We start from the raw sequence: 135840 nt of genomic DNA on the forward strand, positions 1-135840 counted from the left end.
TGTTGATGGAAAAGTACTCCAGGGTTTTGGTAACTCAGCAAATTGAGATCTGTACAATCACAAATGTTCAAGACTTCTGTCACTCAGCAGTTGTTTTGGAGCAGTCTGATAGGGTAACAATCGACCAGATTGATCTTTGCACACTATTGGGTGGGTGCCAGTGTTGTACTTGAATTAGGACAGCTTATTAGAGCTACATGTATTCTTGGAACTGTGTGCAGTAACACTTCGGACCAAGACCAAAAGATGCAAAATTAATGTCTTTAATTGGGTTAAATTTAAGTTATAATTTCATGCAACCAATAAAAAGGCAAACTGTTAAGAATCTTGCAAAAACTTAAGGTTACATGTGCTCATCTGAAATGTGTTAAACACTGCTAAAACTGTAGGGATATTAGATTGTCCAACTGCTAGATGCAGTGCTTCTTAAACTGGTGAATGGTTCACCCAAGGGTGAATGAAATTATTTGGGGGTGAATGAAACTAGAGGGGTGAATGAAGGGTGAATGACTTAATATATATAAAATTATACACAAGGGAGAATAAGATTGAAATTACTAGGAAGCATAAGAAAATTTAGTCGAGGGTGAATGAAATTTTGTGATAAAGATTCAAGGGTGAATGACACTGAAATAGTTTAAGAAGCACTGTGCTAAAGCATTTTAACTAATTTCAGAAAGTTGTTTACACTTTAGTTTTTTTTCCAAATGTTTTCAAAGGAAGTTGTAACAGTAAACTGACATGAAATGAAGAATAGCAAGTTACTTTGAATATATATGCATGTACTGTTAAATGAGCTTCCTCTGGCATTGTATAGATTCAGGTTAGTTTGTTATAATGTACACAACTGTGCAGTGAAATCTCATGTTCACATCAAGCTCACAGTAAACAGTAATGATACAACAATAATACAAAACAGCAGATTAGTGCAAGATTGTAGTGCAGTGTACTGTTTACAGGAAGAAGATAGAGCTTAGAAACGGGGTGTTGAGCCAACAACTTAATGTTAGCAAAATGAAGGAGTTGGTCATTGTAGGAGCAAATGGAAAGGCCATGCAGAGCTGGCATTCGAAGTAACGGGCGATTTATTAAAACTGATGCGTACCAGGGAGACCAGTCAAAGCTGATCTCCAGAGCGTATCATTGGTACAGCTTTTACATTCTCAGGTGACAAGATTACACAAACTTGATTAAAGTAAAACTAGGTCTTGATTACAGAAATACTTAATTAGGTAACACACTAGGTCTTGATTACAGAATATAATCGTTATCCACAAGTCTAACTTAGTTGACAATAAATCCAATTTTCTGTTACAACGATGGGTGCATGCTTTAATATCAAGTTCCTGAAACTTGGATGTCGTCTCAACTGCACTCCATGTCTCTACTTTTGGGCTTTGTCGGTGGTTCCCATCATATTAGCACAATCCACATCCCTATTTACAAGTTATTAATCCTTGCTATTCTTTTCCCACTACATTCATTGACGTTAGAAAGCATGGTGGAGAATCCTGTAATCTACTTTGTTACAGCTTTTGTACTCCCTTTAGCTGTAACACTGTTCTGCATGGTTTTAATAGTATGTATATCAGATGATCAAACTCATAAGAAAATTATACATTTAGATATAAGAAGACTTCAACTTACGTTTTTCATGATTTCCAGATGTTCCAAAACACTGGCTAAAAAACAGCGAAATCTGATAAATTTAAGATATTTGTTAAGGATTGTGAAATTGTAGCATTGTGAACCAGTGAAGATAACTATTTCCCAGCAAGCATTATAATAGATATAGTTGTTACTGAGTTTCTAATTGCAGTTCAGAATTAGCATGGGGATGAAAGTATTAGGGAAATATAGGGCTATTGCACGGCCGGCGAGGTCGCAACACTTGACACGTAATGTTGCCAAGCAACGCCTTCTGGAGGACAAGTGGTGTACTGGAGGCAAGCACAAGTGTGTTGATTATTATGGCTGCCAGTACAGCGGGACCGTCTTCGGTCCCAGCAGCCGTTGAATTGTCACAGTATGCTTCCAATCTTTCAACTGCAGAGTATGCACTTTGTCTTTTTGTCTTCCATGGCAAAGCTTTCTTCTGTAAACTTCATTTGGGCGGCTGCTTGTCTTGCTTTAGCGAGCTCTTTATTGTTGTTGTCTGCTTGTGCTTCCAGTACTGTGATGTCTGCTGCACACATTTGTTTGTGTTGATGTGTCCATTGTCTCTTTGACTGGTGTTTGTGTTTCCATGTGAAGTTCGTACTGTACTTGCAGCTCCAGTTCAAAGTTTTCATAATCATTAACCTTTTCAGCATCATCTTGCAGAGCCACGAATACTTGAGCTGCGATCAAATCTGCATTCATACTCTCTCTTGTCGCACGCGCATGGCATTCTTGTGTACGTTGTCTATCTTGCTCATTGTCATCACCGCGTCCCATATTCACAGTTGGTGCCCAATCAGGATTGGTAACATCGTTCCATGCTGCAGGCTGTTTTGTAATGCAAAAATAAATAAATGTGAGTAGGCATTAAACATGTAAAATTGAAATATATATTTTGGAAAATAATATGTCCTGAAAGCTTAAACACCCCCCCATTCAAAGATATTGTCGATTTGTTGAGCTGAATTATGTTCAATTACTAGCTAACAATTCTGCCATTCCTTGGCTTGCATCTGAGTAAAATGTAATTCAAAACCCATGTATAATTTTGTCGGCCCCAAGTTCAATTATGTAAAAGATGTGCGATTTTCTTTTCCTGAGAAATTTCCCTTCAGAAGCATTGTCTTTTTGAATGTAAACACCCACTTGAGAACCATGGTAAACAAATCATACGAACATGGAAGTGAATCGCCATCAATAAATTTAACCTCATCCCTCCAGGCATCTGTCCATGACCTGGCGTGACTTGCGATTGAAAGCATAACAGGGCAACTGGCAGCAGCATTACGACTGCTTTTCAATAATACCCACATGAATTAGAATGCACCATATCGCATGCGAAAAAAATACGTGTCAGTACACGGATCAATGAATGACGATTCTGTTTAGAGTACTGCATGGACATGGCGTGGTAATGATTTGCGATTGATTCAATGTTTTATCGAGTGGGAGAATTGATTTTAAGAAATTGTTAACAATTTTACATCCAGATTTGTCACTTTTAAAACTTTTTAGATACCAAAGGAATCAAGAAAAACACAAAGAATCCCTTACTGTTGATGAAATGCAGCGAACAAATGTGATAATTCTCGATTTTTTTTCCATCCTGATATCTGCAAGGGCAATCAATGTTCGCCAACCACTTTAGCTGTTGTTGTCCCTTCAACTCTCGCTTCTCTCTACCATCATTTCCCCTCACTTTTAGAATTTTGAAGTACGATAAATGGCTCTCACGGTTAGCCCTATACCCACAATTTTTAACAGCACAAAAACTGACCATTTTGACGGTATTTTCCATGTAAGAACACATGTGTTGTGTGTGTGACAAGTGTATGTCGGAGGCTTGCTTGTCATCCAATATGCTTGAGTGACTCCGTGGGTCACACAGACCTTTTGACCTACCGTGCAATCGCCCCAATCACCAACGTGGTTGGCTATCATAGGATATGGAATTTTAGGCCAAATCTTGAATTTATTCAAAAAGTAAACTCAATCATCTTGTACATTAAAATGAACTTAAATGAGTGTTTCAAAAGATTGCCTATCTTTGGCTTGTCCTGGTTGGTTTAAAATTTACTTTTGAAACACAAAATATCAAATCCAAAGATCTGTTTTTCAAAACTCTGTGGAGAGTCTCCAATAATGCGACTCATTTGAAATGTCAATTTTGCACAATTTTTGATTACGTTGTGGTTTTACTTTTTTTCCCAACTATCCTCTTTTATTTGCTTTTGGGAGTGGCAGCTTATTGAAGGTTTCTGAGTGGGGTTTCTTCCAAGTGCTCCAACGATGAATATCAGAAAACAAGAGGAATGTGCAATGCCAAGCCAAGACAGGCAATGGTATGCTGGAACAATATTACAAGCACTTTATTTTTATATCTGATTTCTTGTAGCTGCAGATGTTTGCCTTTTATCCATTGACAGCAATTACATCAGGTGAAGTACAAAGAGAATTAAATGAATGATCTGACATTGATTATTGGTAATTGGCTATTTTTCCCCTTCAGTTTATATGTTGAAATTTGCAAACTAAGGTGTTAAGTCCAAATTAAAATACAAATGAGATTTTCAACATTCTAAAATATGCTGATTCTGTTTGGCGAAATCCCTTTACATAAACAGTATTTGGTCCGTTCCACTATGATGGTTGTGGAAACTTGCTGTATTCCCCTCTTTTAATTGACTGTCAAGGCCTTCAATGCCCTGAAAGGTATGTGGAAGCATGTTCTTCAAATTCTCAATATGTTAGCAAACATATAGAAAAATAGGTGCAGGAGTAGGCCATTTGGCCCTTTGAGCCATTCAATATGATCATGGCTGATCATTTAAAATCAGTACCCCGTTCCTGCTTTTTTCCTCCCTATATCCCGTGATTCTGTTAGCCTTAAGAGCTGAATCTAACTCTCTTGAAAACATCCAGTGAATTGGCCTCTGCTGCCTTCTGTGGCAGAGAATGCCTCTGATTCACAACTCTGGGTGAAGAAGTTTTTCCTCATCTCAGTCCCAAATGGCCTAACTGTTATTCTTAAACTGTGACCCCTGGTTCTGGACTCTCCCAACATCGGGAACATTTTTCCTGCATCGAGCCTGTCCATTCCATGTTCATGTTTTGTGGACTTTGGAAGCGGAAGGAATGAGGACCCACAAACCTATGTGTATATTGACAGGATGACGACGGCGAGTCTAAACCTTCAAATTCCTGGATGTACATATCTCTGAAAATCTTTCCTGCACCCAGCAAACTGATACGATTGTACAGATCTCACAGTCTCTCCTCCTCCCCTCTCTGTCTCTCCCCCCCTCTGTCTCTCTCTCTCCTCTCTGTCTCTCCCCCCCCCCCTGTCTCTCCCCCCTCTGTCTCTCCCCCCTCCTCTCTCTCCTCTCCCCTCTGTCTCTCCCCCCCTCTGTCTCTCCCCCCTCCTCTCTCTCCTCCCCCTCTGTCTCTCCCCCCTCTGTCTCTCCCCCCCCTCCTCTCCCCCCCCTCTGTCTCTCCCCCCCCTCTGTCTCTCCCCCCCCTCTGTCTCTCCCCCCCCTCTGTCTCTCTCTCCCCCCTCCTCTCTCTCTCTCCTCTCCCCTCTGTCTCTCCCCCCCTCTGTCTCTCCCCCCCTTCTGTCTCTCCCCCCCTCTGTTTCTCTCTCCCCCCTCTGTCTCTCTCTCCCCCCTCTGCCTCTCTCTCCCCCCCTCTGCCTCTCTCCCCCCCGTATCTCTCTCTCCCCCCCGTATCTCTCTCCCCCCCGTATCTCTCTCCCTCCACTGTCTCTCCCCCCCCTCTGTCTCTCCCCCCCCCTCTGTCTCTCCCCCCCCCTCTGTCTCCCCCCCCCTCTGTCTCCCCCCCCCCCCCCCCCAATATGTCTCTCCTCCTCTGTCCCCTCCCTGTTTAACGGCCTGCCCCGCGCGCGCCCGAACGTAATGAAAGCGCGCGATTGTGGCCGCTGGAGGCGGGTACGGGGGCCGAGCGGGGTTCTCACCGTCCAATCAGTCCCACTCGGCGCCGAGCTCAAAACGGTCCCTCCAGCGCCGGCAACGACACCGACCGGAGAGGCGAGATGGCGGCCGCGGTGCACCGCGCCGCCTGACCCTGCTCCGGGGGCATGTGTGAGTGTATCACTGGCTTCCCTCGCACTCCATGACAAAATCACTTGCTGTGCTGAAGGTAATGAACCGCCTTTGTAAGTTTTTTTTAAGATGGGGTGGTGATTTTGGCCTAACTTTCACCCCCCGGCCCGAGTTCGTTGTGGATAAAGGCAGGTGATAAGAGTGATACTTGCCCGCACCGGCCAACGTGTCCCAGCTACCCCAGTCCCACCTGCCCACGTTTGGTGCATATCCCACCAAACCTGTCCTCTCCATGTACCCGTCTAACTGTTTCCTAAATGTTGGGATAGCCCTTGCCTCAACTACCTCCTCTGGCAGCTTGTTCCATACCCCCACCACCCTCTGTGTGAAAAAATTATCACTCAGTTTCCTATTAAATCTTTTTCCCTTCACCTTAAACCCATGTCCTCTGGTCTTAGATCACCTACTCAGGGCAAGAGAATCTGTGCGTCTACCTGATCTACTCTTCTCATGATTTTATACACCTCAATAAGATCACCCCTCATCCTCCTGCGCTCCGAGAGTCCCAGCCTACTCACCAATCTCTTCCTATAATTCAGACCCTCTAGCCCTGGCAACATTCGTGTAAATCTTCTCTACCCTTTCCAGCTTGACAACATCTTTCCTATAACATTGCCCAGAATTGAACACAATACTCTAAACGCAGCCTCACCAACGTCTTATGCAACTGCAACATAACCTCCCAACTTCTATACTCAAAGCTCTGACTGATGAAGCCCAATGTGCCAAATGCCTTTTTGACCACCCTATATACCTGCGATTCCACTTTCAAGGAGCCATGCACATGCACTCCTAGATCCCTCTGCTCTACAACACTCCCCAGAGCCCTACCATTCACTGCGTGAATACCAAGATGGTTGTAACACTTTGGGAAGTCTAACACTGCCCATGTTAGACTTTCCAAAGTGCAACAGCTCACATTTCAATGTAGTAAATTCCATCAACCATTCCTCAGCCCATCTGGCCAATTGATCAAGATCCTGCTGCAATTTTTAACAACCATCTTCACTATCTGCAAAACCACCCACTTTTGTATCATCTGCAAATTTGCTAATCTCTCATCCAATGTTCTCATCCAAATCATTGATATTTTGTGTATTTATAGTGACACTAACTTCAGGAGTTCAAACACCCATTCAACTTCTGGAACTAACAAATAAACGCTGGAAATGATTTTGAGAGATTTCCAGGAGATTTAATGATTTTCAAATAGATGTCTATTACATATCAAGTTAAGGCTATTATCACTCACCATATTCTTGTAAATGGACAATCTTTCTCTGGATTACTGAGTTATTAGGTTTCAGAAATGATTTTGTTTTCTTTTGAGACAGATTGATTATAGGTAAATAGAGGGAGCCATGGTTACTTGCAGACAAAATCGTGTTTGGGAATGAGAGGACTTGATAGGCTGGAAGAATCAAAGGCTGGAATAAAACCCACGAGACAATTTTGCATGGATTTTATGAGTTAACAATTAATATTACTCTTGTGCCCATGCAGTCCTTTCTGCAAGACAAAAAGTCATTGCAAGTTGAGAGAAATCACTTGGTTATACCAGGAGTATTTGTACATTTTGCGACAATGTTATGGGAGCTTATACTTTGGCATTGCTTTGCCACAGTTTATACCTTTATGCACAAATTCAAAATAAATAAAGACATTTATATAATATTGTTTGAACCCCTCTCAAAGAACATTGCAGCTATTGTTTTTTTGTTTTTGAAGAGCAACCATAGCTATGATGTAGGTAGTTACACAAATGATAGACACAAAATGCTGCAGTAACTCAACCAGACAGGCAGCATCTCTGGAGAGAAGGAACGGGTGACATTTTGGGTCGCGACCCTTCTTTAGTCTATCTAAAGTTAGACGGCACGGTGGCGCAGCGGTAGAGTTGCTGCCTTACAGCGAATGCAGCGCCGGAGACTCGGGTTCGATCCTGACTACGGGCGCCGTCTGTACGGAGTTTGTACGTTCTCCCCTTGACCTGCGTGTGTTTTCTCCGAGATCTTCGGTTTCCTCCCACACTCTAAAGACGTACAGGTATGCAGGTTAATTGACTGGGTAAATGTAAAAATTGTCCCTAGTGTGTGTAGGATAGTGTTAATATGCGGGGATCGCTGGGCGGCGCGGACTCGGTGGGCCGAAGGGCCTGTTTCCCCGCTGTATCTCTAAATCTAAAATCTAAATCTAAAATATCTAAAGACTAAACCAGCATCTGCAGTTCCTTCCTACACATACGATGTAGGTCCCTTGCTTGGCAGATTGTATTTGATTACTGTGCATATCAGCAAAAATATAAACTAGATACAAGGAACTGCAGTGCTGGCTTACCAAAAAAGACACAAAGTGTTGGAATAACTCAGCGGGTCAGGCAGCATCTCTGGAGAACATGGATAGGTGATGTTTCGGATCAGGATCCTTCTTCAGACTCCCGACCCAAAACACTAGAGATGCTGCCGGACCTGCTAAGTTAGAACATAGAACAGTGCAGCACCAGCACAGGCCCAATGGCCCACAAAGTTTGTGCTGCACATGACGCCAAGACTGTCTTAGCTACATGCACATAATCCTTATCTCTATTCCATGCATATCTAAATGCCTATCTAAAAGTCTCCAAAATGCCATTATTGTATCTGGCTCAACCACCACACCCAATCAACATTTGTAAAATAGATTATATTTTTGTTGAAGTAGCGTGTTCCAGACACTCACCACACACTCTCTAAACAAAAGTTGTCTTAACACATGTTTAAACTTTGCACCTCTCACCTTAAAACTATGCCCTCCAGTATTTGATTTTCCATCCTAGGGATAAAAAAAGCTTCTGACTATCTACCTTATCTATGCCGCGCATAATTTTATATACTTCTATCAGGTTTCCCCATAACCTCCAATGTTATAGAGATAACAATACCCCTTAATTCCGGCATCATTCTGGTAAACGTATTACAGTAAAAATATAATCTTTTTTTATAAATGTTGATTAAGAGGTGGAATAAAGGTGGAAGGTGGAATATGAGGTGCTTTTCCTGCAGTTTGTTGTCCAATGCCAGACTGAGGCCACTCACAAACTTGAGGGACGGTGTCTCTTATTCCCCTTGTGTAGCTTACATTCTCACAGTATGAATAATGAATTCTCCAATTTTAGGTAACTAACCTACAAGCAGCACCCCTTCTCCAACCCTTTCCCCTCCCCATTCTTTCCTGTGCCCCGACTGGACTTGCATCCATTTCTCCCTTTCCCCCCACTTCCCAATCCATCATGGGTACTGACTTCCCCATCATTGAAGGGATCTACAGGAGTCGCTGCCTCGAAAAGGCAGCCAGCATTATCAGAGACTCACACCACCCTTGCCATATTCTCATTTCACTGCTGCCATCAGGGAGAAGATATAGGAGCCTGAAAACTAATGTCCAGGTTCAGGATCAGCTTCTCCCCTACAACCATCTGGCTATTAAAACACTGCAACCTCCAGATAGGGGAGCATACAATGCTGAATTTGTAGGGTTTTGCGGGGAAGAATTAATGCAAGGTACATGCTGGGCCTTGAGATGCTTACTGTATATAGTCCAAGTTTCAGACGGACGTATTCCCGATCTTCCAATCTACCTTGTGGCCCTTGTACTTTTTTTAAATCTGCACATTCTCTGTAGTTGTAATATTTCTGACACAGATGTCACCTAGTAGCTCCTGTTTAGCTGCTGAAATGCATTCAACATTGAAAGACAGAACTGTGATTGCTGGTCATGAAAAGGACCTTCTGTCTTGTTCTTGAGGTAACATTGCCTCTGGATCGGGGAATAGTAGTTGGTAGCGATGGATACAGTGTGTGGTGTGGTAGCAGGATTCGCAGATACTTGTAGAATCTGACAGGGACCGCGACAAGAACGTTCCTGCTATCTATCTCGGTGTGACTCTTGATCGATCTCTGATCTACAAAGCACATATCACCAAGCTTAAAGGAAAAGTCAGTTCCAGAAATGCTGTTCTTAGCAAGCTGAGTACCTCAAAATGGGGAGCAAATTCTAAAACCCTTCGATCAACAGCTCTGGCTCTCTGCTTCTCCACTGCCGAGTATGCATGTGCAGTATGGGAGCGCTCAGCTCAGGCAAGGAAGATTGATCCTGTGCTAAAGCTAGATGCAGGAAAAATGTTCCCAATGTTGGGGGAGTCCAGAATCAGGGGACACAGTCTAAGAATAAAGGGGAGGCCATTTAAAACTGAGGTGAGATTAAACTTTTTCACCCAGAGAGTTGTAAATTTGTGGAATTCTCTGCCACAGAAGGCAGTGGAGGCAAATTCACTGGATGAATTTAAAAGAGAGTTAGATAGAGCTCTAGGGACTAGTGGAATCAAGGGATATGGGGAGAAGGCAGACACAGGTTACTGATTGTAGATGATCAGCCATGATCACAATGATTATGCTCGAAGGGCCACCTATTTTCTATGTTTCTATGTAAACCCAGGCTGGCGCTGCATCAGTGGATGCATGAAACCTACACCTGGAATCAGAAGAGCTGTAGCCGACTTTTTATGAAGCTCGTCTGGTCTGGTGAGATTATTGTTGGAAGAACCTTTTCAAGACGGCGAGCGATCAGTTTTGCAAAAATTTTGCTGTCCACATTGAGCAAAGAGATAGGACGATAGGAGCCACATTCCCGTTGATTTTTTCCCCTTTTCAGAATAAGTGAAATGGTAGCTTGTCGCAATGTTTCAGGCAGTGAACCAACTGACAAGGAATCATTAAACACAGATTTTAAAATGGGAGCCAATTGATTAGAAAATTTCTTAAAGAATTCTGTTGGATGTCTGGTCCAGGGGATTTTCCACACTGCATACTCCTAATGGCAATCCTAAAAAGTCGGCAATCCTCCTTCAACATTAGGCGCCTGTATAACATAATTTATAGCCCTTCCCCACCCGACAGACCGGAAGTGGTTATATCTCTAGATACTGAAAAGGCTTTTGATCGTGTGGAGTGGGACTATCTATTTCATACTCTTGAGAGATTTGGATGTGGACCAATTTTTTTATCATGGATCAAAATTTTATATAGCTCGCCAATGGCGGCAGTACGTACTAATAATAATATATCACCTTATTTCTCACCGACACGAGGGACAAGACAGGGTTGTCCACTGTCCCCCCTCCTTTTTGCGATTACAATTGAGCCGTTGGCTATAGCCTTACGTAGCAATAAAGATATTAAAGGTATTACAAGGGCAGGGTTGGAACATAAAGTTTCGCTATATGCAGACGATATGTTACTTTATTTGTCTGATCCTTCCTTATCTTTTCCTGCAGTTCTTAATCTCTTAAGTAAATTTGGCAAAATCTCTGGCTACAAAATTAACACACAAAAAAGTGAGTTGATGCCCTTAAATCTGGCAGCAAGAGAATCCCTGTTTATACGTACTGTCCCGTTTAAAGTGTGCATGGACAAAATAAAATATCTCGGTATCTGGGTCACACATAAATTTAAAGACCTTTTTTCAGCAAACTTTCCCCCTCTCCTGTCCTCTATTAAAGAGGATATTGACCGTTGGGATCTGTTACTTCTATCTTTGGCAGGTAGGATTAACACTATAAAAATGAACATATTGCCCAAGCTTCTTTATATGTTTCAGTGTATACCAGTTTTTTTAACTAAAACATTCTTCATTTCTCTGGATAGAAAGCTCTCTTCCTTTATTTGGAATAAAAAGATTCCACGTATACGCAAAGCTATACTACAGAGACCTCATCGGCAGGGAGGGCTTGGACTGCCAAACTTTCAGTTCTACTATTGAGCAGCAAATATTAAAAGTATTTCTTATTGGATGGAAAGAAATGTATTAACCACTGTACCTGACTGGCTAATTCTAGAGAGAGACTCTTGTAAGAACACTTCATTAGCCGCCTTATTATGTTCAGGTCTGCCATATCCAGAGCCTATTACCAAATACACTTCTAATCCAGTTGTTATTAATTCTTTAAAAATATGGAAGCAATTCAGACAATCCTTTGATATCTGTAAATTCTCAATACTCGCTCCTATTGTAACGAACCATGCATTTCTGCCACTTTCGACAGATGCTTCATTCAGTGCTTGGCTCAATCATGGGGTCTGTTCATTTAAAGACATGTTTATAAATGGTTTGTTTGCATCTTTTGCGCAGATTGTTCAGAAATTCAATATCTCTAGGTCACACTTCTTTAGGTATATGCAAATTCGCAGTTTCATATCTTCTAATATCACTCAATTCCCTTCACAGCCCTCAGACACACTCCTAGACTCAATTAATAACATTACATCAATCAGAAAAGGAAAGATAGGTGACATCTATTCTTTACTAATAAAAGAAAACATGACAAGTCTTAACTCCCTAAAAGGGCAGTGGGAAAGGGATCTGGACATGACAATTTCAGACTTTATCTGGTCAAAGATGATTGGGGGTATATACACATCTTCGATATGCATGAAGCATACTGTTATGCAGTTTAAGATTTTCCACCGATTGCACTGGACCAAAGCTAAGCTAGCCCAATTTACACCCAATATAGACTCCACGTGTGACCGTTGCAGGCAGAACCAAGCCACTTTAATTCACATGTTTTGGGATTGTCCTAAGTTATCTAATTTTTGGCAATTAATATTTGATATGCTCTCCCAAACTACCAATGAATCTTTGGAACCATCAGCCCCCCCTTGCTTTATTCGGTGTGGTAACACAAAATCTTGCATTAAATAATAATAAACAAAATCTTTTGTCTTTTGCCACGATGGTGGCCAGACGACAAATCCTGATCAGATGGAAAGATTGTAACCCTCCAACATTTGCACAGTGGATTAGGGATATGTTGTATTTTATTAAATTGGAGAAGATTAGGTATACTGTTAGGGAATCAGCTGACAAGTTTACATTGATATGGCAACCTTTTCTTAGTTGTATTGATGCTTTAGGCTCTGATAATTTTATGGTTGGGTAGCGTCTTTGATATGTGTGTATGTAATTAAGAGTGGAATTGAAATATTAGAATGGTCCCTGATATGTCTTAACATTCCGATTTTTTTGCTTCCCTCTGGGGGTTTTTTGTTGTTGTTTTTTTTTTTTTGTGTTTTTGTGTTTTATGTTTAGTATATTGAATGGTATTGTGGGTGGTGGGTGGGGGGATACTTATCAGCATTAATGTGTTCATGCATTGAATTATCAAAGCTGTATTAATAAAAATCAGAAATAAACTTTGTTAAAAAAAAAGAAAAAAAAGAAGAGCTGTAGCCAGAAAAAGATTGCTTCAGACAATCAGAGGATGAAAGACACCCCCTACATGACCACCCTTTGCTACCTCAGTGTTTGAAATCACACAGAAGTTTCCTCTCTTCTGTCCATCCCCTGGACTGCAGTGCATCGTCCAGAAGGCTCAAACTGTGGGAAGAGAGACTAGAGAAATCTCCGGAAGACATTCACATGGCAATCGATCCCTCTGAGAAACTCCCACCAGGTACCGACCACCCGTGGATAACCTGGCGCAGTCTCAACAGACTGCGGACAGGCATGGGAGGCATGGGGAGGAGCAAATCAAACATGCTGAAGTGGGGATATACTGAAGATGCGGCAGACTGCGAGTGCGGACGGGGCCGCAATCAGGGGTGTTTTTCCAGTTTGGAGGTCTGTGACCATTGGTGTGCAGCAGAGAACTGTGCTGGGTCCCATGATGTTTGTCATATATTAATGATTTGGATGAGAATGTAGGTGCATGATTAGTAAGTTTGTGGATGATTCCAAAATTGGCGACTTAGTGGACAGTGATAAAGGTTGTACAACAGGGTATTGATCAACTGGGAATATGGGCAAAGGAATGGCAGATGGAATTTAATTCAGGCAAGTGTGAATTGATGCAGACTTCCCAACCCTTCCGAATTTGGCGGAAACGTTCCGCTTTCTTATTTCATTTCCGCCATTCCGATTTCACCTCACATTTTTCCGCAAAACACATGCCTCGCCGCTCGCCCTGCCTCTCGCCACGCCCCAGCGCTCGCCTCACGCCGCTATCTTTGCCTCGCCGCTGGCCCGGCCTCTCCTCGCCGCTGGCCCGGCCTCCCCTCGCCGCTGGCCCGGCCTCCCCTCGCCGCTGGCCCGGCCTCCCCTCGCCACTGGCCTGGCCTCCCCTCGCCGCTGGCCCCGACTCGCCTCGCCTCGCCGCTGGCCTGGCCTCCCCTCGCCACTGGCCCGGCCTCCCCTCGCCGCTGGCCCGGCCTCCCCTCGCCGCTGGCCCGGCCTCCCCTCGCCACTGGCCCGGCCTCCCCTCGCCGCTGGCCCCGACTCGCCTCGCCGCTGGCCCGGCCTCGCCTCGCCGCTGGCCCCGACTCGCCGCTGGGCTCGCCTCACCTCACCTTGCCGCTGGCCCGGCCTCACCTAAAATAGTTGCACTATCGTGTACTGTTTTGCCTGTATTTCGGGAATATATATATATTCCACGTAGAGGGGGGACAGGGATGGGGAGAGAGTGTCACTGACCACGGCCCTGTGGCGGCACCAAACCTCTTGCATTGGTCTAGCTCCCACTCCCACTCCAAAAGCGCACAGCAAGATACCAGGGCATATCCGAGGCTGTGGGGGCCGGGGAGTCACCCCGGGGCTGAGGGTGGGCGAGGGGGGAGAGGAAAGGGGAGAGGGAGCCACTCACCCCGGCCCCGGGTGGCCAACGCGGCGGCCAGCTGCAGGAGAGCGGCCGCAAGGCGCTGCCCCAAGTTCGTCCTGCCGGCGGCCATCTTCTTTGACCTCTCTGCCGCCGCGCTGCAACATTGGAGGAAAGTCAGGCGCGGGGCACACCGGGATAGGCGGCGGTGCTCCAGACGCTGCTGCACAGGCGTGCCGCCGCCGGGCCCGGCAACCCTCCCCCAACTGCGCAGGTGCAGCTGCCGGGCCCGGCAAATGGGAGCGCACTGCGCAAGTGCGACTGCCACGTTGAAACTTGTCCCATTCACAGTATAAAGTTTATTAAAGTTTATAAAGTAAATTACTTAAAAAATATAACAAAACTTGATATTGCACACCTCAGGTGAATGGTGAGTAAGGTGCCCCTATTGTGTATCGTTTACCGTTTGGCTGTATTTCGGGAACATACATATAATACGAGTTTCAGTTATATTTGGATGATGGGCAATGATAGGGTAAATAGCACAATCTTATTCCATGGTAGAGGAGTCTAAAACTAAATGACATGGGTACAAGGTGATATGATAAAGATTTAAAGGGGATCTGAGGGGCAATTTTTCCATTTGGAGAATGTGGCTATATGGAGAAGCTGTTAGAGGAATTGGTGGAGTTTAGTTTAGAGATACAGCGTGGAAATTGGCCTTTTGGCCCACTGAGTCCACAGCGACCATCTATCACCTGTTCATATAAGTTAGAGTCTTACAGTCACACAGCATAGAAACAGGCCCTTGGGCCCAACCTGCCCACACCTGCCAATGTAACATAGTTCTATAGTATCCCATTTACACACCCACGCACTGTGCACTGAGGGCAATTTGAGAGGCCAGTTAGCCTACAAACCTGCATATCTTTGAGGAAACCCGAGTAACTTGAGGAAACCCACGCATTCACAAGGAGAACGTGCAAACACCACAGTACCCAAGCTCAGGATCGAACCGAGTCTCTGTCACTGTGAGGCAGCAGCTGTGCCGTTGGGCAAACCAGAGGGGTATAATTATATTGCTTAAAATACATTTGGACAGGTACATGGATAGGAAAGGTTCAGATGAATATTGTCCAAATGCTAGCAAATGGGATTAGCATAGGTAAGGCATCTTGGTTGGCATTGATGAGTTGGTCCTTTGGACTTGTTTCCATGCTCTATCTATATACTAAAACTCTTGTTTGTTTGTTTGTTTTAGGCCCCCTTACTCACTGTCGTCCCTTTGGTGCTAATGGAAGAAGTTTCATTGAAATCAGTGTTATATTTTTAAAGTTATTCACATTTTAAAGTTTAAATCAATCTCCTGGGAGGGAATGGGAGGGAGGGTTGAGGGGGATGGAGTGGGGGGAGGGGAGGGAGGTGGGGGAGGGAGGGTTGAGGGGGATGGGGAGGGGGGAGGGGGGGTGCTGCACCAATGCAGGAGAGGTTTGGGCCCAACGGATCCACTTGGTCTAGTAACCTTTAAGTTTAGAGTTGTGAGAAAGAGTTTAAAAATGAGGATGACGTTGTTTTAATAGTAATGTTTAAAATTGATTATCAGGCAGAGTTCTGGTGACCAAAAATATTTCTCTCTTCATTGATACTTCCTTGTCCTGCACAATATTTTCATGATTGTCTTTTTACAGTCTTTTGGCATCTGCAATATTCTGATTTTGTATGAAGTGCAGTGGTTGTTCATGGTGGAATAAAATCGTTGCAGTTGGTATTGGATGGAGTGGAGAATGTGTGTAGGACTGGGAAAACTTTCCGAGGTAAGGTCTGATCACGTGTAGAAAATGTCATTAAAAAAAAATATTTGTGATCTAACACTGCAGAGTTTGTTAAAATTAGTTTACAACATTACCCACTTCATAATCATGAATGTATATACTTAAAATTAAACTTTTATTGAATGAGTTTCTGGGAAGATGCTTTGTGACCATAATTATTTATCGTTTATCTAATTAGTAGATCATTTTGTCACATCCGATTGTTATTTTCTCTCGATCCCACCTGACATGCAAATTAATTTTTATATAATCAGTGAAACTAGGGAATGTCACAATCTGAAAAACATTAACATCAATTAACATGTAATTAATTAACCACTTTTGTATGCATTGAATTTCTAGATGTCTTAAGCACATTTGATTTACTTAGTACTTTCAAGGAGATAAATTGACTATTCCCCATGATATTGCCGGATTTATTCTGCCTTTTGACGATGAAATATTATTCGGCAAATCATTCAAAGGCTAAGCGTAAGAGACCAGTTTGAACATAGCATGCATATTGCACAGAGCAGAGAACGGTACAACAGGCTCTTCGGCCACCATGTCTGTGCCGACTATGATGCCAATCTAAACTAATTCCATTTGCATATTCTGCTGTTCTCTGCCTGTTTGTGTCTGTCCAACTCCCTCTTAAACATTGCTATCGTATCTGGTTTTACCATTCCCCTTGGCAGTGCTTTCCAGAAATCTGTGGTATTATGAATATGGGCCACGTGCAGGCGAGTGAAATTAGCTTGGTTCTCCAACTTGGCTGGCATGGATGAGTCGGGTGGAAGAGCACATTTCCATGCTATATAACTTTATGACTCTGTTATTGAAGTTCCTGTAAGCTGACAGATCCTTTATAATGAAACTTCATTTTATTATTAGTTGCCATATGTTTTGAATTAAATGATAGTACGTAACAATTAAAAAACTGAAGTGATAATAAAAGAACATATAATTTCCTGTTAATTTAATCAGAGGAATTTTGTTCTGCTGTCCTGATTTAATTGATAATCAGTCTGTCAGTATTTAACACGGCTACTTATAACTTTTGTGACTGCACAGTCTAAATATTTGATTTTTTAGAGTGGACAACATCTTCATGACAGTAATTGACACCGTTACAAAAGGGCAAGTGGATGGATAATTTGATAGCTTTGAGGAAGAGGCTGATGAAGACTGAAAAAAGTTTGCAAAGTTCAAGATTAGACTTTAATAGGTCAGAATGGTATCACCTATTGTTAAGGATTTATCAACTATTATTAAAATGGTCACATGATAAACAACAATTTTGCATTTAAGCATTATTGTGTGTTGTATAATAGGAATCAGTTAGTGAGATTTAACACTAGAGAATTGATTACCTGTGTTTGAAAGCCTTGTGGTAGCCCTGAATTTGTGGAAATAGTCTGAACTTCTTTCTACATTGAATTCCATGCTTCAAATTTCGGTTTATCAACATGATTGATACAACACGGAATCATCCCCTTTGAGCCATCAAGCCCATCAGGTCCTTTGGTCATCAAGCACCAATTTTACACTGATCCTGTTCTAACCCATTATATTCTCCCACATTCATATCAACTGCCTCCGCTCCCATATTCGACCAGTTATCTGCATGCTAGGGGTCAATTTATAGTGACATTTGATCTCGTCATCCTCTTACCTCTATGTTGTTTCCTCATAATTTCTGCAATGACATTTCCTCCCCTGCTTGGAGTGACTTCTGACATTACATTGTTTCCTTCCGTGGTCCCATTTATGTCGTTAAGAGAATTATCTTTAAATTCTGGGCCCATTTAAAAAATATATATCAAGACCCAGCTTTACAATTACCAAAGATAGACACAAAATGCTGGAGTAACCAGTTTTTTCCTTTACATTTACCACACTAGGTTCTGTAACTGACAACATGTATCTGTGTGCTTGTCTGTCATCAAGACACTGATGAACTGGAATTCTCACAGTTTAAACCTGCATTTGTTTAATTAATTTCCTAAATGGAATAATACACTCTTAACACAAATTCTGATCTTCCTTTTGCCAAATATGTTGATGCTTAACTGAATAGTTGACAGTCTCTGCAAATTGAACTTCATACAGCAGGGCGGCATGGTGGCACAGCGGTATAGTTGCTGCCTTAAGAGACCCGGGTTCTATCCTGACTGCGGGTGCTGTCTGTAAGGAGCTTGTACGTTCTCCCCGTGACCACGTGGGTTTTCTCAGAGCTCTTGTTTCCTTCCACTCGAAAGACCTACAGGTTTGTAGGTTAATTTGGTTTGTAAAAATTGTAAATTGTCCCTAGTGTGTAGGATAGTACTAGTGTATAGGGATTGCTGGTTGGTGCGGACTTGTTGGGCAGATGGACCTGTTTCCGCGCTGTATCGCTAAAACGAAATTAAGCTATATCCATAATGCCATCATTTTCCTTCACTACTGGAACAATCTCAACTCTGTCTATATTTCTTTTCCTTATTTACGTTGCTCAGAAATCTTCATCAATCCCTTATCGTAGACCATATTTTCCGAGAGGTCTCCTTGCTCAATCCTATCCACACTATTTCTCATTCAGAGATATGTTGCTGGCACCTCCTACTGATCATCTAACTCTTCTGAGTTGCCCCTGATGCTCTGACCTACATAAGATTCTTAAACTCAACTTTGATTGCCTTGATGCTTCATTGTTTCTTAACTGTAAGCATGCTAGGGGCAATACACCTACATTGCATGCACGTACACCTGTATAACTGTACACCTTTGATATTTCTACCTGCACCTTGCATTCTTTCTCCCCAGCTCATCCCACTGCAGCTCCTATTTCTCTAATTCTGACTCCTTATTTAGATTAGACTCAATCTAAATGAAGACCCTCATTGATATTTAGTGAACTGCGTGCTGAGTCATATACGAGTGATTTATTGGTGTACCATTTGATTTTGTTGTCCTCTTAGCAGTAACATCAAAGGACACATATGGAAATAACTTGTAAAGAAAGATTTGGGCGATAATATATATTTTTTGGTATGATCTATGCGAACCTAAATGTGCAATTAAAATTTAGAAAACTTTTTTTTTCCCCCAACAGTGCCCAATTAAATGACCAGTCTGGCGATTCTTCACAGCAGGATCATTCCCCTGCTTTAACAATGGAAGATCTCTTACAATCTAGTCCAGTCGTTTCTCCGATGAGCAACCGTCATCTGACAACCGCTGAGAGAATGCTTCCTCAAAAAAATGTTTTTAGTAACATTAGTCCAACTAGCAGTTTTGGAGGCAGGGTAATTTTTTTTAGCTTATTATATTGCATTTATTTTTAGATTATCTGTATTTAACAGTGGCAGTTGCCATCATTTGCTATCAGTTGGTGCAGACACTACAAGTTCACCAAGCATGTTATCTCACTGAAGCAACGTGAGTTGCTGTGAAATCCTCCCTCCTAGGTTGCTTTATGAGGTTTCCTGATGAAGTATTTTAATACTGGGTTACACGGACAAAAATTTTGCAAGTCTACAATGAGTCTCTCTGGACTGACTCATAGAATTGTTACAGCAGAGCGTCCATGCACATAATATGGGAAATTGTGAAGTTATACACTTTGGCAAAAAGAATAAAAATTAAAAACTTTGGGCAAAAGATGCACAGGAGATGTGAGAAAAAGCTCTTTATGTGAAAAGGGGTTATCATCTGGAATTTATTGCCTGCAGGGATGGTGGAAACAATATCCATCAGGCATCCAAGAGGGAATTAGAATGGCTCCAGCCCGAGAATTTGGGTCTTGCATCCACAGTGTCAGGATAAGGGACCAGTCATTTAGAACTAAGTTGAGAAGAATTAGTTTTAACCAGATGGGTGTATAGCTAATTCTGCGATGACCTGTGTTCCCATACCATAAATTGGATATAACACGATTAATGAATCAGGGAACACTGTTTGGATAAGATGGGCCAAATTGGTTACAACATGATTTTGATTGGGAACTAGAGAAGCTCTCTTTAATATGCTTCATCATTGACTAATCTTGCTACTTTAGTTATAAACAAAATATGACAAGTTGCGTGAAGTATGGAAGGTGTATATTTTATCAAAAATCAGTGTCTTCAGGACTGAGTGGTTTAAAGATATGAAAAATATCACTTTCAAATACAAATCTTTTTAGACTCCTCATTTGCCGGCTTCATCTGGTGTTGAGCAGGAAAATGAACAATTATGGAAAAAGCTCAGTACACTCCGGGAAGACAATTCCCGATTGGTCTCCCAGAATCATAGTTTGGTGCGGGAAATTGAAAGTATACAGATGGAGCTGACTGAATCAAAAGTTAAAGTGAGTATTTAAATAAATATATTAACTTTCTTTTTTGCATAACATTGATTATGAAAAACTCTCAATATTGAAGGTGAGTTGGTCCATTGATAAAGTACTCCCCAGCCCAATCTCCCCTTCCAGGTTGGTCCATAGCTTTGCAGATTGCAGCCTTTAGAGTTACATTCAAAGTTTTAAAAAATGCGATGTGACATTCAAATTGGGGAAATCTCCTGCTCTATAAGAATGCATCTGAGATTGCAGAGGAAAGTGATAATAGAAATACTGAAAGTTTCCAGTACAATCTTTCAATTTTTTTGATTTTAGAGTTGCATCAAAAGTTACACATTTGTTTAAAGATATTTGATAGATTGTTGAAATTGGATTGGCAAACTAAATATTGAGGCAGGAGGAAATGTGTTTTAAGAGCTGTGATTGGAGTGTTTTAAACTGTCAAATGTCAACTTAAAAAATTGTCATTGCTTAATTTTATAGTGTTGTCATCTTGAACCATCTATCAATGAAAAGACGCATCATATTTCTCAGTTAAATGAAGATATCCTGAGTTTAGAGGCTGAAGTAGAGGCTCAAGAGAAAGCTCTCAGGTAATCACAGATTTAAATTGTAGCTTTTTATTAGGTCTAAGGTACATCCAGGATGTACCTGGAATATTCTGATGGGTAGTTGTAAAAAGGTAATTTCCAGGAATACACCTGGACTGACTGGTAATACCTTTGTTGTAAATTGAATGGTTCTCTGCAATATTTGAGGTATGATCCTTCAGATGAAAAATTAGAGAAAGCTCCATCACTTGTGAATGTAAAATACATTATTGCACCATCAAAATAGGAAATGTTCTTCTCCTATCCTGGCCACAATTCTTACTTGGTCCAACAGCAGATTCATCTCATAGACAACTCGACACATTGCAAGTTCTTTCTCTTAAAAACATATCCCAAATAAATAGTTAATTGTGATTAATAAGTTATTCTAAATTTGAAAGATCCAATTTTTGCATTTCACATGAGTGTAATTTATAGTTTGCAAGTAATTTAAAATTTAACTTTATCTGTTTTCAGTGGTGGAATTGACAAGTTATTATTACATAAAATGATGTTTTGATGTAGAGTCAATGTTTGTTTTCTTTCTCAAGAGTTTTCTTTTTTGATAAGAGTTGCAGAAGAAAAATTGGAAGAAGGCCAATGGATGGTTGCCGAGAAGGACAAACTGGTGGACAAATTGTCAGAAGAATGCAAAAGAATGAAGAATGACCTTTATGACCAAAATAAAAGAGGAAAGAGGTAGTATTTAACAGTAGAATGCCCGTGCTGGTCAGTATAATATTTCGTTAAAGATGCGTTACATCAATGCAATTTCTTAAATGATTTAGCTTTACATAAATGCAAGTTGTTGAATGACTAAACAGATTATGAGGAGATTGATGAGTTCCAAGTTATCTTCAAGGCTGACAGTGGAGAAAACCTCCTTCCAGATGGTACTGGGTAATATTTTGAACACTGCAAATTTTGAGGGGAATAACGATATATCACCAATGGAATTTTGTTTGGATGGCAATTTTATTGAGCTATCTTGATTCGCTGTAAGATGCTATGTTTGCCCATTTGACATTGTTTCATAATTGGTGCAGGAAATCAAAATTCCAACAGCAATTGAATAGAATTTGTAAGGAAATTAAGATTGCTCCATTTTCTCCTTTGGTCTGTGGAAGGAAATGGACAGGCAATGTTCAGTTTTGAAGAAGGGTCCCGACCCAAAAGGAAATGTGTCCATTTCCCCCATGGCCAGAGTAGGTAATTGAGGCAGATGCTGTAACGACATTTAAAAGACATTTTGACACGTACATGGATAGGAAAGGTTTAGAGGGATATGGGCCAGGCGTGGGCAGGGAGACTAGTGCAGATGGGGCACCTTGGTAGGCATGAGCAAATTGGACCAAAGGGCGTGTTTCCGTGCAGCATGACTCTATGACAGATGCTGCCTGACCTGCTGAGTTTCTTACATAGTTTTCCCAGAAAAATAATTCCCAGAATCTGCAGTCTATTGTGTTTTAATCTTTAGACTGTTCAGTTAGTGAGTCTCCCACAGCTATGTGGTAGTTGTTTAGCATAGAGGAAGATAGGAAGCTGGTCTTTCAGGAATCCATACTGGGACAGTCCCTCAAAATTAAAATTCACAAATTAGACTTAAGAATCATAAATATAATTTCAAAAATTGCAGATGACACCGACTGGAGAGGAGGGTGTATAATTGGTTCAGAGGAGAACACGTCCATTTTTAAGAAGACGATAGCTTTTCAGAGTTGGCACATTATTGACAAATTAATTTCAACGGAAATTAAGTATAGTGTTTTGTATTTTAACGAGAAAGATTAGGTTGGTTTGTTATAGAGTTAATAGAGTAGGACTATTCTGTTCTTTAGGACAATCTTGTTAAGGAGAATCATTGATGATTAGCCCAATAGTGAAGCAATGTATTTTGTTTTTAAATAGAGCTGAACAACAAAGAAATGAAGCCCTCTTTAATGCCGAAGAACTTTCTGTAGCTTTCAAACGGTACAAGGAAAAGACTGCAGAAAAAATTACCATGGTGAGGAAGGGTGTACAGTTAGATTTCAATGTAGGCATAAAATATGTGGGAATACTTGATCTATTTTATGTTTTATATTACAGTTTCAAGCTAACGAAGAAGATTGGCAGAGCAGCTTGGATCACTGTGATAAGAACAGAGCAGATTTACATGGGAAATGCACTACCCTAGAAAAGGAGTTAGAAAAGAAGAACGAAGAAATCAGGTTAATCTTTCAAGATGCATATACTTCCTTCACCTTTGTTGCAAATACGGTGACAATGCATGCTGTTCAACATTTGATAACCACGTTTTTGTTTTTGCATTCTCCTTCTCTGTCTCTCCCTCTCACACTTCTTTCCTGCAGTGCCTCCTTCCCCTGCACAGATTGTGCGCTTTGCCCAGCTCGTGCTCTGTTCCTTTCCCAGTTTATGCTCCGCCTCATGCAGGCATACCGTCTTGTCCCATGCACACTTTTCCTATCTGTCCTACACATGTATCCACTATCTGTCCAAGAACCTTCTCTCCTGTGCACACACTCACTCCTGCGCCTGATTCCTCTCTTCCTGTGTGTATGCCATCTCCTGCAGATGTTTTGTTTCCCCCCCTCTGTCCTGTATGGAATTTCATATATAACAGCAGTATAGTTAATATAGAGAAGAGCTAGCTTAACCAGATATTCATTGCATTGTCTGACAGTTTTTTATGTAGGTATTGCTTCCTTTAATGTTATCACTGTTTGCAATAACTGCACAGCAGCAGTAAAATTTATTAAGAAATAGCTTATTAATTTTCATTATAAGTATATAAAATGTAGAAAGACATTAACCAATTGTTTTTTCATGCAGGCTTCTAAAGGAACAAAACTGCAATCTAAAGGTGGCTCAAAAAGATCTGGAGACTAAGAATGCAGGGATCTATTCAGTTTTATCTGATACTAAAGAAAAAGTAAAAATGTTAGAAAATGAACTGGCCAATAAAGAGACCATTTTGAAAGATCGAGAAGGCTTGAGGCTGGAGAATACAGAACTACGATTACTTACAACTTCCCAAAATGATAAATTGCTTCGGTTCAGTAAAGAGCTGGAAAGCACTAAAATTGAGATGAGGAACTTGGAGTCACTTCTACAACGTCATCGGACAGGAAGTAAAGAGGTAAACAAGAATAAATGTTGAAATACTTCATGGGGCAGGACACTGTTTTAACATCATGACATTTTTTTTTTGTTCTCAAGAAAATCCAAATCCTGTCAAGGCTTGAATAATGCTAACTCCTCACAAGATTTGAAATGCCGTCTGCATTATATTAATTGGTATCTTCTTTTGCAAGATATTCTGGAACCAAGATTCCCCTATATTCAACATGCTTTGTTTTTCATGCGGTGTTTGACCTATTTATTTCATTGGTAAAACACTTGTTCCATGATTCAGAGCTTTCTGGGTTAACCCCTTTCAGAGACCGCTAGGCTGAAGTTCAGTACCAGAGACTAAATGGAGTCTTTCCCACCATCTTCAAAAGCTGTAAAATTGTTCTGCGACAATGTAGCCAAGTATTTCTGGTGTCCTTTAATAAACATAACCACTTGATTATTTATTTATTTGGTTGTTTTTAATGAGTACAAATTGTCCTGCCTCTATGTTTCTACTTTAAAATTATTACTCTTTAAAGGTACGTCCTGGTTGTTAGCACTTTTTGCCATTCATGGCATCATAGCTGTACCTTGCTATTCCGGTACTCAGATATTTCCAATAAGATTGGTGTAATGGTTTGCAGGTTTTATTTTGTTGTCACCTGTCAACTTTTGTTTATTAGCTCCCCATCCATCATCAGTGATCACGCAAAGTTGAGTGTGATTGTCCTGATGGATTCTTTCTGTTGGTCTTGAGATGGCTGAAGACGCCCATCCTAGATCCACAGACTTTATTATAGTGAGGAATGTGTAGGTGGTAAGTTCCCTCTCTGCATGACATCTTTTAACATGGAGAGACTGGTGCATGGACAGCCACCACAATTATCTTGACTGAGACCAACCTTAGTCCAAAGGCAAGGACTGCACGGCAGTTGCAGCCTTCCTCTCCTCTGCCTTCCCAGCTGTTATGGTGCTCCACCTGCTGGCCAGCCATCATCCTCTGCCTGTTTACCATTTAGGCTTTCTTGGGCCAAGCTTTGTCAGGAATCTTCCCCGAGACCTGAACACCATGGGTGACCCTGCCAGGAGCGAAGCTCCAGATGGTTTAGCTCTCAAGATCTTAGGCACATGCAAAGTTCTCCACCACGACAAGGTGAAAACCCTTGGAACAGAGCTCCCCTTCAATGCATTTCTCACTCAGCCCTTCTGCTTCCCTGTCATTCTCACCAGTTCTGCTTGTTTCACTCCCTATTAATATTAAATCCTATCAATGAAATGATCTCTCTTATTAATACCTAAAAGATAGTTATTACCATTCATTTGCTGATTTTCAAGTGTTTTCCATATCAAGACTTGCTAACATATTCTCTAATGTGAACATATTTTACAATTCCCACATCTTCCATAGATTCAAGACCAACAAATAAGTGAGAATGTTATGAAAAGTGCAGGTATTATTTTGAGCTCCCAAATTTTACAAATGTTGTGCTTGGGATAGAGACCTATGTATTGATTGGATGGTATTGCAGGAGATGAGCCAAGCAGAGAAGGAGATGAAGCTTCATTCACACGTTGTTTATCGATGGAGAAATATAACTTAAATACGTTCAAATCTGATTCCTTTCATTTGTCTTTTTCAGGGCGAAAGTGGTGTATTCAGTACAGGAATATCAAGTGCAAGCTACCCGGATGTCTTTTCTTCTACCAGAAAGGAAAATGAAATGAAAGATTTCAAAATGAGTGCTAATTTCGGTGATTCTCTTTTCACAGAATCCAGGTATTTTTTAAACAACTTTGATTATTGTAATATATTATTTTTCTCACACACAATTCTGATCAACTTGCAAATCTGTTTTCAAAAATCCACGCTTACCTGTCTTAAAAAAAAAATCAAAATCATGATGTAAACTCAGATTTAAAATTATATAATTTATTTGAAGTTTGGTATTTGAACCTGACTTGTATTTTGTCCTGTATTTTGGAGGGATATGAGCATCATTGACAATTCCATCTTTCATTGGCTATCCCGACGTCCCTTTAAGAAGATGATGGTGGACTGCCTCCTCAAACTGCTGCAGTCCCTCCTGTGATGCTACTTTCACAATGTTGTTGGGTAACAAGGTCCAGGAAGTAGATCTTGCAACAATGAAAAAAATGGCAAAATTTGCAAATCAAAATACTATGTGACTTGAAGGGGTGTTCTTCCCATGCACCTGTTGCCTTTGTGGTCTTGGTGATAGAAGTTGGGGTCTCGACCCAAAACGTCACCCATTCCTTCTCTCCAGAGATGCTGCCTGTCCCGCTGAGTTGCTCCAGCTTTTTGTGTCTATCCTTGGTGAATAACTGTAGTGCATTTTATAGATGTCAAGAGTCAAGTCAACAGTGTTGCTTGTCATACGTACTGACAACGGAACAATGAAACTCTTGCTGCAGCCTAACAGGGCTGTAAAGGTAACATATATACATCTAGAATATCTTTGCAATGTGTGTACCTTAGTGTTAAATGGACATTTGCTGCTTTTGAAACTTGGTCCTTGGATCCTTTGTTTCTTTAGCACATAGTTTATTTCCAAAGAACAGGTATCTTTTTATTCCATCTACTAAAGGTTTCATCTCTCAGTTGCTTATTTTGCAATTCATTCGCCATGTATATGCTATTTTTTCACAATTGTTGATGCCATCTTGCATTTTCTTCTTCGTTAAAATTTATTCCCCCAATTTAGTGGAAATTATACCTTCATATTTTCAGTTGCTGATTCCTGTGTCCAAGACATTTATGAGAATACTGGACAGCACTAGTCTTAGCAGTGATCCTCTTGATGCAACATTTTACATCTTCTCTTCACAAATTTGAATACATTTATTTAATCTGGTTAAGTAAACATGAAGTCAGATACTTATTATTTATTTTGAACTATATAATTGCATTATAGTGTTTCTAACTAAAATTATTCTCCTTTAGACTAAGGTTAGGCATAAAAGATGAAATTCAGAAGCTGGAATCTAGCCTGGCCAACAGTAAAGTCTCAAAGCAACACTGTACTGATGTTTTGGAGAAAAGCTATGATTTTTTGGATAAAACAAGCCCAGAACTAACCTCGAACAGAAAAAAGGACGGTAAGTTGTACTAGCTTGGGTGGCAAGAAAAATGAAAACAAAACTGAGATGTTAATCACTGCACAGTATTGAAACACAAAATAATCTGTAGGTTATATGAAGATATATTCTTTTTACCTGGATTATTGTACATATTGTTTTTATGGGGCAGATTGAGACTTGCATAATTCTGGGAAGGATTGACGATAGATTCTGTGAGATTATTTTGCCAGGCTGAAGAATTTAGGCTAGGGAAAATAGCTACAGGGTAAGAAAGTCACTGTTTCTGACTGAGTATTTGCCATAATTTTGACAAGTATTTTATATTGGAACTTATGCATAACAAAAAAATGTCAGCATTTTGGTGTTGGGAAAAAGACGACATAATTATGCTTTTTTGTAAACTGACCATTCGTTCTAATGTGATAAGTTTTTTTTTTAACAATGTTCACAAATGTTCTCTGCTCCTTTTAACTTCCTTATGCTGAGGATCATCTCTATTCCTTTATTACATTCTTGAGATCAATTAACAGCATAAATCTAGGTCTGAATCTAGGACAGTATATAATTTTTTTTTTTTCAATCCCAAAAACTTTTGCCAATTGTGACATCTTAGTTCAGTAGAATTGTTGTCTGACAAAAAGTATGCTACTTCTGTCACCTTGTCAGCTGATAGAGCTGCTCTGGAACAGCATTTCGAAGCAGAGCGATGTAAACGAAACAAGGAAGTTGAGGAGCTGCAAGCTAAATTATTGGAAGCAGAATCTACAATCTCGACATTGGAGACTCGGATGACAGGGCGAGTAAGCAGTTGTCAGAAGTTTGAAGAGCAACTGTTGGAAAAAGAAAATGGCGTTGAGAAGTTGGAACAGGAGGTGTGTAACCAGCATGTCAAGATAATGACATTTTTTAATTCACAATTCTATTTCAAGTCAAGTCAAGTTTATTTGTCACATACACATACACGATGCGCAGTGAAATGAAAGTGGCAATGCCTGTGGATTGTGCACAAAAAAGAATTACAGTTATAACATATAAATAAAGTTAATAGAGTTACTATAGTGTAGACAAAATTTAGTCTCTGGAGTTGTAAAAGTTGACAGTCCTGATGGCCTGTGGGAAGAAACTCCGTCTCATCCTCTCCGTTTTCACAGCGTGAAAAGTAAGATTATAGAAAGAGGAGCTTGTCATTTAACTGCACAAACCTGGTTCACCTTTGGAGAGATAGTGTTTGATCTATCGCCTAAGACTGTACCGCCTCCCCTTCCCCACATCCCATAATCTGTCCGGTTATCAAAAATCCATCAATCTTAGATTTAATATTAACAATCAGTAAATATTAATATCATTAGCAATATTAACAACAGTTATCATTTGTGGAAGGTTTTTTCCAAGTTCTCATCTTGAATTAATGGCCTTGGCAGTCGCGCCCTGTTGATTTGCCAAAGGAAAGATCATGCAAACTGACATTGTTTTCCCTGGAGTTTTGAAGGTATGATTTGAGTGAAATTCATGATATTAAAGGGAATGAGAGGAAGACAGTAAGAGGAAAAAGGGCCGAAAATAAATATTTTTACTAGAGATACAAGGAACTACTGTTGCTGGTTTACCAAAAAAGACGAAGTGCTGCAGTAACTCAGCGGGTCAAGCAGCTTCTCTGGAGAACATGGATAGGTGGCATTTCAAGTAGGGGCCCTTTTTGAGTTTGAATAAGGGACCTGATACAAAACGTCACCTATCTATGTTCTTCAAAGATGCTGCCTGACCTGCAGAACTATTCCAGCACTTTGTGTCAACATTTATGCTGGTTTGAGAGTCCAGCACCAGGGGGCGTGAACTAAAAAATGGACTCATGCCTTTTCTGCAGTAAATTCAGGAAATAATTATACATGATAAGGCTGGGATAAGTTTGGAATCATTTTATTCAGATTATAATTGATGTTTTTTGAGATTGATAGATTTAAGTTAATCAACAGTAATACAGCGTAGAAACAGGCCTTCGGCGCAACTTGCCCATATCGATCAACATGTTCCTTCTACACTCGTCCCACCGGCCTACATTTGGCCCATATCCCTCTAGACCTATCCAAACCACGTACCTGTCCCAATGTATCAAGGGATATAGAAATAATAGAGATGATCACAATGTGTAGGAAGGAACTGCAGATGCTGGTTTAAAACAAAGACAGACATGAAATGCTGCAGTAACTCAATGGGATTGGCAGCATCTCTGGAGAGAAGGAATGGGTGATGCACCCATTCCTTCTCTCCAGAGATACTGCCTGTCCTGCTGAGTTACTCCAGCATTTTGTGTCTGTCTTTGAGATGATCACAAATCAGGGATATGGTAAGTACAGAGCTTGCTTGAGTGGTGAAACAAGTGGTGGGATATGATTTAGGGTTTTATATAGTTACAGCATTTGTTTTGCTTGTGATATTCTAGTTCTGTAGAAAAAGAAGCCAACATTTTGTGAACATTTCTTTGTGTTCTATATCTGTCAATTTTTTATGGTTTGTGTACATGGACCCTGTACACTCATGGACATTATTATTACTAATTTTTCTCTTTTTTTGTCTCTATCTTTTGATGGGTCAGCATGAAAAAATCCTTAAATTGAAATCTATTTGCTTATTTCATTTTAACTTTGGACTCTGTTTACCTTGCATCACTGGCAAACATGGATTCGTGCTTATTATTCCATCACTCAGTTAATAAGTGCATTAAATTGTGTGTGAATTCATTAGTCGTGACTAGCAATAAGAGGACTGATTGTCCACACCCTCTTCAATTCCTCAGTCTTCTCAAGGATTTCATCAAATAGCTTAAGGAAGCCCTTTATATCTGTAAACTTTGCCTGTCCACTCCTTCAGTCATCTCTTCAAAACATTTTATCGGATTCACTCATTGTGACTTATTCCTTGATTGTGACTTATTCCTTTGATCAGTTTAAAATTTTCAAAGTGTTTGATCATGTAATCCAAATGAGCATTTCCAAAATTAATTTATCATGAGATGCTCATGGCCAAATGAAAACTTTCCAATATTTTGTTGTTATGCACATACTTTGGAATAACAAACTTTTTCCCCCATCCTCCTTTCTCTACCCTGGGGTGAAACCCTAATATCAAAATATTCTTATGTAAAAAACTGAATTTGGACTGATTTGTATAGATTATTGTATCTATTTACTTAATGTGGGATTAACAACATAGATTTATTACTGCTGTGAGTTTTATTGTTAATACTTTTAAAAAGAAAATGGATGCATTGTGATGTGTTCCGCAATGATAAATGGAAATACAACAATTGTTTTAATGAAGCTTCTGAACCATGTATTTTGTAAATACTTTTCAATGTTTTAAAGTAGGAAAAGATGCTTACTTTGAAATTGTTTGTATTCCAAGATTACAAATTTTATACTGAATATCTGATCCAAAATCACTGGTATGGAATTGCAAATTTTAAATGACAAAATTATTTTTCATCGCCTGTCTCTTTCCTGTGCTCTATCTTGTCATTGTTTGTTAGGGTGAGAATGGATGGGAATAAGGGGAGAATGAAGGCATTAGTGTAAATGGTGCATGATGGTGCACAAGAATGTCCTATTTTTAAGGAAGAGAAGTAGCTGAATGATAGGGAGTTAAATTTAAAGAGCCAGTTTTCTAAATATTTTATACTTCATAATGATCACTGAAGGATATTTTAATTTACCCATATTTATCTATTTGACAGCTAAGAAAATCAAAATCGCAGCTTTCCATTGTGGAGAAACAATTGGAGGAGAAAACTATTGCCTATTCGACCAACGCAGTCAAAGTTGTTGAATATGAACAAGAACTTGCGGTAAAATTGGGATTACAATTAAATAACTTTTGAACCGTGTTATCTATAATTTATTATTTCTTTTTAGCAAGAGTGCACTGCTGGGATCAGTTCCTATATCAAATTTTAGTGCTCATTTTAATTTTCATTAAAAATTTTATTGTGTGTGTGTATCAAATGTACTGCTATAATCTAAAAATACACTTTGAATTTAAAGATTAAATTATTTCACGTTTTGCTACTATAAGTCCTATAAGCACTTTAAGTTTACCTTGAGATACTGAAATGTAATTTGAAATGTAAAATTCAAGAAGTATATTTACCTTTATTTTTGTTTTGGCAAGTACTTCATCAATTATGTGAACTTTCAAAAAAAAAAGTCAAGTCAAAATTATATAATAGAGGTGTGAATAATCTTGAAATGCTTATTCAAGAGCTGTTATCCTTGATTATTTAAGTAAACATGCAGATTCTAGTGGGAAATAAAGGAAGGAGAAAAAGGCAAACATTTTCAGCGAGTTGGTATGTGTAAAGTCTAAAGGATAGTATTTTCTTTATGGGGAAAATTACAGGGAGAGGCATTGAAAGATATTTTCTGCAGTGGTTTAATTCTCACTTCTACTTCGTTTATATGCTAGGAAAAGAACAAAGAAATTATCAAATTGGAAAAATTAATTGAAGAGCACCAAGAAGAAAATATTGTTGCTAGTGAACAGACCAAGAAGATACAAACTGAGCAGTGCTACGAGTTGGAAAAGCAGATTGAAATTGTAAGGTTTCTTTATACTGATGCAGTTCACTTTAGTATACACTGGTCATGATTGTTGTTGGCAGTTCAGGATTTTAGATGCAGACTGGTCTTGAACTTGGCAGCTTTAAAATTAACAAATGTTTCTTTTTTGTGGTAATAATGGGCTGCACTCATCAAAGGAAATGTGATTCCCAAACCATCCACAAGCAGTTAAATGGTAATAATTGGGAATTAAAATGACAGACAATGCAAATAATCTTTCTTTTATAACCATAAGCCACGATTCTTTGATTTTTGGGAGCTCAATTGCAAATCATTTGCAATCTAACCTATTTGTGTATTTTCCTCCTGACTAGTTATTCCTTTATATACCAGATAACACTTCATAAACAAGAAAGAAAAAAAGGTCCTGATCGGAAACATCAGGTATCCATGTACTCCAGAGATGCTGCCTGACCCACTGAGTTACTCCAGCATTGTGTCTTTTATTGTAAAATAACATCTATTAGTTCCTTGTGTCTCCAAGGAATGTAAGCAAGTTTAGTTTGAAGAGAATGTTTGAATTCTTACACGGGAGAAACTAAACCTCAAGTTCCTGTTGCTATCAATGAAAATAGAGTTCATTAAATTGCTGATAATTGAGTCAGCAGTTGTCTGTATCACCATTGTATAGAGTCTCTAGTACTTTCAGCATAGTTTCAGTAAACAAGAACTTTGCTTTGCAAAACAACACCAGATAGCAATCTTCTGATGTATAAAACCATCATTGTTCACATAATGTGATTTGATTATGCAAAATAAATGTTAGTTTTTTGATTATTCATTTTCCCCAAAATGCTTTGATGCTTCTGAAGGTGTCGACAGAAAATCACAAAAAATCCTCTGAGAGTAAAATAAATTCATGGACATATATTTTTGCAGTTCCCTGTTTATAGGTTGATTCAGGATCCATAATATATGGGGAGCTGTCAACCTGGATCTTCTGCTGATCAGTAAGCCATAAGTTGACTGCCACCGTAACCCATTAATACTTGGGAGTGATTTTGAATGCAGTCTTCCACTGGGAAGCCAGCAACCACCGAGTGTGTCACAGAGCCTTTCAGAACAACATGAACCTTGAAATCCTTTTGAGAACTGCATCAACCCTGCCCTGTGCTCTTACACACTGCCAAAGAGATATTAAAAATTTAACAAATATCCAATTACATTTTGGAATTCTTCAATTTAAAGAAAAATCTTGAACAATACAGGACCAAAAAGAAACAAACATAAATTAAACTAAGCTATTGAGATCTAAAGGGAAAAAAAAAGCTTTTCCTGCAAGCTGATTATTTTTGTTATTGAAATCAATGGGCCTGCTGGTTCAGTGGGCATATTTCCCACTCGATCTAATGGGAAACCTAGTTGCTTTATGCTGAACTCTTAGAAATCAGCTGCCTAGAGATAGATATTCGTCTTTGCCTGGGAGGCCCAAAGTCTGCCTTGTTGCACAGATCCAAGTGGAGCTAAAAGTTTTTAATAGGAAAAGCTGAGTTATTATGAAACTTATCACTAGCTTTACTTTGTTGCTGAGAATTTAAGTTTTTTTGCATTGGTCCGTCATATTGGTTCCCGATCTCTTTAATTCCAATGCAGGCAATTGTGCAGTTTGGCAGGATATTAAATATCTCATTCAACTATGTTTGCAACATTGTTTACAATAAAGTCTGAGGATCTATGCAAATGTTATTAATCTTTACAGGGTAAGAGTTGATCTTTTGTTGGTTGCCAGGGTAAAGTCTAATGTCTGTCAAAGCCGTTTGTGGCATGAACTTGTGGTGTCAGATTGAAGCCATCATTCTTTACGTCTTGTTCCAGCTGCTTTTGTGATCCATTCTTGGATACAGCATAATAATTTCATGTGCTTTTCTCATCTTTGCTGTGATTTGATCATAGCACATTTTCCTTTTGACCACTTTTATGCTTTTATATTGGTTTTAGTTCCCATCACATTGGAATTATTCCATGTCATTTCTTCAGAACTATTTTAAACAAAGATTAGAAATCAGTTGTTAATTATTGATTCTTCGGCAACTGTATTTTCTTTTGTATTTGCGTTTTAGTGCATAGGTCTGTACCATTCCTTCGCTATGATTCTTTTGCTGTTTTAAATTTGAATCAACCGCAAGGAGAACAGTTTTTTCTAAAACAGAAACTTCTAGGAATACATTTCAATCCATATAACAGGTTAAAATCTTTTTGGAGGTTTTCAGTATTTTCTGTTTTTATTTCAGATTTCCAGCATCTTTGTTGCATGTTCAGCAACAAAGAAGTTCTACATTTTCCTACTCTGTTCGCTTGTATGTTAATCTTTCATAAAACTTCGAATTGAGATTCAGGAGATGGGCTGCCTAAGAACCGTTTATGCTTGACTGTAGATATGCAACATTTTTCTCATGAAGCTCATACAAAAAACCTTAAGAAATAGAATTGGGAGTAAATCATTTTGGCCATTGTGCTCTGTCATTCCCTAAAATAATGGTTGACCATATTCAATAGCTGTATCTCCACTGCTCTCTTGAATAGAGAATTCCAAAGCTTCACTACATTCTGGCAAAATACATTCCTTCTCATTTATGTCATAAATGACCAGCTCTCTTGAGATGCTGTTTGATTCTGCATACCCTTGTAAGAGTAAGCATTAACCCAGTTGATCACGATCCTGTTGTAGTCGTAGATAACCACTTTCACAGTCCACTATGCCACCAATTTTAATGTCATCCTCAAACTTACTGACTAAGCCACCTACATTCACATCCAAGTTATTGATATGAATAACATTGCCTTTGGCATGTCACTTGATGTAGGCAGGCCCCAGTCTGAAAAACAGACCCACTACCACCACCCTCCATTTCCTACTATCAAGCCAATTTTGCATCCAATCGTCCTGGATTCCATTAATGAGACACAATTTCCCACGCACAGTCATGCTGGCTATCCCTAATCAGTCCTTACCTTTACAACTGCATCCTATCTTTCAAAATACCTTTTCAACTACATTAATTTTAAGTATTTTGAAATCATGATGTCATGGAAGGCATTACATTTATGCAGACATTCTTTTTTTTCAAGCTCGAAATTAAACTGGACGAGAAACAAGTGCAGATGATAAAACAAAAACAAACGATCTCAACTTTTCAGGAAGATATCTATGCTAAGGAAAGCAGAATTGAATCACTGGAATTCCAACTGGAAGAAACCAGACAGGCAAGTTTGGATAAGAATAGTTATTTTTAATTTCTTAATTGTTCATAGAAACATAGGAGATAGGTGCAGGAGTAGGTCATTCGGCCCTTCGAGCCTGCACCGCCATTCAATATGATCATGGCTGATCATCCAGCTCAGTAGCCTGTACCTGCCTTCTCTCCATACCCCCTGATCCCTTTAGCAAAAAGGGCCACATCTAACTCCCTCTTAAATATAGCCAATGAACTGGCCTCAACTACCTTCTGTGGCAGAGAATTCCACAGACTCACCACTCTCTGTGTGAAGAAATGTTTTCTCATCTCGGTCCTAAAAGACTTCCCCCTTATCCTTAAGCTGTGACCCCTGGTTCTGGACTCCCCCAACATCGGGAACAATCTTCCCGCATCTAGCCTCTCCAACCCCTTAAGAATTTTATATGTTTCTATAAGATCCCCCCTCAGTCTTCTAAATTCCAGCGAGTACAAGCCCAGTCTATCCAGTCTTTCCTCATATGAGAGTCCCGCCATCCCAGGGATCAATCTGGTGAACCTTCTCTGTACTCCCTCTAAGGCAAGAACGTCTTTCCTCAGGTTAGGAAACCAAAACTGCACACAATACTCCAGGTGCGGTCTCACCAAGGCCCTGTACAACTGCAGCAGAACCTCCCTGCTCCTAAACTCAAATCCTCTTGCTATGAATGCCAACATACCATTCGCTTTCTTCACTGCCTGCTGCACCTGCATGCTTGCTTTCAATGACTGGTGCACCATGACACCCAGGTCACGTTGCATCTCCCCTTCTCCCAATCGGTCACCATTCAGGTAATACTCTGCTTTCCTGTTCTTGCCGCCAAAGTGGATAACCTCACATTTATCCACATTATATTGCATCTGCCATGCATTTGCCCACTCGCCTAATCTATCCAAGTCACTCTGCAGCCTCCTACCATCCTCCTCGCAGCTAACACTGCCACCCAGCTTCGTGTCATCCGCAAACTTAGAGATGTTGCATTCAATTCCCTCGTCCAAATCATTAATATACACTGTAAATAATTGGGGTCCCAGCACTGAGCCTTGCGGTACCCCACTAGTCACTGCCTGCCATTCCGAAAAGGACCCGTTTATTCCTACTCTTTGCTTCCTGTCCGCCAACCAATTTTCTATCCACCTCAACACTGAACCCTCAATACCGTGTGCTTTAAGTTTGTACACCAATCTCCTATGTGGGACCTTGTCGAAGGCCTTCTGAAAGTCCAGATATAACACATCGACTGGTTCTCCCTTATCCACTCTACTAGTTACATCCTCGAAAAATTCTATAAGATTCGTCAGACATGATTTGCCTTTGGTAAATCCATGCTGACTTTGTCCGATGATTTCACCACTTTCCAAATGTGATGCTATCACATCTTTAATAACTGACTCTAGCATTTTCCCCACTACCGATGTTAGGCTAACTGGTCTATAATTCCCCGTTTTCTCTCTCCCTCCCTTTTTAAAAAGTGGGGTTACATTAGCTACCCTCCAGTCCTCAGGAACTACTACAGAATCTAAAGAGTTTTGAAAAATTATCACTAATGCATCCAGTATTTCTGAGGCTACTTCCTTAAGCACTCTGGGATGCAGCCTATCTGGCCCTGGGGATTTATCTGCCTTTAATCCATTTAATTTACCTAACACCACTTCCCGACTAACCTGGATTTCGCTCAGTTCCTCCATCTCATTAGACCCCCGGTCCCCTGCTATTTCCGGCAGACGGTTTATGTCTTCCTTAGTGAAGACAGAACCAAAGTATTTGCTCAATTGGTCTGCCATCTCCTTGTTCCCTATGATCAATTCACCTGTTTCCGACTGCAAGGGACCTACATTTGTCTTAACTAATCTTTTTCTCTTGACATATCTATAAAAGCTTTTGCAGTCAGTTTTTATGTTCCTTGCCAGTTTTCCCTCATAATCTATTTTCCCTTTCCTAATTAAGCCCTTTGTCCTCCTCTGCTGGACTCTGAATTTCTCCCAGTCCTCTGGTATGCTACTTTTTCTGGCTAATCTGTATGCTTCATCTTTTGTTTTAATACTATCCTTGATTTCCCTTGTTAGCCACGGATGCACTACCTTTCCTGGTTTGTTCTTTTGCCAAACTGGGATGAACACTTGTTGTAGTTCATCCATGCGACCTTTAAATGCCTTCCATTGCATGTCCACCGTCAACCCTTTCAGCATCAATTGCCAGTCTATCTTGGACAATTCACGCCTCATACCCTCAAAGTTACCTTTCTTTAAGTTCAGAATACTTGTTTCTGTATTGACTTTGTCACTCTCCATCCTAATGAAGAACTCTACCATATTATGATCACTCTTGCCCAAGGGGCCTCGCACAACAAGACTGCTAACTAACCCTTCCTCATTACTCAATACCCAGTCTAGAATGGCCTGTTCTCGCGTTGGTTCCTCGACATGTTGGTTTAGAAAACCATCTCTCAAACATTCCAAGAAATCCTCTTCCTCAGCACCCCTGCCAGTTTGGTTCACCCAATCTATATGTAGATTGAAGTCACCCATTATAACTGCAGCACCTTTAGTGCAGGCATTTCTAATTTCCTGCTGGATGCCATCCCCAACCTTCATATCTAGAGAGTATTAGACAGGTATTCAATTCTGAAAAGATTTTTACAGAAGTCAATGCATTTAAAATGTTATGATGTTGACAACATCCAGCTACATTCCCGGTAAGTCAGATAAAGCCATTTTATTTGAAATGAGGCTTTGACATGACATGACATCCATGATGTGTGTTAAAAGTTAAAAGCTAAAGCTGTGATGATAGAATTTATTTTTCAACCTTTGCTTTTCAAACCCGCCAATGGACCATTCTGCCTTTATGAAAATATGTAAAACATCTCAACGTTTCAATGTCCTCATACACTTTTCTTCACTAATCCCATATTTCTGAGTGCCTTAAATATCTAAACATCTGTTGAATTCTGGGGGACCATGAGGCTGGAGACTGTGGATGGAAGATCTATCTGTGATTATCAGAGATAATGAGACTGCCCTAATTGCAGACATGGTCCAGAGGGTAGTATGAGGAGGTGTCAAGAGAGCTGGCATTCAGCCTTTGCAAGGTAGATGACAGTTCACCTAACAAGGACAGCACTACCAATGTTAGCAGGTTCGTTTTGAGGTTAATTCTGAGTGCACTAAATGGTACAAATTCAGAACAAGGTAGATTATGGTGAGCAAGGGCAATGGAAAATTGAAACGGACAATGTGGCATCAGTAGTTAGTGGTGAATAGACCTAGAGAGGGTGAGAGAGACTATTCCAGGTGAATCGGATTTTGATCATGGGCTCAACAGTTTTGGATGATTAGTTCTTTGTCAAAGGATTGATCTTTCAGGAAAAAAGTAGCAGAAGGAGAGTTCATTATAATGTCAGGCTTGGTGTTTGTTGAGGTGGTCAACGTTATTAGTTTAGTTTAGAGATACACCGTGGAAACAGGCCCTTCGGCCAACCGAGCCCGCACCAACCACACACTGGGGACAATTTTACCTTTATCCCAAGCCAATTAACCTACAAACCTGTACATCTTTGGCGTGTGAGAGGAAACCGAAGATCTCGGAGAAAACTCTCGCAGGTCACAGGAAGAACATACAAACTCCGTCCAGACATGCACCCGTAGTCCGGATTGAACCCAGGCCTCTGGTGCTGTAAGGCAATAGCACTACTGCCACGCCACCGTGCCGCTCGTACGTTATAGATTGAGATCATCATCCAGTTCTTATTCATGTGAAAAGGGTGGTTGTCTTTTTTTATTTTCTCAGTTTTGATCCACTGTTAGAGAAACCAAACACAGATTAGGTCGCTGCTTTGCAGAGCATCTTCATTCAGTCTGCAAGGTTGACCATGAACTTCCTCTTGCTTTAATTTTCCGTCACTATCCCACTTTGTTATCTCTGTCTTCAGCCTCTTACATTTCTGAGAAAGGTCAAGAAACAACATTTCATCTTCTGACATGTTGCACCCTTCAAATACTGAATTCAACAATTTCAGATAACCTGCAAGCCCGATTTGTATTGGAATTAGCGAGTTCTTGTAAAAGGTCATCAACTTGAAATGTTAATTCTATTTTCCTCTTTCCACTGATTTTGTCTGATATGATTATTTCCAGTATTTTTGTTTTTATTAATGGATGAGTTTCACATGAGAAGGATATAACCCAGCTATCAGTTTGTAAGATTTGGACTAGAACGATTCAAAACAAACCTGCAATTGTATTTCCATGTTTCTTGTGACCCTGGCGAAAACATTTATTGCATAGATTACGTTTTTCCAAGCATGTGAGTTCAAAGAGAATTGCTATTGCTGCTGCAGGCTCAATGATTCTCTTTCTTCCCCGGCGCACATCTGTTTTCACTTTTTTTTTCCTTTTTCTCTATTTTTTCCCATTTCATATTTTGCCCTGCATTAGTAGATAAACACATCTTAATTTTTTACATTATATGTTGAAAAATCACAGTTATGCAACACAGAAACAGGCCTTGTAGCCCAACTTGCCCATGCCGACCAAGATGCCATTCTGAGCTAGTCCCGTTTGCCTTCATTTGGCCCATATCCCTCTGAACCATTCCTATCCATGTCTGGTTCCAAGTGTATTTTAAACATTGTAATTATAACCATCTCTACAGTTTCCTCTTGAGGCTCGACCCAAATACACACCACTCTCAATATGAAAAAGTTGTCCCTCAAGTTCCTATTAAATCTTCTCTTTGCACCTTAAATCTATGCATGTTACTTCCCTACACCGGGGAAAAAGACTGTGACCATCCACCTTAATGATTTTACATACCTCCAGAAAATTGCCCCTCAACCTTCCACACTCCAGTGAAAGCAGCACGAGCCTATCCAGCCTCCCCTTAAAATCTAAGCCCTCCAGTCCTGGTAAAGTTCTCGTGATCTTCTCTGCACCCTTTACACGTTAATGACATCCATCCTTAAGCTGGGTGACCGGAAGACACTCAGAAGATACTCCAAGTGTGGTCTCATCAGTGTACTTTACAGTTGTAGCATGACGTTCCAACTCTTGTGCTCCATGCCCTGACTGACGAATGCAATCATTCCAAATGACTTCTTCACCACCCTGTCCACTTGTGTTGAGACTTGTAGGGAACTATATATAGACTTGCACCCACTGGCCTCTCTGTTCTTTATACTCTCCAGGCCCCTATCATTTACCGTACAAGTCCTACCCTGGTTTAACTTTCCATACTACCACACCTTGCACTTATTGTAGTTAAATTTAATTTGCCATTATCTTGTACCACTTCTTCAGTTCATTTAGATACTGTTTAAATCTTAAGTAACCTTGTTTACTGTCTACTACACCACCAATTTTAATGTTATCAGCAAAATTATTAACCTTGTTATCATTGTCAACCAAATCATTAACATAGATGACAAAAGAAGAGTGAACACAGCACCAATCACTGCAGCACACCAATGATGACAGAACTCCAGCCTGAATAACAACCTCCACTTCCACCCTCTGACATCTTCCACTAAGCTAATTCTGTATATATATTTGCTCGCTCACCATGGATCCCATGTTATCTAACCTTCCAGACTAATCTACAACCAGGAATTTTTCAATGGTCTCGTTAAAGTCCATGGAGATAACCCCTACTGCCTTGCCCTTGTCAGTCCTCTTGGTCACCTTTTATAAGGTCATAAGGTCATAAGTGATGGGAGTATAATTAGGCCATTTGGCCCATCAAATCTACTCTGCCATTCAATCATGGCAGATCTATCTCTCCCTCCCTCCCAACCCCATTCTCCTGCCTTCTCCCCATAACCTCTGGCACCTGTACGAATCAAAAATTTATCTATCTCTGCCTTAAAAATATCCACTGACTTGGCCTCTACAGCCTCCCGTGACAAAGAATTCCACAGATTCACCACCCTCTGACTAAATACATTTCTCCTCATCTCCTTCCTAAAAGAATGTCATTTAATTCTGAGGCTATGACCTCGACTCTCCTACTAATGGAAACATTCTCTCCACATCCACTCTACCCAAGCCTTTCACTATTCTGTACATTTCAATGAGGTACCTCCTTATTCTTCTAAACTCCAGCGAGTACAGGCTCAGTGTCGACAAACGCTCATCATAGGTTAACCTACTCATTCCTGGGATCTTTCTTGTAAACCTCCTCTGGACCCTCTCCAGAGCCAGCACATCCTTCCTCAGATATGGTGCCCAAAATTGCTCACTATGTTCCAAATGCAGCCTTACCAGCACCTTATAGAGCCTCAGCATTACATCTCTGTTTTTTGTATACAATCCCTCTTGAAATAAATGCTAGCATTGAGTTTACTACCAATTCGCCTTGCAAATTAACTTCTTGGAAATCCTGCATCAGCACTTCCAAATCTCTTTGCACCTCCGATTTCTGGATTCTCTCCCCATTTAGAAAATAGTTTGTGCCTTTATTCCAACTACCAAAATGCATGACTCCACACTTGTTGCACTATATTCCATCTGCCACTTCTCTGCCCACTCTCCCAACCTGTCCAAGCCCTTCTGCAGAGTCACAGGGCCCTAGTGAGACCGCACCTGGAGTACTGTGTGCAGTTTTGGTCTCCAAATTTGAGGAAGGATATTCTTGCTATTGAGGGTGTGCAGCGTAGGTTTACTAAGTTAATTCCCGGAATGGCGGGACTATCATATGTTGAAAGACTGGAGCGACTAGGCTTGTATACACTGGAATTTAGAAGGATGAGAGGAGATCTTATCGAAACGTATAAGATTATTAAGGGGTTGGACACGTTAGAGGCAGGAAACATGTTCCCAATGTTGGGGGAGTCCAGAACAAGGGGCCACAGTTTAAGAATAAGGGGTAGGCCATTTAGAACTGAGATGAGGAAAAACGTTTTCAGTCAGAGAGTTGTGAATCTGTGGAATTCTCTGCCTCAGAAGGCAGTGGAGGCCAATTCTCTGAATGCATTCAAGAGAGAGCTAGATAGAGCTCTTAAGGATAGCGGCGTCAGGGGGTATGGGGAGAAGGCAGGAACGGGGTACTGATTGAGAATGATCAGCCATGATCACATTGAATGGCGGTGCTGGCTCAAAGGGCTGAATGGCCTCCTCCTGCACCTATTGTCTATTGTCCCTGCTTTCTCTACACTACCTGCTCTTCCACCTATTTTCGTATCATTCGCAAACTTGGCCACAATGCCTTCAATCCCCACGTCTAAATCATTAATATATAAAGTAAGAGTAGCGGCCCCAGCATCGACCCCTGCAGAACTCCGCTAGTCACTGACAGCAAACCAGGAAAAGCCACTCTTTGTCTTCTGCCATCTAGACAAACGGCTTTCCATGCCAGTATCTACCCTTTGATACCGTCGGCTCTCATCTTCCTTAGCAGTCTCTAAAGGCTTTCTGAAAAACGAAGTAAACCACAGCTACTGATTTTCCTTTATCTGTCCTACTTCTTCAAAGAATTCCAGCAAAATTCTTAGTATCTTGTTTTATTACTTTGTATTAAAATTTATATTATTCTCCGTCTAAATCTGATAGGTGAACATTACTAATAGTGTATATTTTAATTTCTAACACATTTTATTCATATTTACAGGAATCAAATAAGCAAAATGAAAGAAATGATGCTGCTTTTAAATCCCTGCAAACTCAAGCGGGAGAAGGAACTTCCAAAGTCTGTATATTATTAACCTATAATAATTTAGCGTTTTATTTTAGTAATTACAGTAATTATCTTCTTTTGATCATTCCGAATAAACGGAAAAATCTTAAAGTAAGAGCCTCAAATTGGTGGCCATTTTATGGCAAGATCAATAATTCTTAAAAAAAAGAGTTTAAATAGGAGGCAGAGTAAATATTTGAGGAAGGTACTATAACAACAATTTGGAGAGATTCATGGCTAAGAAACGTTTAGAGGGATATGGGCCAAACATGGGCGGGTGGGACTAGTGTAGATGGGATATTTTGATCGGCATGGGCAAGTTAGACCGAAGAGTCTATTTCTGTGCTGTATGACTGTCTGACTCTCTCTGTGACTCTAAATATTTTACTGCATTGTCACACTAATATTGAAAACAGGTTAAAGATCTGGAAACTGCACTGGCGAACTGCAAGGAGGAAGTAAAAGTGCAAATGCAACAAGTTGATGAAAACAGGGAACAGCAAGATAAACAGTTGAGAAAGAAATCGGAAGAGGTAAATTGAACTTTTTGCACAATGCTCTTGATTTAACCTTTTAACACTGGTCATTGTCTTACTTTCAATTGAAGAGCCAAATATCAAATTAAAATTCTTATCTTCCCTGTCACTTTTCTGCATTGTAGTAATTGAAAAATTGTACAGAACGGCAAAGGATCTTGTAAAGAAATTTTATTTTACATATGCAGGTTTATGTTGAAATTGCAGAAGGGGAGGGAAAAGTAACCTCTCTATAAATTACTACAAATTGTATTTGTTATTTCTTCTGATTATTTTTCTTGAAATTTGTGAACACGAGCTCCGGCAGCGGCAGAGGCAACGTGTTCGCCCGCCCCGAATCGCGGGGCTTGGGTCGGCCTGCCATGGACCTTTCACCATCCGGCGCGGCCTGGAATAGGTCGCGGGATTTTTTTTCACCGCCCAGCGGGGGCTTCAATATCGGGAGCCCCGACCGCCCCGACGTGGCAACTCCAACAGCCTGACCGCGGGACAAGACGGCAGGGAAGAGAAAAAGACATTCTGGCCTTCCATCACAGTGAGGAGGGACTGGAGGAGACTCACTGTGATGGATGTTTCTTTTTGTTTGGTGTTAGTTGTGATTGTATGTGTTATTGCATTTTTATTGATTAATCTTATTGGTCTTATTGTTCAACTGCGGGTAATGTTTCATTTTACTACACATTTATGTGTATGTAACAAATAAACGACTATTGACTATTGACGTGTAACCTCAGCATTGAATGCTTTCTGCATAGTTGGAGGAAACATGGAAAGCACAAATATTATTAACGTTTGACACGGATAGAAAATTGGTTGGCAGACAGGAAACAAAGAGTAGGGATTAACGAGTCCCTTTCAGAATTGCAGGCAGTGACTAGTGGGGTACCGCAAGGCTCGGTGCTGGGACCGCAGCTATTTACAATATACATTAATGACTTAGATGAAGGGATTAAAAGTAACATTAGCAAATTTGCAGACGACACAAAGCTGGGTGGCAATGTGAACTGTGAGGAGGATGCTATGAGGATGCAGGGTGACTTGGACAGGTTATGTGAGTGGGCAGATGCAAGGCAGATGCAGTTTAATGTGGACAAATGTGAGGTTATCCACTTTGGTGGTAAGAACAGGAAGGCAGATTATTATCTGAATTGTGTCAAGTTAGGAAAAGGGGAAGTACAACGAGAACTGGGTGTTCTTGTTCATCAGTCACTGAAAGTAAGCATGCAGGTACAGCAGGCAGTGAAGAAAGCTAATGGTATGTTGGCCTTAATGACAAGAGGAGTTGAGTATAGGAGCAAAGAGGTCCTTCTGCAGTTGTACAGGGCCCTAGTGAGACCACACCTGGAGTACTTTGTGCAGTTTTGGTCTCCAAATTTGAGGAAGGACATTCTTGCTATTGAGGGAGTGCAGCATAGATTCACTAGGTTAATTCCCAGAATGGCGGGGTTGTCTTATGTTGAAAGACTGGAGCGACTGGGCTTGTATACACTGGAATTTAGAAGGATGAGAGGTGATCTTATTGAAACATAAGATTATTAAGGGATTGGACACGCTAGAGGCAGGAAATATGTTCCCAGTGTTGGGGGAGCCCAGAACCAGGGGCCACAGTTTAAGAATACGGGGAGGCCATTTAGAACGGAGATGAGGAAAAACATTTTCACTCAGAGAGTTGCAAATCTGTGGAATTCTCTGCCTCAGAAGGCAATGGAGGCCAATTCTCTGGATGCTTTCAAGAGAGAGTTAGATAGAACTCTTAAGGATAGTAGAGTCAGGGGGTATGGGGAGAGGGCAGGAACGGGGTACTGATTGTGGATGATCAGCCGTGATCACATTGAATGGCGGTGTTGGCTCGAAGGGCCGAATGGCCTACTCCTGCACCTATTGTCTATTGATTTATAGATTGTTCAGCAGTCATTGAAGAGGAAGGAGATTGGAATTTATTGCCTTCCATCACAGAGGAACGTGGGGAATCCGCTGTAGTGGATGTTTATGTTAACTTTTATGTAGTTGTGTGGCTTGTTACCTTTTTTCTAGTATGGCTGTATGGTAATTCGAATTTCATTGTACCTTAATTGGTACTTGTGACAATACATTGAACCTGGAACCTTGAAACCTTGAAATATATTCATTCATAATCAAATTTGGTACAGTGATCAATATTGACCCTATTATTGGTATCAAATGAGACATCTGACAAACTACAATAATTATAGAAGGATGCTAAGGCTCAGTCGGAGGAGAGGTAAATGATGTAGATCATTCTGGGAAAATGTGAGGTGATATACTTTGAGTGCAAAATTATAGAAAACAAATAAATCTTAAACAGTGGGATTTTACGTGAAGTACTTAACTTTTGGGGTACAGAGACAAATTTGATATTGGTTGTGAGAGACTACTGAAGGGTATGGTTAAACAGCAGCGATCCAACTTCAAGAGGCAGTAAAGAATTCCTGAAGTTTATGTCTTGAAGGTACATCACTTCCAGAAAGAGCTGAAGATATCTGCACTGAATTTAAAGGAAGCAAATGAACAGAATGTTCAACTACAACAGACACTGCTGCAATACCAACAAATGCTACAGCAAGAAACAGCACGGATCGGAGACTTGGAGGACCACCAGGCAGTTCTAGAGAGAGAGGTGATTGTGTATAACTCATTTTTATAAGGTTGCTTGTTTAATGGAATCAAGCATTCTTTTGGAGTAATATATATTTTTTTAAACAACATTTATATTTATGAAATAGGTTTCCAAACTGGAGCAAGAGTTATTGAAACAGAAGATGTCATTTACAGATGAGCTGTCCAAAGTAGAAGACAAGCTTTTTAAGGCCTATGACGAACATGATTCCAAACATCAGCAGGTGTCTGAACTTACCAGGACTATGAAGTAAGTCTTGTGAAAGCAAGTTTAAAGTTTAAAATAAATGTTTATGAAAGAAACTCTGTTTAAATCGCTAATAACATCTTTGGAATTATTAAATAGGACCTACGGTTGAATCGAGCATAAGAGTCAGAGATCAGAATTGTTCTGGAACTGAAGACACAAGGACCTGCAGATAATGGTTTACAAAAAATAAACAGTGCTGGAGTAACTCAGTGGGTCAGGTAGCATCTCTAGAGGGCAGGGATAGGTGAATTTTGGATTTGGACCAATCTTCAGACTTCGGTGCTGGCTCGAAGGGCCGAATGGCCTACTCCTGCACCTATTGTCTATTGATTGTAGTAGAGGAAGAAACTTGGAAGAGATGTAAGGGCGGGACAGAGCCAGGCAAGTGATGGGTGGATTCAGGTGAAGGGCGTTTGATTGGCAGATGGGTGGATAAAGGCCGGAGACAGAAAAAAAACCTAAAGGCTGTGAGATGAGGAGAGAAAAGTGAAGCCGGAGGAAGGGATGGAGTAAGGGGAAAGGGAAAGGTCACGGAATAGTGGGAGAAATGGGTGCGCATCCTGTGGGGAATAGGGAAGAGAGGGTGGAAAAGGGTGGGGGGGGGGAGGGGTTGTTGGTTAGTTACCTACAATTGGAGAATTCAATGTTTATACTGTTGGGCTGTAAGCTGCATAGACAAAATATGAGGTTCAGTTTCTCCAGTTTGCATGATGGCACACGGGGATAAAAAAGGAAATAGTAAAAACACTCCACACTTGGACAGCAACTGAAGGGGTAAATGGCATTTAAACTGTAGTTTCCAGTACCCTATTTTGTTATTTTATTACTTTTGCTGCTTGACGTTGGTACAGGTGGAAAATTGTGTAAAGTACGTGAGATTAATATTTGTTTGTGGCCTACTGCATGGATCTTACTTAAATGTCAGTGAAGCCCTAATTGTGTGCCTTATTCGATATGTGGTTTTTGAGATGCTATTAAATCCATTAAATATTAAATATTAAGTCTTTCCAGGTGAGGCAGAGGTTCACCTGCACCTCCTCCAACCTCATCTATTGTATCCGCTGTTCCAGATGTCAACTTCTCTACATCGGCGAGACCAAGCGCAGGCTCGGCGATTGTTTCGTTCAACACCTCCACTCAGTCCGCCTTAACGAACTTGATCTCCCAGTGGCTGAGCACTTCAACTCCCCCTCCCATTCCCAATCTGACCTTTCTGTCCTGGGCCTCCTCCATCGTCAGAGTGATGCTCAGCGCAAATTGGAGGAACAGCACCTCATATTTTGCTTGGGTAGTTTACACCCCAGCAGTATGAACAGTGATTTCTCTAACTTCAGGTAGTCCTTGCTTTCCCTCTCTATCCCCTCCCCCTTCCCAGTTCTCCCACTAGTCTTCCTGTCTCCTACAACATCCTATCTTTGTCCCGCCCCCTCCCCTGACATCAGTCTGAAGAAGGGTCTCGACCCAAAACGTCACCCATTCCTTCTCTCCCGAGATGCAGCCTGATCTGCTGAGTTACTCCAGCTTTTTGTGTCTACCTTCGATTTAAACCAGCATCTGCAATTTTTTTCCCCTGTTAAATCCATTATGCATTCTGTTTAAACTCAACGTGCAAGTCTTAAAGAGAAGGTGAATTTTTTTATTGGTGGCTTCTGGAAACATTTCTGAAGAAGTTAAAATATGTGGCTTACTTGGATCCTCACGGCTGGATACTATATTTGGGGGGGGGGGGTGAGTGCTTATTGATCAAAATTTGCCAACGTCTTAATTCGGCTTTTACGGTTAAAATAGTATTTTGTCTGATTTTTTAAGCTATATAAATAGCTACAACTAAGTTTACTCCTTGAGTATACATTGTATGTTTGGGCATCTACTGAAGCTTTAAGATCTTTGTACCTGCCATATGTTTTGTTTCCAGTATTCATTTGTTTTACTGTCCTTATTAGAGATATAAAGACAGAGATGGAAAAATGCAAAGATGAAATTAATGGATTGGAAAAAGAACTTTTTCAACTAAGGAGAGATAATGCAAACAAGGATGCTTATCTTAACCAGCTAGAAATAACTCTACAGAGCACGCAGGAAGAATTGAACAAGAAATCTGAACACGGTACGAAGTACTTTGTGTTTGTGTGCTTTTGTTTGTGTGTGTGTGGCAAATTATTACTTACTTTAAGTGCTTGATTATTTTCCTTTTTGTCATACTGAATTTAAAAATCTTAGATTCTTATGCTAATACCATTGATATTCAGCATTTCATCAGAATACAGATAATTGATCAATGAAAAGAATTTTGCAACAATGATTATATTTGACTGTACAATGATTATACATCTTCATTGTAAACCAGCATCTGCAGTTCCTTCCTACACATTATACTTCCTAAAGCTGTTTCTTGAAATTACGTGACCGAGCATCCTATTAAAGGCCTTCATAGTTTTATTTTGTTTCTATCATTGGATTTGCACAGTTTGAAGTTTTCTTTTCATAATTGTGCTGTAACTCACTTGAGATGGCCTGATAGAGAATTTGCATCTGTAAAATATTTAGACATTTCTCTTAAATTTCCAGGGATTTCACCTAATTTAGGACCAACTGTGTAATATTGAATGGTAAAGTATGACTGAAGATTTTACTTTTTGCCTTTATGCAAATATAATTATTTTGAAATATACCCAATAGTGCGTGATCTGGAGGAAAATCTGCACCAAACCGAGTTAGACCGAAGGAATTCAGTGCAGAAAACTCAGGAGAGTGACAATCAATTAAAGAACTTGTATAAGGAATTACAAGACACTTTAGATCAGCTTAAAGAGCTCCGGGAAATACTACAGAAGGCTCAGAACACCATTGATGAGAAGAATTACACCATTGACGAGCTCACAAATGAACAGAGGTGAGTTACAAGAATGAAAAGGTGAACCATGGATATTCATGCTGTGGAGAAACTATTAGACTAATTTATTTGATTTTGTTTTTCATCAGTTTGCTTCTTTCATATCTGGTCATGTGTGGTAACTTGCCTCTAAATTTTTATTTATTCATTCATGGGATGTGTGCATCATCTGCAAAGCTGACAGCTTTTGCCTGTTCCTAATGGTCGCTCTATTGAGCGGTTTGCTCGTCCATTTCAGAAGCCACTTAAAAGTTGACCCTATAGTTGTGGGCTGGAGTTGCATGTTAACCATACTGGGGTTGACTTCCACTCCTGAAGGAGTTTGGTGAACCAGATTAATTTTTACAACTGTTTCACATTCTAACTTATCTGTTTATATCATCATGCACTGTTCTAACAAAGCTCAGCATTAATTTGAGAAACAACACTTTATTTTATTTCTAGGCATGTTGCAGCCTTCTGAATGCAATAATGAATTCAGCAACTTTCGAGAATGGGCTTTCTCTGCATTTTAACTGGTCAATTCTGCTGTAGGTTATCCATCTGTAATATTAACTTTTTCTCTCGTCACTAACACTGACTGATGGTCTGGGCATTTCCTTTAGCTCCGACAAATTATTCATGCTTTTAAATATACTTTTATTTATTTTCTCTAATTTTCTTCATTCACTAGATCACATCAGCAGCTTATAACTATGGGAACTCTGTTCCTGCCCTCTCTTCAACTTAAAACTGTTTTCTCTCTTCCCCACTTCTGACAAAGGGTCTTTTACCTGAAATATTGACCATTTATTTTTTGACATGCCGTGCTATTTCCAACATTTTCTGTTTTATTTTGTAACAATTCGGTATTTCTAATTACCAGTACTGAAACGAGTTTTTTTTCTTCCACAATATATTCCACATTATGAACGATCAGTTCTGGACCAACCACATTGATGCAACAGACACGAAGGTACACTGACACCTCTACTTCCGTGGGAGACTGAGGAAATTGGACATGCCTCCAATGACTCTTACAAACCTCTGCAGATGCACCATAAAAAGCATACGGTTGGGTTGCATTATAGCTTAGTTTGGGAACAGCTCTGCCCAAGTCTGCAAGAAATTGCAGAGAGTTGTAGATATAGCCCTGTCCATCACGCAGACCAGAATCCCACCATTTACACCATCTACACTTCACACTGCCTCAGAAAAGCAGCCAACATAATCAAAGACGTTCCACCCAGGGTATTCTTTCTTCTCCCTGCTCCCATCCAGCAGAAGCTACAGAAGTTTAAAAGCGTGAACCACCAGATTCAGGAACAGCTTCTCCACTTCTGTTGTTAGGCTTCTGAACAGTCCATCCTGAAACTGGGGACTGTCCAATTTAACACTGCCCCTTGGTGGTCATTGAACTTTGTCAATGGAACTGATGCACAATAATGCTGAGAACTATATTCTGCAGTCTCTATCTTCCCCTTTGCTCTTTCTATTTCACTTGAGTTTGACTTATTTGTATTTATGCATAATATTATCTGATCTGTTTAAATAGCATGGAAAACAAAGCATTTTACTCTACCTCGATACTCGTGACTATAATAAACCTAAGGCAAAATTGAATTAATTGAATTTCAGTTCCCCACTTGCCCTTGTGGAATTTGAAGTGATCTCCCATTCATGAGTCTAAATCCAGACATTACAAGTCCAGTAAAGTATCCTTTTATTCTCTGGAGAATCAGTTAAGCATAACTGGAGATGGTTGAGAGCTTCAAGATGTAAATATGACCCACCGTATTGGCCAAGAATGCACACCAGTGCCTCTACTTCCTCAGAAGACTGTGAAAATTGATTGTGTCTACAACAACGCATTAATTTCTACATTTGCATCTTGCTCATAGTGACTGATATTATTACTGTGTTGCCAGGGGTAATGGGGGATCCCATTTTGGGTTACATAAACAATTGAATTCCATTTTATTTTATTGTTTCCCTATACCACACTGAGAAACTGAAAAACTCCAAGTGTAAGTGACAAGATACCCTGGGATCCAGGGTAAACTAGCTAACTGTATACAGGATTGACTTTATGAAAGGAAGAAGAGAGTGATGGGGTATGGTTTTTTTTCCAGAGGACATAGATTTAAGGTGAGAGGGGAACAACTTCATAGGAACCGGACGGTGGTGGGTTTATGGAACAAGCTGTTGGAGCATGTACTACAACAGCTTGTAAAAAACACTTGGACAGGTGCAGGGAGGGGAAAGGTTTAGAGGGTTATGGCCAAAATTGGCCAAATGGTACTAGCTTAGATGGGGCATCTTGGTTGGCATGGACAAGTTGGGCCAAAGGGCCTGTTTCCATGCAGTGATGCTGTATAACAGGAAATCCACAATGAGATCATTTGCTGGCATCAGCACAGCTACATAACTTGAAGGAAGACAGGCTTAAAATAATGGATCCCAAATGTATTACCGTCCACTGCATGACAACTATGCAATAATTTTCTTCCTATACCATTTGGCCAATTTTCTTCCTAACCCTGTATTATCTTTTCTTTTCTTTACCTTGGTTGTCTGCATAAGTGCATGCACAAACCATTTAATATTATTGATTTATTGCAATCTGTTGTGTAAGGGTTAAATGAATTTCCATCGTTTACAAATAGCTTTTTGTGTAATGCACATGGATTCAATTTAGATATGTTCTAAGTTTCACTCGGACTAGAAAATAATGATACCATATAAAATGCAACAGACCCTGCAGCGATTGGCACTGCAGTTTAGGCAACTATTTTTTTCCATATGTCTACAGAATAGAATACTCTACTTCAAAATGTGTCTGAATTAAGCAAATCAATTTGCTTAAAACCTCTTTTGTTCACACCGCTTAAAATGAAAACATTGTGCAGACTTCAAAGAACGCTTTTATCTTGTCATAAACATTGTAACTTAACAGTTAAACTTATGCCCTTTCATATTGATAGAATGAAAAGAGCTTTGCTTTCTGCTCCTGATCTCCATCTGCATTCCTTGTTTTCTGGTAACTTGTGATGCAGCTCATGTGCCAACTATCTGGAGCAGTTTCCAGCTGCTCTGTATTAAAGTACACAACTTTAGTACAGTACAACTGCTCTGTACTAAAGTTGCGTACTTTTGTACAGAGCAGTTGGAAGAAATGACTAATCCTTCTAGGGAGGTTTCCAAAATTTTACAAATAATGCTATTGAAGCTTTTATTGTGTGAACTGAATAGTTTCTGCAGACCTAGTTTTGTCTTCTGAATTTTCTTGCACAAATCTAGAAAATTGTCATCTAGATCTAGGTTATTGTCTCACAAGCATCACAATTGAAAATTTATGTAGTTGTGTAAATCTCAAATGTGGTTATTAAGTGAGAATCCCACAGTTCGTAAAATGTCACCTAGTTGCGTAATGTACCAGCACGTGGCAAATGTTTGACTACACTATGTCCAGATTGGTCATTATCTATCATGCAACTCCAATTTAGACTGTTGCCCATTGAAATTGGGTTAGACCCTTCTATTTTGGAAAAGTCATTGTCATTCACACAAAAACTTATTTTGTGGCATTTCAATCATTTTAATTGCATGACATAAGTCTCATAATTCTGTCATCTGTACCAGACCATTCTGACGACTACCTGGGTGATCAGGAGGCAGCTTGATTACCATGCAGACGTTTGGTGAAATGCACTGCTATTTCTACATTTATTACCTCTTCACAAACACTCCCATGATAATGCACACGGTATACTGTATGGGCTGGAGTTGCAGGCTAACGTTGAAGGCTGGTCCAACATACGCAGAGATTTAAAGGTAATTGGAAAGAAGGACTCGTGTTCCAAATATATTCAGGAAGCCTTGTACAGATCTCCAGTTGTCAAGAACAGTGTATCCAGAGAATATGGCAATGGAGTCAGAAATCTGCAATTTTCTGTGGAGATTTTCTGTAGCCACACATTCTCATGGTCAGCATCACATATTGATTCACAACATCAACACAACATCACTTGATTCTTTTAATGTTAGTTCACATTGACTGCTGTGTTTCAAAAACCATTGTGCACTAAGGGGTAGATGTTGGAAGATGAGAGCTATTCTCTCCATCCTCAGTGTCTGACTGCTTCAGGCTTCAACTGCTACAATATGATTATTATAATATAATCAGGGTCCTCACAGTTGAATTGCTTTGTCCGAATTGCTTTGAGCCATCCTGCATTATTCAGCAGTGAAGGAGAGATATTTCTTCTTCAGCCTGCTGCACAATTTACCCAACAAGAAGGCTTATCTGATTGAAAGTGGGGAATAGGCACAGCACATTAGAACTGGAGAGAATTTGGGGAGATTCTGTCAGGGCCAGAGTTCTCTTGAGGACTCTGCTTCCATGTTTAGAGAATGAGGCCATAAAAATGATGGGTAATTATCCTTTTCCATTTGTGTCATAGCCCATTAGTTCTGGTGTAAGGTCCTCCATTTCTAACATTGACTTATTTTGTTTTCTCTCTCCAGAGATGCTGTTTGATCTGCTGTTTATTTCCAGCATTCCCCTTTGATTCAGATTTGCAGCTAACATATTCCTTAGTTTCTTTCCTCTCTTTAACTGCTGGCAACAAATGTATCAACCTTGGCCTGCCCCTATCCCAAACATCGCCCCTCAATTTCAGTCCCACTCTGAAACTTAATAGAGGTCTCTTTTCTCTTCTTTGCAATTTGTCATCACTGTTTCCCGCTCTACAGATGCTTCCCAACCTGAGTGTTTCAGGTATTTTCTGTCATTGTTTTAGAATACCAGCTCTATTTTCTTTGCTACAATTTGAATATCCCCAGTTGTTAGTAGTTGATGTGAATTCGCGAAGTGCAGCAGTTTCGAATCTTGAGTGGAATATTGGGAAGGTTTGGTTTTTGTGATATTTTGAGGAAGATTGGCTTAGTTGCCACAGTTCCCTTGTGAGCTCTTGAAACCATTTTTGCTGATTATATATTTTTTCTTTCACAGACTGTGTAAAGGTGAATTGCAAGAGAGAGATGCGAAAATCATTGACATGGACCAGGCACTTAAAGACAGGCAATGGGAGCTCCAGCAGAGAGCAGCTCGGGTAATTCATGAAAGAGTGGATTTTCATTCAACAGATGATGTACTTTTCCTAAGATTGTTGATTTCTTTCAGTGAATGATTAATATGTTTGATTAGTAGGACTAGATGTTACAACCCCTAAGGTTTGCACTACAATTGACTGGTGTTGTTCTTGGGGTGACCACTAGGTAATGTTGCTACCATTCAGACACATCTTCAGTTGTGTACCTCAACGTCACTGGATGTTTCGGCCTTTTATCACAAGACACCCTCAGTCAAGGCAGGCCCACCACAGGGTGATCAGACCTGGGTGTGTGTCTTATGGTTAGCCTCTAGATGGTCATGTGGCAGCCCAGACAGCATCTTTTCTTTTCAGCCACAGCCAGTGACTGCTCCGTTCGGCGGCATTTGCAAGTTCTTTGATTGCCCTCCTTTGGGCCTGCCTTCTGACTCCTACTTCCCTTAGGAGCCTTGCAGCGGAACTGGCTACAAAGCCCCTCCACCCCACCTCCACTGGACGCACCCTTACACTCCAACCTCGCTCCTCTGCCTCTACTGCAAGGTTGGAATATCTCAGCCTTTTCCTTTCATGTGCCTCGTCCACAGCCTCCTCCCAGGGCACCGTCAGCTTAATGATGAAAACACGCCGACAGGAGTTGGACCAGAGGACGAGGTCCGGTCGCAGGTTGGTAACTGCGATTTAAAGTGGGAAGGAAAGCCTCTGGCCTAGGTCAACCTGCATTTCCCAGTCTCTGGCTGCGCTCAGTGATACGATTTGCGCTTTTTTGTTGTTATTTTTATAGATGTGGCGTTTAATGATTCAAATGAATCATTGCTCAATTAGATTATTGTTAATTTATCACACAGTTTTTTAGGAAGCTATAAAACTAAAACTATTTCCAGTGGTAAGAATACATATCTTTGCCCTCATTATATTATCCAATTCAGGCAGGAATTATACAAAGTGCAATCAATTGATTTATATTCAGTTCCATCGCCTCTTTGAAGTTTCAATTAACTAGAGTTCTGGTCGCAAATTTCATTTTGCTGCATGATAATTTTTAGTTTAATCAGAAAATAAAATTATGAAAATAAAATAAAATTCAGTTTAATCACACAAATGTTATTTACTCTGCAGCTTACACAATTGGAGATGGATGTTCGTGAGCACAAAACTGAGATGGAGCAGAAGATTATTTATTTACAAGGTTCTTTGGAGAAATCAGAATTAACCATTAAGGAACGCAATAAACAGGTTTGATATGCCTCCTTCTTGAACATAATAAGATTAACTTTGTTTTTGAAGATTGTGCCAGATAATCTGAGTTTTAATGGGGCCCAGTGAAATAGTGCATGAGATACTCCATTTTAGCTGTTTGACCTGCTGTGTTACTCCAGCATTTTGTGAAATAAATGCCTCCATTTTAGCTGGTCATTGTAGAAACAAGAAGACAAAACATGCCAGAAAGTAGGATATCTTCAAACAGTGAAGGTAAGATTATTATTTCCGGCAATCTTATTTGCCTGGATCTTGCAGGGCATTGTTGATGGGTCCATGTGGAATAACATTCCTTTTCTTAAGTCCCGTCAAGTATAATGTCCTCTATATTCTTGTGGATGTCAAGAACATCATGGTCACGTTATCTTGAATCCAATGGAAGAACAAAGGCTCACTTTGATTTCCTAACATTTTTACTGATGACTGTTTCAAATCAACATCTGCAGTTTCTTGTGTCTACATTTTGCAACCTATGTTAGGTTAGACCTGGTGCAGCATATGTGACCCCCTTTATTTATATTGTGGGGTTGCAGGGAGGAAAAGTAAATTGTACTGAAACAAAACTATTTCATTTATATTTTACTTTTAATATATTTTTTAAATGCTTCTGAATTGTGAATGCCATTGAGCTTTGGAAGCATTCACAACTAATATCTATTTTGACAGCTGGCTAAACTTGGTAGGGGGCTTCCTGTTTTTGCATAAAGATAAGTTAGATTTCAAATAAATATTAAAACATAATAATTAGCAATCAGTATACTTCAAAGGCAGGTCTGATTCTGACCTAATTTTGTGAGGCAGTCATACTGTTTGAGGCAATAAACAATTTGGTGGAGGAATTTGGCGGACTGAGCAGGATTTGTGAATGGAAAGAAATGATCACTGTCTGGGATAAAAACCCAAAGAGGCCCTTCTATTTCTCAGCCCCTTGCTGCTTGGTGCCAGGGCAGTCTGAGCCAGTGGGCAGCCTTCTGTATCCAAAGAAAGCAAGTTCCAGGGAACATGCTCTGTTGCCCCTGCTCAGAAAATTAGGCTATGCACAAATCTGTTTTGGAATTGCTGTCCTCCTAATTTTATTCCTTTTTAAGTTTCGGATGATACTTGATTGCTTTCTATTTAGTTTCATGATGTGGAAATGAAACTGATCTTTGTGTAAAAAGAAGGAATCCAGAGCAACACGACTTTGAAGTTCATTAGTAGATCAGTTTTCTGTTTTTTTTAATTGAATTCTGTAGCATGTTTTCTTTACTTAACATTCTTGAATAGTGATTAAAGTTTTATTTATTCCATGAATTAGCTACCTAGCAACTAAAACTATTTTTTAATGCAGGGCAAGCTGTTTAATGGTGAACTGGGTGTCAATTTATTTTGTACTCTGTTTTACCAAAGATTCTGTCATTGAGCTAATAGATGTAGGTAAAAATGAAGAATAAGGAAAGATTAGTAATGTCTATAGAACTGATACATTACAATGCTGAGAACTATATTCTGCACTCTGTATCTTCCCCTTTGCTCTTTCTTTTGTACTTGAGTTTGACTTGATTTTATTCATGTATGGTATATCTGATCTGTTTGGATAGCATGCAAAACAAAATTTTTAACTGTACCTTGGTACATGTGACCAAAATGAACTTCAACCTATTTTAAGTAGTTGCAACACATAGCAGATAAATAGGTGATTTTTCAGAGGATTAATATTGAGATTTTTAAACTTTGGATGTCTGGACTCGATGAGAGGCAAATTGATAGTTTCACCTAGTGCAGGGGTTGAAATGAGATTTTGTAAATGAAATTTCACGAACAAAGTGGAGCGATGCTACTCAGAATGGGGATAAAGAAATAAAGACATAATTCGATGAAAAGCAAATGGGAGAGTTGGAAGTTGATCTAGGAGTTTGGAGACCTAAGGCAACATTGGATATTTTCTTGAGTGAGTTCCATTTAGAGTCAAAGAATAATACAGAGTGGAAACAGGCCCTTCGACCCAACTTGCCCACACAGGCCAACATGTCCCAGCTACACCCGTCCCACCCGTCTGCATTTGGTCCATATGCCTCCAAAACTGTCCTATCCATGTACCTGTCTGACTCCTTCTTAAACATTGGGACAGCCCAAGCTTCAATTACCTCCTCCGTCAGCTTGTTCCATTCACTCACCATCCTTTTGTGTGAAAAGGTTCAAAGGGTATTTTATTGTCACGTGTACCAATTAAGGTACAATGATAATCGATTTACCATACAGCCATAATTTTTTAAAAAGCAACAAGACACACAACTACATAAAAGTTACCACAAACATTCACCACAGCGGATTCCTCACATTCCCCACAGTGATGGAATGCAATAAAGTCTAATTTTCTTCACTCTTTATGTTACCTCTCAGATTCCTATTAAATCTGTTCCCCTTCATCTTAAACCTATGTCCTCTGGTCCTCGATTTACCTATTCTAGGCAAGAAACTCTGTGCATCTACCCGATCTATTTTATACATCTCTATAAGATCATCTCATCCTCCTGCACACCAGGGAATAGAGTCCCAGCCTACTCAATCACTCCCTATAGCTCAGACCCTCTAGTGCTGGCAACATCCTCGTAAATCTTCTCTGTACCCATTTCAGCTTGACATCATCTTTAACATGGTGCTTAGAGCTGACCACAATACTCTAAATGTGGTCTCACCAACGTCTTATACAACTGCAACATGACCTCCCAACTTCTATCGTCAATACTCTGACTGATGAATGCCAATATATCAAAAGCTTTTTTGACCACCTTATCTGCTTGCAATTCGACCTTCAAGGAACTATGCACCTGCACCCATAGATACCTTTGCTCTACAACAATCCCCAGAGCCCTACCATTCACTGTGTAGGTCCTGCCCATGTTAGACTTCCCAAAATGCAACACTTCACATTTCTCTGTATTAAATTCCATCAACCATTCCTCAGCTCACCTGGCCAATCGATCCAGATCCTGCTGCAATCTTTCACAGCCATCTTCACTATCTGCAAAACCACCCACTTTTATATCATCAGCAGACTTGCAAATTTTGCCATATACGTTCTCATCCAGATCATTAATGTAGATGACAAACAGTAATGGGCCTAGCACCGAACCCTGAGGCACACCACTAGTCACAGGCCTCCAGTCTGAAAAGCAACCTTCCACCATCACCCTCTGCTTCCTTCCATGAAGCCAATTTTCTATCCATTCAGCTATTTCTCCTTGGATCCCATGTGAACTAACGTTCCAGAGCAGCCGACCATGCAGAACCTTGTCGAATGCCTTACTGAAATCCATGTATATAAACGTCTACAGGTCTGTCCTCATCAACCTTGTTGGTCACGTCTTCAAACAACGTAATCAGATTTGTGAGACATGACCTCTCACGTACAAAACCATGCTGGCCCTTGTCCATCCAAATGCCTGTATAACCTATCCCTCAGAAAACCCTCACGTCTTCAAACAACATAATCAGATTTGTGAGACACGACCTCTCACGTACAAAACCATGCTGACCCTTGTCCATCCAAATGCCTGTATATCCTATCCCTCAGAATACCCTCTCCTAACTTTCCAACTACAGATGTTAAGCTCACTGGCCAATAGTTCCCAGCATTTTCCCTTCAGCCCTTCTTGAATAGAGGCACAACATTTTCCACCCTCCAGTCTTCCGGCACCTCTCCTGTATTTAAAGACAACTCGTAAATTTCAACCAGGGCTCCCGCAATTTCCTCTCTAGTTTCTCTCAAAGTCATCAGTTGTATCTGATCAGGCGCAGGAAAACACTGACTGCTCTTAATACACTTCCATTGACTGCCCCAAGTTCCTTCGTCCTCCTGTCTTTCTCCTAGGTAAATTCAGAGGGCAAATATTCATTGAGGACCTTGCCCATCTCCTGTGGCTCAACACAGAGGTGACTGCTTTGATTCCTGAGGGGTCCCACTCTCTCTCTCTCTAGTTACCCTTTTCCCCCTTATGTATTTATAAAATCTCTTGGGATTGTTCGTAATGCTATCTGTCAGAGCTATCTCCTGGCCCCTTTTTGCGCTTCTGATTTCCTTGTATAGTTTACTCCTCAGTTCCCGAAACTCCTCCAGGGGTGCACTTGATCCCAGCTGCCTATACCTGTCCCATGTGTCATCCTTATTATTGACCAATGCCTCAATTTCCCTCGTCAGCCAAGCTTCCTTACTTTGCCTGCCTTGCCCTACACTCTAACAGGGAAGTACATATCCTGAGCTTTGTCATCACATTTTTAAAAACATCCCACTTGGCTGACGTTCCTACCCTCCCCCCCCCCCAAAATAACTTGCTCCAGTCAACTTGAGCGAGACCTTCTCTCATACCCTCAAGGTTGGCCTTATCCCAGTTGACCATTTTAACACGTGGGTCCTCTCTGTCCCTATCCATAACTATCTTAAACCTAATCGAACAGTGGTCACTGGTCCCAAAAGGCTCCTCCACAAACACTTCATTCATTTGGCCTTCCCTATTTCCCAATACTAGATCAGGTGTTGCCCACTCACGCATGGGGACCTCATAAGGCTGGAGAAAACTCTCCTGAACACCTTTAAGAAATTGCACCCCATCTAAACCCTTCACACTGATTTTCCCAGTCAATATTTGGAAAGTTAAAATCTATTACAACAACAACAACCTTATTTGACCTGCAGCTGTCTGCAATCTCCTGGCATATTTGTTCTTCTAATTCCTGTTGACTATTCGGGGGTCTGTAGTACACCTTCAAAAAGGTGATCATCCCTTTCTTGTTCCTCAGCTCCACCCATATAGCCTCACTAGATGAACCGTCCGTAATGTCACTTAGAAACATAGAAAATAGGTGCAGGAGGAGGTAATTCGGCCCTTCGAGCCAGCATCGCCATTCATTATGATCATGGCTGATCGTCCCTAATCAATAACCCGTGCCTGCCTTCTCCCCATATCCCTTGATTCCACTAGCCCCTAGAGCTCTATCTAACTCTCTCTTAAATCCATCCAGTAATTTGGCTTCCACTGCCCTCTGTGGCAGAGAATTCCACAAATTCACAACTTTCTGGGTGAAAAGATTTTTTCTCACCTCAGTTTTAAATGGCCTCCCCTTTATTCTAAGACTGTGGCCCCTGGTTCTGGACTTGCCCAACATTGGGAACATTTTTCCTGCATCTAGCTTGTCCAGTCCTTTTATAATTTTATATGTTTCGATAAGCTCCCCTCTCATCCTTCTAAACTCCAGTGAATACAAGCCTAGTCTTTTCAGTCTTTCCTCATATTACAGTCCCGCCATCCCAGGGATCAATCTCGTGAACCTACGCTGCACTGCCTCAATTACAAGGATGTCCTTCCTCAAATTAGGAGACCAAAACTATGCACAATACTCCAGATGTACTCTTACCAGGGCCCTATACAACTGCAAAAGAACCTCTTTACTCCTATACTGAAATCCTCTTGTTATGAAGGCCAACATTCCTTAGCTTTCTTCACTGCCTGCTGTACCTGCACGCCAACTTTCAGTGGCTGATGTACAAGGACACCCAGGTCTCGCTGCACCTCCCCCTTACCTAACCTAACTCCATTGAAATAATAATCTGCCTCCTTGTTTTTGTCGCCAAAGTGGATAACCTCACATTTATCTATATTACACTGCATCTGCCACGCATCTGCCCACTCACTCAACCTGTCCAGGAAACCCTGCAACTTCCTAACATCCTCTTCACAGTTTACACTGCCCTCCAGCTTTGTGTCATCCGCAAACTTGCTTCTAATTCCCTTTTCCAAATCATTAATATATATGGTAAACAGTTGCGGCCCCAACACCGAGCCTTGCGGCACTCCACTCGCCACTGCCTGCCATTCTGAAAAGGACCCGTTTACTCCTACTCTTTGCTTCCTGTCTGCTAACCAATTTTTTATCCATGACAACATCCTACCCCCAATACCATGTGCTCTAATTTTAGTCACCAATCTCCCGTGCGGGACCTTATCAAAGGCTTTCTGAAAGTCTAGATAGACTACATCCACTGGCTCCCCTTCATCCATTTTACTTGTCACATCCTAAAAAAAATCCAGAAGATTAGTCAAGCATGATTTCCCTTTCATAAATCCATGCTGACTTGGACTTATCCTTTTACTGCTATCCAAATGCACCGTTATTACCTCTTTAATAATTGACTCCAGCATCTTTCCCACCACCGAAGTCAGGCTAACTGGTCTGTAATTCCCCGTTTTCTCTCTCGCTCCTTTCTTGAAAAGTAGGATAATATTAGCTATCCTCCAATCCACAGGAACTGATCCTGAATCTATTGAACATTGGAAAATGATCACCAATGCGTCCATTATTTCTAGAGCCACCTCCCTGAGGACCCTGGGATGCAGACCATCAGGCCCAGGAGATTTATCACCCTTCAGTCCCATTAGTCTACCCAATACTATTTCTCACCTAATGAAAATCGCTTTCAGTTCCTCTACCCCCCTAGATCCTCTGTCCTCCAGTACATCTGGGAGATTGTTTGTGTCTTCCTTAGTGAAGACAGATCCGAAGTACCTGTTCAACTCTTCTGCCATTTCATTGTTACCCATAATAATTTCACCCGTGTCTGCCTTCAAGGGACTCGCATTTGACTTTGCTACTCTTTTTCTCTTAACATATCTAAAGAAGCTTTTACTGTCCTTTATATTCTTGGCCAGCTTCCCCTCGTACTTCATCTTTTCAGCCCGTATTGCCCGTTTTGTTACCTTCTGTTGTCCTATGAAAGTTTCCCAATCCTCTGGCTTCTGGCTACTCTTTGCTGTGTTTTACATCTTTTCTTTTAATTTTATTCCATCCCTAACTTCTCTTGTCAGCCACAGTTGCCTCCTACTCCCCTTAGAATCTTTCTTCCTTTTTGGAAACATAGACCACTTCTGACCACTGCCGTGATATCCTCCTTAAACAATAATGCAACCACCCTCCCCTCTTTTACCCTCAACCCTGTCTCTCCAAAAGCTCCTGTACCCCAGAACATTGAGCTGCCCGCCCTGCCCCACTCCTAACCAGGTTTCTGTAATGGCTTCAACCTCCCAGTCGCACATACCTATCCATGTCCTAAGCTCAGCTGCCTTACCCATCAGGTCCCTTGCATTAAAATACGTGCTGTTTAAACCACCCTCCTTCCTCGCTCTCCGCCTTTCATCTGCCTATTCTGTCCACTAAACCTTCTCTCATCATCCTCCATACCAACCTCTAACCTCCCCCCTGCCAATCTAATTTAAACCCACCCGTGTCGCATTAGCAAACCTGCCTGCAGGTACCTGCCTCTATCACCTTCTCTGGCAGTTCATTCCATATATTCAAACTTCTTTGTGTGGGGATCTTGCCCTACAGGTCCCCTTTAAATCTTTCCACTCTCCCCTTAAACCTATGCCGTATCCTTTTAGACTCCCTTACCCGAGGGGGAAAAGACTGTGACCGCCTTATCTATGACCCTCACGATTTTGTAAGCATCTATAAGGCCACTCCTCAGCCTGCTTTGCTGCAGAAAAAAACTGTTCCAGACTTGTTTTGAGTAAGGAAAAGCAGATTCAAAATTGTTACCATTAGAACTAAGGAAGGATCGGTAGCACATTCAAACCGCATAACTTGCTGATTGTGTGCAGTTTTGGTCTCCTAATTTGAGGAAGGACATCCTTGCTATTGAGGCAGCGTAGGTTCACGAGGTTAATCCCCGGGATGGCGGGACTGTCATATGAGGAAAGATTGGAAAGACCAGGCTTGTATTCACTGGAGTTTAGAAGGATGAGAGGGGATCTTATAGAGACGTATAAAATTATAACAGGACTGGACAAGCTAGATGCAAGAAAAATGTTCCCAATGTTGGGGGGGGGGGGGGGGTCCAGAACCAGGGACCACAGTCTAAGAATAAAGGGGAGGCCATTTAAAACTGAAGTGAGAAGAAACTTTCACCCAGAGAGTTGTGAATTTGTGGAATTCTCTGCCACAGAAGGCAGTGGAGGCCAATTCACTGGATGAATTTAAAAGAGAGCTAGATAGAGCTCTCAGGGCTAGTGGAATCAAGGGATATGGGGAGAAGGCAGGCACGGATTACTGATTGTGGATGATCAGCCATGATCACAATGAATGGCGGTGCTGGCTCATAGGGCCAAATGGTCTCCTCCTGCACCTATTTTCTACGTTTCTGATTTGACTTTGAAAATATGTCTGTCATAACTCGGAGGGATGGGGCAGTAAGACGATATATGATCTAGGTGTCTGAGAATATTTATTCACAAAATGCTGGAGTAACTCAGCAGGTCAGGCAGCATCTCAGGAGAGAAGGAATGGGTGACGTTTCGGGTCGAGACCCTTCTTCTATTTAAATTTAAATATTTAAATTGAAGATGTGTTAATTCCGTAGAGGGTTACTGCATATCCATGTTGTCATAAAGTGCAGCTTACTGAAAGAGCTTATCAGAGTTAATGTGAATGTTAGAGGAAGGATTTGAGAGAGATCAGGCACTTAATCAAATCAGCTCAACTGAAATAATTAACCAGAGATGATCAATAGAGTAAGATACCTCTAAGCGTATCTTGAGTATCGAAAATGTCAATTCACAATTTGCTGTTTTAACGTATATAGCTAAGCAATTTTCGTTTAATGTGCGTTATTTTCCTCTAAATATTTCTCTCTCTACCTCTACCTTAGGCATCCCATCACCACTAATTGTCCATCCAAATTGCCCCCCAATGCTGAGACCAATTTTAACGTCATTTTCTCTGGACAGGTGGAAACTATGGATGAAAAGCTACAGCTGGCACAAGAACAATATTGTGAGAGAGACTTCAAACTGCTACAAAGGGAACAGCAAATAAATCAGCTGAAAGCTGCAGTAGACGGAAAAGATTTACAGATTGTGGAATATGACCAGGTAGAAGTATCCAATTAATACTTAATCACCACAAACCATTACAGGTAATAGGATTTGTAATGCAGAAAATCATTGCAAGTACAATTGTGAGCAAGTGTTATTGGGCAAGTCCACATCTGACATGTGGCAGTTGTTTAAAAGCCAGTTGATCAAAGTTCAGAACTGGCATGTTCCAGTAAGAAGGAGGAATAAGGAGATTTTTGGATAGCTATATACAGGGAATGGAGGGATATGGATTATGTGCAGCTAGATAAGAGATGGTCTTGGCATCATCGTTTGACACAGATATTGTGGGCTGAAGGACCTGTTCTTGTTCTATGTTCTATGAAGGCATTGGATTTCAAGCAGCAGTTTTTCAGGGTGTATAGATATAGAATGAGGTCTGGAAGAGAGTATTAGAATATCAAGGCTGGAGATGACCCTGTATCTGCTTTAGTTTAGCAGGGACAGCAAAATAATCTGATTAGTTTTATTGTGAATTCTTTCTGTACCAAACAACTATTGATATTCTTTGAGCTATTTAAATGAGAGCTCTGTGTAATGTTTTTTCAATGTAGAAAAAACCCTCACAATGTATGGAATATCACACTGTAAAACAATATAGCCATGATACTGGGAATGCCTTACAATTTTGGGGTCTTTTTGTGCATTGACTTATTTTGCTCTTACTCAGATTCTGAAAAGTAAGGAGCATTACATTTTAAAGCAACAGCAGGAGGTATTGGGGGAAGGTCAACAAGTGCGCCTAGCTCGTGAGCAAATGCAGCGCTGTCATTTGGAGCTGAGGGAGACTCAGCAACGGCTAACGCAGGTACAAAGAGAAGCAGACCGTTTAGCTCTTGAGCTGGATGAAAGTATTCAACTATCTCGTGAAAAGGTAACTATGAAAAATGGTCAACTTAAAGCAATTAAGCACAAGATAGTCTTGCATTGCAATAACTAGAAGGAAGGGATAGCTAGCTAACTGTGTACATAATTGGCTTCAGGGTATGAAGCAGTGGGTGGTGGTGGTGGTGGCAGGTTGTTTCTCGGACTTTAGGCCTATCCGGTGTGCCGTAAGGATCGGTGTTGGGCCTAATGCTGCCTGTCATCTCTATCAATGACTTAGATGAGAATGTAGAAGGCAAGTGACACAGCCTGAAGAAGGGTCTCGACCTGAAACGTCACCCATTCCTTCTCTCCAGAGATGCTGCAATCCCGCTGAGTTACTCCAGCATTTCATGTATTGGCATGTGTCAGTTTTAAAATTGCATCTCTTTCTTTCGCAAAAATGTTATCTATATTATGGAGTTTGATTGCATGGGTGGCACCAAAAGTTACTATTCATATTTGATCTTAAAAACCTTAACCATCTTCAACCATGAAAGGCAGCAAGTCCAAACTGACATGCACAATACATGGTATCACAAAATGCTGGAGTAACTCAGCAGGTCAGGCAGCATCTAGGAGAGAGGGAATGGGTGACGTTTTGGGTCGAGTCCCTTCTTCAGACTCTTCGATTTGTGATACCTTTGATTTGTACCAGCATCCGCAGTTATTTTCCTGCACAATACATGTACCATATTGCTCAGTGAATCTTGAGTGGTGTTTGTGATGCTTTTCCAAACAAAAACTTGTGTTCGAGTATTTCATTTTGACAACATAGATATATTAGAAATTGTATTTTGTTTGCATATCTTATAGTTTAGAATTTCACTTCTGCTTATAATTGCTACCTCTAGGAAGCTTGTGTTGCTCACCTTGCAGAAGACTTGGCTGCTGCTCAAGCTCGAGAAACTCAATTGGAGATCAAGATGCAAGCAGAGATAAAGAAGTTGAAAGAATTGGTGGAACATTTAAAGAATGCTCATGAGAAAGAGGTTGGGATCAATTTATTTAATGATAAAGCTAGAAACGTGTTAGTATTGTGGTGCTCCTATCAGATTGAAAATGCTGGTGAATCTTTAATGTTAAATAATCAACAGTAATAGATACATGTCCGCCTTTACAGCTGTTTGATATAATTATGTGTAACTTTAATGTAATGAAGGTATAACATTTCCTATTTTTCTTCCTTGGCTACGAGATTGGCAGGCAATTGTTAGTCATATTAGTCGGTATGAGCATTTTCAGAGTACAATTCCTTTTTATCTTCCCTATAGAAAATATCTGTTCTCCACATAATGTTTTCAATATGATATAAAATTGTGGGGCTGGGAAATTATGGGCATTGATTAAGCAACGTACTGGACTAACATTGCAATGTATTGTCTTTTTCTTGGTGGGCTCCTAAAGTGACTATTGGATTATTTTTGGGTGGATAAAATGCTAGTTATGTCAAATAGTAAATAGATATTCACAATTGTACCAAATATATTATAATTCAGAAGCCAGTTCATTGAGACTAATAATCATTTTAAGAATATAATCTTCGATTATACAAATAAATTAAATGGGTCTTTCCTGGCTCAGTTGTTAAAGCCAACAGGTACTGAGACAGGCACAATAAACTTTCCCTGTTCATTTCTTTTCCTATCTTATATCTTGCAACTGTATGACTGTGGATATACTGACGTTCTAGTTACGTGATTTTCTCTTGTTTGTTACTTTTTTGCTGAATTTAATCAAAAATAGATGCTAAGAATATATATCGCAAATAACTATTCCCTGTGGAACACACAGACCTGAAGTAAAAAAAACACCCTTCCTCCACTTCCTTTTGCATTTAAAAGCAATCTCAAAACCAATCTACCAAGTCTCCATGGATTCTATGTACCTTAACCTTCTGGATCAGTCTGCCGTGAGGAATCGTGTCGAATGTTTTACTAAAGTCTGTGTAAACAAAATCCTTGTCAATCATCTTCCTCACCCCTTCAGAATACACAATCGAGTTTGTAAGTTATGACTTTTTCCACACAAAGCCATGCTGATTGTCCTGCATAATAAGTCCATGCTTTTCTCAATGTGAGTATATCCTAACCCTAAACAATTTCGCCAGTAATATTCTTACCACTGATGTAAGTCTCAGCAGCCTATAATTTCATGGTTTTTCCCTGCTGCTCACATTTATTTTATTTATATTTAAGTAAATTTCATGAAATCTTTCAGTCTAATTTTCAAATATGAAAACTGAGTTGAAATTGGGCAAACAAAGGAAAGAAAGTTTTTGAAAACTCTGTTTAATCAATAGACTAACATTATACACCGGCCAAAACATTATGACCACTGACAGGTAAAGTGAATAACATTGATTATCTTGTTACAATGGCACCTGTCAAGGGGTGGGATATATTAGGCAGCAAGTGAACAGTCAGTTCTTGAAGTTGATGTGTTGGATGCAGGAGAAATGGGCAGGAGTAAAGACCTGAGCGACTTTGACAAGGGTCAAATTGTTATGGTCAGACGACTGGGTCAGAGCATCTCTGAAACTACAAGGCTTGTGGGGTGTTCCTGGTCAACAGTGGTGAGTACCTACCGACAGTAGTCCGAGGAGGGACAAACCACAAACCGGCGATAGGGTGTTGGGCGCCCAAGGCTCATCAATGTGCGGGGGCAACAAAGGCAATCCCGTCTAGTCTGAACCAACAGAAGGCCTACTGTGGCACGTCACAGAAAACTTTAATGGTGGTCACGGGAGGAATGTGTCACAATACACAGTGCATCGCACCCTGCTGCTTATGGGGCTACGTAGCCGCAGACCGGTCAGAGTGCCCATGATGACCCCTGTCCACCGCCGAAACCGCCTACATTGGGCAGACGAGCATCAGAACTGGGCCTTGGAGCAGTGGCAGAAGGTCTCCTGGTCCGATATGTCCTGTTTTTGTTTTGATCACGTGGATGGTCGTGTACGTGTGCACCGTTTACCTGGGGAAGTGATGGTACCAGGATGCATTGTGGGAAGATGACAAACCAGTGGAGGGAGTGTGATGCTTTGGGCAGTGTTCTGCTGGGAAACCCTGGGTCCGGCCATTCATGTGGACATCAATTTGACACGTGTCACCTACCTAAACATCGTTGCAGCCAGGTACTCCCCTTTATGGCAATGGTATTCCCTGATGGCAGTGGCCTTTTTTCAGCAGGATAATGCGCCCTGCCACACTGCACACATTGTTCGGGAATGGTTTGAGGAACATGATGAAGTGTTCACAGTGTTGCCCTGGCCTCCAAATTCTCCAGATCTCAATCCAATTGAGCATCTGTGGGATGTGCTAGATCAACAAGTCCGATCCACAGCGGCTCCACCTCACAACTTACAGGACTTGAAGGATCTGCTGCTAATGTTTTGGTGCCAGATACCACAGGACACTTTCAAGCGTCTTGTAGAGTCCATGCCTCGGCGAGTCGGCGCTGTTTTGTCAGCACATGGAGGACCAACGGCATATTAGGCAGGTGGTCATAATGTTTTGGCACATCAGTGTATATACCACATAGTTTGGACTAATTTATGGCATTTGCAGCAAAACATTTTGTACTCTCAAAAATAAATTGCCATCCTTCTATCATAGCCATAATATTGGTTCTGTATGCTTTTTGATGCATAACATTTTTGTTTTATAACTGGATTTTCATAAAACCAAAATGAAATTAACATGTTAAACAAACAGAATTTAATTGTTCTTTTGTTGTTGTTGGTCAAGTTTTATTGTAATACTAGACCAAGTGGACCCGTTGGGCCCAAACCTCTCCTGCATTGGTGCAGCACCCTCTCCTCCCCCTCCCCTCTCGCCCCCCCCTCCCCCCCCCCTCATCTTCCCCTTCCCCTCCCTCCCCTCCCCCCCACCCCCCTCCCTCCCCCAATTCTCCTCCCCCCTTCTCCTCCCCCCACTCCATCCCCCTCAACCCCCCTTATCCTCCCTCCTGTCCCCTCCCTCCCTCCCTCCCTCCCTCCGCCCTCTCTCCCTCTGAGATAGATTTAAACTTTAAAATGTTAATAACTTAAAAAATATAACATCGATTTCAATGAAACTTCTTCCATTCGCACCAAAGGGACAATGGTGAGTAAGGTGGGCCTAAAATTGTCGCGCTATCGTGCACCATTTTGGCTGTAGTTCAGGAACAAACAAATGAGAGTTTTAGTATATAGATAGATATACATATGACCAATGAAACTTTTTTTCTTGAAGTCCTGGTTGCATATTCTGAACCAAGTATAGGACCAAGGTCACAAACAGCAAGTGTGTACAAAAGAACTGCAGATGCTGGTTTAAATCGAAGGTAGACACAAAATGCTGGAGTGACTCAGCAGGACAGGCAGCATCGCTGGAGAGAAGGAATGGGTGACGTTTTGGGTTGAGAGTCTTCTTAGGTTCCAATTTAGCCACTTTTCTGGGAGAAGGATGGATATCGAATAGAGTTTTTGGCAATGACTAAAGATAATGGCTTAAGTCTTCCCAATATTTAATTTGAACATATTTCAGTTTGTGCAGTTCACGATGTTGAACTTAAGTCAGAGGGAAAGGAGAGATCAGAGAAGCTTTGTATTTAATTCAAATATGCCTTTGGGTGTAACCCATGGATTCAGTTGGGTTTGCTTTTGTGAGATTCTTTAACTTTATGAGCAAACTATACCTTGTAAAATGTCCTTAGGCTTTTCAACTTCTTGATGGAATGGTAGATGCCCAATCTTGGGTAATCTTAATGAGACATGAGAAAATGCAGTAGTTCCTATTTTGAGAACACTAGTTTATTTAATCCATGATATTTGAAGGCTATCTCTGTCTGGAAGAAAGAAAATTCCACAATTAACTTGTGAATTCTTTGAACCATTAATGGAAATAATTCTTTGTACATGCCTGCTCTCATTTTTTGAATTCAATATCATGGCATTCCTTTCTCAAGTTAACCAAATATATTAACTTCTTGCTGGAATACAGGTCCATAATTGCTAGTGTCTAATCAACTGGGCTTTATTTATATGCAAATGTTCAGTGGGAGCCAGTTGATGTGTCTGGCTGTAGCCTGCCCTATCCTGATGTCCAAAAATACACTCTCAGTAAGATTGTGGGATAATGCTCATGAACATAAAACCTGGTTTGGTCTGTGTTGGTTTGTCCTTATCCAGTTCCTTGACAGCTTACACTGCCTAGGTTCGTCAGATCAGATTGGGGACTAAAGTTGGTATTTTTCTGGCCTCCACATTTTTGCTACTCCTCAAACAAAATAAGTGAGCCATTGGGGGAGGTCAGAAATTAGATTCTTCCATGTTACAGTTTATTTCATTCATAAACAAATCAACTCAACATTTTTGACATTTTATGTGTCACATGAATATCATTAAACCTTGTTATAGCAAAACTATATTTCAACATGCCTGAGAAATATTTGTTGTTTACATTACAAAGTGAACTCCCTTGCCATCTATTTGAAGTGGACATTAGCAGTGGAGAGATGGAACAGATTCCAACACCCTGACACTAATCTTTAAAAGTCAACTTTCCTTTCTTTCGCAGATCATAGTGCTTAAAGAAAGCAGACCGCAATTATTAGCATCTTTTGAAGAAAGCTCCATTACCCATATATCCTTTGAACAGGTGCTACAATTGAAGCACCAGCTCGACAAAAGCCAGAAAACTATCCAACATCTAGAGTCGGAACTCCACACCCAAAGGGAGGTGATAAGTGCTGCTAAAGAAGCTCTTATAATTAAGGTAGGGTTTTTGTTTGGTTGAGACATTAAACAAAAAATTATCTCTCAACAACAGAATTAATGCCAGAATACCAAAATACATTCAAGGCACTCTGCAGAGTATGGCAAATAGAACCCAATGTGGAAACTGGAGAAATTGAAAAGGAATATGTTTATAAATGCATTGAAAGATGTGAAGCATTGAAGATGTGAACTATCGTAAAATAGTTTAGAGTGGGAATTCCAAAGATAAGGAACCAACAACTCAAAATTGTGCTGCCAGTAATGAAGCAAAATAAATCAAAATCAGTGTGTTACAAAGGTAGGTAAGGCTGGGTAGATGTATGGAAACTTTCAAAAATATGACTGGATTCTGCATCTTTCATCGTCATTTCTGTTTGAAATGTTTGCAAAATCACACACACAGATTTTGTGGTCTGACAATTCAAAGTACCCTCACCCTTTAAAAGTGAAGATTAGCATTCATGCGTATTGCACATTCATTAAACATACCAGCAATTTAATTGCATTTGTGTTGTAATTTTATACTAATTAACATCGAATGCATAATACTTCATTGGTAAAAGTTAATATTTTAATTGAACCTAAAATTCTGCACTTTTCAAAATTTTCACAGTAAATTTGGCATAGCTGAACTTGTATAAGGTGTTGCACCAGGATGAGCAGTATCAAAAAAACCTTGGTATCACATGCTGTTGTTTCTATTTTTTAATTGTAGGAATCTGAAGTAGCAAGGCTGCAAGTCAAAATTTCTGGGTTTGAAAGGGCGATAGGAAAGCAGCAGCTGCCTTCCCCCATGTTGCAACCTCAATGTGAACCTGAGAATAGAAAAGACTCCACGATGCAAGCTCGGAGCTTCTACCCTCTTGCCACAAATATGAACAGGCTGTTCAGCGTTGGCGATATGTACGGGACTGATATCGGTTCAGCGTTAAATTCTCTGAATTGCTCGAATAGGATCCGAGAAATACTCGAACAATCTTTTTACCCCAGAAACATCAGCGTACAAGATATGAAGGATGCTTCCCGTCCAACGCAACCAGAGGGTGCTGCATTATTCACCAGCTCCCCTAAAGCTGAAACTGAAGAGGATTTGGAATTCGCTAACCTGGCTAGCAGTAGTGACTTGGAAAGTTTTAGTGGAATGTTCAATCATTTTAGTGCCATGGAGCGAAATAGTACTGCGGAGGACTCCCCAGTTGACATGTCACCAAGATTGTCTAGTGAACAGATTAAATCAAGAGGAGAAGAATGTTCAGCAGGAAGGCGCAGAATTCCAAACGAGGTGTGTTGTGTGCTTCTTAAGTAATGTATTTCTTCTCCAATTGGTTTCATTACAACCTGTTAGCATAGAGTCATGCTCTATGCAATGTGATTTGAATAAGTGAAATAAGCATCATTTGTGGGAGTATCGCTTTTAATCAGTATAATAGACTATTGGTATTACCAAATATTTGCAAATTGTTTTATGCAGTTAACACAGAACCAAATAATAGAGAAAGTCTCTGCATTGTGTCGGTGTTGGGCCTTTGAAAGAGCAATCCACAGATGAGCACCAGGCCATTATCTCCCAGACTATCTTTGATTTTATCACTTCCAGCCGTCTGCCATCCACAACCTCCAACCTTATCGTTCCCCAGCCCTGCACGCCCCGCTTTTACCTTCTCCCCAAAATCAATAAGCCGAAACCCATTGTTTTTGCCTGCTCCTGTCCCAGTGAACTCATTTCCACGTGCCTCGATTCCATCTCCCCCCCCCCCCCCCCCACCTTGTCCAATCCCTTTCCACCTATGTCCAAGACTCCTCGCGTGCCCTGCACCCTTTCAGTTTCCAGGCCCCCCTTCCCTCATCTTTACTATGGATGTTCAGTCCCTCTACACTACCATCCCCCACCAGGAAGACCTTAAGGCCCTCCTGTTCTTCCTTGATCGTAGACCTAGCCAATTTCCCTCTACAAACACTCTCTTCTGCCAGCAGAACTGGCCCTCGCCGACGACGTTCCAAAAAATATTATTACTATAAGGTTACTTATTGTTTTACTTACCGCAGTAGAACTATTTTAATTCTCTTGGTATTTAGTTAAACTCAATGCTTGTTTAAACTCACAGGGACTCTGTTTCCTGCATTCCTTTTAAAGTCACTAGGCTTTGTTTCCTAAGCTTCATTTAATATCACTGGGACTCTCTATCTCCTGTGTTTCTTTTCAACTGAAGATTCAAGATTCAAGATATCTTTATTTGTCATCCAAAAAACAAGTTTTTTGGACGAAATTCAGTCACCCACAGTCCAACAATAAAAGCATTAAAATAGGCAAATTACACAATAAAAGCATTAAAATAGGCAAATTACACAATAAAAGCATTAAAATAGGCAAATTACACAACCCCAACCAACACACAAAAAAAGAAACATCCATCACAGTGAGTCTCCTCCAGTCCTCTCCTCACTGTGATGGAAGGCCACAATGTATTTTCCCTTCCCCTGCCGTCTTCTCCCGCGGTCAGGCTGTTGTAGTTGCAGGCCGCGCCAGACGGTGAAAGGTCCGCAGCGGGCCGACCCAAGGTCCGCAGCGGGCCGACCCAAGCCCCGCGATCCGGGGCGGGCGAACACGTTGTCGCTGCCGCTGTTGCTGCACGTCGGGGCGGGCGTGGCTCCCGACATTGAAGCCCCCGCCCAGCAGAGAAAAATCCCGCGGCCTATTTTAGGCTGCGCCGGACGGTTAAATGTCCGTGGCGGGCCAACCCAAGCCCCGCGATCCGGGGCGGGCGAACATGCTGCCGCTGCCGGAGCTCCCGATGTCGGCATCCACGCGGCCCGAGCCTAAGGCGAGTCGCAGCCGCTCCCGCAACCTCCGAGGACGGCCGGCTCCGCTGATGGTAAGTCTGGTCCGCGGGCTCTGCAAACCAGAGCCCTGGAGGCCGCCAGCTCCAGGAGTTGGGCCGATGGTAGGCCGCAGCAGGAACGGAGACCCGACCCAGAAAACAAAGGTCGGGTCTCCGTTCGGAAGGGACAAATTTTCAATTTTACAGTTCCCCCCCTCCCCCCCACACCCACATATAGTACACAAACACAAAAACACGACATCACAACTACACTTAAGACAAAAAAAACAACAAAACACAAAGACAAACGGACCGCAGGTAAGCCGCAGCTGCTATGGCAGCACCGCCATTTTGGCAAGGAGTTTCTTTTTCCCAAGCATCTTTTCAACTCAGTTTGAATTTTCAATAGGCTTGAAGTTGTTACCCAAATTGAGATTAAAATTGAGTCGCAGCAACAGAAAGGCTGTAAACCAATTGGAAGGGATATTTGCTAGATCATAATATACGAAGAAATGATTTCAGCGAACATTTTTCTCTCAAAGGATTATCCCATCACTTGCAAGAGTTCATGGCTTTGTTATTGCAATTCCAAAGTCAGTTTTAACACATTTTCTGATTTTATTTGCATTCTTGCACGGTCTTGTTGTTGCTGAAATTGCTTTAATTATTTTCAGTGTCGACACAAGGAACTGCAGATGCTGGTTTAATGAAAAAAGACCCAAAGTGCTGGAGTAACTCAGCAGGTCGGGCAGCATCTCTGGAGAACACGGAAAGGCGATGTTCGGGTCGGATTCGAAGAAGGGCCCCAACCGGAAATGATGCCTGTCCCTATTCTCCAGAGATGCTGCCTGATCCACTGTATTACTCCAGCGCTTTGTGTCTTTTTTAAAATTATTTTAAAGTAAGGTTTTGATTTTTTTTTTTTGACTGAACAGTGCCCACTGTAGCTTTAATGATTCTGACTTAAATGGCCCATGTCATTCTTCTCTACCATTGATATATGCTGGAATGTGTCATTTTCTTCCACTTCATCAAAGGTGGGTATTAATAACATGTAAAATATATGTTTCTCCAGTTGGAAATTTCAAATATGATAGTAAGCTGATTGATTGTTTTTATCTATTCTTTGTGAGAGGGCTGTTTGAAACGCTTTACCGAGCTTCATAATTACAGAGGCACCTTTCCTTCCCCCTTCATTGCACTGAGAACATGGTAACTTCTGTTATTCACAACTATCTTCAATCCAAGAGCATAAAGAGACCAGCCACGAGAGACATCAAGGAAAGTTTGTGCACCTCATTCTTTTTATATTCAGCAGACAAATCGTTGGAATCATACCAGTAAATTTGTGGCATCAGTGGAACATCCTTAAACGTTTGTGTTTGTGAGAATCATTTTAGCAAGAAATCCGAAGATAGACACAAAATGCTGCAGTAACTCAGCGGGCCAGGCAGCATCTCAGGAGATACGGAGTCAGTGACGTTTTGGCTCGGAACCCTTTTCAGCAGGAAATCCTCTGTTGCTGCCTCCCGTCCACACTTTGGGGAAAACTGCATCGACCTGTACATGAATTTCACTTTGATTTAAAACGGCTAGTTTGATAATTAATTGTGCAAAATTGTTGAGAAACATAAAAGGCTGAAGAATGTTTAAGAACTGTATTTTTGGAATGCACCTTTTTAACTTTTTTGTTTATTTTCAAAATGTAGTAGCATGAATGATATTTCTGAAGGATCTGAGCAAGATCAGCCACAAATGTGGATCAGCTACACGTTGAAGATAAAGTTAGATACCAGTGTTCAACAAGTTCCAACTAAGGGGCATTACTGTGCAATGTGAAGCAGTGGAGGAAATGCATTGACATTGACTTTATGCCAGACGAAGCTTGGCAATAAAACCTCTAATTTCATAATGCCATGCAGGTAATTTATTGCGCAAGTGGGTGTTCAAAAGTTGATTTTTTTATGTTGATGAGCATTTGTTTTTAGAGAAATAAAACAGATGTATTTCATTGAAATGCTTTTTTTTTTTCTGTGTAAAATAAACTCCTCTCCATTGCTGCACGTTTTTTTCATCTTATAGAAATATACATATTCACATTTAAGAACACAAACTTTGTGGAGCAACTCAGCGGGTCAAATGGCATCTCTGGTAGACATGGATAGGAGACCGTTTAGATCGGGACCCTTCTTCAAACTCCACAGAGGGGGAGCAGTGAGAGAGGGTCTCGCAGAACTGTTGGAGAGAGAAGGAGAACTTTAAAGTAGGCAAAAGTTTTGAGGGGATTATACAGTGGAATAGTAAAATGGACACAGGGGGAGCAGTGAAAGAGGATCTCACATAATTTATGTTGCAGAGGAGAGGAGAACTTCTTTAAAGGGTCTGAAGAAGGGTCCCGACCCGAAACTTATATGTCTTCCAGAGATGCTGCCTAACCGACTGAGTTAATCCAGCACTTTGTCCTGTACATCATGTAAACAGAATGACATAAGATCATAAGGCCGCTTACGATTGGTACCAGAATAGAAGTGCTTCCATGGAGTCAAAAAAAGCATTGGAGTGTGTTGTTTAGATAATCTGGAAATTACAGCAGGCTATTTTCTAGAAGTTGTGGTAGGATGTCAGGAGCAATTTGAAAAATGGAGCAGGAAAATTTCCTGAGTAACTTTTTAAATGTATGATGATTTAAAAAATATATATTCTACTTAATCAAGAGATTCTTGAGAAGTGAAAACAAATGAGAAATGTAGGTGTGCTCACTACAGCAGGTCGTCCAAAACTAGCTCTGTACTTCCGAAGCCAGAATATTGTGTCTGATTCCAAAGTGATGTTGCAGTCCATTTTGGATGATATCATGAAGAACAGAATTGCAACTTCTTTGGGAAGTGGAATTGAAAACGGTGATCATCCCAGAAATGCTTTTAGTAAAAAGTCGTAATAGATCTACAGCACCCTGTGTGTTAATTCTATATTACCATTGAAATTCTGTATCTTCTGATGTGATCCAGAATGGGCTTCTACACCACTTTGGAATCAAAAGCATTCTGGCAACAGACAAACACTTCCTGTCATGGTTCAATGGTGCTTTACTTGTCACATCTGCAACTGCAAAGTGAAATTCTTTTTGCATATATTACACATGCAGCCGCTGCCATTTTTGGCGTCATTATTCAAAGTCCGGTCCACCTGCATGCTTGAAGTACTGGAGCAGTTCCTAGAGAACTGATTTGATTTTTGTTTTAGAGAGTTTGGCTAGTCCATTTTCTGCCATGAGTGCAGGTGGGATTGGAACTTAGAGTTTAAATTTATATGAAGTTCAAATAGAGAATTTACAGGGACTTACATATTGTCTGACACCAATCCGATTATTATCTCTTCTTGCTGTTAGTTTGCTCCAAATAATAACACATAGCTTGGAATAATGATTCTGTTATTGCTATGACAGAGGTTCAAGATTATAAATGGTCTCTGGAGCATGGATGTAAGCTTGAGTGTTGGTGAAACCATCCTTAATGTATTTGTTTCTCATGAAGAACATAGATATTTCATAAACAAGTTTACGATTCCAGGCATGATGTCAGGAAAATTGTCCATGTGTTGTTAATGCACAAGTATCAAGAATTTGTTTGTTAGGATATTAATCTTGTTTTACCAGTACATTTTTAGGCAAATAGTAATCAGATTTTGTGAAGAAAAGAAGTGAGTGTGAGAAATCTAGCAAAATACTACAAATGCTCAGCAGACCAGGCAGGATCTGCGAAGAGAGAAAGGTCACCGACCTGAAAGATTGAATGTTTTTTCTCTCTCCGTAGTTGATGCCAGATTTGCTGAGTATTTCCTGCAATTTTTTTTTGTAATTAATTTTTGGTTTGATTCTTTAAAAGATTATGTAAACCCCAGGCCTCATTACACCATCTCCTTTCGTAATCTATTGACATTCAGATAAGTAGAGTTGAATTTATTATCAAGTGCACAAGTACGTTGAGGTACAGGCACAATGAAAATCTTGCTTACAGCACCATCACAGGCACATAGATTCAGACAACACAGAACAGAATTGTGCATAATTTATACAAGGCAATGAAAAGGAAAGACTGGGCAAAACCAAGCCTTCGTGAAAAAACACCGAACCTGGTGGTTGGAGTTTCAGACTTCTATATTTCCTGTTAAATGGAAGCAGCAAGAAAGGGCATGGCCCAGACGGTGGTGACCCTTGATGATGGAAGCATCCCATGTAAATTCTTTTGATGTTGGGGAGGGCTGTGTTCATTATGGATCGAGCTGAGGCCACCTCTCTGTGCAGCCCCTTGCATTGGGGTGCACTGGAATTGCCAACCAAGCCAAGATACAACCAGTTAAGATACTTTCCAAAGTGCATCTGTTGATGTTTGTTCAAATATTTGGTAACATGTCAAATCTTTTTTAACTTTTAAGAAAGCTGGTACACGTACTATTATATTTATGTGCTGGGCCTAGGACAGGTCATCCGAGATGTTAATGCCCAGGAAAATTACTTAAAATTTACAATATTAGCAAAACATTACACCAGCCAAAAGGAATAATTGCCTATATTATTTAAATTCCCTTTGTAACACCCATTGCTCATCCCACCTTCTTTGCTACCGAGACTAACCTGTTTTCTCTCTTAGTTCTGATGAAGGATCCTCAGCCTGAAACATTACCTGATGCTCTTTCCACAGATGCTGCCTGACCTGAGTTTTAACAGTATTTTTAAACGAGTTTATTCCAACTCGCTTGCCTAGATTTTGCTGAGTCACTGCAATACAGTGTCTCACTTGTCTCAAGCGTATCCCTAAAGAAGAATTTGCATGCTGATAATATTCTGGATTCAGTCAACAAGTAGCTGCATCCTCTGGGCTTAAAAGTCAGAACTTTTAGAATACAACATCTACTTCATTGGACCATAACTTACTTATATTGTGCTTACCACCGATTAGTATTTTAGTTCTGTCAAGTCAATTTCAATTAATTGTCATATGCCCAAGTATGGTCAGGTTCATAAACATAGATGACACCTTCCTAGGCCCCCCTCGGTCATGGCTGACCATGGGTGATGCATCCTAGTTGGCTGCTTGCTCCACACCTCGACTAGAGCAGCTTCGCTTGTGGTTGAAAAGACGCAGGCATTGTAAACATAGATGACACACAAAAACATAAATTGCATAAATTCTACAAGACCGTGAAAGGAAAAAGTCTGCAAAACATCTGTTTAAAGTAAGTTGCAAATTCACATACAAGACATGATATAGTTAACATTTCTCATGGTTTTGATTCAATATTACACCCATCAAATTACTCAGTAGCTTGGGTTTCAAAAGAAAATTCGCTGTTCATTAACTGTTTGTTTTGAATAATGCACTGTATTCCTAATGGCCAATTATTTTCCTCAGCAGTTCAATAAGAACAAGGGAAAACAGGAACAAGAGTAAGCACTTGGCCCCACAACCCTGCCTCGCCATTCAGTATTACCGTGGTTGATTATTTTTGCAGCTGATCTGCTCCAGACCTGAACTCTATTTTTGTGCCAGTTCCGCATAGCCCACAATACTCTGATCTTTACACGAAAAATCAATCTCATCTTTAGATACCTCCTACTAGATCTAATCCCTCAGGGCAGAGAATTCCAGGCGTTCACCACCCTCTAGAGAAGATGTCCCTGCACACTGACCACCTCCTTACCTTGTCACTGGTTCCCATTCTTCAAGACTCTTCCAGTTGTGGAAACATAAAACAGTACAGCACAGAACAGACCCCATGACCCTCGATGTCTGTGCTGACCATTATGCCAAATTGAACTAACTCCATTTGCCTGGGGATACATCTCAACATCTACCCTGCCATGCTCCCTTAGGATCTTGCATGTTTTGATAACATGATCTTATTGTTCTGAGTAATGGCACAGTAGTTTAGCTAGTGGAGCTTCTGCCTCTTAGTGCAAACTACTGGGTTCAACCCTGACTTCTGCTGCTATGTGGAATTTGTACATTCTCCTGTGACTTTGTGTGTTTTCTCCAGGTGCTTCAACATCAAATTTTTTTTTAATTGCTCTTGGTGTGTAAATGATTGATACATCATTGATTTATTGTCACGTGTACCTTGATGCAGTGACATTCTTTGTTTTGCATACATTTCAGTGCAATCATATATTTAAGCAAAAATCATAAATAAATACAAAAGTGCAACAATTATAGTATGCAAGATGTTGGCACAATTGAGGCAGTGCACAAAGAATCGCCAAGATTCCGACGCCATCTTGTGCCCTTCAAGTTAAACGTTCTTAAAAGTATAGAGTCTTATCATGGCCTTAAATGCCTGTTGCCCTGGCGATGGCACTGGGGTCACATGGGTCGGCCTGGCCTGGTGATGCTGTAGATGTCCACCAATGCTGCTTGATTGCAGGCAGCATCTGATCCATATACTCTCCCTCTGGGGCCTTCAGCGGCGTCAAATCCACGTGATTCCCCCGGCTGCTCCAAGATCTCCAGCGGCCCGCTCCACCGACACATCGACCTGCAAATGAGCCTCCCTCGCCCCATTCTCTGTGTGTTGGGGCACCTACCAGTGCCGACCTCGGAACTCCCCATAGTATCTCTGTGGACGTGGGAGGCGAGCTCCTAGCCCACTCACTGATACTTCTCCCCGCTGCCGCATCTTGATGTCACACATCCGTTGGGAGTTGATGGAAATGTGGCAATCACATGCATTAGTGTAAATGGGTGCTTAATGGTTGGCACAGACTTGATTTACGGAAAAAAAACTTTCTGTACACTATAACTTTATGAAATGGCAGGAACACAAACTATAATCATCAAATGCTCTTTAGATCTAGGAGTGGCATCATAGACAATAGGTGCAGGAGTAGGCCATTCAGCCCTTCGAGCCAGCACCGCCATTCAATGCGATCATGGCTGATCACTCTCAATCAGTACCCCGTTCCTGCCTTCTCCCCATACCCCCTCACTCCGCTATCCTTAAGAGCTCTATCCAGCTCTCTCTTGAAAGCATCCAACGAACTGGCCTCCACTGCCTTCTGAGGCAGAGATTTCCACACCTTCACCACTCTCTGACTGAAAAAGTTCTTCCTCATCTCCGTTCTAAATGGCCTACCCCTTATTCTTAAACTGTGGCCCCTTGTTCTGGACTCCCCCAACATTGGGAACATGTTTCCTGCCTCTAATGTGTCCAATCCCCTAATTATCTTGTATGTTTCAATAAGATCCCCCCTCATCCTTCTAAATTCCAGTGTATACAAGCCTAATTGCTCCAGCCTTTCAACATACGACAGTCCCGCCATTCCGGGAATCAACCTAATGAACCTACGCTGCAGGCCCTCAATAGCAAGAATATCCTTCCTCAAATTTGGAGACCAAAACTGCACACAGTACTCCAGGTGCGGTCTCACCAGGGCCCGGTACAACTGTAGAAGGACCTCTTCATGGCTGAAGAGAAACAAAGCTTTGGCTTTATTATTTGAACTGCCCATGTTATGGTATCCTGAATATCTGACTGTTTTCCTGAGACTTAACACTATCCATCCTAATTCATAAAACATTTATTCAACTTGCTGTTTTTGGCCTTTAGTCACCAACATTTGACCTACTTTGTGAGCATTTTCAGTTGACTATTCAAATCAATTATGTAGGTATGTAGGTTAATTGGCTGGGTAAATGTAAAAATTGTCCCTAGTGGGTGTAGGATAGTGTTAATGTGCGGGGATCACTGGGCGGCACGGACTTGGAGGGCCGAAAAGGCCTGTTTCCGGCTGTATGTATATGATATATGATATGATGATATAATTATGATTTTAGTTTTATTTTGCAACAAATTCCCTTTTAATTAAAGAACACAGAAACCAGAGGATGAGTCCTTGTTTTATAATTAAAGAATTGTTTACCTTTCATATTAAAAAAAATTCAAACATGATATAAAAGTTTCAGACTGGTTTGCTGGAAGATCTCCAAAGAGTTTATTGCCGCAGGTTTTCAGGTTTGCCTTAAATGCTGCATAATTCCACGCAGTGTCACGTTTACATAAGAACTTATGAATTAGAAGCAAGAGTAAGCCATTTCAAGAGTCAAGTCAAGGCTTTTTAATTGTGATTTGCTGCTGGAACAGAACAAATACATTCTTTATTGTTGTAGCTTTACAAGCATATTAACCAACAAGACAACTAATAAATATACAATAAATAGGTAAGCAGACCATAACTGTAAACCGAAGTATATAGTGCAACCCATACAAAGTCTATAATAGGTGACATTTTGGGTTGGGCTGGCGCCTATTCATGTCCTCCAGAGATGCTACCTGACCCGCTGCATTGCTCCAGCATTTTGTGTCTTTTTGTATAAATCAGCATCTTGTGTCTGAAGAAGGGTCACGACCCGAAATGTCACCCATTCCTTCTCTCCAGAGATGCTGCCTGTCCCGCTGAGTTACTCCATCTTTTTGTGACTATCTTCGATTTAAACCAGCATCTGTAGTTCCTTCCTACACATCTTGTGTCTAAAGTCCATAACAATTTGTTGCTGAGATCGGGTTGTGGTTAGGTCTGTGCAGTGTGCTTTAAGAGCCTGTCGGTTGATGGGAAGAAGCTGCACTCGAACCTGAATGTAAAGGTTCTCAGGCTCCTTTACCACCTTCCCAACGATAGTGAGATGAGAGTGTGGCCAGACTGGTGGTATTAGCTGTCTTCTTGAGGATCTCGTACCTACTCAGCCTTTCAATAAAATCACGACTGATCATTTATCTCACTGTCACTTTCCTGCTCTTTTGTCATGTTGTGAAATCCATGGATTTCTTTCTTAAATACATACAGCAACTAAGTTCCTATAGCCCTATTGGGTGAAGAACTTCAAAGATTAATCTCCTGCATCACTTGTGAGTTGCTGACCTTTATTTTGAGACTGTGACCCTTTGCTTTATGCTTATAGTTTGTTTAATAACCTCTTGTCTTCTCCCTTATCAAAGACCTTATGAAACTACAAATGCACTTTATCCACTAGTTCCTCTTATCTATTTTGCAAAACTCTTGACAGGTTTGTCTGACATGTTTCCCTTTCAAAGATCCAAGTTGATTCACCTCAATCCTGTTAATATTTTCTGAGAAATTTTATTTTCTGACAGGCCCTTCTTGTACACGCACGACTGTGCAGCCATGTACAAATCTAATTCAATGTTCAAATTCGCAGACAACACCACTGCTGTGGGCCGGATATCAGATAATGATGAGAGTGGGTACAGGAAGGAGATTGAGAACCTCGTATCCTGGTGTCGAGACAACAACCTTTCTCTCAATGTCAGCAAGACAAAGGAGATAGCGATCTTCTTGAGGAAGAGACGCATACCCCAGTTTGCATTGATGGTGCTGAAGTAGAGATGGTTGGAAACTTCAAATTCCCAGGAGTCAATATCACCAACAACTCCTGGACCACCAATATTGAAGCAATGGCCAAGAAAGCACACCAACACCTCTACTTCCTTAGAATGCTTAGGAAGTTTGGTATGTCCCCTACAACTCTCACCAATTCTACAGATGCACCACGGAAAGCATTTTACCAGGATGCATCACAGCTTGGTTTGGGAACAGCTCCATCCAAGACTGCAAGACATTGCAGCAAATTGTGGACACAGCACAGACCATCACACAAACCAACCTCTCTATTGATTCAACTGCAATCATGTATTGTCTTTCTGCTGACTGGTTAGCACGCAATAAAAGATTTTCACTGTACCCCAGTACACGTGACAATAACTAAACTAAAGACAAGACGCAAGGAACTGCAGATGCAAGAATCTAAAGTAAAACAAAGTGCTAGAGGAAGTCAGGTGGGTCAGGCAGCATCTGTAGAGGGAATAGATGATGTTTTGGGGTGGGAACCCATTTTCTGAAAACCATTCTACCAGACGAGTAAAAATAGGTTCTACCATCTTTCCTAATACTTATATTACTTTCTTTTACAGATCTGCCATGCAATTTTTTAACCAAAACGACTAAATTTAGATAAGAATAATTTTTGTATAACATGTCAGGGTGAAGCAAGCTGTTGAGTAAAATATCTTGTGTAAGAAAGAACTGTAGATGCTGGTTTAAATTGAAGGTAGTCACAAAATGCTGGAGTAACTCAGCAGGACAGGCAGCATCTCTGGAGAGAAGGAATGGGTGACGTTTCAGGTCGAATCCCTTCTTCAGACGTCTCTCCAGAGATGCTGCCTGTCCCGCTGAGTTACTCCAGCATTTTGTGTCTACCTTTGAGCAAAATATCCTGTTTGCTAATTTTATAAAGAACTAGATCAAGTGGACCCGTTGGGCCCAAACCTCTCCTGCATTGGTGCAGCACCCTCTCCTTCCCCCCTCCCCACTCCCCCTCTCTCCCTCCCTCCCCTCCCTTTTCTCCCCTCCCTCCACCCCTCCCTCCCTCCTCCCACTCCCCACTCCCCTCCCCCCACTCCCCTCCCACCCTCACTACTCACCACCCCCACCCATCCCTCAACCCCCCCTTCCCCCGACCTCCATTCGCCCCCACTCCCCCCTCCCTTCCCCTGCACCCCCCCACTCCCCACTCCCCCCCACCTCCACCCACTACTCCCCCCAGTCCCTCCTCCCCTCCACCCTCACTCCCCTCTCCTTCCCCCCCCACTCCCCTCCCCTTCCCCTTCCCCCACTTCCCCCCCCACTCTCCCCTCCCCTCCACCCCTCCCACCCCCATCACTGCTCTCCCCCCTCCCTCTCCCCTCCCTCCTCTCCCCCCCACTCTACCCCCCTCAACCCCCTTTATCCTCCCTCCACCCCCCTCCCTCCCTCCCCCCCCAAGGAGATAGATTTAATCTTTAAAATGTGAATAACTTAAAAAATATAACTCCGATTTCAATGAAACTTCTTCCATTAGCACCAAAGGGACCGACGGTGAGTAAGGTGGGCCTAAAATTGTCACGCTATCGTGTACTGTTTTGGCTATAGTTCAGAAACAAACAAACAATTGGGAGTTTTAGTATATAGATTAAGAAATATAAAGCAGATAATCCAGTGTTATTTTCTCTTTTTTTTCTGTGAGGTGGAAAATATGACTTTATGGAGGAAACATCTAAGGAAGTGGTTATGAATGCACACATGTCGAGAAAAGGAATATTTTGTCACTCAGGATCATCAAAGCCTGATTGCAGCTGGCACTTTCTCAACATATTACTTGCTGACCTTGCTTCCCTTTTCATGACCTATTTCCTTTACTTTTGTTAGCTTGTTCTCACATTTGTGCCTGTGTTTCTCAGCTATCACCCAACAACAGGAACTGGAATGCGATCAAAATTATAACCTTTCTCCTGATGTAATGTGCACAGGATAAGTCCATGCCCTTTGTTCAATATTGTTATCTTGAGCACAAATATTTGAACAATTCCCTATATGTAAATCATAGATTGATATCCTGTGTTGGCACTTTTAACAGTAGATATGTTCGCTGAAAATGTCTGTATGACCTTATTATTAACAGCAGAATACAGGCCCTTACATTTCTCAGTCGCCATACATAATTTACAATAAATTTCACAGACTCATTGTTTCAGCATCAGATTAAGGATATTTCAGGCATGCAGGTTGCTACATAATTCACTTAACATGCAAATTTTCTTATTCTATGTACACATAATTGTACAAAGAGCAGAAGCAGAGTAAAAAATATGCTTAATAACCATAGACATTGACTTAATTATAAACGACTGTGCAAAACAAACGCTAGCTAAGTGGTATATTGTGACATGCGGTATTTCCACATTCTCTGAATTTCTGTGGTTACAGCTGTTGAAGTAGTAGTTCTGGTACTCTAATTCAGGTTGATCATTTTTATACTTCCCCTGTGCTTCAGTGACAATATTCACTGATCAGGTGAATCATCCAAACCACAAAACATTAGGCCTCCTCCTTAGATTCAGCATTAATAAACTACAAGAGAAAACTACTGGTGTATCGGAGATTGGAGAACCTAGTAGGGATACCTTGAGATTTCACAGTAGACCAGTAAAATGGAGACACAAGGAGCTGCAGATGCTGGTTTACAAAAAATGACACAAAGTGCTGGAATACACAGCACTTTGCGCTATTTTGTGAACCAGCATCTGCAGTTCTCCATTTTACTGCTCCACTGCGAAATCTCAAGATAGGCTACTTTGTACGCCAGCGCTTGTTTTTTTTTGTTGTGAACCAGCATCTGCAGTTCCTTGTGTCTTCGAGAGAAAACTACTTCTAGGTATAGGTGCATGTTGGGCATATCACTCAAGTTAAAATTCTGTTACGATTGCTTTCCAGCTGAATAGCCAACATTCTGTAACCAATAACACTTTGTCATTGAATTATGGGCAGGGTAACAGATCATTATCAATCCAGCAAAGAATTATAGTTTGGGAACAGCACCATCCAAGACCGCAAGGAATTGCAGAGAATTGTGGTCTCAGCCCAGACCGTCACACAAACCAACCTCCCTTCCATTGACTCCATTTAAACTTCACGCTGCCTCGGCAAGGCCAGCAGCATAATCAAGGATGAGTTGCACTCATTTTGTTAGTGGCAAAGGATAATGCAGAAAAAGTAACATTTTTTTAATCAATAGAGATTGGGGGTGGCCTGTCATAGAGTTTAATTATCCCTCGCAAAATGATTCATTGCTCTTTGGTAAAATATCTGGAGATGATTTTCAGTTTTATTTCCCACTGATCTATTCTCGTCAAAGTAGTGACTAATGCAGGAGTATGGTTTGAATTTGAGATCTTTCTGATCTTTTTTCCACATGACTCCCATGAGCATTTCAAGGTTTTCATTCTGAATCTCGGAACAAGCTGCTTTCCGCATGCATGTTCCACAGATCTCTGTTTTCCGTTTTACCCTGCGCCAAATCTTTGCCACAATTTCTATTAAAGTGATGGATTTGTGAAGTTTGTCTTACTTTTTCTAAGGGTGGCACAATGTTTAGTGTAGACATGAGACACTAAAAAATGCTGGTATCGAGCAAAAAACAAAGTGCTGGAGAAACTCAGCAGGTCAGGCAGCATCAGAGGAGGGGATGGACATACGTTATCGTAGGTTGGGACTTTTCAGACTGAAGAAAGATCACGACCCAAAACGTGGCCAATGCATTCCTTCCACAGATGCTGCCTGACCCAATGAATTCCTCCAGCATTTTTTTTTTGCTTTTAGTGATTGTATTGAGAGAAGTCTTTGTTCCTTTACCTGACTTGGACTTCGACCTGACTATAGCAGGTAACCTGTCATTTAATTATGTTAATTTTAATTAACATTGCATTATTTTACATTAACATATATATCTTACAAATTCAAGTACAGAATTTTGGAATTCTTTGTTATTAATGGGGAATGTTGAAGGGCGGACGTTTTGTTCCGCACTGTACTAAAGATGACGTCCAGCGAGGAATTATAAAAAACTGCATACTTTACTATATTCCAGAAGTGGTTCGACAGCCAATGTTATAGGAACATAAATATAGGAGCAGGGGTAGGACACCAGCTAACCTGGAAGATGATAACCTAGTGAAGATCACTGTCTTCATTGCAACCTACTTCAAAACTCGGGGATATACACGATCGACTGTTTTGATTCATCAGCTGTTTACAACCTAGAGTCGTACAGTACAGAAACTGACCATTCAGCCCACCACATCCATAACCGACCTTTTTGCCGATCTACACTAATCACATTTGCCCACATTAGGGCACTATCTTTCTAAGCTTTGCCTCTTTAAGTGTTTGGACTCCTCTTTTGTTGCACTCCCTTTTGTTTCATTTCTCTTTCTCGATTGACCCTTTGTTCTCCAATATAAGTGGCAGGTTTACGCGTCGTCTTCCAAATGATGCAAATTAGTCTGAAGATGGGGCCTGACCTGAAATGTTATCAGTCCATTCCCTCTACGGATGCTGCCTGACCTACTGGGAGCCTCCAGCACCTTGTGTCATGACGCAAAGTGTTTAGTTCCTTTGCCATTTCCTTATTCACCATTATAAATTCACCCATCTATATCAATAAGGGATCTACATTTTTGCTCAATAGCCTTTTCCTTTTTAAATGCACTTTTTATTTCTTTCCAGTTTATTCTCATCTTCTGTCTTGCATTTCTTTATCAATTTCTTGGTCGTCTTTTATGGAATTTCAAACAACTCCAAATCCTCAGACCGATGGTAATTTGTAGCAAATTTATAACTCTCAACCTTGCATTAAATATGGTCTTTAATTTCCCTTGGTCAACTATATATAGATGAACCATTTTTCCGATTGCTTTTTTTGGCCTAAAATAAATATAATTATTTTCTGAAACTTTTGCATAATTGCTAGCCATTGACTGTCCACCCTCATACCATTCAAGGTATTTTTCCAATCAACCACAAAGAATTCTCCCCTCAGATCTTTTTGATTTCCCACTCTAGTTTAAACTGAGCTAGATTGCTTGCAAACTCAGGGGAACATTCTTATTCCTCTCTAAACAGGATTTTTTTCATTATTAATATCTACCCTTGCTCTGATGTTTCCAACTTTTTTCTTTTATGGTAATGATTTATTCCTTTAGTGCGGAGATCCAAATTCAATTTCTTTTTAGCCTCTCACTTCCATCATAAATTGTCACAGAAGTATTGAAGACTTTCCTTTAAGTGATGCATGATGTCTGCTTGTGTGTACGAATTGTGCGAATGTGCCACAACATTTTACATCTCCTTTTCTCTGTGGCACCAAATAAATATGAAGCAGCCCAAATTTCTGTTTCTGCCTCAGATATAGTCCTTTGCATCGTCACGTCTCAAGCTAAAGATCATCTGGGTATCAGAGGATATGGGGAGAAGGCAGGAGAATGGGGTTAGGAGGGAGAGATAGATCAGCCATGATTGAATGGCAGAGTAGACTTGATGGTCCGAATGGCCTGATTCTGCTTCTATCACTTATGAACTTATGTAGTCCTTTACATTGTCACAGGTCAAGCTAAAGTTCATCATTTTCAATCTATACGATCTGGTTTGCTTTTTCCAATTTGTTCAAGTTATTTAACCAAACGTTCATCATTTTCAAAGTAGCTTTAATATTTTGTAACCAACCCCTTTTATTTTCTTACCGGAAATGGACTTTATAGAAAGTTTATTTTTTTAACTGCTGCTTAATGTACAGGGACCCGGGACATTCTTTATACGAAATGGAGACACAAGGTACTACAGTTGCTGATTGAGGAAAAATAAGCATCAAATATTGGAATACCACTAAGTTACTCCAGCACATTCTTTGTAAGACTCTTTCACGTTGCCTATTTTCTATCTTCTCCTTCTTCTCAGCCAGTCTCTTGGATTGCTTGCACTCCAGTCCTGTGGGTTCTGAGGTGACAGGTGAAGCCAGTGTGGGAACCAGTCTCTGCTACAGTGGGCAGGAGGCACCAAAGGCGGGTTTGGGAGGTGGTGCTCTCCTTCCACTCTGTGTTGTGGGCTTCTCCTAATGAATGGACTCGTTGTTCTCAAACCGTCAACAGGCCCCTGGTGAATTTAAAAGGAGCTTTGGAACGGAGTCTTCTCTGCGGCTCAAAGAAAAAACTAAATTGTGGCAAACAACTTGGTGCCATAGAAGTTCCAGACCCTGATCATCTCCAACATGAAAGAGTTTAATATTCAGCCTTGACATTCAATGCATGTGCTATTTAGGGGCAACACAATGGCGCAGATGTATATTTGCTGCCTTACAGCGACACTGACATCTCCAACGCCAAATAGTTTAATATTCAGCTTTGACGTTCAATGCATTTACTATTTAGGGGAGGCGCAGAGGTAAAAGTGTCAGAGTCAAAGGGTCGATCCTGATACTGGGTGTTGTCTGCACGAAGTTTATACGTTCTCCCTGAGACTTCATGTGTATTCTTTGGATGTTTCCTTTCACACTCCAAAGACGTACAGGTTTGGAGTTTAATTGGCTTCTGTAAAATGTAAATTGTGTATAGGATAGTGCTAGTGTGTGAGGTGATCGCTGGTTGGCGTGGATTCGGTGAGCCGATGGGCTTGTTTCCAAATTGTATCTCTAAAGTCTAAAGTAAAAGTCTAAAGTCTATTGCCTAGTTCCCCTTACATCAACTTCCCGAGGTCACCATTGATCGATGGCCTGAATAATGTTCAAGGGTTGAGGATCTTCCAGTGAGTGACTCAGTTCCTAAGTCCCCCAAGTCCTTTCCACCGTCATTTATCAGGAACATGAAAGAAAATTGCCAGCAATGCCTGGATCTCCAACAATGAAGAAATAAAACACACACACATCTGTATATGAAACAACCAGATTCCCAGAGCAACTATGGTACTTTTGGTAATCTGAAAGCATAAGATCAATATGTCGATCTTGTGAGTTTAATTTTAGATTCTGTCATTGCTAATGATAATGCTCAGAGCTAATTATTTAATCCAACCAAATATAGCCGGAAACCACTTACACTGAATCTATCGAGACAAGGAAATAGAAGTGCAAGACGGTCATGTACCTCCATAAACCTGATCCATTTTTGATTAGATTATTGACAATCCTGAAACACCAAGCCTAGTTTTGTTGCTTGATACCGATACCCCTTTAATCTATCAAAGGTGACACGGTGGCGCAGCGGTAGAGTTGCTGCCTTACTGCGCCAGAGACCCGGGTTTTCAATCCTGACTATGGGTGCTGTCTGTGCGGGGTTTGTACGTTCTCCCCATGATCTGCATGGGGTTTCCTCTGTGAAACACTGGTTTCCTCTCACACTCCAAAGACGTACAAGTTTGCCCGGTTTCCAAGATGTCCTAATATGTTTTAGTACAGCAGACTTTACCACAGCATGGCAGAGACTAGAGATGGGCATTATGGTACTATTTCCCCGTTAGCGTTTCCAATGGCGATGGAGCTAGTGATAAGAGCATCATGGTAGGTCGTCGGCGGGGAGAGACGGCAGGACGGGCTGCGCCTCCCTCCAATCAGGGCCTATATGGATTATATGACCTTGGTGACCACAACAGTAACTTGTATAAGAAGGTTGTTAGAGAAGTTAAATGATAATCTTAAATGGGCTCGATTGAAGATTAAGCCTAGTAAGTCACGGAGTATTTCTTTGGCAAGAGGAAAGGTAGTAGAGTAAAGGTTCTATGTAGATGAAGAAGAAATCCCATCCAAAATGGAGAAACAAGTTAAAAGTTTGGCTAGGAAGTTGGATGAAGTATCAGGAACTTAGAAAGGATGTTACTGACAGGTTAGAAAGGATAGAGAAGTCAGGGCTTCCAGGCAAGTTGAAGTTGTGGTGTTTGCAGTTTGGGCTATTCCCTAGGTTGATGTGGCCATTGACAGTATATGAGGTGCCAATTTCTAAGGTGGAAAGGTTAGAGAGATTGGTTAGTTCATATATTAGGAAATGGTTAGGAGTTCCACAGTGTCTTAGTAATGTGGCTTTATATGGGAAAGGGATAGTCTAGCCTAACTGAGGAGTTTAAGTGTGCTAAGGTGAGGTTAGAGATGCAATTATCAGGGAGCAAAGATACCTTCATTAGTAATCTGGTGCCAAGTGTAACTAGAGGGAGGAAGTGGAACTCAAAGCAGGCAGTAGAAGTACAAGCAGCTCTGAGGCATACAGACATTGTTGGTCGGGTGCATCAAGGGAAAGGAGACCTAGGGCTCAGCATAGGGAAACCAGTGTGGGGTAAGGCAGGTCCCACAGAGAGGAGGACATTGGTTGTAGAACAGGTACGTTGTCAGGAGGAAGCAGTGAGATGTGGAAGGGCAGTAGCTCAGGTTAAGCGGGGACAGTGGATGAACTGGGAAAGTGTAGAAAAGAGGAGGTTTAGCTGGAGGGAGCTGTGGTGTTTGGAGGCGGGTCATGCAAGTTTCCACATAAGGGCTATTTATGATGTGCTGCCATCACTACAGAACCTCAAACAATGGATAGGTGGGGACCCGAGGCGTCCCTTGTGTTCAGAGGTGGCAACGTTGAGGCATATTTTGTCAGGATGTAGGACTAGTCTTTCTCAGGGTCGGTATTCTTGGCGGCATAACCAGGTACTGAACTGCATAGCTGCAGCAATTGAGAGGAGGAGAGTAGAGGTGAATTCAGTCGGCATCAGGACTGGGAGTGTAGCGATTCATTTTGTCCACGAGGGAGAGAAAGGTCGAGGAGGGAAGTTTGCAGATAGGTACGAGTCAGGCTAGTTACGGGGAGCCAATGATTGGGAGATGCGGGTAGATTTAGGAGGAAAGCTTCTTGTTCCGTAGGAAATAATTACTACTAGTTTGAGGCCTGATATGGTGTTATGGTCAGTTAGTCAGCGGATAGTGTATTTTATAGAACTGACGATGCCTTGGAAGAACTTAGTGGATGTGGCTCATGAAAGGAAAAGGCTTAGATATGCAGAGTTGGCAGCAGAAGTTGAGCAGCGAGGATGGAGAGCAAGAGTAGTACGTCTGGTAGAGGTAGGTTGAGAGAGGTTTCATAGCAAGATCGACCACGTCGCTATTTGGAGAGTAGACAGAGTTTGCGTCGGGCTGTAAAGCAAATGTCAGAGGCAGCAGAGGAAGGCAGTAGATGGATTTGGTGGAGAAGAAATAGTGTCAGTTGGGGGCAGAAAGGAAACGTAAGACATGCAGTGTGTGTGTATTTCATTGCAATTGTAGTCTGTGCTAGAGTATCCCGGGATGCCAGAACCAAACTTTGAGCCTTCCCGAGGTGTCGTGGGCCTAACTCAACGAAACACCAATGAAGGAAGGTGCCCACTTGATAATCCCAATGATATACTTGCATCTACAGGATTAAGTTTTTTTTAAAGAGAATTAATATGTAGGTAGCTGGGGTTTTTTCGCATAGGGAGTCATTTATTGTAAGTTGGTGCATTTAGTTAGATAATATTTTGGTTTTGGGCATGGTTTTCTTAGTTGAGTGCTTATTCTGGAGTTATAGCACAAGTACTTTGTGTTTTAATTGTAATTAGGTTCATCGGCTTGATACAATTGTATATTGTCCCTAGTGTGTGTAGGATAGTGTAAGTGTGCAGAGATCGCTGGTCGGCGCTGACTCGGTGGGCCGAAGGGCCTGTTTCTGCGCTGTATATCTAAACTAAACACAACTAAACTATCAACCTGGAGGTCTGTATGAAAAGCAAAGCTAATGATGCAAAGCAGGGATTTGGGGTTATGCTGAAGTTCATTTCTGGCTGACATGGACACAATGGGCTGAATGGCCTCTGCCCTGGTGAATTTCTATGATTCTCAGAGATTGGTTGGAATATACCGAGCGTTTTCAACCCTTCAGGGTAACGAATTACTAACATTTCCAAGCCTTCAATTAAAGAAACATTAATGAGATATGACTCAATGTGCTCACGCCAAACTGGTATCATTAAAATCTGCCCAACTGCAGCAAGACTTGTGCTTACTCTTGTATTTTAAGACTCTTGCAGTAAAAGCCAACAGATTATTCACCTCACCGGTCAGTTGCTGTAATTGCATATTAATTTGTTGCTTTATGAACCAGTAATTCATGAACAGAAGGCAAAACGTTCCTCACACTGTAAAAGCATATTCTGTTCTTCTACACTTCCTACCGAAGTGTACGACCTCATATTTTCCTACAACGTAATCTAAGTACTGCTGCTGCCTTAATCTGTCTATATTTCTTTACACCCACCACAAGGCTTATTTTCCCAGTTTGCTTTCTCATGTCAACTAATATTATATTCTGTCTGTCTATGCAAGCCATTAAAATGAATTGTAAACAACTAAATGTGCAGATAATATGGTATCCAATTATTAGCAGACTCCCGTCTGGACAAAGACCCATTTAGTCCTACTCTTTGTTTATTGTCCCAATGTACTATCCATGATAACATATTATGGCTGCCCTTGTTGTGTGCTTATTATCGGCAGAATGGTGCAGTGGTAGAGTTGCTGCCTTACAGCGCCAGAGACCCGCATTCAATCCTGACGATGAGTGCTGTCTGTATGGAGTTTGTATGTTCTCTCTGTGACCACGTTGGTTTTCTTTGGGTGCTCCAGTTTGCTCCCAAACTCCAAAGATGTATAGGTTCGTAGGTTCATTGGTTTTGGTAAAAATTGTACATTGTCCCTAGTGTGTAGGATTGTGCTAGTGTGCAGGGTGATCACTGGTTGGCGCAGACTCGGTGGGCCGAAGGGCCTGTTTCTACCCTGTATCTCTAAAGTCTAAAGTTCAGCATTGCAAATGGCCTTGGAGTGGCCTGCAAGGACACAGCCTGCAGTGGCACAGGGTGGCAGAGCAGCGCTGGAGGGCACCAGCAACATGGCCTGGCCTGGACGACCATGCAACTCCGATCCAGGGCTGCCGCCAGGGCAACGGGCCTTTATCACCAAGTTTAGTTTAGTTTAGTTTCAGAGATACAGCGCAAAAACAGGCCCTTCGGCTCACCGAGTCCGCACTGACCAGCGATCATCGCACATTAACACTATCCTACACACATGGGGGACAATTTACAATTAAACCAAGCCAATTAACCTACAACACCTGCATGTCTGGAGTGTGGGAGGAAACCAAAGATCTCGGAGAAAACCCACGCAGGCCATGGGAATAATGTACAAACTCCGTACAGACAGCACCCGTAGTCAGGATGGAACCCGGGTCTATAGCGTTGTAAGGCAGCAACTGCACCACTGGGATCAACTTTGGCACCACTGTGGACTTGTTTTCTAATTGTGTTTTGCACTAATGTCTCATTTCTTGCAAAATCTTTTCTTATTTCTCTATGTAAGAGAATGTATGTGTAATTGATGTATAATTTGTGCTTTGTGCGTTGTCTGAGTCTTTGTGCCTGCGGTGCTCTGCACAATCTGACTGAAGTTGGATGCATGCCTTGCAGTTGGCATCTCCTCTTTCACGCAACAAACGATCGAGATTACATTTAATTTGTTTCTCCTGTTCTTGGGAGATTACATTTCACTTCTACACATGAACTACAGGTAAACACCCTGGAACCTGACCAACATGAAAAGGTTTAGCTGTAACTAGTTTCCCATCTGTTTGTGATGTTGAAGTCCTTAATTTATATACTGCTTATTGTTGTAAGAGGGAGAAGGATATTGATCAATAAATACAAGGAGATTGCAGTGACAAACTATTCTCTGTCTCTAAGATAGACACAAAAATCTGGAGTAACTCAGCGGGACAGGCAGCATCTCTGGAGAAAAAGAATGGGTGACGTTTCGGGTTGAGACATCACCCATTCCTTCTCTCCAAGAATGCTGCCTGTCCCACTGAGTTACTCCAGCTTTTTGTGTCTATCTTTGGTTTAAACCAGCATCTGCAGTTCTTTGTGTAGACTCAGACTCAGTTTGAAGAAGGGTCTCAACCCGAAACGTCACCCATTCCTTCTCTCCAGAGATGCTGCCTGTCCTGCTGAGTTACTCCAGCATTTTGTGCCCATCTGCAGTTCTTTCCCACATATCCTCTGTATCAGATGTTGTGCTATCTTGGGTTCTTTGGTTGTGCTTAAAGTAGGGACTGAAGCTTAAAGTAGGGACACTATTGTTGATTGGTAGGACTGAAGCAAGAGCAGACTATATTCAAGGTGCTTCCTGAAATGCAATAGCCTTCCTTCCTGTTTAGTTCCTGTGATGTGCCATGTAGTGCATCGTAATGGAGCCAACCCCATCTACAACAAGTCAATAGTTATAGATACATTAGTTTGAAATTTGGAATACTCTCTATGAAGAAAGAACTAGTAATTAGGTAATTGTGGAGAGATTTCCAAACAAAGGCAATAATGTTATAAATCTTTTCATTTATTTAAAAAAAATGGTCAGCACAGTGGTGTAACGAAGAGTTGCTGCCTTACAGCGCCAGAACCGGGTTCAATCCTGCACATGGGTGCTGTCTGTACGGAGATTGTACGTTCTCTCTGTGACCGCATGGGTTTTCTCCGGGTGCTCTGGTTTCCTTCCACATTCCAAAGACGTAGTGTTTTGTAAGTTAATTGACTTTGGTAAAATTGTAAATTGTCCCTCGTGTGTAAGATAGTATTTGTGTATGGGGGAATCACTGGCTGGCACGTACTCGGTGGGCCGAAGGGCCTATTTTCACGCTGTATTTCTAAAGTCTAAAGATTAAACCATAGATAATGCGGATTTCTAAACATGTTTCCATGGTTGAGAAATTATCATATCATATCATATATATACAGCCGGAAACAGGCCTTTTCGGCCCTCCAAGTCCGTGCCGCCCAGCGATCCCCGTACATTAACACTATCCTACACCCACTAGGGACAATTTTTACATTTACCCAGCCAATTAATCTACATACCTGTACGTCTTTGGAGTTAGATGAGACAACAGGACTATTGTCATTAAAACAATGAAGGTTAAAATGTTTTAAGTTCACGCACTGGTTTGAAAGGAGGAGATGGGAAAGGTAACTCTTTTAGATTATAGTGGCAAGGTGGTTGTCCATTCGAGAGTGAGGGTACCAATGGTTTAACTTACTACAAAGTGCTGGAGGAACTCAGTGGGGGCACGTAACATCTGAGGAGTGAATGGACAGACAGCGTTTCAGGTCGGGACCATTCTTTAAACTCTGAAGTAGAACTAAAATGTTGCCTGTCCATTCCCTCCACAGATGCTTAGGAAGGAACTGCAGATGCTGGTTTACATCAAAGATAGACACAAAATGCTGGAGTAACTCAGTGGGACAGGCAGCATCTCTGGCGTTACGGGTTGAGACCCTTCTTCAGACATGTAAACATTGGCTTTCCCGAAACATCACCCATTCCTTCTATCTAGAGGTGCTGCCTGTCCCGCTGAGTTACTCCAGCATTTTGTGTCTCCCTCCACAGATGCTGCCTGACCTGCTGAGTTCCTCCAGCACTTTGTGTTTTGCTCAAGATTTAAGCATCTGCAGTTCCTTGTGCCTCCAACATCTTAGCGTGTTTTGTTGACGAATGGTGGAATGCTTTGCTGTGCAGAGAGAAGGAATTCTATTGAATCTTCCAAGGAACAAACGGGTAGACATTTGAAGCAGAGGACAGGCTACTGGGAGAGAAGAGAGCTGTAGGATGTGAATCCAAGGTCTAGCAAAGAGTCAGCATGGGGAAAGAGCAAACATAAGTTCATAAGTTCGAGGAGCAGAAGTAGGCCATTCAGACCATCAAGTCTACAATGTCATTCAATCATGGCTGATCTATCTTTCCATCTCAACCCCATTCTCCTGCCTTCTCCCCATTACCCCTGCCACCCGTACTAATCAAGAATCCATCAATCTCCGCCTTAAAAATATCCATTGACTTGGTCTCCTAGCTGTCTGTGGCAATGAATTCCACAGATTCGCCACCTTCTGACTAAACAAATTCCTCCTCATCACCTTTCTAAAGGTACGTCCTTTTATTCTGAGGCTATGGCCTCTGGACCTAGACTCTCCCACTAGTGGAAACATCCTCTCCACATCCACTCTATCCAGGTCTTTCACTATTCGGTAAGTTTCAATGAGGTCCCCCCTCATCCTTCTAAACATTCCCCAGTCTGTGCTGTAAAGCCTTTGCGACATGCAACAAATCTTAATGAAGTAACCCACAATCTATAAACTATAAAGATACTTTAAAGTCTAAAGTAAAGTCCAAACATAATTTATGTTGATATATTTTTAAATATATTGTTAAAATTGTGTAATATATTAATCGCAGACAAAGATTAGAACTTCCATTTCCTGAACCAGCGGACACGATCGTGAGTGTCTGATGTAGACACAGAATCAATGCATCTGCTTCAGTGTTTTGTAGCCTGTGTCCTTTTTGGTTGGCATGGTACCACTTCCTGCCTCTTGGCAGGACTCCAACATTTGTTTGACTCGCTCTTTTCTCAGGGCCTCTGCTGCCCATGTGGGATGTCCCAGCATGCTGTTCCTCACTGAGCCTCGCCACTAAGGAGAGACGGAGGGACATGGCCTCTGCCCCAGGTCAGATGCTGCCCACGCACAAAGGATGTCTACTATGAGCAGCGGAAACACATGAGGGGAGGCAACAGGAAACCATCGGATGGGACCGTGGAGGTGTTGCAGACTGAAGCCACGATGCAAAGAGTTCGGCAATGGGGGAGAAGGACAACAGGTTACACACGGATTATCCGTGCTGTCTGGCAGCAAGAAAATGGGTTCCACATGCCGGCGAAAACACTAAGTGAGGGAGGGGGAAGAACAATAGACAATGGGGAGTCGGCGTGGGGGAGGGGGGAGAACAAAGGAGCCGGCGTACTTTTGTAACTTTGTCAGCGCCGTGGGTGGCCGCTGTTTGCATAGAGAAACATAGAAAATAGGCGCAGGAGGAGGCCATTTGGTCCTTTGAGCCAGCACCGCCATTCATTGTGATCATGGCTGATCATCCACAATCAGTAACCTTCACCTGCCTTCTCCCCATATCCCTTGATTCCACTAGCCCCAAGAGCTCTATCTAACTCTATTTTAAATTCACCCAGTGAATTGGCCTCCATTGCCTTCTGTGGCAGAGAATTCCACAAATTCACAACTCTCTGGGTGAAAAGGTTCTTTCTCATCTCAGTTTTAAATGGTCTCCCCTTTATTCCAAGACTGTGGCCCCTGGTTCTGGACTCCCCCAACATTGGGAACATTTTTTCCTGCATTTAGCTTGGCCAGCCCTTTTAAAATTTTATACGTTTTTATAAGATCCCCTCTCATCCTTCTAAATTCCAGTGAATACAAGCCCAGTCTTTCCAATCTTTCCTCATATGGCATCCTGGGTACTAACCTCATGAACCTACGCTGCACTGCCTCAATAGCAAGGATGTCCTTCCTCAAATTAGGAGACTAAAACTGCACGCAATACTCCAGATGTGGTCTCACCAGGGCCCTGCATAACTTGGGTTTGCAAGCAAAGAATTTCACTGTGCTTTGTCACATGTGACAATAAAGTATTCAATTCCATTCAATTCCAAGTGTTGGAGTAACTCAGCGGGTCAGGCAGCATCTCTGGAGGACATGGATAGATGACTTTTCAGATCGTGATCCCTCTTCTTGAGACTGGAAAGTGTCCCGATTCGAACGTCACCAATCCATGTCCTCCGGAGATGCAGCCTGAGCCGCTGAGTTACTCTGGCACTTTGTGTTTTGCTCAAGATTCCAGCATCTGCAGTTACTTGTGTCTCCATTTCCCAGCCCTTGTAGTTTGCAGGGCCACAAGTTGGTTCCAGGTAGTTTGTGAATGCAATGAGGGTTCTGTCCTTCCCTTTGCTGATTATTTTTCTTTCCTTCATGTCTTCCCAAATCTTTAAACCTGTGACTTTGGACTCATTAGACTTTAGAGATACAGCAGGTTAAACAGGCCCTTCGGCCCACTGAGTCCACGCCGTCCGTATGCTAGCACTAGTCCTACACGCGAGGGACAAATTACAATTTTACCGAATCCAATCAACCTACAAACCTGTACATATTTGGAGCGTGGGAGAAAACCGGAGCACCGGGAGAAATTCCACGCGGTCACGGGGAGAACGTACAAACCCATGAAGGTGGTCACTCGTAATGGGCCTGTTGACCAAAGGAACTGAGTCTGACCTATTCACACTGTCTAGGCCATTCGTGGTTTTATACACCTTCATTACATCCCCCCTTGGCCTCTTACATTCCACGTAAAAAAAATGTCAACCCAGCAAATATTTCTTCATGATGAAACTTTCGGATCCCTGATGGCATCCTAACTACTCCGTGCAGTGATATTAAATCTTTCCTATAATATGGTGACCAGAAGTGTATGTAAAATTGAGACCTAGGCGGTGTGTATGGATCGTTGGAAAATAATCTGGAGTGGACTATTCGGCCCCTCAGTGACACTTGCTGGTGTTAGCCCCATAATCACTTAATTTCTGCCTTGAATCTATTCAATGACTGAACCTCCTCAGCCTCCTTGGATAGAGAATTCCAAATATCACTTAAACGGCTGACCTCTGATTTTGAGAGTGCAACCTCTGGTTCTGCCCATTTCAGCCAGGGCAGACTCCATCCCAGCAACCACACTATCAAACCTCGAGCATATTTTGCAACAAGGCCACCATAAGAGCATAAGAAATGGAAGCTGGATGTATGGCCCTCAAGCCTTCTCTGCCATACTTGAGCTTCTTGCCATTTTCCACCTCAGCGCCACTCTCTTACATAGAAACATAGAAAGTAGGTGCAGGAGTAGGCCATTCGGCCCTTCGAGCCTGCACCGCCATTCAATATGATCATGGCTGATCATTCAACTCAGTATCCTGTACCTGCCTTCTCTCCATACCCCCTGATCCCTTTAGCCACAAGGGCCACATCTAACTCCCTCTTAAATATAGCCAATGAACTGGCCTCAACTACCTTCTGTGGCAGATAATTCCACAGATTCACCACTCTCTGTGTGAAAAAAAACGTTCTCATCTCGGTCCTAAAAGACTTCCCCAACATCGGGAACAATCTTCCTGCATCTAGCCTGTCCAACCCCTTAAGAATTTGTAAGTTTCTATAAGATCCCCCCTCAATCTTCTAAATTCCAGCGAGTACAAGCCGAGCCTATCCAGTCTTTCTTCATATGAAAGTCCTGCCATCCCAGGAATCAATCTGGTGGACCTTCTCTGTACTCCCTCTATGGCAAGAATGTATTTCCTCAGATTAGGAGACCAAAACTGTACGCAATACTCCAGGTGCGGTCTCACCAATGCCCTGTACAACTGCAGCAGAACCTCCCTGCTCCTATATTCAAATCCCCTCGCTATGAATGCCAAACATACCATTCGCTTTCTTCACTGCCTGCTGCACCTGCATGCCTACTTTCAATGACTGGTGCACCACGACACCCAGGTCTCGTTGCATCTCCCCTTCTCCTAATCGGCCACCGTTCAGATAATATAGTGCAGTGAAATCTCACCAGACTGGTTCCATAAGCGATATGTTTGCTTTACGTGGAGAGATTAAGTAGGCAGGGACTTTTCATTCCAGAGTTCTGAAGAATGAGGGGAAATCTCTTGCACTATCCTACCCCTTTTCCTGGTCCACTCCTTCAGTCTGAGACTGGGCTCCCTGGATTTGGCCCCAAAGAGAAACATTCTGCCTGGTTCCAACCTCTTAAACCCTGTAAGAATTTAATGTTTCAATGAGATCTCCCCTCATTCTTCAGAACTCTGGAATGAAAAGTCCCTGCCTAATCTCTCCACCTAAAGCAAACCTGCCGCTTATGGAACCAGTCTGGTGAGATTTCACCGCACTCCCACAACAGTAAATAGAGAGACCAAAACCTCATACAGGAAATCTAGGTGTGGTCTCACCATGGCCACCGTAATTGCAGGAGGTCAACCTTCCTCCTGCACTCAACCCCTCTTGAAATAAACGCCAGAACTCGCTGTTTGTACATAACCTGCACAGCAGTTCTGCAGAGGGCTTCTTCAATGACAGGGACTGCACGTGAGATTTGCAGGTAGAGGGTGCACTTTGTACAGGGACACAATGAACAGCAGTTGCTGGTTTACAAAATAAAGGCACAAAGTGCTGGAATAACTCAATGGGTCAGACAGCATCTCGGGAGCACATGGACGGGTGACGTTTTGAGTCGGGACCCTTCTTCACACTGATGCATAATGGACGACCTTTCTTCACACTAATGTGTAGTGCGTGATGTATAGATACAGAAAATAGGTGCAGGAGTAGGCCATTCGGCCCTTCGAGCCTGCACCGCCATTCAATATGATCATGGCTGATCATCCAGCTCAGTAACCTGTACTTGCCTTCTCTCCATACCCCCTGATCCCTTTAGCCACAAGGGCCACATCTAACTCCCTCTTAAATATAGCCAATGAACTGGCCTCAACTACCCTCTGTGGCAGAGAATTCCACAGACTCACCACTCTCTGTGTGAAGAAATGTTTTCTCATCTCGGTCCTAAAAGACTTTCCCCTTATCCTTAAGCTGTGACCCCTGGTTCTGGACTTCCCCAAGTTGTTTGTAATAAATGTTCAGATTTGTGCTTGTATTTGTTTAAATCTGTTTATTGAAGAAGGTTAACTGTATGAAGCAACCACTCAGTTTAAGTAAGCTGTTGATTTAAAAAAAAATGTGAGTTATAATTCGCCATGACGATTGACGTCTTGGCCTTCCTCTGACTGCTCAGACTGTTGTGGTTTATTGTTCAATGCAAGGTTTTAATTTACTAGCTTCAGCCTGATTGGACTTACTTCCAGTGGTTAAATCTAAGTGAGTCATGGTCTGGTGATTATTTTGGTAAAGAGCAAGCCCAAGCTGGATTCTCACTCCATAAGCAGTTTTACAATTTGCTCAATAACTTAAAGGCGTCACGATTCCTTTTGACAGTTTTACGATCAGTTATTTGTTGCACTGAGTTGAGTGCTTTGCATTTTTTGGTTAGTGGCTGCTGTCAAAAAAATTAATTGTAGATGTCATAGAGTCAGAGAGTGATACAGTGCGGAAACAGGCCCTTCGGCCCAACTTGCCCTCACCGGCCAACATGTCCCAGCTACACTAGTCCCACCTGCCAACATTTGGTCCATATCCCTCCAAATCTGTCCAATCCATGTACCTGTCCAACTGCTTCTTAAACGTTGGGATAGTCCCTGCCACAACTACCTCCTTGGGCAGCTTGTTCCATACACCCACCACCCTTTGTGTGAAAAAGTTACCCTTCAGATTCTGATTAAATCTTTTCCCCTTCACCTTAAATCTATGTCCTCTGGTCCTTGATTTCCTTACTCTGGGCAGAGACTACCCAACCTATTCCTCTCATGATCTTATACATCTCTATAAGATCACCCCCTCATCCTCCTGCGCTCCAAGGAATAGAGTCCCAGCCTAATTAACTTCTGCCGAGAGCTCACACCCTCTAGTCCTGACGACATGCATTTTGCAATAAGCCAGGAAGAGTTATTCCTCAGGAAATTAACTGGAGAGTCAACCATGGAATAGGATGGACATAGCTATGAAGGCAAAATAGATTCTAGATTCATTTAATTGTGAGTAATACTTGGGCAAATACTGGGCAGTACAGTGGCGCAGCGGTAGAGTGATTGCCTTACTGCGCCAGAGACCCGGGTTCGATCCTGACTACGGGTGCTATCTGTACCAAGTTTGTACGTTTTCCCTGTGACCATGCGGGTTTTCTCCGGGTGCTCTGGTTTCCTCCCACACTCCAAAAGACGTACAGATTTGTAGGTTAATTGGCTTTGGTAAAAATTGTAAATTGTCCCTGATGTGTAGGATAGTGCTAGTATACGGGGTGATCGCTGGACAGCGCGGACTCGGTGGGCCGAAGGGCCTGTTTCCTCGCTGTATCTCTAAAGTCTAAAGTGTAATCAATTCATAGAATTTAAGAGTTCACATCACATTTATAAATAGTGTCAATTAACACTTTGTTTCATGGATGGGATGACAAGTTTAGGGCCATCCAGATCATTTGGAATGCATCAAGTTTTCGAGCCTGAACCAGAAATGAATCCAATTGACGTAGTTTGCACCGGTGAAACTGGGAACATTATCTGTCCAGGACGAGGACAGTAGATGGTTCTGTAACTCTGGCCAACACTCGCTACAGAGGAATCTTCCTATCTTTAGCTGGTGGACCAGTGGATGTATTAGGGCACCAGGAATGCCCATGGGATGGTCCTGAGGTGGTGCCATTGCACTCAGTTGATTTGAAGCTAGAAATCATCTTGTGCAGCACAGGTTTATAAGCAGTACGTGATCCAGTATCGATTTCATTCAGAGCTGATTGAGGTGGGAATAGTTTTAGTTTAGAGATACACCGTGGAAACAGGCCCTTCGGGTCATGGAGTCCACACCGACCATCAATCACCGATTCTCACTAGTTCTATGTTATTCCTCTTTCTTATCCATTCCCTGCAAATTAGGGGTGATTTTACAGAATCCAATTAAGCTACCAAACCGCACGTCCTTGGGATGTGAGAGGAAACTGGAGCACCTGGAGGAAATCCAGGAAGAACATGCAAACTCCGCACAGACAGCACCAGGGTTAGATTGAACCCAAGTCCCTGGTGCTGTGAGGCAGGAGCTCTACCTGCTGCACCACTGTGCCGCCCTTTCAGCATGAGTAATTCTGAGTGAAACTGCACCACTTCTATGCGAGATCCATGTTAGTTCATAGAAACAAGGAAATGCAGTTGCTGGTTTAAGCAAATAGACACAAAGTGCCGGAGTAACTCAGCGGGTCAGGCATGAGAACATGGATCGATCTGCAACTCTGGAGAACATGGATAGGTATGTTCTCCAGAGCTGCTGCCTGACCCGCTGAGTTACTCCAGCGCTTTGTGTCCTTCCATGTTAGTTTGCCTGATGTGTCTCTGCTGTCATTAGTTCTGTGCTGCACATTTCTGACACAACTTGAATCGCAGAACCCCGCGCGCCAAGTGTCATGGGACTGTCTCTGTAGAACTGGGAACACAGGGTGCTTTGTTCTTACAGGGAGTCGCTGCCGATGTGGAGAGAGTCTATTGGGCCGTCGCTGGCCCAAGGCTGATCACCCAGCTTTCAATGTTCAATTTACAGAGGGGTTTAGCATACGGGGTGATCGCTGGTCGGCGTGGGCTTGGTGGGCCGAAGGGCCTCTTTCCGCACTGCATCTCTACAGTCCAAAACCTAATGTGTGGGCACGTGCATCTCCAATGGTGAAAGGGAGGGGCCACTTGTTTTCCGGTGGCTGGGCACCTCTGCGATGTTAAATCGTCATTGGTTTGCGTGTTGCCTTGGCAGCTGTTGGAGAAAAGAATTCCCAGCTTCGTGTCCTTTGTGTGCAGGTTGTTGATTCTGTTGTTCCGATGACAACACCCACAGGGTGGATTCTGTAGCTCCATGCCTGAGTGCAGACTCATCGCAAGCACAGGCGCGCGCTGGCTTTCACCTGCAGTATTGCAATAACGCACACTCGTTTCTTCGCTTGAGTTTAGTTTAGATTAGAGATACGGCGCGGAAACAGGCCCCCTCACCCCAATGAGTCCGTGCCAACCAGCGATCCCCGCACACTAGCACTATCCTACACACACTAGGGGAAATGTGCAATTTTTAATCAAAGCCAATTAACCTACAAACCTGTACGTCTTTGGAGTGTGGGAGGAAAATGGAGATTACGGAAAAAAAACCCACGCAGGTTACGGGGAGAACGTACAAACGCCATACAGACGTTGAACCCAGGATTGAACCCAGGTCTCTGGTGCTGTGGCAACTCAAACGCTGCCCCTATTTCTGTCCAGTGCTCCAATGCTTCGATTACAGCCACATCATTACAGAGACTGGGCTCCGAGAGGAACGTGACTGTCAGCTCAATGTTCCAGGGTTTTGATGTTTCAGGTGTGACAGAGAGGTGGAGGAGTTGCATTACTAATCAGGCAGAATGTCACAGCTGTGCTCAGAGAGGACATACTAGAGGGTCTTTGAACTTGAACTTGAACTTCATCCATTGAGGCAATGTGAGGAGAGCTCAGATAGAAGAAAGGTGGTGTCGCCCTGATGGGATTAATATTGTCAGTCTCACAGTAGCCAGCAGGAGGTAGAGGAACTCTCTGGGCAGGCACGGTGGGGCAGCAATAGAGTTGCTGCATTACAGCGCCAGTCACCCGGCTTCCATACTTACATCAGGTGCTTGTCTGTCCCGGGTTTGTACGTCCTCTCCGTGACCTGCGTGGGTTTTCTCCGAGATCTCCAGTTTCCAAAGACGCATGGGTCTGCAGGTTAATTGGCATGGTATGGATGCAAATTGTCCCTGGTGTGTGTAGGATAGTGTTAGTGTGCGGGGATCGCTGATCGGTGCGGACTCAGTGGCCTGTTTCCGCGCTGCGTCTCTAAACTAAACTAAACTAACCTTGATGGTGTTTGTACACGTGTCCGGTGGGGGACACAATGTGTTTCGATAATTGTAACGCTCAAGGGCAAACGAGGTTGCAGAAGGTTCCAAAAGAGGTTCACCAGTGATCATTGGCCTGTCCTTCACGTGCACTGGCCACTCCAGCGTTGAAGCGATCTACTGTGGGCACTGCCCAAGAAGGCAGTTAGCATCAGCAAAGACACACACCACCCTGCTCACACTCTCTTCTCATTGCAATCAATGGGAAGAAGGTACAGGAGCTTGTAAACTGTTACCCTCTGATGGTTGATGGGAAGACATTTGTCTTGAACCATCCTGTTACACATCCTTAAACAAGACCCTCTCTCAGCACCAAACCACTACCAACTTTCCACTGCTGAAATTGTGCTACGTACTAGGGCGGCACGGTGGCGCAGCGGTAGAGTTGCTGCCTCACAGCACCAGAGACCCAGGTTCGATCCTGACAACGGGCGCTGTCTGTACGGAGTTTGCACGTTCTCCCCGTGACCGCGTGAGTTTTCTCCTGGAATATCCCTATCTCCCTTTTTAAACAAAGTAACACTCTTGACTACTCTCCAGTCCCCAGGTACATCACCTGTGGCTAGAGAGGATAGAAAGATGTTCATCAGGCACAACAATCTACCAATCTACATTTCCTTGATCATCGTCCGCCTTTGATCTGTGTTTTCACACCTTACCCTTCCATATCTCTCTGTCTCCCTGCAGCTTTGTAGATTAATTGGCTTCTGTAAATTTTAAATTGTCCTCAGTGTGAAAGATAGTGCGTCCATACTGGTCTGCAATATTCACCAAGAAGAACATGGAAGGACAACGAGATCAGCATGGGGTAGACCCGTCTGTTAAGGAATTTTGAGGTCAAGAAGGAGGTGTTGTCTCCTGAAGAGCATTAAGGTAGATGAGCCCTCATGGCCTAATGAGATCTATCCCGATATTGAGAGAGGCAAGAGAGGAGATTGGCACAAAATACTGGAGTAACTCAGCGGGTCAGGCAGCATCTCTGGAGAGAAGGAATGGGTGATGTTTCGGAACGAGACCCTTCTTCAGACGGAGAGTCAGGGAAGAGGGAGACAGAGAGATAATAGATAGACAATAGGTGCAGGAGGAGGCCATTCGGCCCTTCGAGCCAGCACCGCCATTCAATGTGATCATGGCTGATCATTCTCAATCAGTACCCCGTTCCTGCCTTCTCCCCATACCCCCTGACTCTGCTATCCTTAAGAGCTCTATCCAGCTCTCTCTTGAATGCATTCAGAGAATTGGCCTCCACTGCCTTCTGAGGCAGAGAATTCCACAGATTCACAACTCTCTGACTGAAGAGGTTTTTCCTCATCTCAGTTCTAAATGGCCTACCCCTTATTCTTAAACTGTGGCCCCTTGTTCTGGACTCCCCCAACATTGGGAACATGTTTCCTGCCTCTAACGTGTCCAACCCTTTAATAATCTTATGGAAGGGTAAGTTGTGAAAACACAGATCAAAGCGGTTGATGATCAAGGAAGGGTGGATTGTTGTGCCCGATGAACATCTTTGTACCCTCCCTAGCCAGAGGACTGGAGAGAAGACAATAGTGTCACTTTGTTTAAGAAGGGAAATAGGGATAATCCAGGAAATGACAAGCTGCTGAGCCCAACGTCGGTGAAAGGGAGATAGTTTAACGGAGATGTGTGAGGCAAGTCTTTTTTACACACAGTGTGGTGAGCACCTTGAGTGCGCTGCCTGGGGTGGTAGTAGTGGAAACAGACACAGTCGTGGTCTTTATGAAACTTTTAAATATGCACATGGATATGCAGGGAATGCAGAGATGTGGTTTAATTTGACATCACATTCAGCATAGACATTGCGGGCCGAAGGGCCTGTTCCTGTTCTGTGTCCCATACGCCATGATTGTTAAGTCTAAATAATTATAATGTAACAAGGCGAAGCCAGGGAATACTCCCAAAATAATAAAGACAGATGCAGCTAATCAAAATGTTACAAGTATTTAAACAGGGAGCTTTTATGGAACATCAACGCAATCTCCAGGGGTACAGCTTTGACAAGAGAGTCTTAAATTGCAAATTAGTGGGATTTCGACATATTGTAAGAGGGCATATTGCAGAAGTGGAGATGAGCATGCCATTAATTCATCGCCTGTCTGCATTAAGACTCATTTAATCATGTTGACATGCCAGTGTTGTGAAATGGGTCACACCCAAGAACCCCAAATACTACCAACAACTCTGCCTGAAGACAGTAGAAAGACTGTCCTCATGCTCAGGAAAGGCTTTTTCTGCTCTGTTATCTGGTTTCTAAACAGTGCCTCCATAAGCTCGGGTACTGTCCAATTCATCGCCACCCCTTTGCGGACATTGGACTTCCTCTAGGGAACTAATGTGCTACAATGATAAGAACCATTTCCTACACTCCGTATCCTCCCCTTGTTTGTCTTGATTCTATTCATGTGTGGTATTATCTGATCAGATTGGATAGCATGCAAAATGAGCATTTCACTGGATCTCAAGTAGTGTAGGAAAATAACTGCAGATGCTGGTACAAATCGAAAGTATCACTAAATGCTGGAGTAACTCAGCAGGTCAGGCAGCATCTCAGGAGAGAAGGAATGGGTGACGTTTTGGGTCGAGACCCTTCTTCAGTCTGAAGAAGGGTCTCGACCTGAAACATCACCCAGTCCTTCTCTCCTGAGATGCTGCCTGACCTGCTGAGTTACTCCAGCATTCTGTGATACCTTCGATTTCACTGGATCTCAATATCCAGCCTGGGGCGGCACAGTGGCACAGCGGTAGAGTTGCTGCCTAATGCGCCAGAGACCCAGGTTCAATCCTGACTACAGGTGCTGTCTGGATGTCTGTGTGTGCTTTGTACGTTCTCCCTGTGACTATGTGGGTTTTCTCCAGGTGCTCCGGTTTCTTCCCACACTCCAAAGATGTACAGGTTTTGTTGGTTAATTGGCTTTGGGTAAATTGTCCCCGGTGTGTAGGATAGTGCTGGTGGACAGGGTGATCACTGGTTAGCGTGGACCTGATGGGCCAAAGGGTCTGTTTCCACGCTGTACCTCCGCAGTCTAAAGGAAAGTCTAAACCTGTTCTCATCAATCACTCGCATCACACAAAATAAAGGACCTAATAATAGGAATGAAAACCTGGGGAACTGGTTCCTTGACATTTCTCCCCAATGACTCAAATCAAATGTCAAAATTAAAAGCAACAATACAGGGAGGTTTACCGAGTTCAGTAATTCGGATGGTTTGATAAAAGAAACTGACATTTAGATAATGCCTTTGACAAACTCCAGATATTCTAAAGAGCTCGAGCACCCATGGGAAACCTTTCCAGTGATGTGGGAAAAGCATTAGCCCAATGATCCCGCAAAAAAGAAAATCAGCTTTTTACCCGTGTGAGTCAATCATTGATTGGACTTTGGACAATGGGCTTCCTTGTGGAACTAGCCCGCCAGGTAGGACTTCAGCTCGACAGTTCACCTGAAAGGGCAGCACCTCTGAAAGGTGGACCTCCCCTAGCACTGCACTGAGATGTCTGCCTGGATGTTCCTCAGGTTGTGTGAAGGTATTTGGAGGGAAATAAACACATATAATCCCGAGGTGGAATGGCCACACCATGGAACCATGTTTGAGAAGAGTCGGGGCATGTCCTTCTACCCTCAAAGGCTTACCACAACCTGCTCCATAAAAAAACCCCCACAAAGTGCTGGAGTAACTCAGCGGGTCAGGCGGCATCTCTGGAGAACATGGACAGGCGACACCCAAAATGACTCCGGAGATGCTCCCTGACCCGCTGAGTTACTCCAGCACTTTGTGTCTTTTTTGTTGTTGTTGTAAATCAGCACCTGCATTTCCTTGTTTCTACAACCTTCTCGGTGTTTGTCATATCGACAATGGTAAATTAAGTGAATTGGTGAGAAACCCGTTGGAACAGAGGCCGACACTCACACCCCCTGGATCACCACATTGGCTATTTGCGCACGGGCTGGAGAGTCAGAGGCCATTTGTTGTTTCTCAGTGACTAGGGCAGATGATGAGGCAGTATCGGGCCTGCTGCCTGAATCTCCTACGTTCCGTATCACAACCACAACCAAATTCCAAAGTCAACAACGGGGGAATTGTGTGCAGAAAGGAACTGCAGATGCTGGCTTATACCGAAGATGGACACAAAGTGCTGGAGTAACTCAACGGGCCAGGGAGCATCTCCGGAGAAAAAGGATGGGTGACATTCTTCTGGCTGAAAGTGAAGTGGAGGGAACTAGAGGCAGGAAAAGGCCAGAGCAGACCAGGGCCGGCAACAGATGGCCAAGGAAGGGTGGAGCCCACAATGGCCCATTGTTGGCTGGGGAAGAGGGGATATTGAAGGGATACAAGGATGCAAACAGTGGAACTCGCAGGATGATTTCGGGTGGGGGAGGGGTGGAGAGAGGGAATGCAAGGGTCACTTGAAATTAGAGAAATCAACGTTCATACCGCTGGGTTATAAGCTGCCCAAGCGAAATATGATGAGCTGTTCCTATAATTTGCATGTTGCCTCACTGGGGGAATTGCACTTCCTCTCTCCCCACTCCAAATCCAGGAGGTATGAAGGGTCTCGACCCCAAACGTCACCCATTCCTTCTCTCCAGAGATGCTGCCTGTTCCGCTGAGTTACTCCAGCGTTCTGTGTCTACCTTCGGTGTAAACCAGCATCTGCAGTTCCTTCCTGCAAAGCTAAGAAGGGATCTGTCTGTTTTCTTTCATCAAGGCATTGCCTTTATCACAAGGCCTTCAGGGAGCCCAACATGTTTTTCGATAACATTTAGCAGGTAAACAATTATTCCCCTGAAGTAGCATGTGTTTCTGTTGACAGGCCTTTTTTTCTTCAGCCATGAATAGATTTACTGTATTTTGTAATGGAAGTCGGCTAATCTTACAAAGAGCAAATTTCAAATGGCTTGTTGAACGAGTGCATGGTATGATTACACTCATGTCTGGCATGATTTGCCTGGAGAACAAAATGCTACACAGTATCTCGGCACATGTAACAATAATAAACCAAATGGCAATGATCACGGCATTGTTCAGGAATAGCTTCCTCCTCGTTATCAAACTATTGAACGGTCCTCCCACCAACGACGGTGTAGTTCCGATCTTCCAACCTATCTCAATGTGGATCTGGCACTTTTTTCTTAACTGCACTTTCTCTGTATCAGTACTGTTTTTTTTGTCACTAACATTATAATGCTGTAACTTTATTTTCTGCCCTCTGATTTTTGTTTCTCTGTACTACCTGTTGTACTTGTGTATGGCTTGATTATACTCATATATAGTATGACACCAAGCAAACAGACTTTTCTCTGTGTCTCGATATATGTGGCAATAATGAACCAATAACAATATTGGCGCCATTCAGCAGCATTCGTTCTTCTGGGTCATCCTCATCGAGTCAACGGTTTGGTCAGTACGGAGCCCTTCATCTTGGAGACAGGGAACATTGGTGCCTAAATGTCAGTGGTGCTGACCCAAGCTGCTTACAAATAACAGATATGCTGCTGCAAGGCAACACGGCAATAATGAAACTTTATTGTCACGTGTAACTAGGTACAGTGAAATTCTTTGTTTTTCATAAGGTCATAAGTGATAGGAATGGTATTAGGCCATTTGGCCATCAAGTCTACTCTGCCATTCAATCATGGCTGATCTATCTCTCCCTCCCAGCCCCATTCTCCTGCCTTCTCCCCGTAACCTCTGACACTCTGAATCTGAATTACCTTTATTGTCATTCAAAATGAATTGAACGAAAATCGTTTGCCACGCAGCCACAACAGTACAGAGTAAAAGACACAAGACACACAATTTTAACACGAACATCCATTACAGTAAGAAAGGAGGGAGAGAGAAAACGGGTAATTATAGACCAGTTAGTCTGACATCAGTGGTGGGGAAGATGCTGGAGTCAATTATAAAAGACGAAATTGCTGAGCATTTGGATAGCAGTAACAGGATCATTCCGAGTCAGCATGGATTTACGAAGGGGAAATCATGCTTGACAAATCTACTGGAATTTTTTGAGGATGTAACTAGGAAAATTGACAGGGAAGAGTCAGTGGATGTGGTGTACCTCGACTTTCAGAAAGCCTTCGACAAGGTCCCACATAGGAGATTAGTGGGCAAAATTAGAGCACATGGTATTGGGGGTAGGGTACTGACATGGATAGAAAATTGGTTGACAGACAGAAAGCAAAGAGTGGGGATAAATGGGTCCCTTTCGGAATGGCAGGCAGTGACCAGTGGGGTACCGCAAGGTTCGGTGCTGGGACCCCAGCTATTTACGATATACATTAATGACTTAGACGAAGGGATTAAAAGTACCATTAGCAAATTTGCAGATGATACTAAGCTGGGGGGTAGTGTGAATTGTGAGGAAGATGCAATAAGGCTGCAGGGTGACTTGGACAGGTTGTGTGAGTGGGCGGATACATGGCAGATGCAGTTTAATGTAGATAAGTGTGAGGTTATTCACTTTGGAAGTAAGAATAGAAAGGCAGATTATTATCTGAATGGTGTCAAGTTAGGAAGAGGGGATGTTCAACGAGATCTGGGTGTCCTAGTGCATCAGTCACTGAAAGGAAGCATGCAGGTACAGCAGGCAGTGAAGAAAGCCAATGGAATGTTGGCCTTCATAACAAGAGGAGTTGAGTATAGGAGCAAAGAGGTCCTTCTACAGTTGTACCGGGCCCTGTTGAGACCGCACCTGGAGTACTGTGTGCAGTTTTGGTCTCCAAATTTGAGGAAGGATATTCTTGCTATTGAGGGCGTGCAGCGTAGGTTCACTAGGTTAATTCCCGGAATGGCGGGACTGTCGTATGTTGAAAGGCTGGAGCAATTAGGCTTGTATACACTGGAATTTAGAAGGATCAGGGGGGATCTTATTGAAACATATAAGATAATTAGGGGATTGGACACATTACAGGCAGGAAACATGTTCCCAATGTTGGGGGAGTCCAGAACAAGGGGCCACAGTTTAAGAATAAGGGGTAGGCCATTTAGAACGGAGATGAGGAAGAACTTTTTCAGTCAGAGAGTGGTGAAGGTGTGGAATTCTCTGCCTCAGAAGGCAGTGGAGGCCAGTTCGTTGGATGCTTTCAAGAGAGAGCTGGATAGAGCTCTTAAGGATAGCGGAGTGAGGGGGTATGGGGAGAAGGCAGGAACGGGGTACTGATTGAGAGTGATCAGCCATGATCACATTGAATGGCGGTGCTGGCTCGAAGGGCTGAATGGCCTACTCCTGCACCTATTGTCTATTGTCTATTGTCTTCCAGACACTGTGATGGAAGGCAAGAACATTTCTTCTCTCTTCCCCCATGCTTCTCCCACAGACAGATAGTTCGACTTCTGCCGAGGCGACCGAGGCTCCCGACTCGCGCAGCCCCCGCAAGGAGATGGTAGGCCCCGCGGCCGCGCCGCGCCGGGCGACGGAAGGCCCCGCGGCCGAGCCGCGCCGGGCCACGGTCCCGCAAGCGGGTCGATCACGTCGTCCGACGGGGTGGTCGAAGCCGCCACGGCTGGAGCCGGTCGCCAGCCAGGGACCTGCAAGCTCCCGATGTTGCAGTCCACAGGGCCCGTGGCCGAGCCTCCGGAGGTAAAGCTGCAGCCTCCGAAAGTCGGCCAGCTCCGAGATGGTAAGTCCTGGCCCTGCGACTGGAGCCCTCAGGATCTATCCCAGCTGGAGGCCGCCCACTCCACAGTGTTGGGCCGCAGCGCCACGGAGATATGACTCGGAAAAGGGTCGCATCTCCGTCGAGGAAGAGATTTAAAAAAAAGAAAGGTTTCCCCCACCCCACCCCACCCCACCACCCCCCACATATACACAGCTAAAAATAGACTACTACACACATCTAACACTAACACATAGACAAAAAAAGAAAAAAGACAAACAGACTGCCGGCGAGCCACAGCCGCATGGCGGTGCAACCATCGAACTGAGCCACGAGCAGCCACTCGTACTAATCAAGAATCTATCTATCTTTGCCATAAATATATCCACTGACTTGGCCTCCTCAGCCTCCTGTGGCAAAGAATTCCACAGATTCACCGCCCTCCGATCAAAGAAATTCCTCCTCATCTCCTTCCTAAAAGAACATCCTTTAATTCTGAGGCTATGACCTCTAGTCATAGACTCTCCCACTAATGGAAACATCCTCTCCCCAGCCACTCTATCCAAGCCTTTCACTATTCTGTACGTTTCACTGAGGTCCCTCCTCATTCTTCTAGACTCCAGCGAGTACAGGCCCAGTGCTGTCAAACGCTCATCGTATGTTATCTGATGCATATAATCTGGTAAAATCATGCAGCAGATTTCACCTCGGCAGTACACAAGAGTCGCCACGTTTCTGGCGTCGACAAAGTTACAAAGCTGGACGGTCGTTTGTGCATCTCGGGACGACCAGCAGCCAACATCCTCTCCTCACCCCCTCCATCTTTGTTCCACAGGGGTGCCTCCCGTAATAGCTCCTTATTTAGGAGAGCCTCTCAAGAGATAGTGTGAAGGTGGTAATCTGGCGGGTGGTTGCAAATGGAGTGACGGGGCCAGAGTAGGAAGTAAGATGATGGACTCAGAACATGGCTGAAGAGTCTGGTGTTTAGAGATGTTTGGAGGAAAGAGTGGGTGAATGAGGTTCAGTTGTTTCTGAGAGTTCTCATGAGATTGGTCATGGTTGTGGAGCAGCAGAACAGAATTAGGCAGTAAAAGGACACAAAGTGCTGGAGTAACTCAGTAGGTCAGGTCTGGAGAACATGGATCGGTCACAGTTCAGATCGGAACCTTTCTTCAGACCATTCTTGAGATTGAAGAAGGATCCCAACCTGAAATGTCACTTATCCATGTTCTCCATAGATGCTCCATAGATGAGTTACTCCAGCACTTTGTGTCTTTTTGTGTAAACCAGCATCTGCAGTTCCTTGTTGCTACAGTTTGGCAGCAATGCAGATTTGGAAGAACTGGGAATGAGGGTTGGGATATACTTGGAGAAGAAGAGAACTGAAAATGAAGATAAGGGAGATCTTAAAAGAATGTCACTGAGGTGCAGGGGTTAAGAGAACATTTGTAAAGAGAAGAGCAATGGAGGTAAAAAGCCTTGGCCTCATTGAATATCCTAGAGCTGCACTATTAGACGGGTGGCACGTGGTGCAGCGGTAGAGTTGCTGCCTTACAGCGCAAGAGACCTGGGTTCGATCCTGACTATGGGTGCATGGAGTTTGTACGTTCTCCCTGTGACAGCGTGGGGTTCCTCCGGTTGCTCCGGTTTCCTTCCACACTCCAAAGACGTACAGGTTTGTAGGTTAATTAGCTTCAGTATAGATTGTAAATTCTCCCCAGTGTGTAGGGTGGTGCTAGGGGAACAGGGATCGCTGGTCGGCGTGGACTCGGTGGGCCGAATGGCCTGTTTCCGCGCTGTATCTATAAACTAAACTAAACTAGACCTGTAACATTTCACAACAAATTACTAACTTTCCACCAAACCAGACCAGGCGTTTACTGCAAAACCATTCAAAACTGGTTTAGGGCAGGGTTGGAGAAACAGAAAGAAAAAGATGCATATGATCAGAGATATTCTGTTTCCAAGTCCCTGCAATTATTCCTTTTTGTGCTTACTTGTGATCACATATATGTTTAATGTATCTCCAAAATGAGTTTACTCCTGTGTCTGAGCCTTGCAATAGACAATAGACAATAGACAATAGGTGCAGGAGGAGGCCATTCTGCCCTTCGAGCCAGCACCGCCATTCAATGTGATCATGGCTGATCATTCTCAATCAGTACCCCGTTCCTGCCTTCTCCCCCAAACCCCCTGACTCCGCTATCCTTAAGAGCTCTATCTAGCTCTGTCTTGAATGCTACAGTGCTACAGAAGTGGAAGCATCATGTTTGGCAACAGGAATTGCATTTGGTTTCTTTCCTTCGGCTCCATTACCTTTAGGAACATTTCTTTTAGGAATGTCAGGCTTTAGTCATGGACTCCCAATCCTTACAGTGTGCCCATCTGTGTCCAAGGAGAGGAGAAAGGGATTTAACCTGGGATTCTTTCATCATAATAAAGACAACACAAATCCAAATTGCAGTGGTGAGCTTTGTCTTTCTGCACATTATGTGGCCTTGTTTTACATTTCCCTTCCTGTCCTGCCTCTGTGGCAGCACAAGGAGGTAAAGAAGGCGTATGGCATGCTTGCCTTTATCAGTCGGATGTAGTGGGTATAACCTGGGTATACACTCCCTCTTCTCCCTTCTCCCATCAGGCAAGAGGTACCAAAGTTTGAAAACGCACGCCTCCAGATTCAGGGACAGTTTTATTCCCAGCTGTTATCAAGCAGCTGAACCATCCTATCACCAACGAGAAAGTGGTCCTACTTCATTGGAGACCCTCGTACAATCTTTAAATGGACTTTACTGGACTGTATTTTGCACTGAACATTATTCAGGTGATTCTTTTTATCTGTACATTGTGGATGCCTCGATTGTAACCATATACAGTCTTTCTGCTGACTGGTTAGCATGCAACAAAAGCTTTTACTGTACCTTGCAACACGTGACAATAAACGACACTAAACTAAACAAAACTAAAAAGTGGGGAAGTCATGTTGCAGCTGTATAAAACTTTGGTTAGGCCACATTTGGAGTATTGCGGTCACCATACTATGGGTAGCATGTGGAGGCTTTGGAGAGGGTGCAGGAAGATTCCTCGGGATGTTGGAGTGTGGAAATAGAGGAATACGGAGATGGGACCAAATAGTTGGCATCATATGTGCAGGCAGATGGGACCAAATAGTTGGCATCATAGGTGGTGCAGACCTGGTGGGTTGAAGGGCCTGTTCCTGTACAGTATTGTTTCCACGTTGGCTAGTGTGGGCAAGTTGGGCCGAAGGGCCTGTTTCCACGCTGTGTCACTTTATGACTCCATGACTAATCAGAGTTTGTCCAACCTTTCCTTTAGCTAGGACACTCCACCTTCCACGTGTTATAATGTAAAACAGCACCATGTAGACACAGAGGCAGAAACTAGATATTAGAGTCAAGGAGTCATATCCCTGGCATCCAACACATCTCTGGCATCCATTTTGCCCATTAATACTTGCCTGCTTTAATTCCTTACCCCACTTTGCATTCATCATTTAAGCACCCGTCAAAATGCCTCTTCAACGTTGTTACTGTTCCTGCCTCTGCCACTTCCTCTGGCAGCTCATTCCAGATGTCAACTACCACGTGTGTGAAAGATTTACCCCGAAGATTCCCTTCAAATCTCCTTCCACTCACCTTCCCCCTTTCCCATCTACTTGTAGGCCCCACAGACTTTGACTATCTGTCCTATCAATGCCTCTCGTCATTCTATATCTCTTGCAGATTGTTCTTTTGCATAAAAAGGAGAGGCTTAACTCGCCTCCGCTGTCACGCTGTGAAAACAGAGAGGATGAGACGGAGTTCCTTCCCACAGGCCATCAGGACTGTTGACTCTCATATCACCAGGGACTAATTTAATTTTACTGTATTAATTTATTTTTTGTGTTAACATTTTTTTTTCTCCATTCTGTTTTGTAGTTTTAGCACAATCCGCAGGCGTTGTCACTTTCATTTCACTGCACATCTTGTATGTGTATGTGACAAATAAAGTTGACTTGACTTGACTTGACTTGAAGCCTCCAGCCGCAGACCAAGCCTGGTGGGTGTTTAACCAGTGCCGTCTGGATGCGTCACTTCAGCACGCGATGCTCTGCTGTCTCTGTCGTTCTTTGATGCAGTGGTTTCCCTCTCGGGTCTGCTGCATGAAATAGCTAGAAGCTGACATTTAGAATGCAGAGCAGTGCAGCACAGGAACAGGCCGACTACGATATCCTGTATGTACTGAACGTGATGCAAAGTTAAACTAAGCCCTGCTCCCTACACATGATCCATATCTCTCCCATTTAGGGGAGGCACGGTGGTGAAGTGGTAGAGCTGCCGCCTTACAGTGCCGGAGACCTGGGGTTCGATCCTGACTACAGGTGCCGTCTGTATGGAGTTTGCATGCTCTCCCTGTGACTGCCTGGGTTTTCTCCGGGTTCTCCAGTTTCCTCCCACACTCCAAAGACGTAAAGGTTATTTGGCTTATAAAGGCTATTTGGCTTTGGTAAAATAGCAAATTGTTCCTGGAGTGTAGGATAGTGTTAGAGTACGGGGTGATTGCTGGTTGGCACGGGCTCAGTGGGTCGATAGGGGCCATTTCTAAAGTCATTCCATACAGGTACCTATCAGGTGCCTCTCTAAAAGCCTGTTGGACCCCACTATCCTATCTGCTTCCACCACAACCTCTGGCACCGTGTTCCAGGTACCTGCTGCTTTCTCTCTGTGAAAAAAAACTTGTCCCGTACATCTCTGTTAAACTTTCCACTCTGACTTTAAATCTATGGGACATCACAGTAAGTAGCTCTGCGGTAGAGCCTCTCAGAGCCAGAGACCCGGATTGGACCCTGACTACAGGTACTGTCCGTACGGAGTTTATACGTTCTCCCCGTGACCTGCGTGGGTTTTCTTTGGGAGCTCCAGTTTCCTCCCACACTACAAAGACGTTCAGGTTTGTAGGCTAATTGGCTTGGTAGATTTGTAAATTGTCCCGAGTGTGTGTCGGATAGTGTTAGTGTGCGGGGATCGCTGGTCGTCGCGGATTCGGTGGGCCGAGGGCACTGTTTCCGTGCTGTATCTCTAAACTAAACTAAACTCCACCGACTTTTGTGCCATCTGCAAACTTACGAACCAATCCATCTACATTTTCAACCAACTGTAGATAGATATAGAGATATATATATATATATGGATCTCTATAAAGATTTATATATAACTTTATAGATATATCCTTGCAGAAACCCACTGGTCACAGACCTCCAGCCAGAATAATATCCTTTCACCACCCCTATGTCCTCCGTCTATTGTACTTGAATTTGACGCTTTTATTTACGTGTGGTTTATCTGATCTGTTTGGACAGCACACAAAAACTGAAGCTTTTCACTGTACTTGGTACATGTGCCAATAATAAACCTAAACCAAATTAAAACATCCCTTGACCATTCCGATGAGAAGGAGCAGAGGCGGACGTCTTCAATAAGAAGGAAAATGGGCGCCACAGTGGCGAAGCTGGTCGACCTGCTGCCTTACAGCACCAGAGACCCAGGTTCGATCCTGACCACGGGTGCCGTCTGTGTGGAGTTTGCACGTTATCCCTGTGACCCAAAGATGTGCGGAACTGCAGGCAATTGGCCCCAGTGTGCAGAGAGTGGGTGAGAGAGTGAGACAACATGGAACCAATGTGAACAGGCGATCGATGGTTGGCGTGGACTTGCTGGGCCGATGGTCTTGTCTTTCAGGCTGTATCCCTAAACTAAACTATGTATTTGTGGCTAATGGGATCATGGGGAAAAAGCAGGAACAGGGTACTGATTTTGGATGATCAGCCATGATCATATTGCATGGTGGTGCTGGCTCGAAGGGCCGTATGGCCTACTCCTGCACCTATTTTCTATGTTTCTATGTCTATGTTTCTAAAATGGAATTCCATTTCAACTTGTATTGCATTGGGGATTGTCAAACAAGACAAGCGATTGCAGAATGAGTGGTCTGGTGGTGAGAAGTTTGGAGGAACAGAGGGACTCGGAGAGCAAGTGTGCAGATCCCAGCGGGTAATGGGAAGGAGGGATGAGGTGGCTGCGAAGATTTGCAGGATTCTTGTCTTCGTTCGCCAAAGCAGAAAATATAAGAGTAAGGAGGACATGCCAGCTTTGCATAAATAACAGAACTAGACAATTGCGTGCGGTCCTGATTATCATGTTGCAGGAAGGATGTGGTCATATTGGAGAAGCGGCAGAAGGAATAGGTTTCTGGGCCTGAAGAACTATAGCTGAGAGGGACGATTGGACATTCTGTGGTACGAACCTTTACAAATGGAACATGTTCAGGGGAGATTTACCTTAAAATTGTGAGAGGCCTGGATGTATCTATTTCCTTTAACAGGTTTAAAACAAACAAGCATGGAATTAATCGCTGGAAGGTTTAGAGTAGCTGAGTATCATGTTCACCCTTCAGATTGTGAGGGTATTTAACTTATTGCCATAAAGGATGCTAGAGAGAGAAGCCTTCATTGCCTTTGGCCGAGAAATGCTGTGGCATTCTAGCTAACGTTTAAGTGCTGGTTATCTCTTCCTCAGCCAGCACGAAAATGATGGTTCAAATGTCCTGCTGCCCTGCTGTGTTTCTTTACAACTCTGTGATGAATCAGAGGCTGAAAAACCACTGTCCAAAAACTAAACCACCAAAGATTTGTCACACGCAGTAGTGCTCCTGCCTGACAGGGCCAGAGATCTGGGGTCGGTCCAGAGTACGCGTGCAAGTCTGTACGGGGTTTGTACGTTCTACCTGTGACCCGCGTGGGATTTCTCCGGGTGCTCCAGTTTCCTGCCACACTCCAAAGAAGTGCAGGTTTGTAGTTTGTGTCGGAAGGAACTGCAGATGCTGGTTTAAACCGAAGATAGACACAAAAAAGCTGGAGCAACTCGACGGGACAGGCAGCATCTCTGGAGAGAAGGAATGGGTGACGTTTCAGGTCGAGACCCTTCTTCGGACTTGGCTTCAGTAAAATTGTAAATTGTCCCGAGTCTGTGGGATAGTGCTAGTGTACGGGGTGATCGCTGATCGGCACGGACTCGGTGGGCTAAAAGACCTGTTTCCGCGCTGCATCTCTAGAGTCAAAAAGAGTTCTATTTTACAAGAGCATCAAAAGAAGCAGTCTGCAAAGGAATCGCGTTCTTGTGATGAGGTTGCAGGACATGAACAGACAAGGCATATACTGCAGGGAGCTGTAGCGAAGGGCTTGGAATCTCAAACATTCAACTCATTCTGCTTCCATTCCTTAAACCCAACACAGCTTTGGTTTTCACTCCAGGGCTGACGTGTTCTGCTAGCAAGCAAAACAAATAAGTTATAGATAAGAAGAAACTGTATTGTAAACCACAATGAGCATGTGGCCCATGTGATGTGTCTTCACTGGAAAGTACTTAAGCCATGAAATCTGCAATCTTCCTTCACAGTGCTGTCTATGTAACATCTTAATGGCCAGGCAAAGTTTTGGGTCGGACCCCTTCTTCAGACTCCTTTTCAAAGTAAGCATGACTCGAGGAGAATTTGCAGTGGAGCAGAGAAATGTAAACACAGCGAACTGCTGACAAGATCATAAGTGATAGGGGCGGAATTAGGCCATTCGGCCCATTAAGTCTACTCCACCATGGCTGATCTACCTCTCCCTCTCAACCCCATTCTCCTGCCTTCTCCCCATAACCCCTGACACCTGTAGTAATCAAGAATCAATCAATCTCTGCCTTAAAAATATCCATTGACTTGGCCTCCACAGCTTTCTGCAATCTTGCATAGAACACAAACTGCTGGAGTTGACCCATTGATTTACTCCAGTACTTTGTGTTCTACACAAGATTCTAGCATTTGCAATTTCTTGTGGTTGCACAGAATCTGCTGTGCAGTGGCATAAATTACAAACTAAAACATACTTGTGCTAAAACTCCAGGATAAGCATTCAACTAAGAAAACCAGGCCAAAACCAAAGTATTATTTAACTAAATACACCAACTTACAATAAATGACTCCATATGCAAAAAAAACCCACAACACATCTACCTACTTATTAATTAGCTCTTTAAAAAAAAACCTAATCCTGTAGATAGATGCAAGTATATTATTGGGTTATCAAGTGGGCACCTCCCTTCATTGGCGTTTTGTTGAGTTAGGCCCACAACACCTCAGGAGGGCTCAACAGTTGATTCCAGGAACCCCTGAATAGCTGCTCTCACCACCTATTACTACCAGTATCTACTAAATAAAGGAAACTGCAACCAATGAGCCCATTCTAACAAATGCTAAGCACCAGCTGCAGAGGTAGCCCCTGCTTCTCCTGAGCAAAGTTGGTGTGACTGCCCCGTGACAGCATCAGCCTCTTACATCCGAATGCACCAAAGCCAACACTGATTAGCTTTAGCACTGCATGCGGGATTGCAGACACAATCAAAAGTGTGGGTTTTAATGGTTTGCGATATCAGCAACCGAGGCAGCTCTTCTATGACAGATAAATGGTGCATCCTATTTTGCAGACTCAATCCCAAGCAGTAAGTTAAGTGCTGCTTCCATCAAATAAGAATATAACAAGTCAGAACAGAAGGAGACCAATCCCCCCCCGGGTATAGTGCACAGAATGAGCATTAAGCGACTGACACTAACAAAACCGCTGATAGTTTTCCAGTCTGCAATTCCACCTCGGAGAACCTCTACCGATGGTTATCGGTAAATATCTGTCTCTTGCCAAATATTTGTCTCTTGGTGTGCTTTGTAGCAAGAGTAGCGGCTCGTGTAGCTGGGAGCTGCTGCCTCACAGCGCCAGGGAGCCGGGTTTGATCCTGTCGTAGAGTCATAGAATCATACAGCATGGAAACAGGCCCTTCGGCCCAACTTGCCCATGCCGACCAACAAGCCCCATCTACGCTACTCCCAGCTGCCTGCGTTTAGCCCATATCCCTCTAAACCTGTCCTATTCATGTAGCTGTCTAAATATTTCTTAAACGTTGCAATAGTCCCTGCCTCATCTACCTCCTCTGGCAGCCCGTTCCACACACCCACCACCCTTTGTGTAAAAAAGTTACCCCTCAGGTTCCTATTAAATCTTTCCCTCCTCATCTTAAACTTATATTCTTTGTTTCTCGATTGCCCTTCCCTGGGTTAGAGACTGTGCGTTTACCCGATCTATTCCTCTCATGATTTTCTACACCTCTATTTAGCTCACCCCTCATTCTCCTGCGCTCCAAGGAATAAAGTACTAGCCTGCTCAACCTCTCTCTACAGCTCAGGCCCTCGAGTCCCAGCAACATCCCTGTAAATCTTCGCTGCACTCTTTCCAGCTTGACAACATCTTTCCTATAGCATGGCTTCCAAAACTGCGCGCAATACTCTAAATGTGGCCTCCTTCGTCTGTGTAGAGTTTGCACATTCTCCCTATGATCCCATCAGTTTCCTCTGGGTGCACTAATTTCCTCCCATATCCCAAAGACGTGCGGGTTTGTGGGTTAAACGGGGTCTGTAAAATTGCCCCCAATGTGTAGAAGTGGATACGAATGTGGGATAACATAAAACTAGCCTGAACAGATGATTGAATGTCAGCATGGACTCAGTGGGCCGAAGGGCCTGTTTCCGTGTTGTACCTTTTAATCAATCCATTTCAATCAAGAGTAACCTGAAAAGAATGAATTTCAGGTTCAGCAGCTTTAGAGCTTTAAAGGGTAGAGAAGGCAGTAAGGTTGGATTGCAGAGTGAGTTTGTAAAAAAACTAAAGGAGATATCTGTAAAGAAATGGGAGGGGGCAGGTCACACAATGGTTTGTGTTTCATAGAACAGTACAACACAGGAACAGGCCCTTCTGCCCACAGTGTCTGTGCTGAACATGGTGGCAAGTTAAATCATTCTGCCTGCCTGCCTGCCTGCATGTGATCCATGTCCCTCCATTCCCTGCCTTAAATGCCACTATCCCACCTGCCTCCACCACCGCCCCTGGCAGTGAGATCCCACAGTGTCGGTGCCAAACATAATGCCAAGTTAAACTATTCTCCTTTGCCTGCACGTGATCAACATCCCTCCCCTCCCTGCCTTAAATACCACTATCGTGCATCTGCCACCACTCTCTGTGCAAAAGAGACATTGCCCCTGCAATGTTTCTCCTTTAATCACACCGATTCCAAAGGGCGTGGAGAGAATTAGGTCGCTAAAGGAAAAGTCACAGAGGTAATAAAAACCTCTGTTTTACTATTTCCAAAACCAGAGCTGAAAATCAAAATGGACGGTACATTCCCACAAATGGGAAAGACACTATACCCGGGTTCTGAAATGTAGTGCCAATTGTTTATTTAACTAGTGGTAAGGTATGTTTAGAATAGCGTGCCATGCTCATGCATGTGGTGAGTCAAGCACTGGGCCTGATTAAAGGCTTTAATTACTCCGTGTAAGTTGTCAAGTATCTGCAGTGCAAAGAACAAGTTAAAAGCTCACACCCATGATTGCCAACAGGCAAATTCTCCAGTTTGTCAACGCTCATTATTTCCCTGTGATTACACAGTAAACTCCTTAATTGCAGTGTGTGTCCAGGGGAAGTGTAAAGTGACGGGGCCTGTACAAGTCAGGTGTGGAGCCAGCGCAGGAGTCATTAGCATTTGTTGTCAAAGAAAATACTTGGAGTTTCCGACCAATGTTCCCAGCCTTCGCTCAGTAGATTTTTTTAAAGTATAACTCAGTTGGTTGGAATACAAATTTTATACCTGGCTGGGGAAAGACACAAAATGCTGGGGTAACTCAACGGGTCAGGCAGTATCTCTGGAGACTATAGAGAGGTGACGTTTTAGCTGGGACCCTTCTTCAGAAGGGCTAGACTCCTTTATTTCCCCTTATTCAATTCAATGAATTGAGGATTCGATTCAATTAAATTATTCAGTGATTCAATTGATGATTCATTGATACTTTATGGTCACATGTACCTAGGTACAGTACTACCATCATCCTCATCGGTGACCCTCGGACTATCTTTGCTCAGACTTTACTGGCTTTATCTTGCACTGAACGTTATTCCCTTATCATGTGTCTATACACTGTAAATGGCTCGATTGTAATCATGTGTTGTCTTTCCACTGACTGGTTAGCACGCAACACAAGCTTTTCACTGGACCTCGGTACACGTGACCGTAAGCTAAACTGAACTGAAATAAATTCAAAGCAGCGTCAAACACCACAGATCTCCAGTGGTGCCCAGCCAATTGCTGGTTCAACCATGTATCTCTAAACTAAACTGAACTAAACAAAACTCAGTGGAAGACCACAAGCAAGGATTGTGCTTACTCAATGCTTTGCTTCCAACTGAGTGACACTGATAGAAACCAGCTCATCAAGCACCACAGATTCCATCTCTACAAAAGCATTCAAATTGTTTTTTTGTGCCTCCACCCTATTGTTCCAGTAATCTGCAGATGACTGGTACAAATACTGTGGAGCAGTCCACTTCCATAACATTCCTTCGTCGCCAGCTGGCAGCGGGCATTAACTGTGTGACGTTTCGGGTCGAGACCCTTCTTCAGACCTGTCCCGCTGAGTGACTCCAGCATTTTGTGTCTGTCTTCATTCTAAACCAGCGTCTGCAGTTCCATCCTAGGCAGCAGGCTTTAACTGTTTCATTTTCATTGACAAGGTCGGTGGAGGAGAAGAAGAAGAATGATAAGAAGGTAGGAACGAGGAACTGCAAACGATGGTCTGCAAAAAAAGCCACAAAGTGCTGGAGTAACTCAGCGGGTCAGGCAGCATCTCTGGATAACATGGATAGGCGATGTTTCGGATAAGGACCCTTCTTCAGACAAAGAGAAGACATGTAAATGCCTTCTGAGGGACTTGTCCACTTACATTATCAACTGGTGAGATCATTTATGTACATAGAAGATAATGGCTTCCGGGAGATGACTCTTTGGAAGTTCACAATGGGGGCAGATTTGGAGGTCTCATGTCTCATTTTGTTGTCCTTGGCCTGAGGATTTGGTCAGTAGTTCTGTCTCTGTCACGGCGATTGCTTTGGCTGCAGTTATCCTTCTTTCCTCAGCTAGAGTGTCTTCTGGCTCCAGGTTGTGTCCAATTATAGAGAAGCATTGGGTCCAAGCTGCCATTTTAGGAGCGCTATTAAATGTTGCACCCAGTGTCAGCCAGTCATGCAAAGCCAAAAGACTCTTCCAACATAGATCAGCCCCAGGCTTCATAGAACCAGCCCATGTCTTTGCCACTCCCAGTTCCAAAATGCCTGGGTTCCCAACACGACAGAGCCTGCAGCTTGGATCCTCCGATGTTGCATTGATTGACAATGAACGCCTGTCCCAGGGCATTGATCACCGCCCAGTACACTGCTGATGCAGCACTGCTCTGTCCGTGTGGTGGGACATCATTCAAGTGTTGGCCAGGGTGGCTGCTAAAAGCTCAGAGAGGCTAAAATATAACCACTGAAGAAGGGTCCCGACCCGAATCGTCACCTACATCCACCTTCTCCAAAAATGCTGCCTGACCGGCTGAGTTACTCCAGCTACTTTGTGTGTGTGTTTTTTTTATTTTTGCATCTGCAGTTCCTCAGTTCTAACACATAACTGCAATGAGTTGTGGATTCATGTGGAAAGATGAGCGGTGAACTAATATTTAAACACACTGGAAAGAAATGATAATGTCGTAAAAACAAGACTTTGCTTCCAAATAAAACACATTTTTTGGCTGTGTTAGCTGAGAAAATCCAAAGTGTTCTACTCCCAACCTCTCCCACGGTGAAAATTCTAGGCTGCCACCGGCTAATCCCACAGAGGTGACTCAACACTTGAGTCCAGGCTCTTTGGCCCATCAAATGCATGCCGACCAGCACGCATCCATTTATCATTAATCATTAACACCATCCATGTACTACATAGAAACATAGAAACATAGAAAATAGGTGCAGGAGTAGGCCATTCGGCCCTTCGAGCCTGCACCGCCATTCAATATGATCATGGCTGATCATCCAGCTCAGTAACCTGTACCTGCCTTCTCTCCATACCCCCTGATCCCTTTAGCCACAAGGGCCACAAGAGCACTCTGGAGATGCTGCCCGACCTGGTGAGTTCATATGTTCGTAAATTATAGGAGCAGAATTAGGGCATTCGGCCCATCAAGTCTACTTCGCCATTTAATCATGGCTGATCTGTCTCCCCCTCTCAACCCCATTCTCCTGCCTTCTACCCATAACCCCTGACACCCGTACTAATCGATAAATCTATCAATCTCCACCTTAAAACTATCAATTGACGGCCTCCACATCCTTCTGCGGCAATGAATTCCACAGATTTACCACCCTCTGACTAAAAAGATCACCACCCTCTGACTAAGGAGTTACTCCAGCACTTTGGGTCATTTTTTGTAAACTTGCATTTGCATTTCCTTATTTCAACACTGATCCTCCAGCAGTCCTGTTTTGTTTTCTGCACATTCCCATCGCGTTCTCCCAGATCTCCCATCACTCACTCACTCACCTCCGTACTGGGGAGAATTTACAACGACCAACCTGCATGTATCTGATCATGGATGCGGCCTGACCTACTGTGGAATGGAGCGATATGGATCACGTGCAGCCAGAGGAGAGGAGTTTAACTTGGTATCTTGTTCATAGTGGGCTGAAGGGCCTGTTCTTGTGCTGCACTGTTCTATGCATCCCTATACAATAACTGTGCATACAGTATTCTGTAGCAGAAAGGGTTTTCCACACTGCTATTTAAAGCATAGCCAAGCATGTTGGATTGCTGCTGCCTGTTGCTATGGATCTATCACGTGCTGCCAAGTGTGTTTGCGCTGAGGGATTTCAAGATCTTGCTGAATCTGGTTGTTGCCTTACACAAATGTGCCGGCTGGTATTCCCCTTAGCATTCAGCGTGACGGGGAGCACAAACAGAAGGCATGTGGAGAGCAACAAGTTGCTGAAGACGAGCGAGTGGGGCCCACAGGAGGACATGTCTTAGTTTGAACAGTGTGTGACCTTTCTGCACTCCAGTCAGATCCCACCTTGCACCAGTCACAGCTGCAGCCTAAAATCAATGACGGGTCTTCAATCTAAAACATTAACCCTGTTTCTCTTTCCACAGGCACTGCCTGACCTGCTGAGTGTTTCCAGCATTTCCTACTTTAATTTGAGACAAGACCAAATGCACTCGTTGTGCCCAAACCTCTCCTGCATTGGTACAGCACCCTCTCTCCCCCCCTCCCCCCCCTCCTCCCCCTCCTCCCCCTCCTCCCCCTCCTCCCCCTCCTCCCCCTCCTCCCCCTCCTCCCCCTCCTCCCCCCTCCCCCCCTCCCCCCCTCCCCCTCCCCCTCCCCCTCCCCCTCCCCCTCCCCCTCCCCCTCCCCCTCCCCCTCCCCATCCCCCTCTCCCCCCCCTTCCCCTCCCCCTTCCCCTCCCCCCACTCCATCCCCCTCAACCCCCCCTTATCCTCCCTCCTCCCTCCCCCCGCCCTCCACCCCCCCCTCCCTCCCCCTCCCCCTCCCCCTCCCCCTCCCCCTCCCCCTCCCCCTCCCCCTCCCCCCTTCCCCTCCCCTCTTCCCCTCCCCCCTCCCCCCCCCTAGGAGATAGATTTAAACTTAAAAATATAACAACGATTTCAATGAAATTTCTTCCATTACCACCAAAGGGATGACAGTGAGTAAGGTGGGCCTAAAATTGTCGTGCTATCGTGCACCGTTTTGGCTGTAGTTCAGGAACAAACAAACAAACAAACGGGAGTTTTAGTACATAGATTTCCAGCAAGTGTGATTTTTTTAAAAGTTCAACGTCCCAAAATCTGCAGGAACTGCAGATGCTGGTTTAAGCCAAAGGTAGACACAAAATGCTGGAGTAACTCAGCGGGTCAGGCGGCATCTCTGGAGAGAAGGAATGGGTGACGTTTCGGATCGAGACCCTTCTTCAGACTCCAGTCTCAAAATCTTCTAGAAGACTTGTGCAGTCTTCCTGAGAAGATAGTCCCACAGTACAGTAAGGTGGGGACTTCCAGCATTTCGACTCAGTGAGGGAGAAGAATTGACCATGATGTTTTAACCTATGTCAGGGCTTCTTCCAGGCTGGATCATCTCACAGTCTTACTGTTGCTCTACTGGTGGACACTGATGCATTATATTCCAAGCTGAGTGTATTTGATCTTCCTTGCCAGGAGCAACAGGGGGACTGATCCGGTGTACAGGAAGCCTTTGGCTGACTGCCATCAATTCTAAGGCTCACCGTGGTTTGTAGCATTAACCGGTGGTGGTGGTGGTATCAGTCAGTGGTACCCAGTGCCATCTTCCTCTCTGTCGTGCGCTGGGGTAGCAGGGCGAAGGCTGCGGATGCCAACAGGATTAACAGGCTCATCAGGAAGGCTGTCTCCGTCCTGGGAGTGGAGTTGGATTCTCTGGAGGTGGTCTTGGGGGGGAGCATGATACTCAAACTGCAGAGCATCTTGGGCAATACAGCACATCCTTCTGTATACTCTCATAAGACCAGCAGGCAATTATATCCAGGGCTATCGGAGGGCCAGAAAGCACACACAGGTTGACACTGATCAACCTGAGGAGCAACCTGAGGAGCACAGACTGGTTCCGCCAAGATGCAGCACAGAACGCCACAGGAGATCCTTCTTCCCTGTGGCCATCAAACTGCACAACTCCTCCCCCTTCTGTCGTGGGGTAGACTGACACCCCTTCCCCCTCACCCCTCCCCCCCACAATCTTTGCACATCCCCAATCCTGGACTTTCCACTCATCATTTTAATTTCATTTTTCATGTACCTTGTTGTGTTTTATGACTGTTGGCAGACCAATTTCCCTCCTGGGATAAATAACGTTCTATCATAACGTATCGTATCGTATCTAATTTACTTTGTGTACATGATAGAGACAAAGAGATTGAATATGTGGGAAGGAACTGCAGGTGCTAGTTTAAACCGAAGACAATCACGAAAAGCTGGAGTAACTCAGCGGGACAGGCAGCATCTCTGGAGGGAAGGAATTCTGAAGAAGGGTCTCGACCCGAAACGTCACCCATTCCTTCTCTCCAGAGATGCTGCCTGTCCCGCTGAGTTACTCCAGCTTTTTGTGTCTATCTACGAAGAGATTGAAGGTGTGCCAGCGGAACAGTGTACTCCGGCTCCTAATTTGTATGCCAGCGTATGTGTGTGCTTTCTGGCCCTCCGAGAGCCCTAGATATACTTGCCTGCTGGTCTTATGAGAGTATACAGAAGAATATCTGTGCCATTGTAAAACCCCCAGGGAGAGTCTAACTTTCAAAATATGTTCAACTAGCATTGGGATCTCAGCTGAAGATGTCGGATAGTTATCCGAGCCCTCATTTCTTTTTCCAGTATTTTTTGGGGTTTCATTTTGCTTCTCTGTGGAAAAGAATGTGGTCAATTTATCATTGTGGGATTAAAGGCTCTAGAAGTTCAAATATGACCAACCTCCTGTGTGTTGAGGCTGCTTGATGAGTGATAATACAATGAATTAAAAATCCCAAAGTTGTAATTCCTTGATGGAAGGGCACATCGGTTTCGGCCTTTTGGTTAAGATCATGTATAGTTTCTGTTCTTGTCCGTTTAATATATCGGTAATACGTCCCTTCTCTAGAATTGCACAAAATCATGAGAGGAATAGTTCGGGTGAAAGCACAGAGTCTTTTGCCGAGATTAGGGGAAATCGAGAACCAGAGGACATAGGTTTACGGTGAGGGGAGAAAGATTTACTGGGAACCTGAGGGGTAACTTTTACACACAAAGGGTGATTGGTGTATGGAATGAGCTGCCGGAGGAGGTAGTTGAGGCAGGGACTATCGCAAGATTTAAGAAACATTTATACAGGTTCATGGATAGGATAGGTTTAGAGGGATATGGGCCAAACGCAGGCAGGTAGGACTAGTGTTGGGGCATGTTGGTCGGTGTGGGCAATTTGGGCCGAAGGGCCTGTTTCCACGCTTTATGACTCTATGAGTCTATGACACAGTTAAGTCCAAGGGCAGGCCCAGTATATTCATCGCACGCTAGTTCAGTTCCACTTGTCCATGGAGTCAGGGACATCTGTAAATATCAATGGCCCAATGCCATCATGGTGGACTTCCAACGTGTATTATTGTTGTGAGCAAGATTTTCACTGTACCTGTACTTCACTGTACTTGTGCATGTGAAAATAACCTCCACTTGACTTCTCGTTTCAATGAAACCAGTGCTGGCTCATTTATGGCTTTCTCTGATGTGTCGTAGACCAGGAGCAGAGGCGAGCGTTGTCCTCCACAGAGCCAAGGCAACATTTGTTAGCTGCCATAACCCTGGCAACGCGCACTCTCTTAAACTGAAAGCATCGTGGATTTAGGCGCATGTTTCCACGGTGCAAAATGAGAATTGACAATTGGGAGGAGGTAGCTTGGGAACCTGGAAGCTATAAAATGGACCGGTCAAGTGACATGAGGGGAAAACCGGATAGTGTGTGATATTCAAATTGCCCAAGTGGGGAGAGAACAGGTGACGTTTCGCGTCGGGACCCTTCTTCAGACTGACTGGGGGGGGGAAACTGGAAGCAAGAAAAGACCAGGGCAGATCAGGGCCAGTAACAGATAGCCTGAATCAGGGAGGTTCCCTGATAAGCCGATTGCTGGCAGGGGATGGTGTTGGAGGGATACATGGTTACGGACTCTGGAACTGGTTCACTGACATTTAGTGTAGGATGGGGGGGGGGGGGGGGGGGGAAGGGGGAAGAGGGAGGGGGAAAAGGGGGAAGTGGGAAGGGAGGGGAAAGGGGAATGTTGGTAGAAATATTTTCTTGCTTCCCCCCCACCATAATCTGTCTAAAGAAGGGTCCCGACCTGGAACGTCACCGATCCGTTTTCTCCAGAGATGCTGCCTGTCCCGTTGAGGTACTCCAGCGTTTTGTTTCTATCTTTGGTCTATCTATCAGCATCTGCAGTTTCTTTTTATTACACAAAGTAAGAGGACAATTGGAGACATGAATAGTTCATGAATGTTGTTGCAATAACAAGGGGAGATGTGTTGAAAGGAAGCTTGGTATTGCGCAGTGATTGCTCAGTGTGCTTAGAAATGGAGCAACAATTACAGCAAGTAAGTAGAATGTAGAATTACAGCTCAACCAGTAGATTACAGGACAGAGAATGGTTAAACTGCATTAGACCTCTGGTTAAACTGTTATGATTATTCTTTCATCTTTTCCATGTCGGCCTCCTTCTAAATTATTTTTAATTTCAAATCTTATTTTATGCATGACTTTGTGCATGTATCAAATGCAGTGCGGAATATGTCGCAATTTTTAGTGTTAACCAATTCAGGATGCATCATGTAGAAACGAGGAACTGCAGGTGCTGGTTTCGACATAGACATACACAAAGTGCAGGAGGAACTCAGCGGGTCAGGCAGCATCTCTGGAAAACATGGATAAGTGACATTTCGGCTCGGTTGGGACCCTTCTTCAGACTGAACGGCCCCAACTTGAAACGTCACCCATCCATGTTCTCCAGAGATGCTGCCTGACCCACTGAGTTACTCCAGCACTTTGTGTCTCTTTTTATAAACCAGCATCTACAGTTCCTTATTTCAACACTTATCCCACAGTTATCCTGTTTTGTTTTCCCCACAATAGTGTGCAGTTTTCGTCTCCTAACTTGTGGAAGGATATCCTTGCTATTGAGGCAGGTGCAGCGTAGGTTCACGAGGTTAATCCCTGGGATGGCAGGACTGTCGTATGAGGAAAGATTGGAAAGACTGGGCTTGTATTCACTGGAATTTAGAAGGATGAGAGGGGATCTTATAGAAACGTGTTAAATTACAAAAGGGCTGGATGCAGGAAAAATGTTCCCAATGTTGGGGAAGTCCAGAACCAGGGGCCATAGTCTAAGAATAAAGGGGAGGCCATTTAAAACTGAGATGAGGAAAAAAAAATCACCCAGAGAGTTGTGAATTTGTGGAATTCTCTGCCACAGAAGGCAGTGGAGGCCAATTCATTGGATGAATTTAAAAGAGAGTTAGGTAGAGCTCTAGGGGCTAGTGGAATCAAGGGATATGGGGAGAAGGCAGGCACGGGTTACTGATTGTGGATGATCAGCCATGGTCACAATGAATGGTGGTGCTGGCTCGAAGGGCCAAATGGCTTCCTCCTGCACCTATTTTCTATGTTTCTAGTAGACTTGATGGGCTGAATGGCCTAATTCTGTTCCTTATAACTTATGAACTTCACCAAAATACTGCCTGGGTTAGACGGTATTATCCATAAGGAGAGGTTGGACAAGCTTGGCTTGTTTACTTGGAAATGTTAGAGGTTGAGGGAAAACCTGACAGAAGTCTCTCAAATTATGAGAGCAACACATAGGGCAGACAGTCAGAAACTTTTACCCAGGGAGGAAATGTCCAAGACAAGACGCCACAGCTTCAAGGTGAGAGGGGCAAGGATTAAGGGAGTTGTGCAGGCAAGTTCTTTTTAACATCGGCCTTCATTGCCAGAGGATTTGTGTCTTGGAGCAAGGCGGTCCTACTGCAGTTGTACAGGGTCCTGGTGAGACTGCACCTGGAGTATTGTGTACTGTTTTGGTCTCCTAATTTGAGGAAGAACATTATTGGAGAGGCTAGACGTGGGAAGATTGTTCCCGATGTTGGGGAAGTCCAGAACCAGGGGTCACAGCTTAACGATAAGGGGGAAGTCTTTTAGGACCGAGATGAGAAAACATTTCTTCACACAGAGAGTGGTGAGTCTGTGGAATTCTCTGCCACAGAAGGTAGTTGAGGCCAGTTCATTGGCTATATTTAAGAGGGAGTTAGATGTGGCCCTTATGGCTAAAGGGATCAGGGGGTATGGAGAGAAGGCAGGTACAGGTTACTGAGCTGGATGATCAGCCATGATCATATTGAATGGCGGTGCAGGCTCGAAGGGCCGAATGGCCTACTCCTGCACCTATTTTCTATGTTTCTATGTTTCTATTGCCATTGAGGGAGTGCAGCGTAGGCTCACCAGATTAATTCCTGGGATGGCATGTGATGAAAGAATGGGTCGACTGGGCTTGTATTCACTGGAATTTAGAAGGATGAGAGGGGATCTTATAGAAACATATAAAATTCTTAAAGGATTGGACAGGCTAGATGCAGGAAAAATGTTCCCGATGTTGAGCGAGTCCAGAATAGGGGGGTCATGATTTAAGAATGAGTTGTGGATCCATGGAATTCTCTGCCACAGTGGATGGAATTCTCTGCCACAGAAGGCAGTGGAGGCCAATTCACTGGATGTTTTCAAGAGAGAGTTAGATTTAGCTCTTAGGACTAAAGGAATCTAGAGATATGAGGAAAAAGCAGGAATGGGATACTGATTTTGGATGATCAGCCATGATCATATTGAATGATGTGCTGGCTCAAAGGGCCGAATGGCCTACTCTTGCACCTATTTTCTATGTTTTTACATTTCTAACATAGAGGGTGGTGGGTGCCAGGAACCGGCTGCCAGCGGTGGTGGTGGAGGCAGATACGATAGAGGTGTGTAAGAGGTTTTCGGACAGGCACGTGGATATGCAGGGAATGAGGGGATATGGATCATGCACAGGTAGAGGACACTGTTAGACTTGGCATCATGTTCGGCATGGAAATTGTGGGCTGAAGGGCCTGTGCAGTACTGTGCAATGTCCTAAGTCATCTTACATCCTTTTAGACAATAGACAATAGGTGCAGGAGGAGGCCATTCGGCCCTTCGAGCCAGCACCGCCATTCAATGTGATCATGGCTGATCATTCTCAATCAGTACCCCGTTCCTGCCTTCTCCCCATACCCCCTGACTCCGCTATCCTTAAGTGCTCTATCCAGCTCTCTCTTGAATGCATTCAGAGAATTGGCCTCCACTGCCTTCTGAGGCAGAGAATTCCACAGATTCACAACTCTCTGACTGAAAAAGTTTTTCCTCATCTCAGTTCTAAATGGCCTACCCCTTATTCTTAAACTGTGGCCCCTTGTTCTGGACTCCCCCAACATTGGGAACAAGTTTCCTGCCTCTAACGTGTCCAACCCCTTAATAACCTTATACGTTTCGATAAGATCTCCTCTCATATTTCTAAATTCCAGTGTATACAAGCCTAGTCGCTCCAGTCTTTCAACATATGAAAGTCCCGCCATTCCGGAAAATTAACCTAGTAAACCTACGCTGCACGCCCTCAATAGCAAGAATATCCTTCCTCAAATTTGGAGACCAAAACTGCACATAGTATTCCAGGTGCGGTCTCACTAGGGTCCTGTACAACTGCAGAAGGACCTCTTTGCTCCTACACTCAACTCCTCTTGTTATGAAGGCCAACATTCCATTGGCTTTCTTCACTGCCTGCTGTACCTGCATGCTTCCTTTCAGTGACTGATGCACTAGGACACCCAGATCTCGTTGTACGTCCCCTGTTCCTAACTTGACACCATTCAGATAATACTCTGCCTTCCTATTCTTACCACCAAAGTGGATAACCTCACACTTATCCACATTAAACTGCATCTGCCATGCATCCGCCCACTCACACAACCTGTCTAAGTCGCCCTGCAACCTCATAGCATCTTCCTCACAGTTCACACTACCACTCAGCTTTGTATCATCTGCAAATTTTCTAATGGTACTTTTAATCCCTTCATCCAAGTCATTAATGTATATTAATTTCTCCACACCTTCTTTGCAAATACGCAGTCCGCAAGCAGATAGGCGATCATATCAGCCAGGACCAACCACTGTCTCTGCAGCCCATCCCAGCCTACAGTGCTAAATCAAGGCTGTGTTTGGATTCGAGATACAGTGCCCATCGGCCCATCCCATACACCAGCACTTTCCTGCACACGAAGGAACAATTCTTACCGAAATCAATTAACCCACATATCTGTGCGTCTTTGGAGTGTGGGATGAAACCGGAGCACCCGGGGAAAACCCCACGCGATCTCGGTGAGAACGTACAAACACTGGGTGCAGACAGCACCCGCAGCCAGGATCGAACCCGAGAAAGACTCTAAGGGGAGTAAGAGACACCTGTGGCTGACAAGGGAAGTCAGGGACAGCATAAAAATTAAGGAGAGGAAGTATAACATAGCAAAGAAGAATGGGAAGACAGAGGATTGGGACTCTTTTAAAGAGCAACAAAAGTTAACTAAAAAGGCAATACGGGGAGAAAAGATGAGGTACGAGGGTAAACTAACCAATAATATAAAGGAGGATAGCAAAAGTTTTTTTAGGTACGTGAAGAGGAAAAAAATAGTCAAGGCAAATGTGGGTCCCTTGAAGACAGAAGCAGGGGAATTTATTATGGGGAACAAAGAAATGGCAGACGAGTTAAACCGTTACTTTGGATCTGTCTTCACTGAGGAAGATACACACAATCTCCCAAATGTTCTAGGGGCCGGAGAACCTAGGGTGATGGAGGAACTGAAGGAAATCCACATTAGGCAGGAAATGGTTTTGGGTAGACTGATGGGACTGAAGGCTGATAAATCCCCA

General features: G+C 42.7%; 1 protein-coding gene across 5 annotated transcripts; it reads left to right on the plus strand.

Annotated features, from left to right (window-relative positions):
- The first annotated feature begins 16089 nt into the window (after positions 1 to 16089).
- Positions 16090 to 75863, plus strand: ccdc18 (coiled-coil domain containing 18). Of its 5 annotated transcripts, none has more exons than XM_078408240.1 (29): positions 16090 to 16217; positions 17289 to 17442; positions 19309 to 19501; positions 20380 to 20544; positions 21019 to 21128; positions 21696 to 21824; positions 23034 to 23130; positions 23214 to 23335; positions 23958 to 24264; positions 25880 to 26016; positions 27202 to 27356; positions 28005 to 28210; positions 31069 to 31179; positions 31797 to 31928; positions 35021 to 35155; positions 42767 to 42844; positions 43249 to 43365; positions 45839 to 46006; positions 46113 to 46255; positions 48199 to 48362; positions 48935 to 49148; positions 54142 to 54241; positions 55358 to 55474; positions 64258 to 64401; positions 65075 to 65278; positions 66123 to 66260; positions 70830 to 71027; positions 71745 to 72311; positions 75164 to 75516. In XM_078408240.1, the coding sequence occupies exons 2-29, from the start codon at positions 17363 to 17365 to the stop codon at positions 75218 to 75220; spliced, it is 4488 nt and encodes a 1495-aa protein (XP_078264366.1). In that variant the 5' UTR covers positions 16090 to 16217; positions 17289 to 17362; the 3' UTR covers positions 75221 to 75516. The 5 variants fall into 5 exon arrangements, with proteins under 5 accessions (XP_078264366.1, XP_078264367.1, XP_078264365.1 ...); XM_078408241.1 differs by lacking the exon at positions 75164 to 75516 and adding an exon at positions 75558 to 75863 and having other exon boundaries at positions 16096 to 16217; positions 17310 to 17442; XM_078408239.1 differs by having other exon boundaries at positions 16096 to 16217; positions 17310 to 17442.
- The last annotated feature ends 59977 nt before the right edge of the window (positions 75864 to 135840 follow it).

Source organism: Rhinoraja longicauda, chromosome 11 (genome assembly GCF_053455715.1).
Source record: "Rhinoraja longicauda isolate Sanriku21f chromosome 11, sRhiLon1.1, whole genome shotgun sequence".
In the NCBI taxonomy this organism is placed as follows: Eukaryota; Metazoa; Chordata; class Chondrichthyes; order Rajiformes; family Arhynchobatidae; genus Rhinoraja; species Rhinoraja longicauda.

What these genes read in the sequence shown, in the direction of transcription:
- ccdc18 (XM_078408240.1), top strand. Translation starts at nt 17,363, where the DNA reads ATGGATAATTTGATAGCTTTGAGGAAGAGGCTGATGAAGACTGAAAAA. An exon ending in TGACTGAATCAAAAGTTAAA is followed by an intron (nt 20,545 to 21,018) that starts GTGAGTATTTAA and finishes TTAATTTTATAG; the next exon opens with TGTTGTCATCTTGAACCATC. An exon ending in TTCAACTATCTCGTGAAAAG is followed by an intron (nt 65,279 to 66,122) that starts GTAACTATGAAA and finishes TGCTACCTCTAG; the next exon opens with GAAGCTTGTGTTGCTCACCT.